The 121,896-nt window shown below is 38.5% G+C and overlaps 1 protein-coding gene across 2 annotated transcripts; it reads left to right on the top strand.

Moving 5' to 3' along the window:
* Nucleotides 1-5,237: 5,237 nt before the first annotated feature.
* On the top strand, nt 5,238-111,547 carry CDYL (chromodomain Y like). Of its 2 annotated transcripts, XM_080339452.1 has the most exons (8): nt 5,238-5,757; nt 55,613-56,264; nt 89,924-89,968; nt 101,278-101,534; nt 102,135-102,307; nt 105,279-105,489; nt 110,033-110,176; nt 110,668-111,547. In XM_080339452.1, exons 1-8 carry the CDS (start codon nt 5,734-5,736, stop codon nt 110,824-110,826), a joined length of 1,665 nt encoding a protein of 554 aa, XP_080195578.1. In that variant the 5' UTR covers nt 5,238-5,733; the 3' UTR covers nt 110,827-111,547. The 2 variants fall into 2 exon arrangements, with proteins under 2 accessions (XP_080195578.1, XP_080195579.1); XM_080339453.1 differs by lacking the exon at nt 89,924-89,968.
* The last annotated feature ends 10,349 nt before the right edge of the window (nt 111,548-121,896 follow it).

The raw sequence follows: 121,896 nt of genomic DNA on the forward strand, positions 1-121,896 counted from the left end.
GTTACTGTCTTAACCTAATCTAGAAGTCAATGTTTTGCAGATCAATGAAGGTCATGTCTTAGTAGTTTAGAGAATTAGGAGGCTTTTCTCTTCTAGACCTTCATTTAAAGAATCTTGTTTAACAGTTGTTACTTCAGGTGATCCCATTTTCCCCACAGTGTCACAGAACTAAACCCCTCTTTCTGCCTGAAATAACCTCTATTTACACTGCCCCCACTACAAAATGGGAAACAGTTCTCAGATCTGTGGTAAATGTATAGATACAAATTGCAGGAAACACTTTTTGCTAGCATTTTTGGTTCTTCATTTTAAGTTCAGCATCTCAGACCTCTTAGAAGACAAGAGAATGAGATAGAGATGAGGAAGAGGTGAGGAAAGGAAGAGGGACAGAAATTTCAGAGAAAATTAGAGTGCAAGAATGAGCCACATTCTAGGAGTCAAGATGAGGACAAATGAGCATTAAAATAGGAAAGAAAATATAGTAGTTGCAAAGGGATATTAAGTATTTGATATCTCATCTGTCAACATAGTTTGGCCACTATGGAGTTCTAAATTAACCAGTTGTTTTAGATCAAGAAAGCCTGGATCATAGCAACATGGGTAGGATTAATCTCTTTTCTTTAGTCGGTTACGGAACAGGTGACATACATCGAATCGATTCCAATGGGATGAAGTTCAATAAGGCCAAGTGCCGGGTACTGCACTTTGGTCACAACAACCCCCTGCAGCGCTACAGGCTGCGTGCAGAGTGGCTGGAGAGCAGCCAGGCAGAAAGGGACCTGGGGGTGGTAATTGACAGGAAGCTCAACATGAGCCAACAGTGTGCCCAGGTGGCCAAGAAGGCCAACGGTATCCTGTCCTGTATCAAAAATAGCGTGGTCAGCAGGACAAGGGAAGTGATCCTTCCCCTGTACTCTGCATTGGTGAGGCCACACCTGGAGTATTGTGTTCAATTCTGGGCCCCTCAGTTCAAGAAAGACATTGAAGTGCTGGAGCGGGTCCAGAGAAGAGCAACAAGACTGGTGAAGGGACTTGAGCACAAGACCTATGGGGAGAGGCTGAGGGAACTGGGCTTGTTTAGTCTGGAGAAGAGGAGGCCCAGAGGTGACCTCATCACTCTCTATAACTATCTGAAGGGAAGTTATAGCCAGGTGGGGATTGGTCTCTTCTCCCAGGCAGTCAGCAATAGGACAAGGGGGCATGGGCTTAAACTCTGCCAGGGGAAATTCAGGCTGGATATTAGGAAGAAATTCTTTACAGAGAGAGTGGTCAGGCATTGGAACGGCCTGCCCAGGGAGGTGGTGGACTCGCCATCCCTGGAGGTTTTTAAAGTGAGGTTGGACATGGCACTTAGTGCCATGATCTAGTAAACAGACTGGAGTTGGACCAAGGGTTGGACCCGATGATCTCTGAGGTCTTTTCCAACCCAGTCGATTCTGTGATTCTGTGTGATCAGTAAAAACCCAGTCAGCAAAGTAAATCAAATTTAGTCTTCGATTCCTCTGGCTGGACATAGGTATCTACTTTAGGATGAGATGAAGCATGCCATGAATTCATTGACTACACTGACTAGTTTTTCACTGACCGTGAAAAAGTAGCATAGGATGATCTTATCAGATCTTAATGCCTAGAGTGTAGACCATCACATTTAGCTGTATCATTCCTACTTTTTAAATCCTTCAAGTAATCACTGGCTGTATCTCAACTACTAAATGCTTTATTTCCAAGCCCTACTCCCAGTGCTAAAAGGCAGTTAATCACCTTAATATAACTGATTGCAAGTTACTGATAGTCATGATATTATCAAGAGTTATGATCTTGTGGATAAATATCTGCATATCAAATATGGCTGTGATCTCTTGGTTAGAGCAAATCCTGGAGATTTAGACCCATTCACATCTGATAAAGATCTCCATGATATTTTCAGTACTGCACACTTTCAGCTAGCTGTTCCTGCTCTGGCAGGGGGATAGACTAGATGATCTTTTGAGGTCCCTTCCAATCCCTAACATTCTGTGATTCTGTGATAACTATTTCAAATTCAGCTATTCCACCATCTCTGAAGATCTTTATAGACATTACAATGGCATGCAGTGAGGTCAAAATGGAGTTGAATGTTCAAATGAGCTTGATTCCATGATCTGTACCTTGCACATAAATCAGAAGGAACAAGTGTCTTCCTGACTCCACCAGGACTGCCACTATTGGCAGTTGTCCACTTTAAACTCGAAGCACTGTATGCATACGGCAAAACCTCCTGCATGGTTGATATTGTCTGATTCTTTCCTGAAACTGGATTAACTAAGGCTGTTTCAAGCACCTCTAAAAACATTTGCTGTCACTGTCAGAATGCAAATTGGCCTGGCTTTTCACTCTTCCTAGACCTCTCCATTTCTGTATTCCATACATCTCCACTACAGACATTTATATACAATGTTAGTAAAGCTATTTAGGGAGATTGGTTTCAACAACCAAAATCTTGTTAAAAATTGACATATCCTACTTCAATGAGGAAAGTGTGAAACACCTCCAGAAATAAGAAGGAAATGGCAATCTAGACAATTCACCATACAACTTTTGGTCAACCTGATTTTTTCTAGACAAAGCAAGATGAGACCAAGCTGTCATGGAACTCAGTGTAGCAAAAACCAGCTGCAAAACCTGGGCACCAGTCTCATGACCTGGTACCACTCAGATGCTTGAACCATAGCACTGTCACATGGTATTTTTTAATAGTATGGTTGAACATCCTGAAAAGTCTGTAGTGCAATTAATGGCAATGCAAGTAATGAATATGTGTAAAAGAAGAACTTTCACTGAAGATGAAATATGGAGTGTGGTTGAAACATTAAAAAATAGGTATAACTCTTAGCTTTTGTTGTTTCCTTGAAGTACTGAAAACAGAGCAGCACTGATGAAGTGCGTTTCTTTTTAGTCATCCAGAAGATCAAAAGCCTAAGACCTGGTTTACTGCAATGGTAAGACCCTTAGTACAAATTAAGACATTCTGTTCTTATGCCTTGCAAGCAAAGTAATACCTTCAGTAACACTGCTGCCATGTTTTTGCTAAAACATGAGTGCCAATTACCTTTGTCCTTCAAAGGGTGGCCACAACAATGATGTTATGCTGAGTACAGCTCAAAAAGGATTCAGACCACATCTTAGGAAGTGTGATTAAATGCTCACCTCCAGAAGGCAGTCGCAGAGTTCTTAGATCTTAACCATCTCCATTTCATACATAGGCCTATCCTTTGTCAATGGTGCTGTTGCTGTCACTCAATGACCCTCCTTTTGACCACTTAGATTAAGCTTAGTCTTGAAGATCTCAAGAAGTTGTTTAAATACAGATCAGTTGTAACCTTCTCATAGACTCGTTAGGAAATTAGGGAAGTATGAAAAGCATGAAAGTTTTTAGATGTTTTATCTGTACAAATCATGTCCATCTAGCAGTCCAGAACTAGAATTTCAGTTATCCAGAAGGACGTTGACCTAGGAGACATGATGTACTTGTCATAGAGAATGGGCAGGTTAACCAAGTCTGAGAAATAAATCTCCAGCTCTTTCTACATAAATCATCCAAAGCCCACAAATGAATCAATATTTTCTGAATGAGTATCTGGCGGACAATGGTCCAAAACTTATCAAAGTAGAATCTTGATGAGTTTCTTGGCTTTCCAGAAACATTTTTGAAAGACTTTGTGGTGGGGAAAAAAAAAAAAAGAAAAGAAAAAGGAAAGAGAAAGAGAATGGTAACTTGATCAAAAATTAGTTGAGTCAGTAGGTTGATTGATTACACAACTGTGACAAACTCTGCTTTGACTTGTGCTGTTCTGTGGCAGAGTATGGCTTCTTGATGTGTTATGGAATGAGAAACACTGAGCATAAGAAATGCCTCAATATGGTAGAACGGGTGGTAAGGCACTCCTGTCCTGGCACTGGTTTTGTCCCAGCTTCAGCCCTTTTGAGAACAGACACACCATCTTGCAGAATTTGCTACTGTAGGAGTAATTAATCACCTTTGTGCAACTATGCTTTCAATTTGTCAAGTTAATGGTTTGCTGCATGGCACCTTATTTGCTTAATTTCCTGTGAAGCACGCTTAGATGAGGTGACAAGAACAAGCTCCATGGTGTAACCAACACTGAACTTAGAATAAGCTGTTGTCTGTTGACCCACCATACCAAGGAGGATCTGGTGGGGCTTTCGCGACTTCATAAACAGGTCAGTTGGGATCAAAGTCAAACACATGCTTTTGGCAATGAACATTGAGGGCTGCTTAACTCATAGAATCGTTTTGGTTGGAAGAGGCCCTTAAGAGTCCAACCATAAACTCAATCTAGCATTGAACCATGTCCCTAAGAGCCTCGTTGATACATCTTTCAAACATCTACAGGGACGGTGACTCAACCACTTCCCTGGGCAGCCTATTCCAATGCCTGACAACCCTTTCTGTGAATAAATGTTTCCTAATATCTCACCATCTGAACCTCCCCTGGTGGAACTCGAGGCCATTTCCTCTCATCCTATCACTTGCTACTTGGGAGAAGAGACCAACACCCTCCATGCTACAACCTCCTTTCAGGTAGTTGTAGACAGTGATAAGGTCTCCCCTCAGCCTCCTTTTCTCCAGGCTAAACAGCCCCTCATCAGACTTGTGCTCCAGACCCCTCACCGGCCTCGTTGCCCTCCCGTGTGGATTTGTCCACGTCCTTCACGCTCTTATGGCAAAGCCATGCAGCCAACTAAGTTGGGACGGAAAAAGAACGTATGCAGTCGGGGAACAATGTTGCTTATACAAATGCTGGTGGTAGAGTCGGGCGAGGGACCGGGCACCGGCCGGCGCCCGTGGGGGAGCGGGGCTGCGGGCGCCCGTGGGGTCTGGACAAGGCGCGGGGGGGGCTCAGGGAAGCGACGAGGGCTCCACACGTGCGTGGGCCCCGTGTCCCACCTCCCCCCCTCCACGCCCGCCTCTCCGAACTCCGCGGCCGTCCCGCGTCCCCCCCGCTCCCCCGAACCCCCGGGCGCGGCCCCTCCCGCCCCCCGCGCGCCGCCGGGCTCAGCTGAGCAGACAATGGGAGATCAAAGCGGGGGGCGGGGGGGGGGGGAGGATGGTGCCGGGGGCGGCTGGAGCCGAGGCGGAGCGGCTGCGTGTGGGGAATCTCTCTGCGCTCGATTAGTGTTCCTGGGGAGGGAGCGAGCGAGCCGGGGACGGAGGGGTGGGGGTGCGGGGCGCCGCCGCCGCCGTGCGTGTGTGCGAGTGAGTGTGTGAGTGCGTGTGAGTGTGTGTGTGTGTGTGAGTGTGTGTGCGTGTGCGCCGGCGAGTGTGTGCGTGCGTGCGTGCGCGCCGGCCTGCCGGGGTGTGCGAGAGGCAGCGCGAGGGCGAGGGAGTTGCGCAGCTGCCGTGCGCGCAGCCCCGCCGCCGCCGCCACCAGCAGCAGCAGCACCTCACTGGCATTTAGCGAGCGGAGCTGCTAGTTGCGCTGGAGAGAGACGCGCAGGGAGGAGGAGGAGGAAGAAGAAGAAGAAGAGGAGGAGAACAAGAAGAAGGAGGAGGAGGAGGGGAAGAGGAGGAGGGAGAGGGAGGAGGAGGAGGAGGAGAAGAAGAAAAAAAAAAAAGAAGAAGAAGAAGAAGAAGAAGACGAGGAGGGAGAAGAAGAGGAGGCCACACGGACACCAACTGAAACAAAGTATTTCCAAACCAGCACCCAACTCCACCTTGTGAGGCTCCCCAGCATGGCTTCCGAGGAACTCTACGAGGTAACAGCCCCCGAGCGCCGGCCCTGCCCCCGGCCCCGTCGGCCACCCCACCCCACCCGCCTTTTTGTTGCTCTCGGGAGAGCCGGCGATCTTGTCACCCACACTTGCTGCGGCTGCCCCTTCCCGCTGGGCCCAGCGCTTGCGTGTGTGTCCCCCCTCCCAGCCTGGCCCCCCGCCCCCCCTTCCCTCCCCAGTTTTGCTGGAGGAGGACGGAAATGTGACTGAAAGGAGGAGACGGCAAAGTGTTACCCGTGGCCTGCGCTTCTTCTCCCCCCCGCGCCCCACGTTCACACAACACTTTGACTCCAGAAGGAGAAGGGGGGGTGGGTGCTGGATGGTGGGGGCAGCGCTGACAGCCGCGACTTGCTCCGGGAGTGAGGACGCCGAAGTGCGATCCCGGCGGTGTGCAAAAATGTGTGCAAAGCCGAGTTATTGCATGTGTCCGGAGAGGGGCGGGGGGAGGGCAGAGGGGCTTTCCTCCTGGATTTGTGTCTGTACCAAAGTCCTGTGCTACCATCCTGTGCCTTGGCCATGCAGCAAGCTGCGGTAATGCAAAATATTAAAATTTAAACTCCTCGGCTCTTCGTGCTGTCACGATATGGTTAAGGTTGCGAAGGAAGCCCAAAAGATTCAAAGTTAAGGCTCTGACATGCCATCGTTCACTTGTCACTCGGGTGGTGGTCGAAGGGTGTGCTGAAGGGAGAGGAAGGTTTTGGGGTGAAGAAGGGAATGAGGTGACAGCCTAACTTTGAATTTCCTGTCTTATGATTGGCAATATCACATCCTTGCCCTTAATTGAAAAGCATTATGGTTCTCTTGGATTTAACTTCCTTGTTGTTATTTTTACAAGAAGTCATCCCTGGAAGTGAAAAGCCGTTGTTGTTTTGGAGCCATTCTTGTCTTTTGGGTAAAGAAGTGGCGACCCATAACAAAAAATGCTTTTATCTCATAGTTAATGTGCATCCAGGCAGTGTTCTATTAAAAAATATTCATATCCAGAGGGTGGAAGGCTAAGGTCAAAGGGAGACAGCAGCCTTCAGGACACTTGACAGAAGATGTCTTACTGTTCTGTTGGTGCATGTGTGTCTCCTGTTAATGGAGTTACATCTGTGCTGCCATGGGTGAACAGATGCATAGAAGCCAATGAAAGGTGCCATAGGTGGGCTTATGTTTTAAGCAAGTTGACTGGAGAGTGGAGGTGCTGAACCGATAGTCTAGAAGACTGAAGGCCTGTATTCCCAAGACAAATAAATCATTGTTAATTGCTTTGGCAAGTTTCCCCATCCTCATAATGTGGCTTAAGCCAATCTTGAAGGGATCATCCCTGGAAGGAAGAGAGAAATTTAGGGGCCACGCTGCATGTGAATGGATTGCCAGAAACTTGCTTTGACTTTGGTAAAATTTCTGTTGGGTTTGCAGAGTTGGGCCCATAGACTCTGCTGTGACTGATACTTGCTCTTTGTGTGTCGCTGTATTTGATCAAAGATGGACAATGGGATGTCAGTTTTGATAGGCATAAAAAATGACCAGAAAAATTCTATTTGCTGGACATTGGACTGAGGTTAAGAGTGACCACTGCTCTTTACTCTTCTTGGTTTTCTTAAGTTGTGTTTGAAATGTTGACTTGTGCAAAAGGGTTGGTTGTCTGTTGAGCATGACCATCCTCACTGAGCAGGTGGTGTGTGATGTCCGTTGGTCAAAAGCCTCTTTCACAAAAAGCCTGAAGTGATAAACTATTTTTTAACTTAAAAAATCAGACACATCCTTTAATTGTGTAAGTGTAAAGTTTGCTTGAGAAGCCAAAATTGTTAATGCTTTTAGACTTGGAAGTGGTCAAGCTGTCTCATTTGCATTTTTTTTTTTTCTAAATTTCTGCTCATTTTTGACAAGTTGTGTCTTTTAATGAAATTTATAGCCATGCCTAAAAAATCGTAAAGTAATACGTTATTTATACGTAGTGAACACTAATTTTGGAAATATGTAACTGCAAGTTGACCTGATATGTTGAGTATTAGGTAGTTTAAACTCTTCTGTGAACTGTCTGTGTTGTTGACTGTGGGTCTACTTCTGTCTCATGGATTTATTTTTATTTTTTTAATTAATGTCATACAATATTATTTGAATCTGTCATTGAAATCCATTGCCGTTTGTTATACCTCCATTCTTCCTTCTGAATCTCGATCTTGTTTTTTGATTAAAATAGTGTATAATCTATGTGAGATTGTTAGCTAAGTATGGATGCCAGCTACTCCTGTTGATATGTGTCATGCTTCTTCCAAAATACAAATTATAAATCCTCTTAAAAACAATAAAAATGAAGGTAAGTGGTTTTTTTGTTTGTTTGGGTTTTTTGTTGTTGTTGTGTTGTGGGGTTTTTTTTGGGAGAGTGTTGTTGATTTGGGTTTTTTTGTTTTGTTTTTTGGGTTTTTTTTGCTGTTGTTGTTGGTTGGTTGGTTGGGTTTTTTTGTTGGTTTTTTTTTTTTACTCTGGATATCATCTCTGGAGAATGGGATCCAAACTGTAGGCCAGTGATTTGGAAGACTGAAGCCTTGAAATACACTGATAGGATGGAAGGATGACTTTCTTGGGTTGCTGTATATGCTATGTGTCATTTGTTCCCAAGCATTTTAGAGGCTGTGGTAATGATTATCTGCTTCTGTTTTTTGTTTGTTTGGTTGGTTTTTTTGAGGGGGTAGAAGATCTGAAGAAAAATATGAAACTTTTATTGAAAAAAATTGAAGGCAATCTTTTTTCTAGACGGAAAATGAAACAAGTAGTAATGCTGGCATTGTCTGGGGGTGAGGCGAATAACATAGTTTTTCTGTTTGTAAGTTTGGTTCCTCAAGTAACAACATGTTAGTGAGGTGGACAGACATGGAGAAACTGGTGAACAAGACACATAAAGGAAAACATAAGAAAAGGTGCTGTCAGTTTGTGTAGTTGGGTTTTTTTAGTTTGTAATTCCCAAAATTTGTTTAAATAGGGTGTTGACATCTTACAGCATTTTTTTCGTAGATGCCTGGTGCCATCTGCGTTACTGTGGATTTTGGAAAGTCCTTTGTACACTGGGCAAACAGTACGGCTACTTTCTTTTACACTGTGACAAGGTTGCTTTGCTTTACTGCCTGAATCCCACCCATTGCAAGATTGTTGCTTATTGTCATCACCTTCACTGGTGTAATTAGAAGCAGGGTGCCCACCTCATTGGGGAGGTTCATTTGGAAGCAAACTATGTTTGCTCTCTTTGCAGTCAAATCACTCGACCTACCCTGGCAGACCCTTGCAGTGATGTCTGGGATTGAAGTCATCCTGAATTGTGGTTTGGGATGACAGATTTGTTTGATGAAATGTGGAAGTGATCCCATAAAAGGTACTTGCCAGGACAACTGTGCATTAGCCAGCAGGTCAGAATGGTCTAGCAAATGGTAGTTGGTGGACAAATACTAAAGTTGTGCAGAGTGTGGAAGAGTCTCTTTCTTATAAAATTTAATAACTTTTTTTTTTTTTTTTAAACTAAGTGTGGTAGAAATAAATTGAAGTTCTCTGCCTCTTGGAAATTGTATTTAATCAAGCAACCAAGTGTTTCCACCTTTCATCTGAGAATTACTGGTGCAGCTGATGGTATACATGGCCCACTGGATCCACTGTATTTTGGCTTGGCCTGTGATTGGTACTCATACCGAAACATTTTTACTGGCTTTTACCGAGAAGTAAGCAAAAGAGTGTGAACTTTGCGAGAGCACCTGTGCATCGGTGTCGTGTCTTTACTTCGTATTTCACTTTGACATTGCTCGTAAACTCAGTGTTTTGAGGTGACTTAATCAATTTCAATTAATATATTACAGGTTAACATACTTAAAGTCCTGTAGTTCAAAATCATACACTTTTCTGTTTTATACCATGAAAAATATCTTTTTTTTTTTTTTTTTTTTCCCCATTCTTCAAGTGTCTTGTAAAATACATATGCGCTTTTTTCATCCCTATGCCTGGTATTCTCAAGGTGATACTTCGCTTCTTATAGTGATTCAGTATTTTTCATTTTATTTTTAGAACTAAAGCCTTTGACATTAAATTATACAGATACAGTAAAATTACAAACTGAAGCTAATTTCAGAAATACATAGATGAAATTCTATGGCCTTGCTATACATTGTTTGATCACCTAATAAGTAAGACCTGAAGACATGTATCCCACGAAAATTTAAACTTTGTGTATACAGTAGTGGCCACAAGTAAAAAAAGTGATCCTGTGGGCTCTTCTTCATTTACTGTGCTAGTTTTTAAATGACAGAGTAGAGAAAGTTGACAGAGAAATGCTGTAATTTAGTTCAAAATTTGATACTGCATTGGAATAACCCACTTAAAACCAGTTTGTCTCACCACCCTAGAAACACTGCAGCGATCAGATCTTCGTCATGTTTTGTGTGTGTTTACTGAAAAGTTTAAACATTTGTTTTGCTGAAGTTAAATGAAATGGTAAATCTTTTATCTATTGGTACACAGTTTGGAGTTTATTATAATTTCTTACAGCTATTTGATGAAAAATTGCTGTTAACAAATTAGAATTGCCTGTTTGGGCAACAGCCATTTTTTCTCCTTTGAAATGGGTGGGTTTTATTCAACCTGTTGTGCAGGAAGTCCAAAATAATTTGAGATCTATGTTCTGCTGCTTGTTTCTGATGTGCTGATTCCTAAATCTTGGTTAAACATCACTGACACTTCTTCATAAAGGAGGTTTTACAGTTGTTGAGCCGTAATGCCTGAATCTTTGCTATTTTGACAAGTGGTGCAAATGTTCTTGCTTGTTTCAGAAGAGGTGAAAGACTAAGACTTGCTTGACTAACCCTAGCCAACTAAACAAGACTAGGAATTTCCATCAGACTTGTGTTGCTTCCACCCCTTAGGAACTGTACATCTGACTTCACATGGAGTTGAGGATTAGCTGTTCCATCCGTCCCCCTTTGGTGACTTTCGCTTCTTTAAACCAGACAGAAAATGCAAGAGCACTGCAGGGATGGAGCCACCACGTTTAGTGCGAGAAACCTGGCTCTTTTCCATGCCCCTTGCTACACTGTGTATCACCAGCTTGAGCTATGTGTCGTCTCCTGTCCCAGAGCTCTAGGCAGAATTGCGGAGGCCTGGTACCCTGTCGGGGAAATGCTGGAGCCCCGGGGGTTCCTCCAGCGTGCCCTGCCCTCCACAGTGCCGTTGGCCTAGCAGGGCTCCAGGGGCTCCTCCCAGAGTTCAAACGCTTGTGGCCAAAGGAGTGAAATTGTGCCTGCGTCCTGCATAGGATCACAACGGTTCACGAATAAGCAGATGTTTTAGTAGCTTTTATGCACAAAACCCTTTTGTACATACATGTATGTGTCATAGGTATATTAAGCAAATGTTTTGTTTTTTTTTTTTCTATGAAACTTGCTTTGAATTGCCCATGTCCATCAGGGAAAAAAGGATGGGAGGGAGAGGAAACTGGAGAGGGGGAGAGATGCCCTGTCTACAAAGCACGTGAGACTGATAATTCTTACCTTCAGAGTCTCTGTCTTTCACAGCAGACTGCAATTTAATGTCTTGAGGTTTTTTTGGTCAAAGATTGGCTAATGTGGTGCCAGTCACATTTAGAGTTATGGAATAATTACTTCCAACTTGCAAGGCTGTACTATTGCAGAAGGTCCTTCCACTCTGCTGATATTCAGTACCTCTTGAATGAGGATGAATTATTGGACACAAAGGACTTAATGAAACACACCACAATCCCTTGTTCCTCAGGAAGGCTGGTGTAGCTGGAACAGTGTCAGTGATGCTGTGTCCCTCTTTGACTTCTCCATAGGTGAAGCTTCATTTCTGCTGCAGCATGTTTGACCTGTGCCAAAGTGATGGGAAAAACAAGTTACTATCAGTTATGGTTCCATCTCTTTCTGACAGATACTCCACATTTGCAAAAAGTGTATTTGACAGAAAGTTTTGACAACAAGAATGACTTCTTAAATATGCAATAACTGGATGTGCGGGTCTGTTGGATATAACTGATATGCAGGTCTATGATGCCACTCTTCTTCTTCTGTAGTAAACTCAAAAACTGGCATTACTGGGCAGTGTATTATTTTGGGGTATGTGTTGGAAGCACAAGCTCCACAGCCTGTATTTTCAAGGTGAAAATGGATGCACAAGTCTCTCCCTGTTAACACATTCTGCCTAAGAGGTCTTGGATGGCTGGATGGCATATGATCACCTTGTTTGTCAATAAATGCGGAGTTGTTTGGGTTTTTGTTTATCTGTGAGTAAAACATCAGTAATTTTCATATTAAATGTAACGTGCTTTGTCTGACAGAATAGTTAGTCCAGAAAATGTCTTAAAAATGGAAATTCTGTATTTTTCATTATCAAATGTATTCTCCAAAGCCATAGTATCTTTCTGAGAAACGCTTTTATATTTCTAATTTTTGATGGGCTTTTGATATTTACACACAATAATTTTATGTTCTTTGAAATTATTTCTTTGAACTTCTCTCCATATTACTTAGAGGAAAAAAAATTGGCATGTTACTGTTTCAGTACACTATAAAGGCAAGAATATTTACTGTTTTCATAAACATCCTCACAAGTTTTACATATGTCCCTTAGTGGTGTACTCCTCTAGATGTTTTTCAAGGAATCTATGAATATGTGTGATACATAGAATGGATATGGATAAAAACCATTTTTCAACCACAGATTTGCACTTTTAAATTTTTTTGAAGCCACTTCAGTAGCACCAAATGCAAAATAAAGCAACTCCTTACTAAATATCTTTTAATTATATATTTTGTGTTAAATGATAAAATGAAGTAACTACTGCAACAGTTTTGTTGTTTTAGTGATTCTTTAGTGAGGATTCACATTTTATAATCACACTGCATTAAAAAAATTAATACAGTTTTGAGCAAACCTTCCTTCTTGGCCATGTTATGTCTGATGGTTTGTTTGTTTCATTTTTTTATGTGCGGAAAGATAAGGTCTGTGTTTTAAGTGGCCTAACCACATTTGTAGTTGTGCCTCTCCAACTCTTCTGCCCCCACAGTTTCTGAGTTTCACAGCTTTTAAGTAAATTAAGTCTTAACATTCAATCTTTGCTGATTGTCATAGCAGCATCTGAAAAATCAAAACCATGGGATCAACAGGGAAGGAAGGAGATGTACTTTTTTCTTTTTCTTTCTTTCAAAAGTGACTTTGTGATTTTCCTTTTGCAAAGACATTTAAACACCTCTCTAAGCATCTTCACTTCCTGTAAAACACTGGATTATGGGAATTTGCTTGGTTTAGAGAATAATAAATTTGCTTTAATTTTAAGATGCCACAGTATAAAGCAAGTTTTGGGAAGTATGTTGTGATGTATTTATCACAGAAAAATGTCAGATGTGCATTTTTAAAATATGTATGTAGGGGAACCATAGAGGTACATTCTGAAGAGTGTTGAAATGAATTTATCTTATACTCCAAAATACCTTCCTGACATTGTGATGTGTTGAACGTTGCACTCAGAGGATATTAAGAAGCATATAGTTTTTTAAGTTCTTTCCATAAAATACAGTTCTTCAATGAAATTTCCTCTATATATTGGTAATATTTTTGTTACCAGTAACATTGTAGGTATTTGAAGGGTATAAAACAATTCAAAGTAGCTTTGGGAAAATTAGCTGGATTATAGTTTGGCTAGTTGCTAAATCATGTTCGTTTGTTGTGGTTTGATTTCAGCACATGATTTTCCCCAGTTATATGTATAAACTATAGCTTGTGTCAGCACAGTGTGACTCTTCCATCATATTTTAGTGGCTAGATCACTTACAAGGTTAAAACTAAGAGACCTGGGTTTCTGTCTCTAAGAAATAATGAGACTGTAAGACTATATAAGTACTTACACAAAATATCCATCTAGTTCAGCATCCTCATTACTATCGCGAGTCTGTAATATCTTACTGTAGAGGGAAAAATGGGAAAGATGGCCCAGTGATAATCACTGAGAGCTTCAGTGGCTGGTTTTGTTGGGACCAAGGTATATTTCAGCCTTACTTATAAAATGTCAGCAACGTGACCCAAGCTCCCCGGATGTTCAGATGACACAAAATTGCGGGGAGCTGTTGACACTCTCGAGGGCAGAGAGGCCCTGCAGAGCGATCTGGATAAATTGAAGAACTGGTCAGTCACCGACTGCATGAAGTTCAACAAGGGCAAGTGCTGGATTTTGCACCTGAGACACGGCAACCCAGGCTGTACATACAGACTGGGGGACGAGATACTGGAGATCCCTCTGCAGAGAGGGATCTGGGGGTTCTGGTGGATGGCAAGTTGAACACGAGCCAACAGTGTGCCCTGGCAGCCAAGAGGCCACCCGTGTCCTGGGGTGCACCAAGCACAGCATGGCCAGCCAGGCGAGGGAGGTGATTGTCCCCCTCTGCTCTGCACTGGTGCGGCCTCACTTGGAGCACTGGATGCCGTTCTGGTGCCACAGGATAAAAAGGATATAAAGCTACTGGACAGTGTCCAGAAGAGGCTACAAAGTTGGTGAAGGGTTTGGAGGGGAAGCCATATGAGGAGTGGCTAAAGTCACTTGGTTTGTTCAGCCTGGAAAAGAGGAGACTGAGGGGAGACCTCGTGGCAGCTACAGCTTCCTCACAAGGGAGGAGGAAGGACAGGCGTCGATCTCTTCTCTCTGGAGACCAATGACAGAACCTGAGGGAATGTCAGGAAGATGTGCCAGGGGAGGTTTAGGTTGGACATGAGGAAAAGGTTCTTCCCCCAGAGGGTGGTGGAGCCCTGGAACGGGCTCCTCAGGGGGGTGTCAGGGCCCCAAGCCTGACAGTGTTCAAGAAGACACTGGACAACTCCCTCAGACACATGGTGTGAACTGTGGGGTTGTCCTGTGCAGGGACAGGAGTCAATGATCCTTGTGGGTCCCTTCCAACTCAGGACATTCTGTGACTGTATGATTCAGATCCCACCTTAATTCCCTGTGCACATCTGCCAGAGGGTCACAGCTGCAGGCTCAGGCAAAGGTGGGCACATCTGGGGGCAGAGTGGTGATGTGTGTTTCTGTTGAACCTCGCAGAGCACGGTGTCAGCAGGAGTGTGGTATGATTGCTAGGTCGCTCACTTGTGTTAGCAGAATTGTGCATCAGGCTAAACTTTCATCATTTCTCTTCAGAGATTATTTCTAAACACTCACTAGGGTCTTGTTCAAATGGTATACTTTAAGGCATTTGTAGAAGTGTTCTCTGAGTCATATAACCACACTGTTTCTAAACACAATAAAGTATTAATTTTAACTTTAATTTTCAGAACACCAACTCTAAATAAAATCTAAAGTTGTCAGCAGTGTTCACTCTAGATATCTGCAAAGTCTTTGGTGGAAACTTCATATGCTTAAGGCCTGTATCCCAAAATATGGTCTAGCTAAGTACTTTGTGTGAGTAAGGTCCTGGTATAGAAAACTTAAGAGAGAGGAATATGGCAACAGAATAAAACAAATTATAATATGAAATTCTATGAATTAATCTCATTATTTGAATTTAATACTGGTTTGTGTGTCTAAGTATAAACCATAGTAGATTGTACTGGAGTATAATCTTTCTAAAATTAGGAAGATTGATGGAAAAGTTTTCCTTAAAGAGAAAAAAAATCTGAGATTTTTTTTTTTTTTTTTTTTGCTATGTAGGCTTTTTCCCATACTGTAACTCTATACTATAACTCTTAGGTGACCCCTCATGTTTTCAAGGCTGGCACATTTTTTTTTCTAGCTTGTTTGGGACACAGATAAGGACCAAACTTGATCTTTGATTAATAGTGCTTTCTAAGAACAAAGAAACAGAAAGAAAGTAGAAGCAATGATTTTTACATCAGCTTGAGAATCTTGAACTTTTGCTCTTAGTGTACTTTTCTGTGGAACTAGATCATAAATATAGTTATTTTTTGTTGAGTGAGCATTTCCAGCTAAATGATTTCTAATGCTTCCTGAAGTGACACCTTAGAGTCTCTTCCCCTGGAAGACCAAGGTGTCTGTAGGAACAGCTCACCACTGTGCTTTGCAGCTGAAGGAAAAACTACATGTCCAAACATTCCCAAGGGCAATGGAAGTTTTAAATTAGTGCAGTTTTAGAGGAGTCAATCAATTTTCACTTATGATACAGTAAGGTCAGAAGTTTCAAAGTTAAAATTTAAACTGTTGGTGCACACCAGGTGTTTTATAGTGTACATACCTAGCTAGGGAAGATTAAAGCCCAGCTTTCAAATTGTTTTCAAAGTTGTTCTTTTCTTTGTCTGGTTCATATGCTCCGTGTTATGGAATTTGTTTTGGTTTGAATATACAAAGAGAGGGTATGTGTTGAGTGGGAGAGTAAAGGACACTTGATCTCTATTTCATTTTAATTTAGAATAAGCATCTATAAGACAATGTAATCCAGAAGTCTAGGATAAGCTTATTATCATATGACTTTTGAGAGGCATGATTTCCATAAAATTAACATTGGAAAAAGCCTTATTTTTACTTAGGTCATCAAGGAATGATGATCAATAACAATAAAGATTTTTTTTTCCAAGATGCTGATGGCAAATAAGGTAGCATCCTATTTCAAAAGATCCATCAGTGCTTCAGGTTCTATTTCACTCATGTTAAAGGCACCTCTTTTGTATCAGGGCAGCTCCTTAATTGATTTGTTCTTCCTCTCTCCCACATTGTACTCACCAGATCTCCTGAGAGTTGTGCTTATTTAGTTAAAATGCCCAAGAATAAAATATTAGATTCTGAATGAGAAGATGGAAATTGTTGTATTTAAGGGTGCTTCTTTGAGATGTAACATTGTAGGAGTGTTAAAACATAGAAGCCAGTGCATCAAGCAGTTGTTGATTTGACAGCTTATGTCCATGACAACACAACCCCAATAGATTACTACTTCACAAATCTTTAAAACCACACAAAGATAGGGTCTTGTTCTTTTTTTCATCAGCAGGATACAGGTGTCATAATTGTATGCAAATCATGCCATGCTTCTCTACTTTCTTATCAGTAAAGTTTTAATAGCAGGGATGTTTGTCTTGTATTGGATTTTTTTTTTTTTAATATTTATTGAGATAAATCATTAAAACACCGTATCTTTAAAACCAGTTCCTTACAAGGATCAATTTCAATTTTAAGTTCAGTTTTGCCCTGAAACTAGTGCAATGCAGAACAAGCATATTGAATAAGATGGTATTTTGGAGTTTATCTCTGCTGCCATTAGTGGCAACACATGAATTTAGTGAGGAGATAGAATGAGTACTAGGATGTCGTGTGGTTTCTGCGCCCACAAATGTTAGGTCTTGATCCACCCCTAGTGAGAGATGGAGCTTTACTGTTATTAATTTATACCTAATGCTATGTTATTTATTTTCTTCCATTTATCCAGATTAAAATGTTTGTTATGCTCTAGTTGGATATCCCTTGGATACTAATGAAAAGCAATGAATGATGGACACCTGTCAGTTAAGTTACAGTTAAAATAGTGTGGCATAAAGTTTTTTTTTCAGTGCAAGTCAAGATCTGAGTTAATAATTCTTTACTGGTATTGGTCTGTAAAATGGGAAGTTTGTCTTTATTGTTGTGTGTTATTTCAATATATTCAATATTAATTGAATTATTCATTATTAAAGTCCTTACTGAAGTAATTAAAACCTAGTTTATTCTGAAGAATTTAATCCTCTGTGCTTGAACATATATATCTCTAATCGAAGTTATTAAATGTAACAAAACTGATTCCTTGCATGCACACAAAATAATTTGCTTTATTATGACATTCTTATTGTCAAGTAAAAATAATGTCCTTTGGGTTTTTTGTATGTTTATGATGGACATCTTCATAAATAATGGGAATTAATAAGAGTCATTATTCTCATATGTATATTATTATTATTTCCATTAGTAAAACAATGCTTTATTTGTCTCTTAAATTTTTCTTCTGTACACTGGTTTATCTATATGAAGCTTGAGCCAAGATGTGAATAGAAGTGATTAATTTTGGGGAAGTGACTTTATATCTTTATATACTAAATAAAGTCTTAGAGTATACTGAGACAGTGAATTGTGAGAAGAGGAAGAAGAAAGTAATGACTGGACAGTGGAACCATGTGATAATTTTATATTCTACTTTTCTCTAATTGAATGTTCCATTTTCATTAATTTGTCCCTTTTGTCAAATGTTTGAACTCTACCTTCCAAGTGTCTTACCAATACTTGCATCTCTTGTTTTCAGTCAAATTACAAGAAAAATCTTTTTCCATCCAATCTGTTCAGAAAAGGACACTTTCAGTGTGGAATCAGTTGTCTATTGACTGTGAAGTAGGATTGATTTTTATTTTTTTGAGTAAGAAACTGGCATGTAGTTATGTAGTGGAAGAAAGGCATATCCTTCTAGAACTTCCCTATCTTTTGTAGAAAGATGGATACATAGGGGTTGGTGGGAAAAAATGGAGGACCTCATCATTAGGACACCCAAATCCTGTCTTAAAAAATGTAATTCTCTCTTTCCTCTGTCATAGTTAGTCTAGGATTGAGCATATCACTCAGACCGAATATTTTAGAGATGATTGCTAATCATGTGCTCATCTCCCTGACAAAGTTTGAATTGTTGAACGAATGCACAAGCAGGATAAAACCTTTTTTTTTTTTTTTCCCCGTCCAAGTAAATATTGTCAGAACATCTTAAAATGAAGTAGAGCAGGCTAATTGGATCTTACAAAGAGAAGCTATGCTACAAGCACAAGCCACAGACAAACCTGTCTCCCTTTTATGTTGGTTTTGGTGTGTTTTCTTTGGTTTTGTGAGGCTAACTGCAGAGGTATTAAACTACCATGCAGTGTTGTCTTCAATCTCTTCTGTAATCACTGATGAGAATCATCCACAAGGCCATTCAGACCATCTAAGTGAAATTCCTCTAGAAGGTCATCAGAATGGCAACTTCATCCCCTTCCTCTACAAAGAGGTTTAGAAAGGCTACTCAGGTTAATTTAGTCAGTTCAGTTAAATATACTTAAATGTGACCTCCTTAGTACCGAGGTAGTTTTTCCTTTTTCTACTGTCTTCTGAACCCAATGCAGAATAATACCCAACTTTTCATTCATTACAGGCCTTCCCTTGGGACTGTAAACTGTGTTAGTAGGTGAATGTTGTTAAGGGATTGTGCTGTTGAAGTATAAAGTGTTTAGGCACAGCACTGACCTACTGTGGTGTAAGTTGTTATCTGAGCAACAGTAACTGATCAAGTTGTGTTTTTAAACCATAATAGTTGTATTTTACTTCAGTTTACCTTAAATCTCAGCAGGTGTTTGGGTGGCAGCGCTTTAAAATTGACGCAGCGCAGGTCCTTCCTCTGACCACTCAGCTGTTCCTTCTGTTGAGTCACAACAGCAGCTTGGCCATGTGTTAAGAGGATTGGAAAATCGATCTGACATAATTAAAAGCAAGCAAGCAAACAAAAACCCCTAGCTCCAAAAATGTTTATTGGGTTGAATGGGTTCCTCAATCTGGGTCAGTGCATGGCCATACACATACGTGCCAGGATGATGATGCAGGTGTGGAAGGTCATTGGAGCTGTTGAGCCACCAAGTGATGTCCACAGAAGAAAAGCCTCAGTGAGCAAGCCCTGAGACCAGTAGGAGGAATTTGTTTGTCCTGATAGCATTTGTGTCAATCTTCCTCTCTTAATGTTTCTTTGAGTGGCCTGGTGTTTAAAAGTTAGTTTTGAAGCATACTAATTATTGAGAAAGGAGAGTATCTATTCCTCGTTTCCTTTCAGCTGTGAGTCTGAGGGGTTCTGTTCTCTACAACTTAAGCAAATTTAAGGGATCTGGGCCTTGCTTGCCACCACTGCCTCCTCCCGCAAGCCGCTTGTTCTTCACCCTTCCTTTACACCAACATAGATTTGTGTCCCTGTTTAGCTGAAGGCTGTCCGCTTGGTTTGTAGAGTGAGTTTTCTGGCAGTTTTCTGAGTGACTTAGGTTGAAATCCAAGAGGTGCCACTTCGAGTAAAGGAGCAGAAACATATGGCATGGCTGAAGGAAGACAGGAGACAATATTGGGTAAATGTGGCGGGATGGTTGCAAAAATGTCTTTGCTTTTAAAAATAAATAAATAAATAAATAAATCGCTCAAGCTGCATGTTTAAATTTTAGCTGGATCAGCTCACTGGACTGACTTGCAGTGTTGCTGCACAGCTTCTTGCCCTTGGCTTGTGCTGACTCAGAGAGCTGGTGTCCCTGGGCTTCACCGTGAGGTCACACAGCACCAATGCAGCTCCGTGCAGGGACGGAGGGAGGAGCAGTGCCCTGAGAAAGTGGCTGTGCCAAGTAATGGAGTGAACATGTTTGGAGTAGAAGATGCTGTGCTGTGTAGTTTTAGCAGCTGGTTACACTTCCATTTTAATGTGAAAATGGAAAAGTTGTGTTTGCAACAATTTGGGATTACAGTTACTCTTCAGTGCTGCGTTAACTGCTATTTATTAACAGTTCCCTGAATTTTACTTTAAGCATAGCAGTTACAAAGCTTCCTGAAACTTTTTGTTACTTTTAGAGAGCCACACGGGTAATGAAAATTCTGCAGCTCTGTGAGGTTGTCTTTTCCCTGTCCATCTTCATTATGTTACAATTATGCTCTGATGCTGTTGTGCAAACCCTGTGTAAAGACGGGGGTGACACAAAAGCATAGTTAAAAGCATAATTTATTGCTAAGGATTCTGTTTATTCAGTGAGTGGGCAGTGGGCAGGGAGTGGGATGGGACAGGATGTCTCCTTGTAGTTGAGCTCGCTTTAAGCTGCATTTCATTTAAAATGCTGATATCCTTAAAAATTACTTCAAAGTATAAGTGCCATCAGTATCTTTTGGGTAGAAAAACTTACTCTTTAATTACTTTCAGTTTCAGTTTCATGGGCAGGAACAAATTCTTTTCACTTTGAATGTGTTTATGTGAAGGTGGGAAAACTGATAAGGAAAGTTAACTGTGTTGCTCTTTAACTCCTTCAAATGTATAAATAAAAATTGGTTAGGAAATAATACTGTCTACTAATACTAAAGACTACAAGGCTAGTGCTGTATTATGGAAGGATTTGGGAACATAGAGGTAGTAATTGAATGAGAATTTAGAAAGCAGCCAAGCAGTTTTAAGTGTGCCAAATGCAATGTTCTCAGTTCTGTGTGTCTAGGCCCCTTATTTTGTTTATATTAAGCAAAAGGATTCTGTCAATTATTTAGGTGTAGCTAATACTTAAGAAATGTATTATTTCTAAATGTTAAATATGATGACAAAAAGACTAGACTATGTATTCAGCATTTAAAAGACAATTTTATTTTATTAAAGATATTTAATATGCTTATTATAAATGTAGTCTACATTTGTATGCAGTTTGAAAACATGAAATAGATTAAAATACTGGTTATTTCAGGGATGTAGCACACAAAAATTAAGATTGTGTGAATGTATATTCAGATGACTCATTGTTTAAACAGGTGCATGTAGCAAAAAGTTTAAAAACTATATTTTGCTTCTAGACCAGTACAATGTAATGGCATTGCCAGCCATTGGCATTGGTATTTCATTTAGTTAAAAAAAAAAAAAAAAAAAAAAAAAAAAGTACAAAACAAGATTACAGTCAGTTAAAAAAAAAATTCTGTTGATCATTGTCTGGAAACTCAATCCAATATATTCAAATTTATTTACTTGCCAACAAAGTATTTGAAACAAAGCGAAAACCAAACCATGAACACATTAGACTACTTACATGAAAATTACTAAGTCAAACAGACTTCTACTGTGACAGTTTTTATTGAGTGCCACACTTCATTATTAAGAGCAGAAGCAAATTATAAAATGAGGCCATTTTTATTACCACTTCCATTTTTTCTCTATGGTTCAATTCTGACATTGTTTTAACAGCCAGCCTGACCTAGGCACTGTTGTTTTTTACACCCAGACAGCGTGGATTAAAACATTACATTCTATTTTTAATTGTTCACAAGATAAAAGCAACTAAACAAAGTGTACATTTAAGGATAGAAAGCTGCCTCAGAAAGTTCTGTAAGGTCTGAACATTCTTTTTTTAGAGATAAAGGCACATTTTCCTGGGGTTTATGTGGCAGAGGAATCTTTCTTTAAATGTCTAGATGCAAAGAAACTATGCATTGTTATTTCAAAGTGATTACATTAGGTGATCTTGAATAAAATTTTCTTGGAATTTCTAATATGTGCAGGTCGTTCACCATACTTTTCTGAGAGTAAGAAATTTTGTTCTATCCAATTTTACTCTTCTGACAAAAAAGAAATAACATCATTTCCATGAAAACAATCAGCACTGATAGATATCACTGCTTATTTGAATCTGCTCTATCCATTATAGGCCTTGCCAATAGTAAATAATCACTTTTTCTACAAGGATGACTTTCTAAAAGTAGCGCAATACAGATTTTACTGGAAATATAAAGAAAACAATTTTGTCTCAATGTTATATTCCTTAAAAATAAAAGTTACCCGGGGATTTGTAACTCTTACAATGAAAAGTCATTAGGGATAGGTATGACACCGCCATAGTGTAGTAAGACAGAAGTGAAGATTCAAATGGATGAAGATTCAGAGAAAGTGCCATGAGCAGTAGTGGCTATTAGCTGTCGCAATGAAAAGACCATTCGTAGTAGTTTATACAGACACTAATCAGAAACCTTCTATCAACGGGGTTAAGAACAACAGGAAAATTCTCTTATTTACTAAGAGCCAAAAAATGCTGGTAGTGACATGTGTCTACTAGATAGGGACAATAAGTTGACAAGAGACTGCAAAAAATGTTGTTCTATGATTCTTTAAAAAAACTTGCTATGAGTTAAAATAGTGTTGTTCCCTGGCCAAAATCTGGATGTTATGTTCACAATTTACAGTGATTTCCAACAAAATATTTCTTTATTCTAGTAGAAACAAACAAATCTGATTTTTTTTCTCTAGTCTGCATGAGTCAGGATTTAAAACAAACCAACCAACCCAACCAACTGAAGATATTTAAGGTATTAGGTTTTGTATTTTATTTAGTTTTAATTTTAATTGTTGTAGAACTGTAAATAAGATAGAATAGGCCAGGATATAACATAAATACTGGACTGGACAGGTTGATAATGATCACAGAAAGGACTATGGAAATGCTGAAATGATAATTGCTTAGCAGAAAATTGAAGAAAGCAGAGTCACTGCTTGCCCAACTGTTCGTGACGATTAGAATGTATCTATTTTTATTTATTCTGAAGCTTAAAGTACTTTGGTCAACAAAGATATTCATGCAGGTATAGTAAGCTTTCATAAGGCACTTGATGCAGTATTGCATGGCATTCTGATTTTTAAAACCCAGCTCTTTGCTAAGTCAACATGGCCCATATTAAGTACATTTCAAACTGGCTAATTGACAGATCATAAAGCAATAATAGATCAAGGGCGTTCATGTTGGATTTCATAGAAGTTTTTCACAGCCCATTGCTTTGAGGATTTGGATAATGAACTGGAGGAAAATATAATATAATCTCTGATAAAATGCCTACGTGGAAAAAAACGATGGATTGATAACTGTGAAGGATGGTCTGTACTTAGTTAATGGGGATCATTTCAACATATGTTAATATAGCTAAATATATCTGTCTAGACAGTAAGATCATACATGTAAGATAGAAAGTGATTGATACAGTAGCTAAAATGCAGAGTGTGCTCCCTTCCTACGGATATAGGGGATCTCAAGTGGAATTAAGTGTACTTTTGTTTTGCTGTATAGCTGTAGTGAGACAACGTTAGAAAATTACATCCTGTTTTAGCTTAAGATGAAAAAAAAAACAAACCAAAACAACAACAACAAATCTAGTTAAAAAGATTCAGAAAAACATGTCAAAGGCAATTGAAAACCTTAAAAACAAGTAAGTGAACAAATGCTGGTGTATAGTAAGAACCTGGAGAAGCTCGGTCTGTTTAGTTTAGCAAAGGGAAGTTCAAGAAGTGACTGGCCTGTAAGTACTTATATGGGGCAAAGGTTTCAGAAGAAGCAGTCCTTTAGGTATAGTAGGCAATGGTATAAGAAAATACAGAAGCTGAAAACTGAACTCAGTTGTTTTTCTTCTAGAAATATAATAAATTTAATACTGAAGGCAGTTATCTATAGGAACAGTTTATATAAGGATGTTCCGGATATGTCAGTGATAAAAAGCTGTGAACTTTTCCAAAAAGATGCCTTTAGCTCAAGCACAATATGAGGGCTTGATGCAGGAATTTTGGAGTGAAATTATCTCTTTGACAGGAAGGCAAAATAAATGATCATCATTCAGTAAAATCTGTGAGTTTGGATAATACACAGGTCATCCACAAAATCTGACAAAGGTGTTTTCAGCATCAAAGGCACCCTGTACTCAGCTGTAATGTGTCTGTATTTCTGAAGGGAAGGCTAAAAAGAGAAGTGAAAAGGGAGGGTTGGGGATATGGAACGTGGATATAATTAAGAAGAGTTTAAATCTTATTATACATGTACAGAGGAATTAAGTATGAGATTTATTAAATCAAAATATGTAATCATCCAAGCAATACATACATGTTCTATATAGCATTTTGAAAGATTTTTACATTATAATTGTGTGGATTAGCAATGAGCTGGGAACAATACCCTGTGATTTGTTAAAGGAGAGACAATAAAGTTCTTCTAGACAGGAAAGAATCTACATTGTTAACAGATGACCTGTAAGTTCAGCTCATTGAAAAGGCAAATATTTTGACCAGGAGAATAATTCTTCCTGTGGAGCGGTATGACTTGCCGCGCTTAAGCCATACAGCTATTTTTAACCATGTCACAGCTATTGAGCTTAGTCTTCAACTTACTTCATAAACAGTGTAAAAAAGACTAAGTAGGTCTTTCTCTTTGATGAATATAGAGGTGAATATGTCAGAATCCCTTTTTGTTGCAGTTCTTGTTTATTTTGTGTAATTTCTATGGCCTTTTAACAGTTCAGATGTAGATTGCTGTCTCTTGTTATCATTATCTGCCAGGTCCTGTTTTGTTAAACTCCAGAAGCACTGTTGCATCGCAGTAATGGATGGCAAAATCTAGAGTTACATGTGGAATAGAGGTTGTTATGATCAAGAGGAAGAAAAAAAAAAGTTAAGACTCTGTATAAAATCTTGATTCCTGCAAATGGCACAGATACAGTTTTCCAAAAGTTGGTTCTGGAACACTTCTGTGGCTTAAAATACAGTTTTACAGTAGAATTTGAGTTCAGTGTGTAGCTTTTCAGCTTGTCTGGATTCTTTCAGATGCTTGACTTGAGCATCTGATATCTTAGTCAGAAAATCTTTAATTTGATTTCCTGAATTCTAGGGTTAATATTTTTAATTATCTTGCACTTTAACTCTGAATGATAATGTATTTTTTCTGTTTGGATAATAATTTTGTTTACTATGATAAAGGTCTCTCAATTCCCTTAGTGCTCTCTGGGACTAAATTTGTGCTTAAATTATGTCTTGCAAGGGAAGATTCTTCAGTTCACAAGATTTGTTAGTAATTGTGATCTTATTGAAAAATATCTGAAGGAATGAAATGATGTTTTCAAGACCTATGTTTATCTTAGATTTAACATATCTCAGTTGTCAAAGATGGTATGATGGTAAATGATACATCAAGGAAAATCCATTTTAACTTTAAAACTCTGCGTCACTTAGTAGACAGGCTCATGTATCCGGGTAGTTCTTTGTTACAACCGCTGCATATTATTTTGTGATATGCCTCTTGAGATTGTGTATCTCTAAATCTAAATTCTGTATGATTTATTTGGGACATGCTATAGAGTTTATGCTTACTCTGTGTATGTACATAAGTGTGTATTGCATCCTTTGGGAAGAAGACAAACATTTTACCTTGTTAATTACCATCCCCTTCCTTGTAAGGTGGCTTTAGCTTCTCGCAATTTTTAGGAAAGCATGACCCAAATAGGAGAAACTACTATAAATTGCACAGAGTGCAAAGCTCTGTGAATTGGTTCCTTTTCCACTTTTTCAATTAGTGAGTATAATCCCTGTATCTATCTAAATGCTGAAATTTGGTCAGCCCTGATCTTTCTTCTTTTCATCACTTCCCTGCACCTATGCTAATGGGTTTGTGGAAAAATGGAAGGCAGGCACTATTCAGTAAAGTTTATGATAACTTGCTTGATGATTTTGTGGCAGGCTGAGAGTAGACAAGAATACCTTTGAGTTTTATTCGTGGAAATGAACCATGAAGCATACCCAAGCACACAAACGTTCCTTACGTTAGAGCACATTATGGTAGTTCACCATAACTTTTAAAATAACCAGTTTGACACTTTTTAGAAGGACCATTTGACTGATTAAAAAAAAAAAAAATTGCTTTTGTTTACACCATACAGATGTGTGTGTACAAACAAACCATGTTAGCCCCTTGTTCATATGTACTTGATAAATTGGATAAAACTCTTGTACTCCTGCAAAGAGGGGGATTGTGAGCTCTCCTGGGCAAGGGCTATGCCTGAGCATTTTTTTTTCTTTATAGATTTTATAGCACATCGTATAAAGACTGTTACTTACGTCACAAATTCAAACACTCTAGATTGAGGAAATGCCAGATATATGGTTGCCTGTGAGTTCTTAATTCACCTTCTCCATATCTAATTTGTACGCAGACTGGATCATGGGTCTTGTGGTAAGGGAAAAAACCTGACTGCAGTCGTAATTAAAAGAGAACTAGAAGGTGCACCGCTAATCTACCCTTTCCGATGAATTCAGTGGGAAGGGGTACTTCCCCTTCCATGCTCCCAGAAGGGAAGCGTAAGCCATGAGCACATGCCATGGTACTGACATGTTTAGGTAACAATGTTTATCCTTATTCTCAAGGACTAGAGATTCCCATGTATTTCCAAGGAAATGTATGTTGATATCCTGCCTTCCTTGCCAGCCTGCTCGGCTGGGTGTTCCCTCTACCAACACTGGCACTCAGGATTTCACACAGAGTCAGTGTAGGGAGTTTATTCATCTGAAAATTCTTCTTCCTCACAACCCTCCACTTTTTTTTTTTTTTTCCTCCTATTTTGCTTAATAAGGTTAGTTTGAGGCCAGATTTGCTTCATGAACAGGTTCCCTTTAAATTTTGGCAACACTATGAGGATTACTTTAAGCAGCTGTGGAAAAGCATCCTTGGACACTTCAATCTGCTAAGATTTCAGAAGCTGCTGGCAATACTGGAGTTGTTATAATTTCTCAAAAAGACTGCCATTGTAAGGAAGCTTTAAATATGGCATTATTTCACTACCAAATACCTTTAATGTAGCATGCAAAATTTTATTAAAGGGATGGTAACCTTGTAGCTGAAATACCAATGCTTTTTATATTTGTAGTTTAAAGCATCTAGAATGAATTTGTTAATTAAAAACTTGAGTCGTATCTACTTAAAACAAAATTGCAAAGTCCAAATTCTCAATCTGGAAGTTAAACCCCAAAATTTCTGGAGATTTATTTACTAAGACTGCCTGTTGTTTTATGATAAAAGAGTACAGAGACAAATTTTGTTTTTCTTGTAAAATTTGCTCCTTATTCTTTCTTGTTCAATAATTTTCTTTACTTGGAATGCACATGAGAAGCTGATGATTTTGCTGATTTATTTTCTCCTTTGGAAAATGAGTAAAATGATGGGGTAGGGAGAGTACTTCTAATGAGCATTTTTCGGTTCCCATCAATAACTATTCTGATTATCATCAGTATAAATGTTGTACCCAGCTGTATAGGTAAGGAGTCAATATTTTTTTCCATATCATCACAACTATCATTCATAATAACAATTTTATTTTTCTTTGTCTACATGGATTCCAGTTAATGTGTTTGACTATGCATACGGAATCAATTTTCTGGGCTCTTGCCTGCTTCCTAGAAGCCATTGCTTTTTCCCACTTGAATTAAAGAGTACCTTTTTTTAAAGAGAATAATATGTTTCCTGTCTATGTAGCTTCTCTTGCTGTCTCTTATCAGGCTTAGAAAATAATAGCAACCTGCCTTCAATGTATATATTTACAGTCCTCTTTCAGCAGTAGCTTTGTGAATGGAAGAGCGAGTCCACCCCAAAGCATTCATCACTGCCCTCCACTGGGGGTTACTGCCCTCTCTGGTCTGCTAGCTGAGCTCTCCCTAATCCAATTCGGTCAAATTGAGCCATGTTAGGAAAGATTTGTCGTTTAAATTACTTAAGCTGATCTAGCTTATTTTGAGTGACATGTTTAGGAAGTTCTTATATACGCAGCTCAGCCAGAAGATTTGAGAATTGGTAACCGGCAGCAGGATGTGATGATAAGCTGGGAGCATGGGTGGCAAAGAGCAGGTCTTTCCCATCTGTGACCAAACTGGTTGGTGTAAGCTCGTCTACAGCCTGAAATCTGGGTACTTGCTTTCTTCACGGAACATTATCAAGCTTTTGGGGCCATTTGAGTAGAAAAGACTGCCAACACCAGCTCCTCTCTGAGTGTTCACTTTAGTCACAGTTTCACCCAGAACCACCTAGAGTGTATTGGCCAAGAGGCTTTGATTGTCCACTTTTGCATGACTCCTGTCAGCATTGTTTCACAGTTGAACTAGAGTGCAGGTCTCCCTCTGGTGCCTACTTTGTAAAAGCACAAGATTTTATAATTGGGCTGAGCAACCAAAAATCAACTGTAGGAAAAGAGAAAGGTCTCTTTGTGCTGGTGATAACAGTTTTGAGAGCACTGACAGTAACGTTAGACAGTAGACTACTTTTTTTCTCATGGTACATACCGCTAATCTACACATAATTCAGAACTGTGTATTCTCTGTCAGCTGCAGCAGTGCTTGTCCTCTGCACCTCTTCTAACAGTAAAATCTTCTATTTTGGGGGTGAATTTGTTAGTAGGTATATGGAAATAAAACCAGAGGATTTTTGTCAATTTCTAATCTTTTTCACTTCCTTATAAGATCCTTTTAGCTATTCATTTTGGAAATTACTTGACCACATAAAAATTGGTCTATCTTATACAGCTAGAAGTTTTCTGCCTTGATGGGTCTCAAATTGTCACAATCAAGATCTAATTTAAAGCCCTTACCCCACTGATGGCTTATACATCAGAACAATAGGAGCACACCACCACACATGTCCCCAACAAAATGCTAAAAACTGATGTAAACACTAAGGGAGTATTTTTTCATTTAAATCACCTTCCACCTAAGGGCTTCTGCCCCCATCAGAGAACCACATTTTACATAATCAATCCTGCCATTCAGAGCTATCTATGTGTAAATTTTTCTGTTAATACTCCCAAGAACACACAGTGCAAATGGTTCTCAGAAATATCTTGGTTATGCCATACATCAAAAGAACTCCATGCATTTTGGACTTGGTACCTTTTGGTTGTACTTTGCTGACTTTGAGAATACCTTGACAACTCCTGATATCAGCAGGCAGTTCTCAACCAGCCACAAGTGATGTTTATGACTCAGTCCTGCATGTTGATATTTCTAAAAATAAAAATGCCCAAAACAGCCATTCAGAAATACAGTTCTAGAGAAATACTGGTTAATGTTTCAGACACATGATTTTCTCATCCTTTGTTGCAAGTCAATGTATTCCTAAAACCTTCCTTGGTATGAGAAACAAAGCAACATAAAAGACTGATTTGGATTGCCCCAGGAGGAGCAAGGTCAGGTTGATGCTTAGAAATTATAAGCTGAAGGCAGCCCCTCATCAATTTATCTATTATATTTGATACAGTTTTACAGACCAGCAGTCTAATCCTGTATTTGAAGATTGCCTGGGACAATTCTCTGTGGACAGTGTCCAGCACAACAACCTGCTTAGCTGAGGTTGAGGAGACCTTGTTTTAAAGCAGAGGATGGAGGAACCATGTGCAGCAGGAATTAATTGTGGGGAGTTCTGTTGTCTCATGATGTCCATTGCTGTGTATGTGGGGGACAAGCTGCTCACCCTGAAAAGAAGCCAGGTGGGCTTTTAACTTGCTTTGTGCTTTACTGCTCTTTGGAAACTGCAGAGGATGATGATGATTAGATTCTCTGGAGGTTTATATAAGGGCAGGGGTGGTGTTGGCCTTTAGTCTCCCTACATTTCTTTGCTTCCTTGATGTAAAACTGGTGTTTCCCCATCTGTTAGGCTGTAGTTTTTATATGTTTCAAGTCAGTACTGCAGCAGAAATGGTGTGGGGGGAGGTAACATTTGTGGGGTTTTTTGTTTGTTTGTTTTTTTCCCCAGTGTGCTCTCTTCTATTGTGCTGGCTCATCTGTTTTTATGGCTGAATGTGAACCAGGTCCAGAAATTCAGCTAAAACATAAATATTATCCTTGTCTGCTTCTCAGCAGAATTAGTTATCCGAATAGGTACAATATGCATCTGCACAACAACTGTGCAGGCACAGAGGAGGGGGAGTAACAGAAGGGAGCTTCAAGCGAAAGGTGTCCTTTTTCTTTTTAAATTTAAAAAATATTCTTAAAAGGAAGGAAGCAAGGATGAGCAGGTAGCCTGCAAGTTGCCATTAAAGGGCTTCTGTTCATTCTCAGTAAGATGAATTCTCAGCTTGAACATCTGGCTGTAACTGATCTTTTTGTTGTCCTCTTCTACCATATTTTTCTAATATTTTCATAGAAAACAAAACAAAGTGTTGAAGAAGCTCTTTCACACACTTCCATTCAGCTTTCAAAAGGAATAAATTGGCCGCTAAATGCATTGTAATTGTGGTGCTGTCCAAGGCAGGTCAACGACCTCCTCTAAGAGCAAATCAGCATACTAGATTACTTTTTTTCACTGCTGGCATTTAGTACCTCTTTAAATTCTGCCCTTGAGTTTAGACATCCTCTGAAAGAAAGACAGTCTAAGTCCCAGTAGTAACAGATCTACCTGGAGAGGTGGCAAAAGATTGCTTGCAAGGCTTTCTTATTTTTTCAGTGGCATAAAAAATTGTTTTGTTCTGGAGCCCCAGTCAGATACTTTATAAAGCTTCTGAATCTTACTCCTCCATTTCCTTCCCAAGGAAACTTCATTTCTTCTAATTGTTTTGTCTTTAAGAAATTGTTTGTTTGTAATCTTCCAAAGTATCTTGCAATCAGAAAAACCCTCTCAAGAATACCGTATTCTCAAAATGCACTCAGTGCTGTGGAGGAATATTGCTCAAACAGGCTACATAATCTTCACAATAAAATAAAGAAGGCACTAAAGATTACTTGAAGGTACCCAAATCTCTGTCAGTGCCAGATTATGGGAGAGTTTGGTGAAATCTAGTTCTTCACCTACCTGTTCACTCCTGCACTACATCCTTAAGCTGGGAATCACGGTATGGATTGTACTGTGAGGCAAGTAAAGAAAAACATTATTTTATGTTGAAAACTAAGGTTTAGGCCTTAGACCAGCTGTGGGGGGAGGAGGTGTTCAGAAGAATATATTTCACCACCATAAAGATATTCCCAAATGCACAACCACTTTTCTTGAGAAAAACAACACCTTTCTGGAAGATACGACTTCAAGAAGATGATAATTTCAGTGCTGTCCAGTGCCACTGTATGAATAATTCTTGATTAGCCTGAGGGAAAAACTAAGTGATGGTATAGAGTTGTTTCTCAAAACAGCCCTTTTCCTCATTTGATTTTTTTTTCAGAATTGTGTAAGTTCTTTTTACACACATCTTGAGCAGTTGAGTTTTAAATAGACTTCAGTGAAGTCTGAGTGTTACTTGTAGACTGAGCATATCTAGTAGACCACAGCCTTCACTGGGGCTTATACACATCCTTGATCCTTTGTGAGTCCTGACTGAGTGTAGCCAAGAGCTGGCAACTGGATTCTCAAGCCACAGCACTGCTGAGCATCAGCCAGGCAACTGTCGTAACAGCTGTGGTTGTAATGCTGGAGCCCTCTTCCTCATCTCCACTGTTTTTCCTGATTTTCCATTTGGCCATTTTACTCCCATCTTCTACTCCAGGTCACTTTCAAATATTTTACTGCTAAAAAGCCACCTGCTTGTCTTTTTGGTGAAACAACTGTTGTACAATATTTTCTACATGCAACCTTTGTACCTTTGCTCTATCCTAATCCGTGTCCTCTTTTTACTTGGCTTCTTTCAAAGGCAGTGTTCCTTCTCTTCTGCTTGAATCCGTATTCTCAAACATTATTTATTTAAGCCTTTATTTAAAAAAAAAAAAAAAAAAAAAGATACTTTTCCACCTTGAGAACTGAACACAGTGAGAGATGCGGAATAGTCTTTTGAATAATGCTCTCTTTCACTGTACTCTTTATTGTTCCTTTCCGTTGACCCTCTCGTCCTCTCTACCCTTTACCTTCTCTTACTGTATTTTAAATCTTTTGGGGCAACTATAACTAAGTACTTACCAGCAGTATTTTGAGTAGTTTGGCAGCTGCCAAGCTGAGCAATTGTTTAGAATTCCTCTGGTGTCACAGTAAGATCTATTTCTGCTGATTTTGATGCATTAACGTTGTTGGTAGTCAGCAAAATATCTTGCAAACTGTGTTGGTGTTACTGAGCCACATGACTAAATGTAAAACTCAGTGGTTGTGTATATTTACCTTTGACCCTTTCACACTAATCTTTAAATAAGAAAGTATGTACTGTTGTTGTTAGATCCATTGTACCTGGAACTACCACTAAGGAGAGGTTTTTTTGAAACAATTCAGAGTAAACTGTGCTGGTGCCTTCCTAATAGTAGGATATACGCTTCTGTTTTCGAAAAGAATGCAAAGCCAACCCTGCAGCTTATGTGGAAAACACATAGACGGGCAAACCGTCCTTTAGACTGTGAAAGTTTTTTTTCCAGCCAATTTCTGTTCAAAAAATTTTTGTTTGTTTTCATGTCTGAAATATATATGTATGTAGATATATAGGCCAGAAACAGTTACAGAGGTGTACATGTATCAGATACACTTCATAATAACATGTGAAAGGAGCATGTGTTGATTCCCAGATCTGAAAATGGTTATCTGAACAAATCCTCATAGACTGTACTTGGGGCTCCTCATATTCCATAATATACTTCCCTAATTAAGCTGTTCATTTCCTAGATTTTAATAGCTGTCCCCAGCTGTTGTACATTAGCAGATCTCCACTGCTAGTCTAAAAAATTGGCTGAAATTGGTTTTTAAATTTAGAATTGGGTCTGAGTTTAATTTAGCCAATGTTTACTACTATAACTTCTCTTTCTCTGGAGAGAGAGGCTTAGGCAGTGAAGTAATAACATTTAACAGACATAGTAGCTCTTGGGTATCTGTAAGAAAACTGAGGAATTCAAAAAGATCTTTTCTTGATAGAACATGAAAGCAACAATATTATGCTAGATAAGCAAACAAGATGCTGATGAATATAAAAATCTGAATACGTGGTGATATGGCTAGCTGTATTTTTAAATAAGTACTTAGCTTTATTTAAAAACATACTTAAACTATGATACATCTGTGAAAGGCTGAACTTTCTATAACCTACCAAGGTATAGAACACTACAGAAAAGCATAAAATACTCTGTGACTGTGTTTTGCTGCCAGAGAATTACATCACAGAATCAGTCATGGACTAAGTTTAAGTGAAGTTGGGTTTTAAGGACCAAATCCGTTCTTAGCATTAGTAGCTAAATTTTTTATAGATGCACAGAGATACTTTCTTCATTCCAGCTTATTCAACTGTCTGTATTAATTGAGTAACTTATTACAAGCTAAGAAAACATTTTGGATTTCAGAAATTGATGTCTTATGTATTCCTGTCTAAATAAAATAATAGGTATGAATTAAGCTCCTTGCTACTGATTAGTTTTTCAAAACAATTTATAAGAAAATCGTGTTAGGTACAAAAACAAAAAAACCCCCACAAGTATTTAAGTGCATAACTTATTTTCAGTTAAATAATACTAAAGCAAACAATCAGAAGGTAAGCTTCATACACTGTAGTTAAATTTTAGTTTGTATCCAAATAAAAATGCTTGTAAGTTATAAATAAAACGCCCACGTACTCAGAGTTTCCTTAGTTTTTTTTAGGATTAAGAATGGTGCATTTCTTGGTGGAATAAAAACCAAACCAAAACAACAGAAACCACACACACACATACACACACACAAACCCACAGAGAGTTAAATCTTTTCACACCTTTATCATCACACTAATAAATACAAGTGATGTATTGTCCTATTTAGCAAAACCCACCAACTTTGGTTAACAAGATGGTCTTTATCACTTTGACTTAACAATACCAACCAATGAAAACGGGCCTTTCCCGAAAATGTAGAATGCAAATGCTGTAAAAATTCAAGCAAGCAGAAAACCTTGATTTAAACCAGCATTAAAATCTGGTAGGTTTAGGTTTGTTTGTTTGTGTTTTTTTTTTTTCTTCTTCCAGTGAATCTGTTCTAGTGCTTCCATGCCTCTGAGTTTAGTCATTCTTGTTGAAGCACTTGCCTGGTGCAATAAAACGTAATGAAGGAGAGAAACAGAACTGGACTTCAGATCTCTGCTTTGGAAGCTGCAGATATGGTTGAAGAGAATGAGTGAAAAGAACATTGAACTGAGCTGGAGAAAGCAGCTCTCCCTAAATTGATCTGATTCATTTTCACTTTGTGTGTGTGTCCAGGGGAGTTAAAAATAGCAGGAAAGAAGGTAGGAACAAATCTAAGTTAAAGCAAATTTGATTAGTGGCTAGATGAAGAGAATGTTAGCCTGGGAAAAGTAACTTTTAAAAACAAATTGAGCAAGAGCTAGCTGAACTTTTTTCTAGCCCATTTGTGGTACCTGAAAGAGTCTTTTATTTTCTCCTTTGAATTTGCCTTTCTGTTTGGTGTGGCTTGGTTTATTTCTCATCTTCTGTATGCAATTGTTAGGCTTTTTTTTTGCTTTTTTTTTGCTTTTTTTTTTCTGATAACCAACATTAAAAAAACCCCACCAAACTCATTCAGCTGCTTTGAGAAAGCAAATGTGGAGTTAAGTACCCAGCGAAGTGTTGGATGATTCATTGGTCAGGAGACTCCTGGTTTGAAAAGGTCCTCAATTACCGGGGGGCTGGGCCCGTCTGTCCAAACAATAGGAGATGGAGATGAACAGCTTCAAGGTGTTATTTCCACTGCAGCTTTTAAGCTGAGCTGAGTGGGGGACTCTCTGTGGTTTCCCTTTTGAGCCATCTCCAGCTACAGTTTCCTGCTCTGTGTGAGCGCTGCTGCTGATCGCTCCATCAGGCAATTCAGAGAGCTGGTGAGTCTTACCATGTGTAGTGGGGTACAGGCGGTAAAATGTCCTGGAATCCTCTCCCTCCAAGACCAGATGAACTCCAGTGCTATTGATGGGGGAAGGAAGGGTCTGGGACATCTCGGGGTGGAAAGAGTGGGACTGTGGCAGAAATACTTTGGTTGTGGTCATGAAACTTCCCTTGTAAGAAAGCCAGAGTAATGGCTAGGTGATGTGATGAAATTACATTTCTAAGGCTTTGGCTTTATTTGCTGAATGGGTAGGAACTGTGTAGTACCTAATAATGTAGTTAATCTCCAGTGGGCTCAGTTATTAGGAGGCAGTTGGTTGTGGGGAGGAAGAAAGGAAAGGAGAAGGAGGAAGATAAAACCAGGCTGTTAGACAGAATATATTGTCACAGCAGGACAAGATGTTCCATGACACACTACAAGAAGTCTTTGGACATTCTCGTATCTGCACAAGAATGGTTGTAATTGTTTATCGGTGAGTGGTGCCATTTCATCTTACAGTCATCAGGTCTGTCAAATCGCATCAAGCAGGAGAGCTTGCAGTTCCAGGGAAGAGCTGTGTTCAGTGGAAACTATTATCTGATGCCTGCAAAGGCCATAAAACCCAACAACAAGGTCTCTGAGCTGGACCCTGCTATCCTTTCTGACTAAGTCCTTTCCTGTTTCAGTTTCATCATTTAGTTAACTGTCAAAGTTCTTGGTTTCAAGCTAATAAAAAAAAGCCTTTCTGATGCCTGTTAGCAGATCGAAAACAAAAAAAAAGAGTAAAAGTAACCCAGTTGTTCCTCAGAAAGCCTAGTTTTCCATTGATTAAAATAATTAAACTGATTCTTCAGGACCTGCAGTATCACAAAATATTTTCTTTTTTCTTTATTGGGACATTTTAAAGCTGGATCTGTTTCCCAGACTGGTTCTTTGTGTAGCTAAAAAGCCCTGTGCTGATGCTTGGGGGAGGGTCCAAAGAGCAGGGACTGCTTAAATTGGCACCAGTGCCCATACCAAAAGAAAAATACCTCGAATCGTTGTGTTAGACACCACTGTCTCAGTTATGCAGGTATTTTTAATGTATTCTTATGGAAATGTTGGGGGTTTGTGTGGTTTGCTTTGTTTTAATTTAGAAGGATTTTGCATTACCACAAATCTCAGGCATTGGTATCCTAGCTATGCAGTTGCCTGAATATCACCTTACTGTAGGGTATGGCTGAATTCTACTGGAGGTGGACTGTAACAGGCTATGTGTGTATAGAACATCTTTTGCTACTTGGGGTCTTCTGGATCCTACCTGTGTAGTGGCTTTCTGCTCTGAAAGTGTTACATGTTTTCAAGTGTCCTTAGCTTTACCATCTTGGAACCTAATTAACCTTCAAACATCAGGGTGCTCACTGAAAACATTTCTGTGAAGAGCTAGCTAAAACTTGGAATTTCCAACACCGGGAAATTCTGGCAAAAAGGGTTTGTTTGGGTTTGGGGGGAGGAGCAGAGGGGCTTTTTCTTGGTGGGAGTCAATTGAAATTAACTTTTTGACAGTAGAAATGCTAATCTTTTCTTGGGAATGTTGAAGTTGAGCTGACTTTTGATACTTCAGCCTGCATTTCACCCCTGTGGGGTATCTTCTTCAAGGTGTTATCATTTAGGAATCTCAGTATGTTATTTGCCCCACTAAACTAGGATCTTTGGCCAGGTTATTTCCCCCAGAATGCTTGGAGTGTTATGTCTGTCATGTGCTTCCTGCACAAGCAGACATGAGGCATGCCTGCATAATGGGAATTGCATCAGCTTCTCAGGAAGGGTTTGTGATCCTCTGAAAAGAGTCAGGGCTTTGAGAGCTTGGAGGATAGGCCATCCTGTGAACTTTTGAAGGAAAAGGAAGTTAAATTGGTTTTGAATTACATTAAAGTATAGTGCATTGAGATGCTTTAAATATCATGTTCAGTTGTTCGATCTCAGATCAGACAAATAATGGAAAAGTGACATGATTTTTTTGATTAGAGAAAATAAAACTTTCAGGAAAATTGAATTTCTCCATAGAAACACTGATTTAATTAAAACTGCCTTCCTGATAAGAAATATTGTAAAATTCCAGACAACATTTAAAATTAATTAGTAGTTTTCTTTATGTTTTCTGTTCTTTCCAGACTGCCTCTGTAACCATTGCTCTAAAGTGTCACTGGTCTGAATGAAACAGAGCATAAGGGCTACTACTTCAGTTCAAGCACTTGATCTGCTGGTGGCCTTGGCTTCCATAAAACTTCTTTAGCCTGTTGTCAGTGAAGTATTAATCCTCATCTTTCTGCTTCTTAAAAATACTGAATGGCTTTTGATGCAAGAGATGCTCTACTGGACTAGCCCTAAGATCCACCTAGGTAGTGTTCTGTCTTGAAATTACAGTAGCAAAATGATAAAGAATAATATGACGGCACAGAGTGACTCCTCCTTTGGTGTACCTTTCTTGTTACTGGGAAACAGTAATTTAAAAACTTCCTGAGCTACAGTTTGCACTCAATATTTACTAATCTAAAGTGGATCTATAGTTCATACATTCATGTAGTCCCTCCAGTATGTGATGTGGCAGAATGTTCTACAACTTGATTTTTTTTTTTCTTCACTAGGCACTTTTTGTTATTGTTATGGGAAGTATAGGAAATGTTCCATATTAATTTTCTTGTTAATCATTTCATATACCTCTTAACCTCATTCATCTCTTCCCCACGTTAAAGAGTCAGTCTGTTTAGTTTTTCCTTCTTTGGAAACAGTTAGAAACTTCTGATAGTTCTTGTCACTTGATATCTTCTGATCTCAAAAACAGATGGAGAGACAACGACACATTTGATATGGAGAGTATTTGGGTTTACGCTGTGCAGTACTTACGGAATTCAAGCAAACTGCAAGAAGTTCATTAATTGTGTTTTGGGATTTTCCAGGTTGGAAAAATATCTGGTCCCTAGAGTTCACCATTTTCATGTTTTTGATGAGTTGTTTAAGCAAGAAGAACCCAGTGGCACTGGGAAGTACAAAATAGGATGGTTCTTCAGATTTATTTGTAGGGGGAGATGGAGTGAGCTAAAATAGTTGGAAAAGAGATAAGACAAAAGCAAACTCAGAGGGCCATTGGTCCTTGCAAAGATCCATCTAGAGGCTTTGAGATCTAAAGCCTGTTTCAGCAGAAGATTTGGTTTTACACTGTGTAGCTCAATTTACGTATTCTTGCAAGTATCAGGAGTTCAAAAAAGAAGCCCTTTGGAGGGGCCATCCATTCTAGGAAGTCGGATTGTAAAATTGTGTGTCTTGTCTATCCACCTCCACCTGTATAAAACCTGAGCGCTTCCATCCCATAGGTACATTTTAATTACAGTCATCAGAACCTTAATTTCAGCTGTTAGTTTAGGAAAGTTTTTAATGATTTCTATTTAATTCTGGATATTACCATTTTAATTCTTCAGAACTGGCTCCAAGCTTTTTGCTAAAAAGGATCACAACAATTTAATTTTGTATTTGTTTTACTGCTGCATATTAGTATAAAGTAAATCCTCTCCCCCAATAATCAGTAGCATTATTAAAATGGGAAATAATAATGCAAGATGTAGTTTTGTGGTCAGTCATTTCCATCTTCTTTCTCTTAATTTTATCTGTCAAACTGAATTTATCTAAATTTGGTTGAAACTTTTAATATTAATTAATATTTTTTTAAGTATTTTTTTTTCCAAAGTGAGAACTTACAGTACTTTGTTAGTACAGCTTCCCTAATATCTGAGAGTATTTTGAATTCTCAGTTTCTCTCCCTTTTTACATAAATGCACATATCACTCTTCTTCAAAAGATAGTCTTCATGGTTGCTAGATCCAAGTATTAGTATGTCAGTCTGATAATGGGAATGGACTGTCCATCATGGTATCCAAATACCCCCTTATCCAAACCGATGTTCACCTCTAAAACAGTAGTAGTAGACATTCCACTGTAAACATATGCTACCTTGGAGAAACCCTCTGAGGGAAAAGGAAACACTGGTGAATCTGATTTTTCTCTTCTTTTTTTTTTTTTTTTGGGGGGGGGGGTGGGCAGGGGATGGTGCTGTACAGTGCAAACTAGATGCTTTGGTCTACACAGGATGCTGGCAGGATATAGGTGTAAGAGAGAACCAGCACAACCTATGCAGCATGTTTTAGGGTGTAAGGAGGCGGGTTGAAACAGTAATATTATGGCTAACAGCAGAACAACATTTACACTGTTTCTAATACACACATTGCACCCAACCAAAGCACTGTCACTCTTATAATGTTAAGCTAAAAAAAAAAAAGGCAAAATAGATGTGTCCTTTAGCAGTAGCTGGTCTGTGAAAGTCTATCTCTTTCATATTGTGTCCTAGACTGGTAGGTAGAAAAAAAGCATCTCGTTATAAGTTAAGATACTGTTAGCAGGGTGTCTCTAATGTACATACACACAGATGCATACCAAATCCTTTAGAATAAATAAACTGCTTTCCCCCAGATTTATTTTTGAAACTGACACTCACTGTTTGTAGATAGTGGAAATGGAAATGAAATTTCACGTTCATCAGTAACCATATCCTTTAGGATTAAAGAGGAGTCTGTTGCTCTGCCCTTTCTCCTCATTCCAGTAAGATGTCACAGAGTTCTGGAAGCATCAAGAAGAATAATTTCATTCAGACATTGGTATCTGAATATGTGGATTAAAAAAAAAAAAAAAAAAAAAAAAAAAAGCTTGATTTAAATAGGATGATATAGGATTATAGGACAAGAGGAAATGCCCTCAAGTTGCACCATGGAGGTTCAGATTTGATATAAGGAAACATTTCTTCATGGAAAGGATTGTCAAGCATTGGAACAGGCTGCCCAGGGAAGTGGTTGAGTCACCATCCCTGGAAGGATTTAAAAGGCATAGAAATGAGGTCCTTAAGGGCATGGTTCAGTGCCAGAGTTAGGTTATGGTTGGACTTGATGATCCTGGGGATCTCTTCCAACCAAAATGATGCTATGATTCTGTGAAATGCTTTTCTAGTTTGGAAGCAGTCATGCATTGGTGATGTGTGTGTGTGTGCGTGTGTTTTTGGTGGGTTTTTTTGATCATTGTTTTGGTTTTTTGTTTGTGTGTTTTTTGGTTTTGTTGTGGTTTGCTTGTGGTTTTGTTTTTTTGTTTGTTGTTTTTTTTTCCAACAGCTCTCTGAATGATGATTCCAGTCTGGACCTTGAATAATTATTTCTAAATGTGAAATGATAAGTTCAAATGACATTGGGCCTGCAAAATAAAAATAAAAACTTTTACGTAACCCTTCTTAGGTTTATGGGAAATATTAATATAGGTTCCTTGCAACATTTTTTTTGTTTTCTGGATTGAGATGGTTTCATTTTTACTCATTCTCTGTTGCACTTGTTAGAAAGCAAGACTTCTTTAAACATGTGGTCAGGGTAAGGAATACATAGAATAAGAGACAAAGTTCTAATGCTTTGTTTTGACACCACATTGTACTTGGTTACTGTGAGAAGATTCTTGTCATAAACCAAATGATTAAAGACTTCGGGGTAGAAAAGCTTCTGAAGGAGACAGACTTTTCAAAACTGTGATATCATCCTCATATAATTGAGGACATTTCAAAAACAAAGAATGAAAAACAAACATACAAGAGCAAGAAATTAGAAGGTTTTAATTCATACACATGCCAGTATTCCATAAAATGTAATCAAATAATCTTGAAGAATTCTTGATTATGCACTTAATTATCTTTAATACTTATATACCATTTGTAATTATTTTCATGTGTATAAACTTAGTATTCAGTCTTTAAAGGAATCTCTAAAAATAATGCATTCCTTCAGGTAACTACCTCATTGCTGATTTTTCTTTTTCGGGTTGAGTGACTCTGGGTTAAATTTCCTTTGTATTTATGGCAAACCAATAGAAAGAAGCCATGCTGCTAGGAAACTGCAGCAGTTTTCACCGTAATTCCACATTCTTGTTATTCCAGAAAAACTCAGCACTGCTGTATGTCCTTTCCACCCTCCCCTTCAATCATTTAAGTGTGTGATTACACAATAAACCAGCTGAAAACCAAAACATTTTTGGATATATTTATTTTTAGGCAGATCCATTCACCGGTTTAATTAATAACATTGCTACTTTCTGGAAAAGGAAAGAATCAGCTGTGTTCTTCACAGTGACAGAGCCAAGTGTTCCAGATTAACAGAATATAAAACAAAGGTGTTTGTTGTCATGGATTATGAGAACAAGGAAAGTGGGTTGTTTTTTTTTAAGACCTCATCTGTTGAGGGTGAAAAGACTCAATAAATCTTACATTTCAGCAGAAATATATTACATGCATTACTAACATGCTTAGCTGTTTGTGTGATTTCAGATTAAAAAAAAAAATACTTTTTCACATGAACTGCATAACCAATATCACTCCACCTAATGAAAAGTATAGCCTGAAAATCAAAGTCTAAATTAATCAGTGGTAAATATCTTGGTGACTGGTTACTAATAATAAAAATATTAAGGAAAAAGCTGAATGTTTCTATTACTCAAGTAGGAAGGTGTAGAAGACACAGGCTCATAAACTACGTGACGAAGTACCTTGGTTTGGATGCAGTTTCCAGGAAATCTCATTACAAAATCATTAGTGCTTTGGATTGCATCTATATTTGGGCATTTGTTTTAGAGATTCAATTCTGTTTTCTGTAGCACCACTGTAATGGTAACAATATCAATTAATTTAGTTTAATTTTTGAGTAACTGTAGAGATAAGACTATATCCTGTGCTGAGTAGCACTAATTGTACTTTATGGTGCTAAATTATTAAAAATGCTATCAAAAACTATCACAAAAGACCTTTAATATGCAAACATCTATTTAAAGGTGTGTTTTAAAACATATTAAATTTAACCACTAGCTATTTTGAATTTACAGGTGATACTGGACATTGCCAACAGATGAATAGATTAATTGCCAACACCTGAAAAAAAAAAAAAAAAGACATCTATTTTTCTATTTTTAAAGAAGAACCTGAATTCAAAAGGTTTTTTAAAAATGTGACTACTTCTAGGAACAGATGGACTTTTGGCAAGGAATTTGGAGCATAAATTCTTTGGATGCAGCATAGGTATGAAGTAATAATGCTAGATATAAGGATAAATGTGTAGGGAGAAAGGAACTCTCACCTGTCTTCCAGTCAAATTTGAAAGTAAAATATGATTCTATATTTCGGTGTTACTGTTAACTGTACAAGATAAGTGTAATGCCATATTCCTGGAATTTGGGAATTTGCTTCTAAAGAAATTATTTCTGTTTTGTGTAGGCAGGGATTACCAAGGCTAGAAGTTTGGAAGACCAAGAAGCTAGACCTTGCCTGAGCATTCCCTGAATTTCAGGACTTTTTTGTGCAAAGAAACCAACTGGCATTACTGCTTCAAGAAACGTGTATTGTGAGGCAGTAGCTGTTCTGGAAGGGTAACTCCCTGCTGTTGGTACTAGCCTGTGATGACCATTTCTCAGTGCAGGCAATCTGTAAATAATACTGATGTTGCAATGTGAAAATAATGATCTGTGAATTTTTGCATTCTTTTTTTGGTATTATTTTGGATATAAATTTTTTCAATGGAGGAAGGGCAATAATGCTAAGGTGTTGTATACGAAAAACAGCTCTTACGTAAAAAAAGTGTTCACATTTACAGTGTGTATTTAAACTGAACTTAAATATGAAAAGACATCATGAAGAGGAAAATAGATGCCAGTGTATTACATGCTTAAATCTTGATTCTCCACACACACATTAGTGAATTTGTCTATTTTATAAACAAAGAGGTGAAACAGTCATTTATTCTCTACAGCCTAAAGAGTATAGAACTAATAATTTGAAATCCGTCAGCAAATTGTACACATAACTAAGACAGAAAGGTTTGGGCTTAACTTAAAATACCTTCATGTAATAAAAAAACTATTTGTGAACAGCAACTGTACCACAAACAGCTGTATAGATACTATGCACACAGTTTTTTTTTTTTAAATTTTTTAAAAAAGAAGCACAGTGTTATTTTGCAGCATATTTTACAAATTACTTCAGTGTGGAAACTAGAGAAATCAGTAAGTGTTCAATGTGCCATTACAGTATAGAATGAAGAGAAAAAGAGTTCTCAAGGCATTATTTGCAGAGCAAAGTATGATGTGGGATTAGGAAAAGCACTGCAAATAACAGTATCAGATTCGGACAGGAAGAAACAGGGGGAAAGGAATAAAAAGCAACTGAAACTGAAGGAGATGGCATGAGAGGTGATTTTTTTTCTTTTCCAAGAACTTATCTTTTAAACAGATGCAGTGTTACCTTACAAGTGTGTACAGCAGGTTGATGAGGGTGCACCAAAATCCATATCTGGTAGAAGATACAGAAAAATATGTCCTTCCTCTGTAAAACAACCTGTGGTAGTTTCCTTATACTATTTTTGTATTAATAGTAGAAGGGTGACAGATTATTTTATATGACATCTCTGCAGAGAGAAAGACTTGAATGCAAGTAGAGAAGGAAATTCGTGCTTGTAGAAAGTTACTCTTGGTTCCTTTGTTCTTGAGGATGGACTTTGACAAGTTGTAGTGCCATGCCATTTCAGCTGTGCTTCTTTTTTAGGAAAAAAACCCCTGACTTTCCACAGACTTTAAAAGGCATTGGTAAAATCTGCAGAACAAATAATTTCGGTTTCTTTAATAGCTGTGTTGTGACCTTAAACGGCACAGTTTTTAAGTGCTTTATCAAAACTGCGATGGCTACTTCTTGCTACAGCCAATTTTGAGACAATGTTTTCTGGACAGACATAGTGGGCAAGAAGTGTTTTGGGTAACAAATAACTTTTATTATTTTATTACCTGATTTTGGAAAGTCTGTATTTTTCCTTATCTTCATTCCAGAGGATAGTGAATAGAAGATTCTTCTCTGAAGGTTTTTCTATCTATATTACTTTAGAAATTCATGTTAACCATGTAACAGAGAAGTTGCGGCTATGAAGCCTTTTTTTTTTTTTTTTTTTTTTAATGAATTATTGAAAAATGAGTTTGCCTATCTGAACACAAGCTGCTGTTAATGAAGCTGCCATTTTCCAAACCTGGAACACTTTGCTTTTCATGCTGTTTGTTGTTATTGCCAAAGCATGAGGGATTTTCAGATGGGACAACAATATGTTTTATCAAACAACATCAGGGTAATCAGGTTAATATCTAGTATGAATATGTATGCAGTGATGGTGGATAGGATCAGTAAATAACAGAGTATAAGGCAGTGCGTATTTTAAAAAGAAAATAGAAGAAAATCTTACAAGCATCAGTCAGTCCCTTTGATTCCAGACTTGTAGTATCAATGTAATGTGTTAGGTTGAATGACTAGTGATTTTATGTTAAAAAGTAAGTATCATGCCTGAAGCATTAGTTATATTTCAGGGAAATCCTTATTATTGGAAACATGTTTTCATACAAATTATGCCAGCAGGAGGTTGTTGCGTTAAGAGGGTTAATTTAGCAGAAGTTAAGCCCCCTTGCGTTCTAGCTTGTCCTCAGCATTTCACTGGGGGCTAGGTGCGGCTGGGCTGAACCCCTGAGTGGTGATGCTTCATTATATCAGAAAAACATCAAGTCAGCACTATAAGTCGGATTGTGCTCAGCAGCTGCTCTGGCGTTATGTTGCATCTGCACGATGTATAGACTCACTGATAGTGCAGGGGCAGTCACATCCATTGACTTTATGCTCTTGCACAGATGCACGACTAATATATATACTGTAAGTCTGAGTGCATTCAATGAGAAATTCTCATGAATAGATCCACAAATAATGAGGTTTATTCAAGCAACAGGTAGAAGTTCTTTTAGATTGCCATTGATAAAATACAGCGTCTGCAAAAACACACTTTAGTTGCAAAATACACTTTACTTGTAAAAAACGCACATTAGTTGCACGAAAAAGAATTTATATATATATGGTACCAATACTTAAGATTACTATATAGTGCTATTAATGTGATTACAAATACAAGCTCGAAGTCTAAGAGTCCTGGGGAAACACTTGGTATAACCAAGTGCTCAAATTTTGCCCAAAAGTGTCCCTTTGGGGGACCCATCAGCTGGTCCCAGAAGTCTATTATGCTGTTCCCCTGACTTCTCAGTGATGGTATCTTCCCTAACTTTCTCTCATTGTTAGGGTATTGTATAGTATTTTCTACATTTAGGTGGAGCTTGAGTAGTTCTAGTCGTACATATCTTTGATATTGATTCGTGTAAAAACTCTCATTTCAATTTTTAAGGTAAAATCTTAACTGGACGTCCTCAAAAGTGAATAGCAGGTGTGCAGAAGGCAGACATCTTTTGAAACAGAGGCATGTTTTGGTATTATAATGAGATAATAAGCAACATTCATCCATCAGACAAACTTCTGGCTCAGTAACTAGCATTTTGGACAGAACTGAACATTTATCCTATTTAATTGGCTGGGTTTATACCTTATCTTTTAATTGACAGCAGCTATACCGTCAGGATACAAAGATGATTAGGAACCTAGAGCACCTTTCTTACAAGGAGAGACAGAGCTGGTTCTGTTCAGCCTGGAGAAGAGAAGGCTGAGAGGGGATCTCATCAATGTTTATAAATAAATCAAAGGCAAATGTCAAGAGGATGTGACCAGCCTCCTTTCAGTGGTGCCTAACGGTAGGATGAGGGGCAATGGGCACAGACTGAAGTACAGGAGGTTCCATGTGAAAAACGTCTTTACTTGGAGGGTGCCAGAGCACTGGAACAGGCTGCCCAGAGGGGTTGTGGAGTCCCTTTCTCTGGAGACATTCAAGACCTGCCTGGACATGTTCCTGTGTGATCTGCTCTGGGTGAAGCTGCTTTAGCAGGTGGGTTGGACTAGATGATCTCCAGAGGTCCCTTCCAACTCCAGCCATTCTGTGATTCTGTGATCTGGTTCTTGTACCTGCCTTTTTATTCAGGGCCTGGCTGTGGTATCTTCACACTGCTACACTCCCCTGTATTTCATCGCTGCCATGACACTTGGCTCCCTCTATGCACAATCATCAAAGAATGTAGGCCAAGTTGGAGAGCGTGAAACCGTACAGAGCAGATTCCTTCCCCACTGTACAGCTGCCTTATATGCTGAAGATGTGCATATAACTTTATTCTCAATAAGTGTATGCTTGGTAATTAGTTTCAATAATTTGTCCCCTCAGCAATTATTCCACAGAGATATATATATGTTAAAAACAGTGATACAATGTAAGCTAGTTTTATTTATGATAAGCATATTTGAAGGATGAAAGGATGAGGGTTAGGATCCCCTTGAAGTGACAAATAATGGTGAAATAAGAAAGTCATTTTAATACATAGCTTATTGCAAAACTTGTACTACTAATGTGCTATGTGTGGGCCTAGTAATAAGTTAATTATGTGCCAAAGATCACGAACTTATTTGAATATACTCTGATTTTCTTTTTTTTTTTTTTTTTTTTTGTTAGGAAGGTATACACTGGTAGAACATTATAAAACTTTAAAACCTTGCAAGCTGGAAGAATCTTTGCCAAGCAAGTTACCAGCGATCCCACAGCTTTATTTGTACCCCACAGCTCAGTGCCTAAAGAAAATGGGAGAATGGAGTCATGGAAGCTGCAGTGGTATTAAATAAGAATTTAAGAAATAAGAATTTAGGTTCAGACTAAAAGCTGGGGAGATGGAGAGACTTGAGACCTAAAAAAGATAAATGCCTTTTTCCAACTGGAAAAATAGTTAATCTGCTAATAAATCCTGTAGAGAAAAAAAATGTAGGAACTATGAGACAGCTGTGCAGCACTGGGGTTGGTTAATTAGGGAAAATTTCCGTATCACCAGCTTTTCCAGATGGGATTAGATCAAATAGTGAGAGAAATCATATTGGAGGAAGAATGGCTTGAAACCTGTGCTCATATGGCACGTTCTTCTAGGATGTGTTTGATTTGAGGTAAAGCATACAGAGCAAGCCAGTAAATAATGTTGTTCTTAAAGATGATCTGGAATTGTTTAGTGTGTTTTTCTGTATTTGAAAACAAAAACGCAGTCAATGGCTTTGAATCGGGAAGCTTGAATTATGTCTTGCTGAAATAAGCTTTTGGTGTAAGGGTGACAGGAGCCTGGTAGGAGGCCATAAGTGCATATTGTGCCTTCTTGAATGCAGTGATTCCAAAGAAAGCTGTTACTACTGTCTTTATTTAGGACAAGCACCTCAGGACTTATAAGAGAAAAAAGGAAGAAGAGAGTGCTACTGAATAAGCTTCTATGAACTTATATGAGGTCTATGTCCCTTATTGAGGTTTGGTCCAGTGATCTACAGTAGCAGACTACTGGCACTGTCCCTTCTGCAAGCAGTAGGTTGCTGAAAAACCTCATTTGTTTTTGGTAGATTAAAGTGTTATTGTAGAATTAAGTGGAATTTTATGAATTAAGTACAGCATATCAAGTTTCCTCTTCAACTGTCCTGTGATGTTCTTATTCTTGCTCTTCTTTCTTGTTATAGTTCCCATTTCTGAAGTTTGCTTAGCCATGACAAAGTGCTGTCTAACATATTTGGAGAGCAGTTTTGCTGTGCCCTACTCCCTCCTTAAGACACTCTTTTTAGATAAAGGGTTTTGAATCTTTAGCACTCATCAGCCTTTATAAGTCTTTGCAACTGAGCATTGTTGAAGGTTCAGTTTCTCCCGCTTTAAAAGCAGAAGTCTGTAGTCTTGGTGCTTAATGTTGACAAATTTTTCCTTCTGCTACTCTCTGTTATTCTGGCTGAGTGATAAAGTGACAATATTTCTATTTGCCTTATCTTTTAGGTAGATAGTAGTCAAGCTGTTGAAGCTCTTACTGAGGTAGCTTTAATTTGTGGCTACATTTTCCAAAATTATCACATCCCAAAACATGATAATTTTTGGGTAAGAGTTTTGACATTTATGTTGCCAGAGTTGCCAATAATAAATATACATTTCGGTTTTCTATATTTTTTTTTTTCTTTGGGATAGTGTTGGTTCCACCAAGTTTGGGACCTGCAGTTTTCATGAATGCAGTGGAAAGAAACAAGCAGCAAAATTTGATAAGTGCAGGTGGAAAAGAGGTCCAGCATTTGCTTCCTATGATACAGCTTTTGCAAATGAACTGAAGTTGTGAAGAATTTCCTTTGGAAATCTGTGTGTGGGTGATGCTGAGATCTAGTAATTAGTGATAAGAAAGATCTTGATAGCTTTATGAGAATAACACAATAACACTTATGTAATAGCTTTGACAGTCCAGAATGCGTATCTTAAATCAAATTCTATTAGTTTTTAACAGTTTCTTCTGATGAGGGCCATTTCCATTTAAGAAGCTAAATCTATTTGATGCCACTTGAACTGATTTCCTCCTTCTGAAATAAAAACATGTTTGATAAGAATACATTATTGCAGGTGTTTCTTTTTTTTTTTTTTATTCAGTATTTGTACATATGTTAGCAATTTTTCATGTACTTTCATTCTGCTTGTGTGCAAAATCGAAAATTTATAAGACAATTTTTTCTTTGTAAAAAGGCTAGAGCTGTTATGAAAAATGAGTTGATGAGAGTAAGATTTTTTCTAGCCATTTTTGCAATAGCTAGATAATTATAGTTAGGGTGAGGCAGTAACTTGTACCAGAACTTGCTGTGATTATAATATTTCTATCTAAATTGTATCTGGAAAGATGCGTGATGCTGACATCTTAGCATCCATCATCAGTGGTGACTTGTGAGGAAGAAAATCTCAGGCAAACTGTTTCTCCAGTAAGTTAAGTCTCTAAAGCAAAGTGACTGTCACAGTTTCTCCTTCCTGACCAGTTGCCTTAGTGTCCTCTATTGGAAGAGGCTTCCTGAGATTTTTTTTTTTTTTCTAATTGTGAACTGTATTTTTCAATAGATCATAAAGGAGCTGCAGGTACAGTGATACTGAGTTTGTTGAGTTTAAGTACAGGGCATAAAACTTCCTAAAATGCCTTTTCAGGAGGTGGCTGTGCAGCCAGGCACGGCACATACCGCAGCTGTGATTCCCTGGAACTATCGGTGTTGATGAGAATGTGGTAATTAAATTATTTTGTCTATTGTCTTTGTTAAGACTATGGAAGGATATAAGTCATAAAGTTGATGATAAATTATGAGCTTGACTGAGACAATTATATTTTTATAGGCAACTTGATTAGAAATTTATACAGAGGGTGGATTAAAACTTTAATTATGACCTGCAGGCCAGTATATTAATTTAATGTTGCAGATAGCCACAAAGTTAGCTCTTGCATGACTTGTGTCCAGGAATAGTAAACAAATGGACAATCTATGATAGAAATAAAGCCTGGGCAAAATAGAAATATTAATATTTGTTTTACCACAGTTATTTAATTTTTGGAAGGAGGGTTGAGGTATACAATTCTCTTTATTGCACTGCTAGCATGAAGTACCACTGGAAGTGTATTAGCTGTTTATGTGACCCTTGTTTGTAGACACGTGTTCAAACTTCACTGCACACACTGCTTCCTAAAAAGGAGGCTGGGAGTGGCTGTGGGCTGTTAAGTGGTGATCCTGTATGAACTCACCCTGCTGGTCCTGATTGCCAGAAGAGAGTCGAGTGGGTGAGCTCTCCATTGGCAGGCGCTGGGCCAGATCAGGTATCAACCCTCATCCCAGAGCTGTCATGAAAATAACACAAAAGCTGTATCATCTGCTTTAGCTAATTTGACAGAAAGGCAATAATCTGCCCACATCTGATCCAAACTTCCTTTCCATGGCTCTGGCTTCCAGAACAATATATATAACCCAGTTGTCACCATCGCCAGAGAGTCCTGTACTGTATAGACACTGGCCAGTCATGCCATAAGGATGCAGCGGCTCAGTTTACAACAGTTCATCGACTGTTAATCTAATCACTCTGCCCTGCTAATAAAATCAGTCAGCTCCAGGAGCACGTGGCGGCAGGCTGACGTTCACTTCCAGGCTAATGTGAATGGAGTGACATGGAGCTGCAATGAAGATGAACTCTAGGATTTATATGGTATCCTAGTGTAATTTTTTTACTGATATATTTGAACTTAAACCATACAGTACTATGCTTTTGGTATGCTAAATGTATGTGTGTTAAGCTGGTTTTAGATTTTACCTGCTGGTGCTAATGGCAGTGAGCAATGCTCTGAACTAGTGTTAGGTCATGCTATTGGAAATCATGTATTTTCTAATAAAATGTGTACATTGGAGATTTTAATGCACATCCTGCAGACCTTCAAGTGTATTACAACATCCTCATCAAATTTGGTTTTGAATAACTGTCTTCCCAAAACTACTTTCTACTTTTACTTCAAGCAAAACTTGGCATTTAGCTGTTTTCCTATGTTGTGTCCGGCTATATATTAGTTGCATTTTTTAAATGTAGGATGCATTTATTTTATTTACAATAAGAAGTACTTGAATACTGTTATTGACTTCTGCAATATTTAAATAAGTAGAGGATATAGTCATTCATAAACATTGCTGATTGCTTATGGATGATCTTTTAGGTCCCATTGGTACATGGAACAGTTTCCAGTTTAACCAAGGGTGACTGTTCACATGTAGCACATACATGTGTGCAAGACTTGCATTTCCTCTAACTCTAATCTCTGAACTGCGGAATGTCTGCAATAGTTTGGCTCAATTGGAGGAAATCAGAAGAGTGAAGCAGTTGGTGCTGTGACCCCCACCTCTTCATATTCTGCTGTGCAGCACTTTTATTTTGGACTAGATTATGTGGAGCCTCTCAGGATCAAATATCTGTGCCACAACACGTGTTGAAACTGTTCAGAGCTGTTACTTGCTTGGACCCATGTGCCCCCTTGGAGGTTGTGGCGTGACAGATAACACCATTGCATCGGTGCATTTCCATTTCCATTTTATATTTCTCTATAAGAGTCCACATCATGTATACAAAAACTGGTCTGTGAACAAAACCTTTGCATGGTAAGTGGGAATAGTGCAGAGGGAAGAAGGATTTGCTTCTAAATTGCACTATTGCTCTGAACAAAACCACTAATGTAAATGTAGCCTTCAGCTAACAGAACAAGGCCTTCTATATTTTACAGACAACAGATAGAGTATGAAGTCAAACAGATTCCATTCTGTTAACTTTAATTAATTTAGCCTTACATGAATGTGAGGACAGAGAGGAACATGATGGGAATGGAAAATGGATTTATGATAAACAAGTCAGCGCTCACTGAGTATTTACATGCCTACTTTTGTGCTTGTTTTGCTCATTCTGCTTTTTTGTTGTCCCCCCGGACAGCTGTACCTTCAGTTTAATATCTTCAAATTTTCTGTTAAATTAAAGTATGATCTCTCTCTCTCTCTCTCTCTCCCTATATATATATATATATATATATATACACACACACATATACAGAGTATGCCTTATATTGAGTTTACAAATGTGGCCGAATTACAGTGCTTTAGACTGAGAACATCCTTTTGAATTTCACGTTTACTTTTATTGACCTGAACTAAAAATCTTTCATTATGGATTAAGACTGTGTGTCCTTTTTCTGGCCTTAGCAGAATGAGGAGGTTACTGTACCTGTTCTGCCCATAGGTGTTTGTTGTTCCCTGCCCAAAGTTGCAGTCCTCTTAGATGTGTCAGAAAATACCACATATGTGGCTGCTCTCCAAACCAGTTATTTCAGGATGCCTACATTAGCTCAGGTATTCCTAATATCTGAACCAGGTCACTTTGACAGAACTACATGAGGGAAGCTGACAAAAGAAGTCAACACAAGAAGTTGTGCTGACAGATGGGGAGGAACTGTTGTCTCTGAGCACAGGACAGGGAGGAGCAGTTGCAGTGTTGCTGCTTTCACCTGGTGCAGCTGTAGTGTAGTCCAACAGCACTTTGGCCTGCAACCGTATCTTGTTCCTCTCCATGTTTTGAAAAAGTGTAAATGAGGTTTATTTTGCTAATAAAAGCAATTAAAATCAAAGTATCTGCGTCCTCAGGGAGAGAAAGCAAACACGAACCACTTCTTGCCACGTTCATGGAAAGAAGGGAAGTTTACCATTTTACAAATGGGAAATCCCAGGTATTATGGTGTGTGTGATTATAATTTTGCTGTTCCACTGTTAGATTGTACCTCTGAGCAGTGCACTGTTTTCCTGTCAGATTTTCTGCTGGCTGAGTTTTTGAGTGTTATTGATTGCTACCCCATGTGGGGAAACTGCTAACTTAGCATGCTAAAATAAACTTGAAGATGTTATCTTTTACCACCCAGATAGTTTACCTGATAACTTTCCCTCACAAGTGTTTTCTTTCCTTATTATATAATTTTCTATTTTGTTTTGATTCTTCTACAACACTTGAAAACCAACCATTAGTTGCAAATCCTGGCAGTACAGAACTTTTTAACTACTAAAAATATTAACCCGTGGCAGAAGGCATTAGACACTGTTGAAATGATAGTCGGCACAGACTTGTTGTTACACCAGTTGCCTGGTGTGATTATGGCAAAGGATGTGGTCTTGGTCTTGCCCTGGTACTTAGGAGCACTCTGCCAGTTTTTAATTCTGAACTAACTCAGCATAAGATCAGAAAAGCACCTGCTCAGCTCCAGGGTATCAATAGTGGGGGAGAAGCAACAAACCTATAGGATGTTCCCGAGCTGTTTCAACAGCTTAGCTCCATCAGCAAACCGCTCCATAACAGATGTGTCAGGAAATAAGAAGGTACACATTTTTCCCTATCTAGTTATATTATTATTTTTTTAAATTTTATTTTAATGTTTAGATGCAGTCCATTAGTATCTTCTAACATAAGACTTCGTGGTGTCTTGCACTGTATTTCATGTCGTGTCATGTCACCACCGTTATACCAAAGTAGAAATGGATGACTTGAATAAGCTTTCTTTTTCAGTAGGAAAAGAGAAGGACACATTTGTAGTCTCTGTTTTTGGCGTGAAAGAGTTTAAATCAGCCATTAGTTGAGGATGAATATTCCTGTTCCTGTTCTATACTCAAACCCTGTGTGCATTGTGGAAGCATTCCAGTTTCCTCTTCTCAGATTTGAATGAGAAACACTTATGTAGCTGTTATCAGCAGAAGTACTGAGGCAGAATATTCCTGAGCAGTTTTTCAAGTGGCCCTAGGGGAGTTAGACTAAGCAAGCTGAGGCAACCCAAAAAGTCCTTCAGTAAAGCTCTGAAGCCACATGATAAACTGTGTATCACAAGTTAATTGCTATAATTTTTGTGATGTAAATAAAATAGAAATAAATAGTCTTCAAGAAAAACTAAAATGTTAGGAAAAAAAAATCTCCTTTTAATCAAAAAGAGCAAAGTCAAAGTAGGTTTTGTTGCAGGCTTGGACAATACAGCTAAATATAACTGTTTTGTTTATGCATTTCTGTTTGCTCTATAAATCATTGGGTTAGGAATGGATTTTTGCATCTCCTGTTTCAGAGTTCATCTGTTATCTCTGCAAGGTACCTGTTTTTTTGGATGAGAGGGTTGGCTTCCTACTTGAAAAGGGCATGTCCTAAATGGGTGGCCTTTTAGTATTGAAAGACATCAGTAGAACTCTGTGCCCAGTGGTTGATGCTCTTTGTTATGAAGGTTTCCTGCTGGAAAATAAAAATATCTTCTGAGTAGTAGAAATATTTTTCTGAGAATATTTTAAAATATATTTTAGAAGGTGGAGAGAGGATAAGCAAGACTATTGCAGTAACTGGGTGGGGTTTTTTTTGACAATACATTGAGTTTGATTCATGAGTGTTTGGTTGGTTAGTTTTTAATGTCACATTTCTGGCTTATTAATTGAAGGTCTTTTAACTTGGTCTCTACTAAAATTTTTTTGAAGACATATTTCTTAATAGTAACTCTAAGTCTAGTAACTTTACTAAAGAGTTAAATAACAAGAATAAAAATCATTTTCATGTATTTCAACATTTAAAATAATATTTGAACAATTTGTATTGCATTCTTCTCTGTAAAATGTGTGGAATTGTACAACTAAGTTACAAGGTAAAGGTGGAGCTAGTTTGACAGTTTGTGTTTGGTTTTTATTTGTGTGTTGTTGATTTGGTTTGTTTGTTTGTTTGCTTGTTTTAGGGTTTTGTTGTTGGTTTGTTTGTTGGTTTTTTGGGTTTTTTTGGGTTTTTTTTTTTGCTTGATTTGGGTTTTTTGAGACCTATGCAAACAGAGCTATGTAACATCCTAATGATAGCATAGTGCAACACCTGCAAGGTTTCCCATGAAATTTTAGGATGTGTAGTTATATTGTTGCTGAGGTTGTAATAATAGTAATCATTTAAACTCACTGTTGAAAACCAGACAGTACATTATGATAACACACCACATATAAAACTGAGGTGTACTCATATGATTTAGTAATAACATACATACCTCTGTTTTCCTCCTGTTCTTCCAAACTTTTCTGTAGATGTTCCATTTGGTTAAATACCACTCCAGTAAATGTTACTGGTCTTCAGAGATTCACCTGGCTATGTGTGATCTTAGCTTACATGCATGGTCTTTGTTCACAAGGGGCTAAGCACCCCCTACCCCCCCACTTTTTTTTTTTTTAATAACCATAAGGAAGATAAAGATGGGGAAGAAAGCTGTATTGGTCCCAACAACAAAATGAAGTTGGCTGGAGGATTTACCAGAAGGGGCAGCCTGGGGAGGAAAAGTGAAATAAAAAGGGGAAATCCTGAGGCTAGTCTTGCACTTGCATCTCTTTTTCCTTAAAATAATTCCCTTTCTGTGGGACTAGCATGACCGGTATGAGTTTTGTTAAGAGGCATGAGGCTCTGTCCCTACAGCTGCTGCTGTCTGCCCTATCTGTGTTACCCCAGTGCCTGGATTCCTCTAGCCTGTGGGTCCCATGTGCAGTTGTAGCAATTGCATGCTTTAGACTTGAGACATAAATATCATCTCTTATTTGCAGATAAGTAAGTCATGGTAATTTGTTCGAGTATGTGTATCAAAGATTCTGGACTAAACAAGTTCTCTGTTTTCACAAGAACAACAGCCTCTCAAACTATCTTCTGTATTTGCCTCAATTTCTGAGCTCTACCATATTGTCCCTGGTAACTAAAGGACAGCTCACTGTAAGTAAGAGGTTCTCACATATGCCTTTGCTAAGCAAAAAAACCAACTATTCAAACATTATCAAACTGATAAATTTTGTAAGGTAAACACTCTGTGTTTACAAAGCATGTTTAAACATGATTCAGAGCAGGAAATCCTATCCACGTTGAAGTTGGTGTCAAAACTTAGCTGGGGCCAGTGCTGATTGTCAACTGTAATGTCATATTCAGATTCTTGTGCCTGCAAAATACTTGCTTAAGAGCGATGTTGGTATTTTAGAACATCTTTTACAAGGTGGAAGTAACAATCTGAAGTTTAAAGAGAGGAAATTCTAGTTAGCAGTCAAAGACTCTAAGCTATAGAACGGCAATAAAGTATTGCAGAACTACAAGAGTATTTTTAAATCTCCCTACACTTAACAAATAATTTGCATGTAAGTTGCTCACTTGAGTTCTATACCTGCCCATGTCTAATGTTTAATTTTCCTTTTTAACAGGTAGAGAGAATTGTTGACAAGAGGAAAAACAAGAAGGGAAAAACAGAGTATTTGGTGCGATGGAAAGGATACGACAGTGAAGACGATACTTGGGAGCCAGAACAGCACCTTGTTAATTGTGAGGAATATATACATGAATTTAACAGACACCACAATGAAAAGCAGAAAGAAAGCACATTAACCAGGACAAACAGGACCTCTCCAAATAACGCCAGAAAACAAATTTCTAGATCTACCAATAGTTCTTTTTCAAAGACATCCACTAAATCTTTAGTTATGGGTAAAGACCATGATTCAAAAAATAATCAACTCTTTTCTGCCACCCAGAAGTTCCGGAAAAACAATTCACCATCTCTTTCTGGAAGAAAAAATATGGACCTTGCAAAATCAGGTATTAAAATCCTAGTGCCCAAAAGTCCAATTAAGAGCCGGACAACAGTTGATGGCTTTCAGAATGAAAGCCTGGATAAAATGGACCACATAGAGCAGGATCAAGAAGACTCTGTAGCACCAGAAGTAGCAGCAGAAAAACCTGTGGGAGCTTTACTAGGACCTGGTGCAGAGCGTGCTAGGATGGGGAGCCGACCAAGGATACATCCATTAGTGCCAGTAACAGCCACAATTGCATCAGCATTAACAATAAATGGAAAAGGTATGTGTACGAGTCGGTCGTTTTTGTGTATGCTTTTCATTTGACTGATCTTTTTTGCTGTTCAGATGCAAACAAATTACCTAGTCTGTTCCAGCCATGTTAAATCAAGTCTAGAGTACTTCACAACTCTTATTTGACATAACTATATGACTACAAAGCCATTTAGAATTTTGCCAGCTTTTGCTTTCCCTATAGAGATTCATTGGTATTTGTGTTTTCAGAGTCACCGTATGATACATCTGTGTTTGCCTTGACATTGTGTGGTACATATATTCTATGTACCACTTCCAGAGATTACATCATTGCTTTAAGTTTCTTTAAATAGGTCAGATTTGTTCTGAATATTAGAAGCATAAATTATAGGAATAGATAAATTATGTGAACAGGGATTCTTCCTAACAGTATGCATATCTGGTTTGTTAAAATATTGCCTGGAAGAAAACCTGTGAGAATAACATTGCTTAAAAAATGAAGACAACAAGTTTTGTTTCAGTGAAAATTTGAGAGTTTTGGAGGCAAATATGCCCTCTGCCTGGATTGAATTTGGTCTTCATTATATTTTATCAATATTTTGTTGTTTATACCTCATTTGATATTGAAAGCTTATTTAGATTTGATGCCTGGTTTGCTAGTATCTCAGTAAGTGACAGTTTCTTCAACTTGTACTGTAAAATTTGGGAAGCCAATGAAACTTATGGGAGGAAGCTGTTTGTTCCCCCCAGCCAGCTGAGGCCCTTGTTTAAAACTTCATCGTCCTCATTCTTGTGCCCCAAACTTCTATTCTTCCCTGGCAGGCCAAAGTTGTTGTGTAGTCACGGATGTTATTGTAAGCATGCTTTTCAGGCTGAATCTTCAACTGGAATACTGTGTCCACCTATAAAATGCAGTCAGTAAAATCTGCAGGTATGCTATTGGTGATGGCTTTCTGTAAAAGTGCTTGAAAACCAAGGACTGGGCTTGCCAAAAAACACTTGTCAAAGACAAACCATATAGGAAAAAATATATGTTGAAGACTTTGGGAGAGTTCGTTGGATGTCCTACTGTTGCTTGCATTCAGATTTTCTGAAAAAACCAAACAGCTGCAGTGGGAGATGTTACAAAGCACTGGACAAGGGAGGAATACGCTCCTGGAGCTGTGGTGTCGGGTCATGGACCAACCCATTTTTCTGCAGACGAACTAGGTAACCATGGTAATGCACACACAGATGCCAGGAATATCTCCTTTGCATGGGCTAAAGAAGGAATGTAAATCTCGGAGGATGTAAACAAAGCTGGAGGGGAAAAAGGCAAGAGATGCCAGTATATGAGTTTTCTGAGTAGGTGAGGTAGAGGAGTGTGTTTCCACATGTTTTGTGATTATTAATATGTGTTTTGGAGTATGATCATGTTCCTAGGGAAGTGATTGATAAATATTGCCTTTGACATCCTGATTTATGCTTCACGGCATTAGAAAAGAAACTAGGACACAAATGCCCATCTTGGGTACATCAGTAGCTACAAATTATTAAATTGTTCCCACCAACCTTTCACTCTGGTAACAGTGCTGCAGCAAGGACCCTATGGAGAATGTCCAGTGAGCACATCAATGTCTGCTGCTGGAGGGATATTAGTTCAAGTACATTAACTGAGGCTTTCCTTCTCTGTCCTGATGCACTGCTGCCAATCCTCAAGCTGAGCTGAGCAGTCTCTTGGGAAATGGATGTTAAATATTCAAATTTATTATGGCTTTGCAGGTGGTTACACTCATCTGCAACATTTTGGGGGGTAATATCCAAATCATACAATAATTCTTTGATTACGAGACTGGGAAACAAAGATACAAAAGACAAATACTTTGCATGTATGTTAATATTAATATATCTGATGCCGGTCCCTTTTCCTAGCTGCTTAGGATTTCTTGGACAGATAACTTTCTCATGGAAGCCCAGGCTCCAGTCTATCTGTTCTGCATGGCCAGAGTGGACCTTTATTTAGAGAGAAGCCAAAAGAGGCAGCCATATCTCCTAGAGCTAGCCTGGCCTTGGAGCTTCCTCAGCTGACACATTTGCTGTCTCTTCATTAAAGCTGCTCTCTTCTCTTTGCTATTTGTATTTTTATCTTCACACTGCTATTCATTAAAATGTGATAAATTGATGCTTGGATTCCACCCTCCCCTGCATGGGGTTGTCACAGTCCTGGATTCTGTTTCACTCGTTACTCAAGACATTCCTTCTGTCTTAAATGGATACCTCATCACAACACCACCTCAGGAATCATACATCATGAGAGGTATTCATTGTACAGAAACACCATTGAATTCATACCTTCATCACTGGCTTTTTATACACACTAGGTCTGACATATTAATAATACAGATGATAGATCTGGCATTTGGCGCACTCTTTCCAAACTTCCCACCTCCTCTGCATACACCTTCTATGAATTTTAAGAGTTCCTACTTCCACATGGAGGATGCTGTCAGGAAGACAAAAGCATGTTTCGAAAAATAACTTTTTATTTGAGCTAGTTTAGGAATTTTTTATCAAAACATTTTTGTTGGAAAAACCTAGTTAGTCAAAATAGAAACCACTACTTGGAAAGCATAATTCTAGAAAAATACATATTACACTTCAAAAAAGTTTTAAGACAACTTTTTAAAATTAAAGTTGATTTAGAATTTGCATTCTTTCAGTAATACTAGTAAAATAATTTAAAGTTTTAAATTGAAAATGGTGTTCCTAACTGGGATTATTGCTATGACTGCTTTTGAATTGTGTGACTCTTATTGGTTTTCTAGTCCTAGTTCAGGATAGTGAAATCATCAGAGTTTAGTTTGTTCTTTGTTTTTCCCAGCTTTAATTTTTGTTTGTTTGCTTGTTTAAATTTCATTTACAGGGTATTTCAAAAAGATGGACCTAATTGTGAAATATACTGCTTTGAAATTGGATCCATCTTTTTGAAACACCCCATATAATGAGAGTACACACCAGGAAAAAAACACTTCTATGCATAGGGAACTCCCATGACTGCCATTGCTAGGAAATATTAGTATCATTGTAGCACCTAGTCGTGCTTTTTGTGAGACAAAGTGCCATGATGCAGTTCTTGCTCCAAAGTTCCTATGGTCTCAGAAAAGGCAACTAGCAAATATTTATACAGATACATACAGGTACCAGGGGAATAAAATAATAGTAATGTTTGTTGTGGGAATTGGTGGTTTCAGCACACTAAAATCTAGCTGCTGTCCAAAGTATATTTTGTAACAAAGAAAACCATTGTATCAGAAGTTCATATTTTAAAAGCTTGGCCTTAAAAATAGAGTCAATGGAGTAATATACTGCATACAAGTCTAAGAAAAGTGATATATGGAAGATGTATGAATGGATCACTGAATCAACATTGCTGTGGTTCTGGTGTTTTGAAATATGCTGTAATTATCAACTGTTAGTAGAAGTTAATAGAAGCGATCCTTGAATGAATGAAACAGAAAACCACCACCAAAGAACTGAAATGTTTTGGAAAATATCTTAATGGCACCTATAAGTAATGCACATTGCTCAAAACTAGGCAAGACAAAAAGCAGCCTCACATCTAACAATAACTTCTAGTACCTTTAAAGGTTTTGAAAGCTTCCTTCATCAAAATTGAATAAAAAGTTACCTTTGAAACATTATTGCAAACTGTAGTACACTTATAAATATATAGGGAAGTTCTGAGTACACAAGACATTAAACTGTAAAGGGAATCTAATTTGTCAGTCACACAAGGCTAGAGAGTTGTCTTGCAATTTTAGAAAGGACTAAAAGATTGGATTTTTTTGTTCACTTTCTGCAAAACTTGACTCTAAACCAGGTGAATACCATTGCTCGGCAAATTCTAGTTGCCTTGCTATATTTTTTTTTCTGGGTCACCCTATAGTTGCTACAGTGTTTTTTCAGCTACCAATATCTGACATATGGATGTAATTGAGAATAAATGTTGCAAGAACAGAGATTTTGGGCAGAAAGGCATGCAAAGCTCAAAGTATAAAATGAGCAACAAAAGCACATCTAGCTGCATATGCTGTTATAATTAGAATAAGGCAGGCTGGTGGTTGGGTTTCGGGAAGAGAAGAAATACAAGAAATGCAGTGAATTACATCACTTCTTAGAGAGACAAGCAGCACCAGAGTGCACAGTAGCATCAGCATCTCCCTGCTTGCACATTTGTTCAGATGAAAAACTTGCAGGAGCAGTACGCTGTCTGACAATACAAAGGTGATTGCAGTATATCAGCCTACAAGGAACAAGGGTGTCTGCTGATTTTTCAGTTGGATAATGACACTGTTTTTATCTCAAAACAATAGTATCAATACCAAAAGAAAAGCAGGGCATCAAGAGAAAGTGATTGAACTTAAGTTCTGTTTGTTACCTATTCTCTCCCTTACCCAAAGCACCTTATGGGATTAAAAACCACAGATTCAGTAAACCAAAAATCCAGTCTAACACCCAAGGAAAACAATGTCTGTTATTTGATTAAGTGTCTGATAGCTTTAGTCTCAACAGGAACCAAGAAAGTATAGAAGTGCTTATGGATACAACTGAAACTGGGGGGAAACATATGTTCTCAGTACAATACCAAGCTGAACTGAAAGGAGTTCAGTGGCTCCCTGTTCATTAGGGTGAGGGGAGCTCACCTCAGTTCCCTCCCAAATTCTCCCTGTTACTTTCTTTCCTCTCTATGTGTGTAGCTGGGTGTTGGGCTTTACATGAGGAACAGTCCACTGTCACCAGCACAACTCATTGGGCCACCCTCAAGAGTGCCATGGAAAGAGCACAGCAGTTGACAAAGATGTGTTGGGTGTGAACGTTAGTTGTCCAGGTGGACCACAAGCTACACATATAACGCTCACAAAAAGCAAAGTTAAGAGGAGAGCTGCCAAAGTTCATTGTTGTGTGAATTAGAGTGGACAGGACAACTTAAAGAAAGTTGAGGTGATGTGTTACAGTTTTTGGAATTGTTTTTCTTTTTTTTCGGCATTCTGGAAGGACAGGAGCAGCTTTGAGCCCTCCTTTTGTTGGTTTTTGTTTTGGTTAAGTAGTAAAATGTAATTCCAAAAAAAGCCTTAAGACAGGAACTTCCTTTTTCAGTGTGTTTTTACATCTTGCTGGGATGGTGGCTTGATCTCTGCTGAGTGATCTGGAGAGCAACCAAGTATTTTATTAGTGCAAACAAAAGCCTGTGAAAAGGGTTAAAGTCCTTTGTAAAACCTGCCTAACTTCTGAAATTACTGGTTATACTTCTTTGTCAAATGCAGTAGTGTGTGATTTTGTGTTTTTTCTATTGTATACACATTTAGCAAATAACTAGGAGTAAAGGGTAAAAGAGTTTTCATTTAATGAACCTTAAAGACACCTTTGTTTTGTTTTGTTTTCTTCATAAGTTGCACTTCGTTTAGGTCCTATTCTTCAAGAGTTCACATTATTACTTCCCTTATACACTGTTGCAACATCTTAACCTACCACTGAGTTGTCCATCTGTATTACTGTTCAGTCCTTTTCAAGTTCTTCAGCTTTTTTACTCTTACCTAAAATGATATTCTGAATTGTTTTCGATTTCTTGTTTATCTGTGTTTTCTGGCTCAATATAAATGTGAAAGTGTTAAGTAATATGGTAGACTGAATGGTCTGTATTACATGGAAAACTGATCTGTTATCCCATACTGCTCTGGTTTTTTTGTGCTCCCTCCACCCCTTTCCTGTGCAGTTTCTGGTACAGATTGTTACTTCATGTGGTGCTTCAGGATTGAGAACTTATTGTGAAAATATCTCCTTTTCAGAGCCATATTGGTTTATGTCAATAGAATATCAAAATAATAAGTCAGGATTTAAGTGCAGGGCTTGCTTGAGTTTTAAAACTGTTTTCCTGAAAACATAAGGTGTAAGTGGCTGGTTTCTTTCCTTTTCTGCCTCCTGCCCTCCCGCATTACTTTGAATAGAGGTGCCTCAGTTGGATGCTACATTGGTGTAGACTTCTGATACAGCTAAGCTGATGTGACAGATAGTAGCTACTCTGAAATGACTGGTCCCATTGCTTTCCCTTGCTTCCTTAACCCCTTGCCTAACCAACTGCTCCTTTAAGGACAGGCTTATTTTTATGAGCCTTCCGGAAGTGACACTGAGAGAGAGGATGTGTCCCTGGGGAGGGAAACAGAGGCATGCTTTTTCCTTGTTTTAGTTCTCTCCCTGCAAAACCTGTAGTGGAAACTCTGGATATAATGTATTTAAAACAAAACAAAACAAAACAAAACAACAAAAAAACCCAAAACAAAACAAAAAAAACCCCAAAAAACCAAAAAACAAACAGTTTACAAGAAAGACTCTATGTGGGCATATAATCCTCAAATGAAGTTGACAGACAAACTCTTTTTTTTACTGAAATTTGTATTACACCTGCAGCCCCCCTGGTAAACATAAAACTCATAGCTGTAAAGTTCTGACGTTACATCGGTTTACATGGACTGAGGATGTGGAGTCAAATTCCTCTCTTGACTACTCAGACAAGGTCAATAGTGATCAGCTGCTATGTCCTCATACAGTACTTGTATCAATATGAGACAAAAATAATTTCTGAGGACACATTTGTCATACCTGCTGAGTCAAAACTTCGGAAAGATGAAGCACAATGAGGCAAAGGCTCTGTTTACAAGGCTTACTTTCAACCTGCTTTGAATACATCTGTGCAAAGAAAATGTGGTGAAGATCAGACTGAATGATAGAACAAAAGTGTTGAGCTAGTTTTCTTCTTCTACCATTGTCAAAATCGTAGAATTTCAGAACAGCTTTTGATAGTACAGCAGAAATGCGAAGCGCAATCAGAAATACTGATGCGGTGCCTTTTGCATTTGTGCCTAGCAGAGTAACCAGCAACTTTTCTTGTCTCTTGCTCTTTCAGTTTTTAAAAATGTTATATCTCCCATCTCTGAGGTTGGAGAAGTGGATGGAATGCACATTTGCTGAGGAAACTGTAATTATGAATCTGTGCTCTCTTGAAAAGAAGATAAATATTAATGGTTTGATACAAAAATTCATTAAAAATGGACCGAAACAATCGTAATTTCATTCAGGGAAGATTTGCCTAGATCATGTAATCTACTTACAGGTGGGATAAAATACCATAGAATTAGTGAATAATTTCAGGTTTTTTCCATCAATGCTTTTGAAAGAGACAAAATTGTTTGATTCAAGGAGATGCAAAACTAAACTTTTTTACCTTTTTTTTTTTTAAATTTATTTTTTTAATGCTAGCTGCTTGTATGACAGCTGAAAACAGCTTTGTATTTAGAGGTGATTGCAAAAATATTTTTATCGTGAGAACTAATCGTTTTTATCGTGAGAACTAATGAAATAGCCAGATCTTATATTGCCCTGGGGTAGCCAGACTTCCCACCCAGCCAGAGAAGTTGCAGTACTCAAACTGGCACAACCATGATACAAAACTGCTACTGCAAGTTACTGATAATAATACAGCAAACTACTATTCTTTTATTTAAAGGAAAATAAGTACGGAAGCCATACATGTGTGATAATGTATGCATTTTAAAAAATAAAACAATATCTAAATTATCAGCTGTACGTACCATTTATATTGTAAATGTATTTAAGAACACACACAGAAATACATTAGGCCACAAATTATCCAAACAGTTAATTCTGCTCTAATAGTTGTTTTCTTAATTTTACAATCTCAGAATGCATAAGAAAGCCTTCAATTTTTATTTAGTAAGTATTTCTAATTTAAAACGCTTTAAAGTTTATTATATTTTCCGATGCCTTTAAGAATCAAAGGCAAATCATCAACACTAGTGCTCTGAACTATAATACTCTGTATTTGAACACATCTGAAAATTGGAAAGTTCTAAGATTTTAATATGGAAGAAGAGGAAAGAGAGCATCTTATTATTGTATTAAGAGTTCTTTGAACATCTCAGTGAAGCGTGGATATAGACATAGAGATTGTCATTTATTTTCTTTGAAAATATTCCTTGAAAGAGGCAACTAAAGAAAGTAAGTAGTGGTGCTTCCAAAGGCTGCTAAGAAACTGGCTGGGAAGATGGAAAACAGGGTAAGCTTAATGGTTCATTGTAGTTGTGTCAGAACATTATCAGTGGGATGTCGTAAGAGTCTGTAACAGGATCTGTGCTTATTTATATTTATTAGTGATGTTTTGAAAACAAATTGCAGTGAGCAGCAAAAGTACAAAACAATAGCTTCCATTTAGTTCTGAGAACTGTTTGCTGAAACATATTTGAGTCCAAGAGATAATGACCATTTAAAAGGATTGTAGGAAGTTTAAAGGATAATGGGAATAAACTGTATAGGAATGGTAATAAGTTCTCTTGCTTTAGAAGTAAGGGAACTTTTTGTGACACACCTGAAAATTGTGATTCAGGGATTTTTATACCTCTTTCTGGATTGTTAGTCATTATTATTTATGGAATAATTCACTCAGCTATTATTTATTTAATTACTTTGATACTGTGCAGATGTTCAGAGATTCTAATCATTGCCCTGTTGGGATATTAGGACAGGCATTGGAAAAGGTGGAGCTCTGGTCTGGTTCTTGCTGAGGTTCTTACTGTGAAGCACCTTACTCCAGATCCATATATTATATCCTTTAAAAAATGCTTAAAAAACTGTAGAAAACATGCATTTTAGAAAAACAAACAAGCAAGCTCACAAAATTTAGATGTTTAAAGTAAAGAACACTCATTTTCATTCATCCTTTTTTTAAAAAGTTTTGGGATAGTCAGCTCAAAAACCCTTCCAGTGTAAACAGATGTAATGTTGTATTCTCCCCTCATCTTTTGTTTTTCTGGACAGATCTCAAATTCAGCAGGCACTTCTGAGAAATACTGGAATGCGTATAAAGCAACTGAAAATGCAAAGCTAATTCTTATTTTATCAGGCATAACATTTGATTGGCATAAATACCTGAAAAATAACTTTCAGAATATGGAAAGTATATCCTGCTGGGGCTTCTCTTAAAGTTGGTGATTGGGTGAAGATGTACTTGTGGCAGTGCAGGGCAACACTCTTTCACCAAGCAATTCAGTGATAGGTTTTTTCCTCATATTAGTACAAGTAGGAAAATTTAATATGGTAATAATGGGTATTTCAAACAATTTACCGTGTGTTTTGTGATTTTCTGTTTTAATTTCTGGATACAGAGGATGATATGTAGGCAATTAGCTTGAAAACATTTTAAAAATAGAAAAGCTTATACAAAACACAAGTTACATCTTTGATTGCCATTTTTGAGAGCTAGTGAGACGTTTTATTTTCTTTTTTGTTTGCTTTGCATATCGATAGCGCTTTTTGTTCCATGAGTTTTACTGGATCCTCTATAGTCAGTTCAGTTGAGGTGATGTATTTTAGAGAGACTTTCCTGAGTACAAACAATGGAGCAGGAAAAAATATAATTAAAAAAATACATGAGAAGGAGAAAAAAAATAGATTTAGACATAATTGCTGATCTCATGTCCTAGTAGGAAGTGGAAAGTGTTCCATTAGAGGGGAAAAAAATAGTATAAATACATAAATCTTACTAGTAATGACAAATACGTATTTTGTAACAGCTATACCTTGAGCGAATGGATTTTCTCAAATGATGGTGCAGTGTAAGATAGTGATGACAGTAAATGGAGTGGCTGGCCAAACTTGGTCAGGATTCAGGACCTATTCTGGAATAAGTACTCTGAAATGAGGGGTTTCGGAACTTGATTTAGTTCTGCTTGATGTTACTGCTCCAAAGAAACAGAGGTTCTCTTTCTGGAATGCTAGACTCAACAACCCTTTAGATGCTGTAAAGTAAAAGGAAAATGTAACAAGCATATTATGCTTGAGCTTTGAAAGGAATGGGTAAAATTATTCAAGCATGAGTGTCTTTAAGACACATGACAAATCAGTGGTGTGATTTTATTTATTTATTCCCCCCCACCCACAATTGACAGTTGAGATACCTCCTGTGTTTATCGACTTCATGGGGAACTGCTAATGCTCTGCATTTTTGGAAATCAGGTTTTCTTTTGATTTGCATTTCCAAATACAGATGTAGCTAGCTATCATTAAATATTGAGCTCTAGGTCTTCAGATAAAGTAATACAAGCCAAAACATTCAGTATCCCTAACTGTTCATTTTTTGGCTTAATGTGAAACTCTGAGTTTAGAAGATGAACTTGTTACGGTGGTATGTTAAGATACTTTGCTCTCAAGTCCTTTCTATTTCAGTACTGGTTTACTCTGGCACAGTGGTCATCTTGAAGAAATCATTATTACTCCTATTTTATCTTGCCATAATTAAGCGTTTTCTGTGGCTGTTTTGTTGGCATAGCCCACTTTGAAATTTTGTCTTATAATTGAATAAGATGTGTTATTAGATTAGTGATTGCCTGAAATGCTGAGATTCACTCCATGCTCTATTAGATGTTTTATGTGTAGCAATAATGCACAAATTTGTTTAACAAAATATTAAAAGACATAATTGAAACTGGGTGAGCTTTGTTTCTGAAAAGACAGCACATCCTTATAATAGAATTGGATTTATTCCTAGTTTTTTAAATATTATTTTGTTTTCTATTTTTAAATTCCTGGTATGCAGTCTGATAGCAAATTAATTTATGTCATATTTGGTTTAGATTGTGGCAGGTAAAATTTAGGCTCTAGTGAAAGTAATGCATCTCTCTAGATTCGTTTCAGATAAAGTGTAATATGAAGAAACTATTACTGCAGTGTTGTGTATTTTAAATTATAAACATAGCAGGGTATATTAGCCTGTCTTCCTATTATAAGATTTTCATATATTCTTTGGAATATAAGCCTTTGCAATATACCTGCTCTCCACTGCCCAGGGAGGAGGGAACTGCACAGCAGTGAAGTTTGGCAGCAATGTGTCAGGGTTTGGGAAGGCCCTTGGGGAGGCTGTTGGAGCCTTTGGATGAAAACTGAGATACTCCAGCATCCCTGGCCATCCTCAGCAGTTACAGAGGATTTCTGTTGATGCAGAGTGATATTTATGTGATCGTTGTGTGCTTTTACAGACCTTGTTTGTAGGTCAGTAAGTTCTTTGGTATGTGTCCAGTTTTCACAGATATTCTTGCAATTCTGCTCTAATTGTAGTATGGCTTCAGTCAGAAGGAGAAAAAACTTTTTGTAGGAGGTGAGGTTACATAGGTAAATTGGTTTGCCATTAGTGGTTTTTTTTTACATTTAGATTTTGCAGAAATTGCTATGAGATCCTAGAACTGCTCTGCCCAATGTTTGTTGTACATCAAACCTCTCTCATTTACATCAGTTAGATACTCTGGAATGACTGTTTGGATCAAATCAAAAAATTAAATACAGTACCATTGCAGTGATAAAGTAACACTTTGGCATTTAATTGATCAGTTTGCAGTAACAAAATCAGAATAATTTTTGTTGGAAGAGACCCTTAAGATAATCAAGTCCAACCATTAAACTACCTCTGGCACTAAACCACATCCCTAAGAACCTCATCTGTTTGCCTTTCAGACACCTCCAGGAATGGTGACTCCACCACTTCCCTGAGCAGCCTGTTCCAATGCCTGACAATCCTTTCCATGAATAAATGTTTCCTAATGTCCAATCTGAACCTCTTCTGGTGCAACTTGGGGCCATTTTCTCTTGTCCTATTACTTGCTACTCAGGAGAGACCAACACCCTTCATGCTACAACCTCCTTTCAGGTAGTTGTAGACAGAGATCAGGTCTCCCCTCAGCCTCCTTTTCTCCAGGCTAAACAGCCCCAGTTCCCTCAGCCACTCCTCATCAGATTTGTGCTCCAGACCCTTCACCAGCTTCATTGCCCTTCTCTGCACTCTCTCGAGCACCTCAATGTCTTGTCATGAGGAACCCAAAACTGAACACAGGATTCGAGATGCAGCCTTACCAGAACAGTGGAATGATCGCTTCACTAGTGGCTGGCTACAGTATTGCTGATACAAGCCAGGATGCTGTTGGCCTTTTGGCCACCTGGGCATACTGCTGGCTCATGTTCAGCTGGCTGTTGGGCAACACCTCCAGACCCTTTTCCACCAGGCAGTTTTCCAGCCACTCTTCTCCGAGCCTGTAGTGCTGCCTGGGGTTGTTGTGACCCAAGTGCAGGACCTGGCACTTGGCCTTGTTGAACCTCATACAATTGGCCTCAGACCAATGATCCAGCTGGTTCAGATCCCTCTGTATGGCCTTCCTACCCTCCAGCAGATCAACACTCCCACCCAACTTGCTGTCATCTGCAAACTCACTGAGGATGTACTCAATCCCCTCATCCAGATCATTGATAAAGAGATTAAACAGAACCAGCCCAAATACTGATCCCTGGGGAACACCACTCATGACTGGCCACCAGCTCTTTAGGCCCAACCATCCAGCCAGTTCTTTATCCATTGCAGAGTATACCCATCCAGGCCTTAAGCTGCCAGCTTCTCCAGGAGAATGCTATGAGTTACAGTGTCAAAGGCTTTACTGAAGTCTAAGTACACAACACCCACAGCCATTCCCTCATCCACTAAGCGGGTCACCTTGCCATAGAAGGAGATCAGAAATTAATTAATATTTTTCAAAAATGGGATGTAACAAGCTGAAGAATTAGGAAGAAAAATATACAAGTGAAATTTTTTTTCAGAATATAGCTACATTCATGGAAAGAAACTTTTATCTAGAGTTAGTTACGGTGAAGCCTATCAGAGGAAGGGATGAGAATAGGAGTATGTACTCTGTTCTTTTCCTAATGGAGGAAATAACGCCTTTCTCTACTTCTGAGTTTTCATAACCATGGTGAATTTTAAGCTCCCTAGTTTGCAGAGGTATCCCAACTAGCTTTTGTTCTCATCATGGAGCAACTGAAAGACTAAAGCAAAAAAGTGACTACCTTAACTTCAGTATTTCTCAGATATAGTACGTAAGGGGAGTAAACTATTTTTAAATATCTTAGTATCTTGTGAGATAACACCTTCAGAGTATGGGTTTTTTAGGAAAAAAGTAAGAGAGGTGCAGACAGGTCTGAATAGCCCTTTCTTACCAACTAGTTTGCTAGGTTTTGACCTAGTGTTGAGCTGCTAGTTGGCTGGATTTCCATAGGGAAATACATACCCAAAAGAGGAAAGAGAATACAAAATCAGACTGGCTGGCAATGCTTAGAAATTGTCTGGGCATCCACTTCAATATGAAAAAATTTACACAATCATGAAAAATTGAAGTTTCAACTTTCGTTGGCAATCTCCAATGATATTTGCCTACCTGTTAACTCTTTTCAGCATTCTGGATGCATCAGAGAAGGATAAAGTAGCAATGCAGTTTAATCTTCTCAAGGGCACTTGAGTTTGGCAAAATCATCTAAATAATGATGGCTCAGACTTTAAAAAAAAAGAAAAAAATTAATTATGTATTTAAATAAAACCTAAGTTTTGCTTTTTTATTCTTAGACATGTTGAGACACACCAAGTGTGAGTAAGTCATTGGTAAGAAACAGAGCATTCACACCAAAAGTGTTTTGTATTTACCTACTCAATTTACTTTTATAAGAAAAGAGGATATCAACATTTTTTACTAATAGAACTATGATTTTGTGAACTTTAATCATTCTTGACCATGGTAACTTTGGGGACAAGTCTCCTTGAGATACCATGAATTTGGAAAGGAATACAATTTCTTTTTTCTTCCACTATCTTTAACTTCACATAGCAGTTGATCTCAACAGGCAGGTCACCAGTGGAGCTGGTCCGAGGGGATCCATCTTTGGAATCTGCCTTATCCCGAAGGAGATAGAGAACTGTTTGAGCAGCAAGTGCAGTCAAAGCCCTGAAGTCCTTTCTTACCCTGACCTCCCAGAGATCCAGGCTTGCAGCTCCTGCTTGAGGAAAGGAAGCCGCCAGCAGCAGCAGCAGCTGCCCCATGCTTCCTGCAGCTGCTGTCCCAGTCTCATCCCCTCTCGAGCAACGCTTTAGCAGTTTCAGATGGTGTGTGCAGGAGCAGCTGTTGCCAGTGGAAGAAATAGAAAGCAGAGCTATTTGTATGGGCGAGGGAGAGGAGGGGGAAGGACCTCCTTCCACAGAGAGTGAAAGGTGATGGTCTTGGGTGGGTTAGCAGGGGAGGCACTGAAAAGAAGCTGGTAACACTGGCAGGAGGAGAAAGGGACGTTAAAAGTTGGATGTGAATGCAATGCCTGCTGGTATAGTGGTCACACTGGTATAGTGCATGACATACAAATTCCTTGAGTTAGTATTCTTTCAGCATGCTCTTATTTAAAAACAAAACCAGTAAATTGTTAAATTATTGGAAAATATTAGGACAATGCACATTCATCATGCAGAAAATTCTAAAATCACTTTAGTTTGTGGGAGTCCCTTATATTTTAATTCTGTGTTTTATGAGGCTGCAATAAGAGGATGACTCACTTTTGGTGTACAGCATTGTACTATTATGTGGCAAACGAACATCTGTACATGAACACGCTTGGATATGAGTCCCTTTTGAAAGAAAATCATGTAGTATCTATTAAAGGTGGCACACAGTGGTGCCAGGCTTGAGGTGTGGAGTACGAAGGGGCAGGAGAGGGGGAAGTATTTGGCTTCGTTCTCAGCTATGCTTTTTCTGTATGTAGTGATAACATTTTCTCTAACATGGTGATACCCTTCCACAATTCTTTGTAGTGTTGCTTAGTCTTTGCAGAGATTAAAGGTCTTGATTCAGGAGGAATTACCTAAAACCATAATACGAAAGCTATCAGCTAGGTCATACAGAATCCTACAATACAATGATTGCATGGCAGTATTACTAATATACTTTACGACAGGATTTCTTGCCTTTTCCTTTGTGTAAAAACAAAAAGTTGCATTAGACACTTCTGACTAACCTTAGGTCGTGGGGTTTGTGTGTCAAATGTGCTCATCAGCATGGAGGCTGCAATTTGTAATTTTTTTTTCCCCCACAGCTAGAATGCTTTGTTTATGTATAACATTTAAGCCAAAAGACAGTGAGGTCATCTAGTCTGCGCTCCAGCGTATTACAAGTCATTACATTTCATCACTTACTGCTATATCCTGAGTTAGCTTGAGTTAGCCTAGAGTATTACCAGACTCTGGAGACTAAATTTTTGTTTGTCATTTAGTGCTGAATAGCAGGGAGTTGATTAGAAAAAATATGCTCAGATGAAAATACTTGTTTTGTGTGTCATGTTCTGCATAACATCTTGAGAGGATGCCATCTGCTTCTGAATAAATAAATAAACTGGATTCCTATTAAAAGAGCTTGCTTGCAGAAAAGCAGCTTATGTTTCAGCCATGTACACATAGCCTGGCCCTGGTAATGTGCCTTCCAAACGCTGCCTTCTGGCAACCTCTGCTCTTCCCACCAAGACCCAAGCAGATTGTTATGCCTCCCTGAGTGCCTGACTGTGCTGACAATGACAAACTGTGTGGGCTGGTTATTAAAACTTGTGTTGAGGTCATCCTGCTAAAGGGCTTGCTTTCCCTACTAGCAATTTCTTCCCATAGCGTCCTTCTCAACTGAGGAATAGAGTCGAGGTTGGCTCAGATGATTCCTTGCTAAATCTCTGCAGCACAAACTCTGGACTTTCTCTTGCATACGAAAGCTGAGTTGACATAAGAGGCAAATGAAGGGTATTTTTGTTTGTTTCTCTTTATTAAAAAAGGGGGGAAGGGGGCAGGTTTGGGCTGTTTTGTTGTGGTCTTTTTGTGCATTTTGACTGTTGTTGCAATTGCCTGTAGAGTAGCATGTCACCAGAGACATTTTTCATTTTATGTGTGTCAAGCTGAGCCGTAGCCTGGAAAGATACCTGTAGGAGCTCCAAGCCAGGGAGAGCTGATGTGGATATTTTTTGAAACTGGAGGTCACAGAAACACACTTGCAGTTTTTTTCTTGCATTTTCTAGACTAGAAAGTTCTGCAATAGTAAGGAAAATAATTTAAACTTTAAATTTTGGAAATTTGGTTTTAGGAATATCCTTGGGTTCCCTGTATTGAACCCTCACAAAAGTGGGAAAGGTCCTGGCAAAAAGAATTTCTTTTTCTCTAAAATTGCTTGGGTTGGTTTTCCTGTGCCTTGCTTAAGTGGTTTCTCCTCATTTCTCTCTCATTCTGCCTGTTGAATATATAGCTTATTCAAAGTTTTCAGTCTCTACTGCTTCCTTGAGGAGGAGAAATATTATACAGCCACAGATTTCTATTAGGCAACCTAGTGCAACTTTTCCCCCCAATTAAGTACTGTGGTTAAACATTAAGTGCTTCCTACACCTGCTTGCACAATGGCTTTTTTCCTTCTGTCTGTCCTTATCACACTATGGTTTTGGCTGCTGGTTCCTGCCCATATCCTTTAATTTACATCAGCCTACTTAAAGGGGCTGAGCAGGGGCTGAAACCAGCAGACATTGGGCAGAGGAGGATCTTGATACTGACACTGCTGCTTACTGAAACATGCCCTAGATGTATTCTGAAAATACTTTTTTTTTTCCTGCTGAGAACATCAAGAGCTGTTTTCTTCACTGAGCAAAAGCCCTTATTACAGTTAGTAGAGATACAGATATAACTCTGAGGTCCCTTAATTAGTGATCCCTTAGATGCTTATAACCCTAACGCAATACACTGGTCTGCTACTCCCCTCATAGAAGCAAACAGTGTCACTAAGCAGCTTCTTCAAACACAGGCAGTATGTAACCCATGAACATAAAAACCTCAGCACTGAGTTTTACAGCAGAGGAAAGATTGATTTATATCTCAACTAAGCTAGCACAGAGCCTTTTTAATGGCCTTTTCCCTCAGCCATCTCCACTGTGGGCATTGGCAGCTGTGTCCCTGTGGATGATAAGAATGGAGGCAGCTGACTTGGAACTTCACTTTGGCCAAGAACCTTATAATTCAGACCCAGCAAAATGTGGCCTGGGCCATTAGTCAATAAGACTTTTTAGAACTGCCTGATGAAGGGAAGTGCCTTTTGTCATTTATTTTAGAAGTCAGTATTTAACAGGCAAATATGTCCCTATTTTTTACGCAGCTCTATAATAGGAATAATTGCCAAGGTCTATCAGGTAGTCCAATTAACAGAATCTATTGGGTTGTATTTAGTTATTAAAAAAATTATGTGATTCAATCTTGTGCTTAAGGTCCTATTTTTTTTGCTTTGCTTCACATTTCAATATCCTTGTGAAGTCTGCTCAGGGCTTGTTTAAAGTATCTGCAAGGATGGACATTCCACACCTCTTGGGGACACTTGTTCCAGCACTTGACTACCACTTTGTGAACTTTTTTCAACCTAATATCAGAATTTGCCCCATTACAACTTGTTTACTTTGCCCCTCATCCTTAAATGCCCACCTCCAAGAATAATCAGGTTATGCTTCTGCAATGCCACACGTTAGATAGTTAAATTAGTAAGATCATCAGCTCTCATTAGGTGCTTCTTTCTAATATGTCACACTATCCTATGTAGACTGTGGGAGCCAAAATCTGAATAGTTGTTGCTTGTTAACTTCCGGCATTGGAAGTCTGATTTTTAGGGGGAAAAGAGGAACTTTCTTAGTTCAAATAATCTCTCATGTACATCGTCAAATAGTCAAGCTTGTAAAATGTATTCTGACCTTGTCATTTTTCAGTATTAGTCATGTTTGAATCTTTTGATTATTTGGACATGTAGCCTCATAGTCTTAGTTACAAATTTGGAGAATTTGATAGATAATAGGGCTCCTCAAGTAGATGCTGTTACCACATGGGAATTTTGTGGGGTGTGTTCTGGAGCCGGTTTAAATCTCTAAGAGCGTTAATGCCCCCATTTGCTCTGTCTTTAGTGGTATGGATTTCTACCAACAGCTTCAAACTAGCAAGACAGTATGTGTTTGTAGTAAGCCTGTTACTCAAATACTTTTTCTCCATTTAGAGATACCTAATATCTTAGGCTTAAGAGCTGTGTAGAACAACATGTCACTGAAGCAATAAATATTGTCCTTTGTTCGAAATACAATAGCACTGTAACTGGGACTATGCATGTGGAAAGCAGATTAAAAGAAAAAAACCTGCACCACAACTCAGATGTAGTTAGGGCTGAAGTTTGGACTAAACGAGATGTTGAACAGCTTAGTCCGTCCTTGTGCTGAGGCTGAACTGAGCCAAGTTTGTGTTTTCCCTGACAGGCGTTGTATAACCTGTTCTTAATTAGATCCATAATGGGTATTAAACCATATCTAACTCACCTCTCTTACTGCTTTGATTAGAAAAGTCCTCAGCTTTTTTCTTTCCCCAATATAGTCTAATTAATACAGGTTTAGCCAATGCTAAATTGTTCTTCGAACAATTCAAATTTGACTTGCATATACTGCAGCACAGCTGTCAGATCTCCATACTTCTTATGGACTAAAAAGATGCTATTCCTTTCATCTTTCCTCATATGTCTTGTTTTTAAATCTCTTGCCATTGTAGATCAACCGTGGACAGCCCAAAGTATCTCTTTTTAGGTATGGTACTCAAAATTGGATGGATTGTTTCAGCAGATACTTCACAAGTACTTAGTAGAAAGTGCCATATCCTTGCACATATAAAGTTTCCTTACAAATATGCCTCAGAATTGGGCTTTGCCCTTCTTTTTTACCTCATTTTGTCAACTGGTGTACACTTCGTGATTGATTATAAGCCAGTAAACTTTTCTATGTTGTGCTTCATAGTCTGTTATTCCACATTTTAGTGCATGTTTTATTTTTCTTCCATACAAGTAAAAATTCACTTTTCAAGCTATCTTCCAAATTCAGCAATAGAATTTAGAAATGTGTTCTTCCCCTTCTGAAAGCTTGTGGTCCTCTCAGTTTCATGTAATCTGTTCATTTCTAAAGTATAGTTTTTCTTCCATTATCCAAGTATTGAGTAAAAAAATACAGACTAAAATTGAGCCCAAGGCAGACCTGTGTACTTGAAAAGTATTTTTAGTTTGTGTATGAATAATAATGTTTCCTCATATATTTTTTTAACTATTCATATACCATGCTTCTCTCACCTCCAAATGGTTATTACCACTAAAAAATAGTTTCTTATCTTGTTATTGCACCAGTGCCAAAAGTATCTACTCATCTTTTTCTCCGCCATCCCCCAATCACTAGATCATTTACTTGATTTCAAGGAACTTGCACAGGTTGGTTGCAGGTGTGTGGGGTGGCAGTTTTGTGGTTTTGGGGGGAGGGGTGTGTGCATGCAAGAGCAGGAGCCAAAATTTTATTGAAAAAATAATATCAAATGGTCCAAGTATATTTATGTGTGGAAGTATATTTATGGCTGGAACTGTAATACTTGAATTGTTTTCCTTTTTTTCATGAACTCCCCCATCTATTCCTACACCTACTTGCGCCAGTAACCCTCCTGATCTGTCACAGCATACCTTTGTCCACTTGTCTAGTCCAGCAGCTGTGATTACCTTCTGAGATTTCCTAACCTTGTTTTACTGTTTCTTAAACGTGGTGGGTGAAGTGAGCACCTGTAAGACTTCCTGGTTTTATCCTTGCAAGGCTAAAAAGGCGCTAAAGACAAGTCACAGAGAAGCTTAATACCCTATTTGCATTTACTGCACCAATATATATTCCACTGTGGGAAGAAAATGTATTTACTACCTTTTTTTTTTTCCCCTCAGTGAGGTTACTAGTTTGTGGTTGTGGTTTTGGACTGTCACCAGAAAGGCCCAGCACTTCAGTGCCTCGGTGGAGGTTTGGGCTGTGCTCACTGTCCTGCCTTACTCTTCTGTAGCAAGGAGTGGAGCCCATGGGCTGTTGTGGGCCCCTTTCCAGAGATCTTTGCGTGCCCTCTGGGGGGCGCTGGGTGTCATGACAGCCTCTGAACTGCCCCAGGTGAGGGTTGGGCATCCCTCTATCAAGCATGACCTTTGGCTGCTTTAATTTGTGAGTGCGTCGCATTTTCATCAGGTTTTGTAAATCAAAGCGTTTGCTGTTCCTGAATCAGCTACAAACTCAGAACGTTTTGCCTATCAGATTTTAAAGATCACTCTGGAGATCAGAAGCCCAAGGTCTGTAGATGTTGTCTTTACAACATATTGCTTGCTCAGTTGATCAGGTGATGTTGTTTCCATGTATTTGCAACATGCAGCAAATTCACTTTCTTCCTTTTAAAAAATAATTTTTATCTACACATACTTTTATATTTTTTTTGAGTGTTTGACTTTGTTGGTCTGATTTCCTTTTGCTAGCAGTAGCTACATGTTGTGACCAAGGAACTCTGTAATTATAGTTATTTTAAGTATTGATTTTGGAGGAAGAGTGATTTGCAGTGCATCTCTTTTCTGTGGGAATCCTTCCCAGTGTTCATAGTGCACCAGCTCTTTTATGGCACAGTGACTTGCAGTTTCAGCAGTTGACACTGCTGAATCAGTTGCACTTTCTGTTTCATTTTTAGCTCCAGACTTTCTGAAAAGTTATGCACTACTTGTTTGATCAATTTGGCTTTGTGCTTGTTTCTGCTCGTACCACAGTCACAATGTTTTATTTTCCCACATATTTCCCACTCTTTCGGCTGTGACTCACTAGAAGAAAAAGAGGCAGTTTCTTATATTTTGTATTTGTTTCAGGCAGTGATCTTCATCCTTTTTTAGAAACAGTGCCATAGTTATTTTAATATCTTTTTCTCTGAAGGCAAATGATTTAGAACTCACTTATACTCTAAGTACATGAACTTGTTTCTGGATATCAGCTGATTTAAATTAAGGTTTGTGAGGCAGAGGGGAGGGGGAAATACTCATTCTCAAAATACCTCATAAATTTATATAATACTAGAATAAGTACTGAATTAATGACTTTCATAATTCATCTAAATTTATCACTCCTACTTTGAAATAATACAAGAAAGTATCTAGTTCCATATTGTTTGCTAACTATGCAGAATTGTGAAAATTTTTGTGCTCAAACAAAATACCTGGTTAGGATTAAAACAAAATAGGCATAATGGTTGTAGTCACTAATTATCAATTGGCAGAGCTTCAGTTAGGTGAGTGTAGTGCCATGAGCAATAAAGCATTACCTTGAGACTTGCCTGAAAACCTTTGGCTTTTACTGGTTTTAAACATATTCTAGAAAGTTGACAAATCTAGCCGGTGTTGGATTTTTCTTGTTTGCAACATAAATATGATGTCAAGCTTTTTAAGACACAACTTCATAAGGTCACTGCTCAGACGGATTAGAATATTTTACAGTTAATGACAAATTAGCTGTGTTTAAGAAAAATAACAAGTAGGTGTTGTTTTGTACCTCTAATTGTCTTTCCATCAAGATATCAGTAAAGACCACCTGATTTCAAATGTCTGCAACATTTTGCCAAATAAGAATGCACATCTCCAGATCTAAATACAGTCTGCTATTCATGGGTTATCACAGCATGTTTACTAGGATCTCTATAGTTCTGTAAGAGGGAACATTTTGCCAGAAGAAAGAGGCAATATACCTTCAAGAGCAATAAACCTTTCTAAGAGAGTTGTTTCTCTAGTGTAGGAAGTTTGGAGTGTAGAGTGATACTTTTGACACAAGATGGTGACAGGAAAGGTATCCTGGTTCATTGTGGAAATGAGAAACTTGTCTTAGTTTATAGTCCTGTAATCGCTCCTGTGCTTCAGACCCGTGTCTTGTAAATTCACAGGTCAGCATTGCTGCAGGATATAACACATATCCAAACTAGCTTGGAATTTTTGTGGTCTGTAGATAATAAATAATTACTGGGGGTTGTGTTTGTTACTACATCTGAGATAGATGAAATCCTCTTTTAACCACATTCTTTGTTTCTTATTGTCAGTGTAACAGGTTTTGCCCACAAAATGTACTGATCATACAGTAGGACCAAGTTTTTTCTTTCTTTTGCCCAAGTTATGGAGAATTCAAATTTCATTGTCTGAGTTTGCTGCTCTAAATTAATAACATGATTAAATCTAAGAAGTAATAATCTCCATATCTCTACCTTAAATTTAAGACTCTACAGAATCTGATAAATTGGGAGGGGGGGGGGGGGTTTACATGTTATTAAAGTTCAAAGGTCCCCTGAGAGTGCATCTGTAAGTAAATGGAAAATCCCTGCTTCTCAACGATTTTGCTGTCTGGTCATGCTAGAGAAATAAACTCAGTATGAAGTCATTAAGACAGCTCTGTAGGCTGGTAGGAAATGCAGCAGAAGTATCGATTTGATCTAAATCTTCAAGTTTTATGAAGATGTTTATATTTGGTGAAGAGTAATTTCATTTGTGGACATTAGGACTCATGCTATCTCTTCCATTTCTTTTCATCTTGTCAGGGTTTTCTCATTTGATTCTTCCAAAATTCAGTCTGATGTGAGAAAGACTCACTAGCAAATCGTTGAATGATTTCTGGCCTACAAAATGTAGTGTTTTAAAAAAGGATTCTGACCACTATTTTTTGAGAGCATCTCATCAATGCTTTCCCGTGACATATGTAAAATTACTTTTCTGGACCTAGTTTCAGTATATAATATAAATAAACTAGATGGTTCTAGCTGAGAGGTAGAGCTTCTTCTTTGCATTACAGAATATACAGTTAGTAAGTTTATAAGCTTTTTCCAATAACCTGCAAAAATACGTAATTAATTGTAGCATTCCTGAGATTTGGATTTTTGGCTTAAAATAAGCAAATGCCAAGGAACTAGCGCACTTCCAGTATCACATAGCTCATCTTATGTTATGGGGACATATGGATACGTTCTTTCATACTGAGTTTTTTTCTCATTTCTAGTATGAACATTCATTAAGTTCACTGGCAGGTGTTTGTTTTTCTCATAATTAAAGTTGGTGGAATTCTGGTCATTAATTGCTTTATACTTGTTTGGATAGTTTACCATGCTATGATCTTTCCATAAAGGAGCTAATATTTCTTCAAAGGTCTCTTTTGTGTTTTTAATAAAAAGTTGCATTTCACTTGTCCAGACATGCAGATGTGTCTTAGGGTCTTTTTTTTAAAAAAAAAACAAACAAACTTTAAAGTTAGTTTATTCTTTTACAGTAGAGGCAGATTCTATGATACTGTCCTATGCCATTGCTTCTCAAAAAAACCCTTACCTGATACCTCAACACTAAGTTCAGATTTGTATTTCTCTGTATGTATCTTCACTCATTCTGTCGTCTTGGTTTAGGTTTTCAGTACCATCCCCATAGTAAGGTTTTGGGGTTTGATATTAATAGGTTTCTTAGCTGGTTGGTTGGTTGTCTTTTTTTTGCCCTCACTGTGTAACACGGCTGTTCAGTTGCTGTGAGATGAAAAGGCATCAGGAACTGTAGCAGCATAGGAATGAAATCTGCAGAAAACATGTTACTCTTTAATTTCTAGCTTAATTGAGACGTTTTAAACAGTAAAAATCTGTAATATGACAAGGAATATTTAAAAAGAGTGCCACAGACTCCAGCGAGTAGAAATTCGGTAAAACATCTCTGAAAGCTTATTCCTTCAAACCTACCCAAGTTTCTTGAGCAGAAGATACTTGGTCTTCACCTAATGATTGCTGTTCCACAGCTCAATATTTTGCCAGTTAATTTTAGCATGAAGGCCTACAGAAGGGTGTTCTTTACTTTGCTTGTTTGTTCTTGGTTCCATCTTTAAAATATTTAGATTTCTCTAAGGTGTCAGTATTTGTGACTGGTTTAGGGATTATATTTGTTTTTTTCCTCTTATAACTATTGTTAGAGATTTTAAATTGTGAAACAGATTAACAGCTAAAGGACAAATATTTTAAAGTTTAGAGGGAATTCATTTTCTTTGTGTATATTTCTCTCTAAACATTGTACATTGTCGTAAACCAAAGGAGGCAAACACTCTCTTTGACAAAATGTGTTTGCCTGAAATATCCGTGATTCTGTTACATTAATTTAATTGCGGTTGTTACAAGCACAACAGAAGTAACAGTCCATGTATTCTCCACTGCTGTAGCGGTTAGGACTGCAATAATCTTGATATTCTTACACTCTCATCTCATAAGGTTACAGTCTGGCTCGTGCGTTCCAAGTTGCACCGGCCTTTTTTTTTGTGCTAAATCTCATGTTGATGTTCAGGGACTGCTCTTAAATTATTATTATTATTATTATTATTATTATTATTATTATTATTATTATTATTACTACTTCAGCACTTGGAACATTTCAGTAGCAATTTGAATACTTGCTTTGAATGACTGATTTTCACAACAAATCTAGTTTGGGATAAACATATGCAGAGAAATGTCTATGTGCTTCTGATTGTTTATGTCTGATTATATTTCATTTTTGCTATTTTGTAGTTATACTTAAGAATATATGTACTTTGTCATATTTTGTAGAAGAAAATAAGTCTTAGTGTGGTCACATTATTAAATTAACCAAGAAACAAGTCTTTGCCAAGAGATAACAAAAGTGATTTTGAAGTATTGGTTATAAATATAAATTAGATAAGCCAATGTTAAATGTTTTTAATGAAGTTTAATGCTAACATCCACATATTAAAAGAATCAATTATACTGGCAAAAAGTTATTAAAGAATTAAACAATGATTGATTCTCTTCAATCATAAATGCAGCTTTGCTAAGCAGATGAGAAGGAAGCATTTTCAGTACAAATTAGCATCATTTACTGTGATAGATAAAGGAATATCCTTTCCAGGAAGAAATTTTAAAACAAACAAAAAGTTTACACAGATTTGTTGTTGTTGTTGTTGTTTTGTTTAGTGTGTATGTGTTCACACAGGCTAACCTTCAGTGGACTGCAATATCTGATGGGTAGATTTCCATTGAAAGTGTAACAGGGAGTCATTGTTACATGGTCACATTTATTGGGGCTGGATTTGGTTTTAGCCATCTTATTTTTGGTGTATTTAAACTTTGAGACAGTAATGACACTTCATTGGCTTGAGGTTTTAGCCTTTTGGGAAGAACAGGGGTGACACTTCAGTCTCTTCACCTATCATCTAAACTTAAACGTGTTACCATAAGAATAAGGAAAAGGAAAGGAAAAAAGTCAACAGCAGAAAGCTCTGTGATGAATATTGGGCTTGCGTCAGAGGGAACATATGTGGAAGATATATGTATGGGATGTCAAGAATTCCCATATCCTGAGAATGTCATACATCGCTCAGCAGTGTGCTCTCTGAATATCTAAACTGTCAAAAGAGATGAGTGGTCATCTGCTCCTCATGAAAGCCTTTGTGCAATGATTTGCAATTTAACAGCTTCGGCCCTTGTGTCAGAGATGTGCTTTTGCTATCATGTTAAAATCCATGCAGACTTGGCCACCACTTAAAAGTCTTTCTAAAAATGTTTGACTTTGTGCACTCTCAGCAAAACCCTCTTCATTTTTTATCCATTACGTTGTGTAAAGATCACCTACACCAACCATAGTGTGGCTTGCAAACAAATATAACAGCACCTGCAAATGTTCCTGCAAACATAATGCTAACAGCAGAGGAAGCAGTCTCCTTGGAAGGGAATGGATCTCCTCACCATAGAAATCCTGCACCCGCTAGAAGGACTTATTTAAAAAGATTCTTATTCTTCTTCTTCTTTTTTTTTTATATATTTTTTTAATTTGTTAGGGAAGTGCATTTTGTAACCTGCTGCTTTTGTGCCTGCTGGGGCAGGGACAGGGACAGCTGACACTGTCTCTGAGCAGGAGAGGTGGCTCACCCAATTGCAACCAGCTGTGGCTGCCTCTGCTGGCACCCAGCTGAAGACTCTTTCTGCTTCAGCTCTTTTTTCCCCCACTCCCCCTTCCTGACAAATTTAGTCAGCCTTTTTGATCTCTCCATATCATAATCCTGTGCTTTGCTGTGAAAGGCTGACTCCCTGCCCTTCCCACATCTTCCCAGTGAGATGCCCACCACCTCCTGCTTGCCAGCCTGGGGCAGCAGCTGCAAACTGGCAGAGGGCCAAAAGCACTGCCAGGGTGGAATACCCTCCTGCAACTCTTGTTCAGCTACCCACTGCTCTTTTGGGTCATGGTGGTGTTTCCCTGACAAAGTATTGCATGATTTAGGGGGGAAAAAAAAGGAGGAACCTGAAGCCCCTCAAGAGGGAACTGGCTCTGCTTTGGCTGAGACTTACGGAAAAACTGACTTCCCCTTCCGCCCCCACACCAATATGCTTTGGATGTTTAGGTAACTTCAGCATTCAGAAGTAATATAGTAACAGCAGGCAATGCTGGACAAAACAGTCAGTTGCAAAACCACTGTAAGTCCAAGAAAGGGAAAAAAATACACTGAAAAAGTAACTGTTGTCATGCCCCCTCAATAATTGCAGTAAGCCAGGGAAACATGGTGCTCTTGAACTTTTAATGTCCATTCTTGCTATTGTTTTCTCAGATATTCCTGGCTCCCCCACATCAGGGAAAAGGTGATTTTATTATCGTCTGCACTTAAATGCCAACAATATCAGACGAATCAAACTGACTTCACTTTTCTTGCTGCAACCCTGCCAAATTCTAGCTTAACACCAAGCGTTGCAGAAGGTCATCTCAGAGAATGATTCCTGGAGCTGGCCATAAACTCCCTTAGGCAGTCCAAAAGGTATTGCACAAAGTTTATCCAATAATAGCCTCCATATTTAATTTAGATAGTAGTTCGGTTGTGCTGAAACCAAGGAGATTTGCAGTTTCCCATGATGAATGACTGTTTGTGTTCCTTACCCTTGGAGAAAAGGGAATTGTCAGTTTTAATCTGATTGTTTAGATATTTCTTTTTACCACAGGCTATTTTTCTCATAATTATTTTGAAACTGTTAGAAGGTTATTGTTTCTTGTACCCAGTCATAGTGTCCAGTCTCCTGATTTGAAAATGTTTTACAAATAATGCATAAAACAGAAGTCGTTTTCACATCAGTGAGGTCATGGCAGAAATGACTGGTTCAGAATGGAGAGTGCGCTGTATAGAGGAACATTCTTACAAAGACCTTACATAGCATGAGACCCTACACTTTATGGCAGAGGTACAGATACATATTGGAGCTGTGGTTGTGGCTTTCCAGACAAGTATTCAGGCATGTCTACAGGCTGGGATTTCCACCCCCAGGGTTCATTCAAGGACACAGTCAGAGAGCTTCCCATCAGGACTGAAAGCATCAGTTAGCTAAGAATCCAATAGTCATTGTCCACAGTTTGCTAATTTGCACCTGATACCATCGGCCAGGTACCTTTTCTTTATATTCCAGCTTGTTGAAAAGCAACTGCCCTTAGGTCAAGACAAAAAGGCATAAATGCTACATAGTGTGATCACATATGCATCACAGAATACTAGGAAATGGGGCTGGAAGAGACCTTTGTCACCTAACCCGTCCTCCTCCCCCCAGGCTGCTCTGCAAATGCTGCTGTTGATTCAGTCAAATGGTTTTCACATGCAGGGGAATCCATCAGGGTCACTGGAAAACACCTGTAGGTCTGTGGTTAAAGAATATGCCAGCTGGTGAAAAGGGTAGTAGCTGTTGTGTCATTGTGCAGAGATAAAAGCACGGAACTGCAAAATGGAGGTAGGTTCTCTCTGAGGGTCATCTGGTGGAGCAGAAGGTGTTTTAGGTAGTGTGATAAAGTCAGAATGACATCTGTTTTTGTAGATGCCCATGGAACACCAGGAATAATGATAATTCTAGTATGTCAAGGGTGGAGGAGAAAAGGGTTTTAATGCGGGAAGTTTTCAGTGAAAATAATTCACGTGTGTCTGGAGTTGCTTGTTTTTCTGTTGAGCTATGTTTGCCTGTGAGCACTACAAAATGGGGGTATATATCTTTTTGCTTTCAGAGTCTAGGTTGGATTTACTTGTTGAAGTATTTAGTTGCATCAGAACATCAAAAGACACCTCTTGGGCATATAATAGGGTAGAACTGCCACATAGAGCAGTGAATGTACTTTATTTTAAATGGACCGTGCTTTACTGTTTTTTTGTTTTGTGTTTTTTTTTTTCCTTATGGGTCCTGATTATTTACCTGGTTGTGTGGTATAACTGAGAGGGTGATCAGCACTGGCTCACTAGTGAGCCCATCTGGGACAAATGCTTTGAGTTTTGTACAGGAATCTTGACTGGGAGAGGGGTCATTCTCCAATGCTTTTGGAAGGAAAAGAGTTGGGAGAAGTTGTTTCCAATTGATTTGTGACCACTGACGTGTAGTTTTTTAAGCTACCAAAGCAGAGTGAAATCACTGACAGACCCTTTCAAAGAGTGATCTTGAAACAGCACAGCCCTGAATTCAAGCCATTGGTTTCCCTTTACCACATAAGGGAATCATCTTTCCAGTCCTGAAGTCAAAGATTAAATCATTTCTGGCTTTCAGTTAAATGCATGTGGGACTCAAGTTATGATTAATTTTAAATTGACCTGTAGCAGATAGCATTGGCTTTGTTCTTCTTTGATTTTAACTTTCTTCAAGGAGAATTCAGCAAGTTAAACACTGTATTAGTGTTTGCAACCTTTATTATGTTTCTTATTTATCTCTGCTACAAGTATCATGAATAATATGTATTCAAGTTCATACAGCGAAAGAATTAAAACTCCTGCATTAACTCTAGTAATTATATTACTCTGAAGTGGATATGGGCAACATTTTTTTACCAATGGAAATTGGAACAAGAGCAGAGCTTAGAACAGGAAAGAGCAGAATCTTAATTATAAATTAGTCCAGTTTATTAAATACACATCTAACTTTGTTTTGAAGCAGCATTTTTATTTTGGTTCAGAACAACTTGAAAGACGTTGCATAGAAGGAGTAAATCTGAAAACAAAAGAACCACCTGTTGGAGCTTTTTATTGTGTCTCCAGTTTACCCCAAGTCAAAATCCATTGTTTACCCACTTCTGCTCTTGATTGCTTTCTAATTCATGGTCATAATCATGTTCATTTTTTATATGTTAAAGGGAACATATATAAGCTACATGAAAAGGAAGGGGAAGTTTTAAACGTCAATGTTTTAAACCTTAACCATCCTAAAAGAAAGGGAAAGGTTTTGCTTGCTGGCCAGTATACACAGAGTGACACACAGAGAAATACTTGTCTTTGGAAGGAGCAGTTGTGAGAGAACCACCCGGAGTGGCACGGTGTGAGTCTCTCTCTGAAAACAGAGCTGTTTTGTGGGCTGGTAATGATGGGCAACAGGTCATGACATGTAGAAGGGAATGTGTTTTGACTCTCTAAATTGGAGAGAGATGGATTTTGTGGGTGGACTGTTCAGTGGATGAGGAACTGGCTGGATGGTCACACCCAGAGAGTAGTGGTCAATGGCACAATGTCTGGATAGACACCAGTGACAAGGGGCCCCCTCAGGGGTCCGTACTGGGATGAGTACTGTTCAGTATCTTTGTCAGTGACACAGACAGTGGGATCGAGTGCACCTGCAGCAAATTTGCCGATGACACCAAGCTGAGAGTGCAGTTGACACACCTGAAGGCCAGGATGCCATCCAGAGGGACCTGGACAAGCTTGAGAAGTGGGCCCATGCAAACCTCATGAGGTTCAGCAAGGCCAAGTGCAAAGTCCTGCACCTGAGTCAGGGCAACCCCTGGTATCAATACAGGGTGGGGGATGAATTGATTTAGAGCAGCCCTCTCGAGAGGAATGTGGGGGTTCTGGTGGATAAGTGATTGGACATGAGCCAGCAATGTGCACGTGGAGCCCAGAAGGCCAACTGTATCTTGGGCTGCATCAAAAGGAGCATGGCCAACAGGTCCACGGAGGTGATTCCGCCACTCTACTGTGCTCTGGTGGGACCCCACCTGGAGTCCTGGGTCCAGCTCTGGAGCCCTCAGTACAAGAAAGACATGGACATGTTGGAGAGGGGCTGCAGGAGGCCACCAGGATGATCAGAGGGCTGGAACACCTCTCCTGTGAGGACAGGCTGAGAGAGTTGGGGTTGTTCAGCCTGGAGAAGAGAAGGCTCTAGGGAGACCTTATTGTGGCCTTTCAGTACTTAAAAGGGGACTGTAAGAAAGATGGGGACAGACTTTTTAGCAGAACCTGTGGCGACAGGATGTGGGTAATGGTTTTAAACTGAAGGAGAGGAGATTCAGGCTAGAAATGAGGTAGAAATTTTTTTTAAATGAGGGTGATGAAACACTGGCCCAGGTTGCCCAGAGAGGTGGTAGATGCCCCATCCCTGGAGACATTCCAGGCCAGGCTGGACGGGGCTCTGAGCTACCTAATCTGGTTGAAGATGTCCCTGCTCATGGCAGGGAGTTGGAGTAGATGACCTTTGGAGGTCCCTTCCAACCTAAGCTATTCTGTGATTCTGTGAACTGTCTGCCATTTACCATACCCAATAGTTTCGAAATAACAACAACTCCCAACAGCTTTAGAGTCTCTCTCAGTTGCACTGTTCTCTGTGTCCTTCATCCCCAATCGGCTTTTTGAGTACATGTTGCACTAATATAATTCTCAGAGGTTTCAGGGTGTTTTCTAACAACCTTTTCCAGGGTCTTACTGGAACACTTGTTAGACTGACTTCTGGAGCATCAGCTTGAATGTTACTTTCCTTTCCGATTACATGTAGTTTACTCTAGCATTTATTACAGTCAAAAGCCATGCTGTAGGGACAGCCCTGGACCTAGCAAGCAGGGAAGTGCCTGTTTGTGAAGAGATAAATAGTTGTGCTTCTCTGGCTGTCCCAATTTGTGTTTCATCCCAGTGCAGACTGTGGCAGCCTCAGCATATGGGTGGCTTTATGTCCTACCTCGTGTTCCAGCTCATGTCTCAGTGGGACGTCCTGTCCTCTTCCAATGTCACTTTCTTTTCTGTGGCAATTTTTCTTGTTTCTTTGCTTTCTAGGTAAAGGATTGATAAACTACAAATTGATGGCAGCAGTGAAGTGCGCTGCGTTCCCTTCACAAATGGCTGTAACGATTTTTCTCATGATTTTTCTGTTTGGGCAAGTTTACATCACAAGCTGTTTTCTACAGTGTAAATAAATATTAGAAGATAGATTTTCAGCATGTTGTTGTTTGTGGAGTTGTGTGTTTTTTTTTTTTTTAATGCCTCAGAACGTAGGGCATGAAAGAGTATGTAGCACTGTTCTCTGATTATTTCAGTTCTGCCAGTTTCTGTGTAGATAAATCAGTAGCACTGGAGTTTGTTTTTCAATACTGGGACTCAATCTCGCAATTAAATGGTTCACATGAGGAAATACCTACTCTTTTCTATAATTGTTATCTGCTAGTCAGTACGTTATTCAAACTTGAGAGACGTGTTGCTGTTCTCTTCAGACGTGCTTTTTCACATGACTCTCAGTTATCCCAGTGTCTCCTTCCACCTCCCTTCTCACACTTTCTCGCTGCCTGCTTGGTCAGCAGCAGCACTCGGGAACTGATCAAGCTGAAAGCTAACCCAGTGCACCCTGCAAAAATGTTTGGCTTGTTCCTACTGCTAAATTAATTTTGTCAGTTTTTATGGGGTTTTTGGCATGTCTTCATTTGTTTATGTCAGTTTATTACTCATTTCTTGCTACTTAGTCATAAGTCAATACTTCTTTCCAAAAAATGATTCTGGAGTAGGAAAATAATAATACTTTTTCCCAGATATTTTGCTGTAGTTGAATTAAGTTTGATGTTTGTTTTAAATTTGGTTTAGGATTCCAGTTTTCTTAATTAAGACTGGGAAAAGAAAGTAAAGTTAAACAGAGTAAAAACACTGATGATGGTAAGTAGTTTTAAACCAGAATTTGGTTTGACTTTGGAAGCTCTCATGGAATTGTTCAGCAGCAGTACTGGTGGAGGGAGGGAATTTGTCCTCCCTCTTCCTGGGTTAGACAGAAATACCTGTGATGAATGACTTGTTTCTGGTCTGGTCTGGTCTGGCAGACTATAGGGGGCAGAAACAGAGCAGTGAAGGGAAACAAATCTTAATTTTCATGTTATGTAAACTATGTACTTAAGTACTGATAAGTAGTTCAGTATGTGCCGCTTGCTTGGATCACAGGGGTGTGGTGAGGCTTGTGGAAGGTCCTTGGCTAATTTTCCTGAACTTGCCAGCTAAATGGAGGCCAGTCTGCTGGCAAGAACATTTGAGCCCAAGGGCAGACATACAGCAAGCAGGCTTCATCCTCCTTGCAGGAGGGGTGAGCTTGGTTAATACATTTGCAGTGTTGATCTGATCTGAGCCAGCATATGAGCATGCTGCTGCTTGCTCATAGACTCTTTTCTGGTTTCAAAAAATATACATTTTTTTTTAAAAAAAATTTAAAATGTTATTTTTAATAAACACCGCAGTCATTCTTTTAGACGTTTCAGTAAGCATATAATTTTGTTTAAGAATTAATGAAAAAGATAATCCTCCTGCAGCCTTTTTGTTAATTAGAATGATTCAAAAGAGCACCTTGAAGAAAAATTCTTTTGAGATCTCGATAGCATTTTAACAGAGCTGGGAGAATAACATCTGATGCAATAGTATCTTCTGTCAGTTAACTATAGTGGAAAAGTCACCTACTGTAGTAACTACAAAAATGGGCAAGGTGTTTGGGTTTGTTAATCACCAATATGTTGATGTATAGATAATAAAAGAATAGAAAACTATAAGCCATCTATTTGTTTCAGTCAACTGTTGACATTATGGCAACCTATTCTGAGATCAAATGGAGATGCAGAGTTTATAGCTCTCTGTATCAAACTCCCAATGACAGAATGATACCATCGTTACCATACAGTAACCCTGAGGTCTTTACTGGTACTAACTTCTGCTTATTGGCATCGACATAAAATCTTATGTCTTAGGATCTTATAAAGTAAAAGTAATTTTAGATAGATATTTTTTACTTTTCTATGTATTTCCAACATTACAACACTAAGACTAATTCTGAGCATACAGCTTCGATGCTGAGCAAAATAGGGCTGCTCCTATGTTGAGATATTATTTTAAAATTCTGAAATTTACATCAGATGTCGATATGCATGATAGGAAAGCTTCTGACGCATGTTTTGTAATGGTATGAAACTGCAAAATATTGATAAAATATATTACAAGTAATGAGTGAACTCTTGTAAGAAGATGAAATTTCTCTGCCACCATGTCCAGTGTGGCTCTCCTGAGTGATGCTTTGGATCCCGGGCAGGTTTTAATTGGAAGGACAGTTTTGAAACATGACTTTGAGGACAGTTTTGTTTATAAATAGAAATAAACTGCAGAGGTCTAAGTATTTTTTTTTTTCCTTTTTTTAGTTTTTTTTTAAGGGTTGTTTTGGTTTTTGATTGTTTTTAGGTTTTTGCCACTTTATCTGAAATTACAGAAATACAAATTGTATTACTCAAGGTACCTTCCAAATTTGCTAGTCTTTAAGCAAGCAGATTTCAGAGTTATTTCACTTACTATGATACATTTCCCATATAGACTATCACATTTGTCTGTTTCTTTTTTACTGTAAGTCAGAAATCTTGCCATGTTCAAGCCTTTTAGTCTGTCATTTAGTATATGTACAATGTATTCATACTCATTATAAATATTTTCTGGTTTCTTATGGCATGCTTGTTTCCCCACTAATATTTTAATTGCTACATTTCCCTCTTTTGTTTTTGGTCCAATTCTCCCCCCCCCCTCTCTCTCTTTTTTTTAATTCATTGGAAGAATAATTTGTGTTTAGCATCTGTAACTATGAAAACTTTATAGTTTTACTTTGCATTTCTAATACCCGTTCTTTATCTGTTTTAGCATCTCCCTGTATTCTTCCCAGTGTTCTTTACTTCCTATTTTCTTGTAAGTATAGTATATTCTATTTTTCCCCTCAGTTCCTATTGACCTGTTTAACCATGTGGAGTTAATTGAAGCTACATCTCACTCCTGAAGAAAATAATTCAATTAGTGTATTAGTTCCATTTACATATCCTCTCCTTATGACTGGGGTATCTTGCTATTTGCCTAAAAACTATTTAATGAAATATCTTTTTTACATAACACATCTAAAAATCACACAGCATTCATCTTGGTAGACATTAAATTTCAATTCCATTTGCTGATACTGTCCTGTTTCTATTTTCTTTATTCTGTTTGTTTCATGATTGGAATCTGACTTGAACAGGTGGGTCCCTGTCAGATTTCAGGAAACAACCAGTCCTGCAGTTCATCTATCCTTTTGTCTCATCTGTGACATGTTTTAAATGGTTTCCAAATTAAAATTGAGCTTACAATTGTGACTAGTTATGTACTAGTCCCATTATTTGTGTGTATGTGATCTTTGCTTTACTTAATAGTAATTTTCTTATGTAGTGACTTCGTCTGGTATTTTTGGCTTCTCTGTGTATTCTTAATGGATTGTTTCCTAAGGCAAGATTCAGCATTTTATGCATCTACTGTATCTAAAGATGCTCAGAGGCCGTCACCCATGAACCGTCTCTTAATAACTGTAAGTCCAAGCACAGCTCTATGAACTTTCCACTGAATATCTGAAGCTTCAGTGCTGGACTTTGGAATTGCAGCAATTGGAGTTGCAACAATATCCAAGCCCAAAATGCAAAGGAGATTCCCCCACCCACCCCTGATGTCTCAAGTTCTTCCACACACTTGCAGTGATAATATTTTTTTTTAAATCTGCAAACTGACTCTTGAACCAATATGACTCCTGTGAAAAGATGTGTTTCAGCCTCCAAATAAACCTTACTTTCCTATTGCCAGCAACACAAAAGCTACAAAATTATCTCTGAGGCCACCGCACATTTTGATTTAAAGCATCAGCTGTTATACACTTTGTTCTTATTTTTGTGTAGCAGTAGGCATCATGGTACCCATCTAAGCCTCCCTTGGTTTTGGTGCAGTTGATAGTAGTTGCTAAGTTCTACTTTCTGAGGTAGATCTTCACTGGTTTGTCTTTTTAAAACTTGCTCTGAAATTTGCCTTAAACCACATTGGTTTTTCTGTTGGTTGGAGTTGTGGCTTTTTGATGTTTGTTTGTTTTTGGTTTTTTTTTTGTCTGCCACATCTGTAACTTCCTGACTTCTTGAATTTTTTTTTCTTCAAAATTTCAGCCTCCTAATATTAGTCTTCATTAATCTCTTAGAGCCTGTGGTTTCATATTAATACATTGGTGCTGCTGAAACAATATGTCCCACTTAAGTATCATAGTGCTTATTCCGTTGCTTCCTTAGTTGTCTGTTCTGACCAGCAATACAATCAATATTGCTACTTGTACTTTAATTTAGATGCATATATTTCCTGGAAAGAAAAAAAAAAAAAATCCAGTACTTAATAAAAGCAGATTTTTACAGGGGAAAGTGGCTTTTGGGGATTGAGACCACCTGTAACTGTAATAATCTTGCCTTCTATACTGACTTACTCTATAGCCTGAGGGAAGCCACTTTAGCAGCTCTGCATCATTTTCTATGTATGGCAGCGTGTGTTGACTACTTAATTAGTGCTTTATGGAGTTATCAGTTTAGTTTTTTTTGTCTGTGGGATTTTCCCTTTGATAGACTGTTTTGCTTCATTCACTGCTGTCACGTTTATGGAAGCCTAAGGTCTTAAAGAGCAGCTGATTGCTTTGCTAAGCTGTGCGAAGAGTGTGCACCCAAACACTCCCAATGCGTGTGGGACCTGTCCAGCTGTGTCAGGGCAGCTCCTGCCTTCAGTTCCCCCCAGCTGCTGGCTGAGACTGGGGCATCTCTTTCTCTGGTCACTGCTTTTGGCTGTGGTTGTTTTCTTGTGATTTACCTTGGGTGTGTTGTTTTGATTTGCCTGTTTATATTCTTGGTTTCAAAATTTGATGAAAGCATGTTCTTATGATGGGTGTTTTCCTGAAACTCATAGTCATGTTTGATCTTTTCTATCATCTCTGCAAATCCCACAACTTGGAAGACCATACCATTTGTACTGGGGTCAAGCTGTGAGACAAGAAAATGTGAAGACAAATAGCTCTTGCATTTTCTAGTTGTTGCCTGCAGTGATACAGGACAAAGCTTAATTGAGGGAGGATATCATAAAAGTGTTCCTCATGCAAAGCATCTGATCCAAGTCTTTTACTCTCCATAGTCTCCTACTGTTGACTTTAGGACTTTCTCTGGGTTTTTTAGTGGGATTTTTTGTTTTTGTTTGTTTTTAAATTATTATTTAATATAGGAAGAATAAAGAATTCTGGATATTTTCCATGAGTTCTCCAGTTCAAGCATGTCCTCTCAGACCCACTGATCCTCGATAGTGTTGCCAAAAACAAACAGGGGAGAGAAGATTTGGCTTGGGAGCACAAGTTGTATTTACTTATTCCTTCCATCGTGCCTCATTTCAGCTGTAGCCAGTAGATCATATTTGAGATTTATTCCTCTCCAACAGTATAAAAGGACAAATTTGGCAAGAAAATACACTGCTCTGAATCACTTTTTCAGTTCAGAGCATCCAACTGTGCAGCACCTGTTGCATGGGATACCCCAAGATACCTTTCATCATTTTGCTTTTAATGTGGGCTTACTTTCCCAGAATATTCAGAAAACTGTGGGAGGGATTGCCTCTAGGACAGTTTGTGAATGTGACTTTAGATGTGGTGTAAATAGCAGTCCTGTGCTTAGCCTAAAAACAGAGTCTTTAAGAAAACTGCTTGGCTCTAGTACTTGACTCTTCAGTGGAGATTACTTTGCATTGAGTATCTCTGAATCAGAAGTAAGAACCTGCTTGGCATGTGCATTTCTGAATGTGCCGTTCGCCTCTAAGAGATACCCCAAAGACACAAGTGAAGACTCGAGAGACTCCTCCTTTGCGCTTCCCCTGCCCATCCCAGCCAGTCATTTCTGCCCAGGTCAGTAATTCCTGATAAGGGGGTGCTGCTGTGGGACAGATTGGCCGTGTTGGTAGCAGCCAGCAGTGTTATGTATTGCAGACTAACCCAGGACAGGGTATGGCTGGCCCCGTTAGGGCACTTGGCTGCCTGTACTAGTGTAGCACAAGGTGTCCTCTCTGCTGCAAGCTAGTGTGTGCTCGGGTCATCTCATTGGCCATCTCTTAATGAACTTGTTGGTGAATATCCCATCTTCTGTTAATAACAAATGTTGGGGAGTGGCTGGAAACACATGAACCTCTTTGAGGTAGACAGGTAAAAACAGAGATGCTTCTTCCCAGCAGGGATGCTTGCTCCAGATACTCTCCTGTAAAGCTCAATATATACACATCAGCATCCTGAACCTCTGAAAGCCCTCTTGCCATGGTTGCCTACTGCTTTTCTGTGTTGAAATACCAAATGTTTCTGTGGGCAGCTGTGAACGAAACCCTTGCATAGTCGGGTATTTAAAACCTCATCTATATGATAAGAATGAAATGTCTATGCTTGTTGACATGTTGCTTTCAAAAAGAAGATATACTCATCCATATAAAACTCTTTCATAATTTAGCTAAGTTGTTTTAGAAAGTTTTGCTGTCCTTACAAGAATTATGTCACGTGTATATGACAGGTATATGCTTGTGTCTGTACAGGAAACTGCCTGGGGTCTATTTTGGCAGTATCAGTTGTAGGCTAGCCTTATATTAGGGCACTCCTATTCCACACAAAGATAACCATTTTCTAGATCACTTTGGGGATTGGATTAAATTGCAATGAAGTGTTCTTAATATAGAATGTGTTCACCTTAGGAGTTAGCGTGAAATAGCTGGATATACTTCAGGTTTAAACTTTAGCCTATTTTGCAATAGCTTTCCTCTAGAGATGAGCCCCAAGAGATGTCCTTACTTAGCTCAAATTTGAGAGCATTTTGAATGAACACTGCAATATCATAACCTGCAGCTCCAAGAATATCAAGATACGAGAGTTCTTCCTTATGAAATGTTCCCAGCATTAAAAGGCTTTATAAAGGCATCTGTAACCTGGGGAAGGTTGTTCTTGTTTGTATTTATTTGTGAGAAAAAGAAATACAGTTAACTCTTTGTCTTCCCCATCAAACGTGTTGGCCTGTGCTACTGTGAAATCTAGCTGGGGTTTCCTGACTGGAGTAATATCAGAGGTGCTTAGGAATTTTTTATTATTATTATTATTTTCAAAACAGCCACCTTCAATAATAGCTGAAATGTTGAGAATGATCACGTGCACTGTTTTCTATTTGTCAGCAGTATCCTGACTATAGATTCAATGGAAGAAAAATCACTCCAAAGAGAGCAATCCTGCTTTATCTTGATAAAGTAAAAAAGAATTTGCTCACCTGAGCAGTGTTTATATTTCCAGTGAAATAAGAAGAATGGAAATATATTAGGAAAGCCTCTTGCTATTGTTAGAAGGGAGACACTTTTCCACTGTTTGAATGTGAAATTTACTCAATACCTTACACATAAAAATGCACAGTTCAAAGGTAGTAAAACAGACTGTTGCCAAATTACATCTTATTAATGTTATCCTTCTTTTATCCTTCTTAACAAGTGTTAGGTCTGGTATTTTGTTATTCCCATCTTCTTAAAGTACGTGAACTTCCTTTTATTTCCACTTATTTGATTTAAAATAGTCAGACTAAGGTAAACCTATCTAACTTGGGAGTGGAGAAATGCCATTTTCTCTTGTATTGATTGCCTGCTTTCAGTAGTAGAATTTTATGTTCAAATTAGTTGCATTTTTGGTTGGCATTACAAGTGTATCTTCACATGGATGCTTACGATCTGAGAAGGAAAGGCATTTAAAAGCAAAATTAATTAAATAGCTTATAACCTACTGAAGTCCAATGTGACTAGTCATGCTGCTGTCTTCCTAACAGTATCATTATGAACTTACAAATGTATCTGATGCTGTAAGTCATCAAAGAAATGGAGAAAACTAGGTACCAAAGTAAAAAATGGCTACTACAGACCATATTACTCTAAATGTGATGTGGACAACCAAGATATAAAGTGATGCAGTACAGAAAACCTTCTGATTGAGTAGAGAAATGTTACCAAGGGTACGTTACTGCAGTAATTTGCCAGTCAATCTGTGCTTAAAACCTACATTCTCTGTGTATGGAGATGTGACATATTTGCAAAAGCAACGGAAGATGGCTGAAGAACATCTACTGGCTCCTGTGTAACTGTTTCCTGGAAACAGTATCAAGAAGTGGTTAACTTCATTTGAAAATACAAATTTATAGTGTGCGCACACATATCCCTTCCCAACAGTGGGACTTTTGAGGTTTTGGCAGCAGTGGCACCAGTGGCAGGGTACTATGGTGTCAGCAGGCTGTAATTTGAAGAAGTACCACCCCTTCTGCAGCCCTTTCTCCTTCCACATGTCTTTGGGGATGCCTCTTCTCATGCTGAGCTGTGCACAGCTCATTGTTGTTATTATTAGTAGCACTGGTTTGTGCTCTGCATCAATACATATATCCTTCCGGAATAGGGTAGTGTAAAGTTTATCTTTCATAAATGACACATACCTTCTGTATGGTCTTTTCTTTTTTTGAAACACAGAGCAAAACAGTGTTTTAGGTGAAATGTACAATAAATCCAGTTTGTTGGATTTTGTTTTGTTCTTTGGATTTTGTTGTTTGTTTTTTTTTTCCTTACAAATATTTATGGTGACATTCAAAGGAAGCTGGAACTTTTGTTTGATTCCAAAATGTAAGCACTGTAACTACATATATTTGGACAAATAAATGGGGAGTATAGCTAGAGTACCTTTTTGGAACACATAAGGTTTTGATAGTTTTTTAGAACCTTCCTTTTGAATGTCTGTCATCTGTACAAATACACTGTAGTTCTAAGAAATAGTTACTGTGTAATTGCTGAAGCAGTGGTGGAAAAATTCCTGGAAGCCATTATATGTTATGTTTGCATCATGGTATCACTGTCTGGGGTTGGTGTCTTCTGTGAAATATTTGATGTACTGCAGAGTTAAGACTGGAAAATTAGAGTCAGAGCTTGCTAGTACATATGAACATGCAGCAAAACAGCACTCTTTGTAGGCATAAAGGGAACATGAGGCAACCTGTGCTGGACAACTGATGTGAGGTCTTGTGAGTTACATATACAGGGGGCTCTAAAGGAGTGAAAGTATAGAAAGGACTTTGGAAACAATACAGCTTGCTTCTAGCTCTGATTTGTTGTTGTTGTTGTTTAATTTCTTTTCCTTATCAGTTTTGCAGATAATATTTTTTTTCTCTCCAGTACTTGAGTTGTAATCAGTTACAATTGCAGTGTTATTTTCACAGTTCACACTTCAAGAAATTGTTGTTGGTGGTGTTTTTTCATTTTCTTGTTCAAGCGGGATGCTGCTGCTTAACCGTTTTGTCACTTAGTGTAGGAGAGGATGTGGTTGGTGTGTCAGGGTATAGGAAAGGTGTCAGGGTCCCTGGAGGTCCTTGAGACCACTGCAGACATATCTGAAAATGCTGAGTGATTTCATGATTGAAATGAGAGATTACTTGAAGTGTAGATGAATAGCAAATAATGAGGACGGGACAAAAGAGACTTCTAGGTGAAACTATGCCTATAGCAAAACATAAAAACACGCCTGGACAATGACTGGTTCCTGACTACATGTTACAGTTCAGGAAAAGGGCACTGGGTTTGTTTTGGGTAGTTTTCTGCCTACACCTGGTTGGTGCTAGTTTAAAAAAAAAAAAACAGTTAGAAATTGTTATGGAAAAGCAGTAGAGGACAAAAGCCTAGGCTTGAACATGCCACATTATAAATCCCCATTTTGACTCGTGTGACATTTCGGACCCTGTTCCAAGATCTAGTAAAAGAGGCGTGGAGGGGAATGACAGGCTTGAGCTGGCTTCTGGAAGAAGAAAGGGGAAATAAGATTGGGACTAACCAATCAGGAGAAAGGGTTTGATGAAAGGAATGAAGAAAGTAAAGCTGTAAGTTGCAGAGCTTGATGCAGAAGTATACTTTGGCAGACAAAACCTTAGTGGTTTCAAAAGTAAGTGGACAATCTCATAGAAGATAAGGACTTAATTACATGGTTTGGGTGCACCTTATGGTCCTGGGCATGCACATTTTAGGAATCGCTAAGTTTCTGGTGGCTGGAGTTGGGGGAAATATTCAGACAGCATCATTCATGCCTCCCATCATCTTATGCTCCTTCCTTAGATACCTGTCATAAGCCTTTCAGAAGCAGCGTTAGAGTACCACGACCAGTACATGTGTACTCAAACAGAATAGTGCAGAAGAGGCTTGGCTATCCTTGGAGCACCTGTTTGGATGTGTCCCCCATGTAGCTGCAGGGAGGGGAGTGTGAGTACGTATGAACATGCAGCAGAACAGCACTCTTTGTAGGTATAAAGGGTACATGAGGCAACATATGCTGGACAACTGATGCGAAGTCTTGTGAGATACATATACACTTACATATGCATGTTCATACGTACTCAAGACTTGCTACATGTGCCAAACTGAACTTCCCCAGAATTCGGGATGCAGTAAGAGTGAGGCATGGATAGCTTGGAGATGAGCCTGGGATTGTAACTTTTGGATTGCTGCAATGTTGTGTGTTGGTTTGGTTTCAACTCTGTTTGTCTAGGTGTCTGGCATAGTGCATTTTAATTGTTATCCCACTCATACTTCAGAGACGTGTGTTTTCTTCTGTCTTTTGCCAGTGGAATGGGGATGATTATACCTTTGCTACTCTGCCTCTTTTGCAATTTCTGTATTTTGTGTCTTTCTTTCTTTTGAATCAGACCAGTTCCTGTCTTATCTGTTGCCCAGAGCATGTTGGGGTTTTTTTGTTTGTTTGGGTTGTTTTTTTTTTCTCTTTAACAGCAGCTGCATGAAAATGATGACTGTTACCAGGTTTTTATCAGCAGCTGCAAAACCAAGTAGTCCTCTTAATTTCATTTTGCATCTGTGTGGTGAAGCCTTTTGCAGTAGTAGTGTGTCTTCACTTTTGAGAAGATCACATTACATTAATTAAGTTTGCAGTTGTAAGATTATTTTTTTTTTGCTAACTAGAAGAGCTGTTCTTTTACCTCTTAAACAAATATAGTTCCTCATTAGTTGACAATATCCAGGATAAATTGTCTTTTTTCCAAAGCCCTTATTGGTTTTGGAAGGCTCAGTTTGAAAGGAGATGGCCATGGCGTTCTGTTTGTCTTTGGTATGCCATTAACATAATAAAATGCAGAACTGCTTTTGGTTTGTTATAAAATCTATATTTTAGGATTGTAAAATGTAGTTGTAATTAACTTGAAAATAAGTAACCTCAATGCAAAATTTTCATGTGAGGAAGTCTGTGGCAATACAGTTAATTCTCTCTGGCACGTTTGATTTCTTTTCATCCTCATATGCTGCAACACTTGTCCAAGACCACCCAGTGGTGCAGCCTTTGCCTATTTGTATATAGCATGAAGTACAGCTTTACATCTCTGAGTCTTCTCTTTGCTTTTGTGGACCAAATGCCAAAAGAAAGAGCCCCTTACACTTCAAGGTGTAGAAGGTCACAAACTTACAGTGACAGTCACTAACAAACACAGTTTAACTCTGTTGGTGCTGTTTTCTAATCTGTACCAGATGGTCAAATCTCCCCGCACAGAGATGCGGTTCCTAGAGCCAACAGGTTTTTTAGTCCAGTCTAAGTATCTGAAAAGTGTGTTTACAAGATTGGATGTAGGAGGCTTCTTCCACTGAACTGCAGCTGTCCCTTGTTTGTGGTTTGAAGCTTCAACTATTGACAATTGCAGACAGAGTTTATACAAAAACTAGGAAGGTTTCTTGCCAATTCAATAAGCATGAAAAGTGGTGTGTGGTGTTTATATCTTGGTCTCTCTTGCTGAAAGTTGTCTCTTAAAGCCTATAATCACTGCCTTTTCCATCTGAGAAGTAATTTTCTGGTATTTGAGTACATCTTTGGACGTATGAGTTGTGGGAAAAGGTCTGCTCAAAGCTTTTATACAAGTTTACTGACTCTTTTCTGGTTTAGTCCAATCTATTGTGCTCTCCTGGTTCTCCACTATTTTCACTGTGGCTAGGACAGAAGCCATAAAATCTCGTGTCAGGGTTTAGAAATCAGAGGTGATTAGTTGTTTTCATTTATCTTTCCTATGGAAAAACAAACTATTACAGCCAGTGATACCATATCATCTTGTGTTCCTAATGAAATAATGTGCAACAAAGGTCTTGCTGCAAGTTCCCTTTGAAGGGAATCCTTTTAAAGGAATGTAATCAACACAGTGTGCTTTACAAGGGAAAAGTATTGAAAGCACCCCTCATCAATTTCATATTTGGTATGAATCAAATTTTTATTTATTCTGCTGAAATGAAAAAAAACGTATTTAATAGGCTGTGAAAAATTTAGGAATAAATGCAAAGCTTCTGTGACAATATAAGTATTAATTTTTTATTTCATTTTATTCATCTCTGCCTCTGAACAGAAACTGAATTCAATTTCTTCTTTAAAAAAAAATGAAAAATCTTGAGTTTTAGCATCTTCACAAGAAGTGATATGGAAAGAGCATTAAATCACTAATACAGCAAGAAAGACTTTTAAAAGTAAAATAAAACCTTACTATTTTATAGCTCCTGTGATGGACAACTTCCCTAATTAATCATAATAGATTTATAATCAAATATTTTGAAATCTCTTGTAAAAAAAAGATAAATAAAAAATCATAGCATTGCCTATTTTTAGAATTTTTAAAATATAGCTTCTTCAGAAACTATAATGACAAATTAAGCCAGATTTATCAATGGCATTTAATTAATAACTTATTTATACATGGTTTAACTGTACTTTTTAAGACATAATATTCATGGTTGTTTAGCCTGGAGGAAGCTGAGGGGAGACCTGATCACTGTCTACAACTACCTGAAAGGAGGTTGTAGCATGGAGGGGGTTGGTCTCTTCTCTGCAGTAGCAAGTGACAAGATGAAAGGAAATGGCCTCAAGTTGCTTGAGGGAGGTTTAGATTGGATATTAGGAAAAAATTCTTCACAGAAAGGGTTGTCAGGCATTGGAACAGGCTGCCCAGGGAAGTGGTGGAGTCACCATCCCTGGGGATGTTTCAAAGGCATAGAGATGAGGTTGTTAGGGACATGGTTTAGAGGTGGACTTGACAGTGTTAGGTTAATGATTGGACTCAGTGATCTTTTCTCTGATGTTCTGAAGTACTTGTTTGAGATAAGGACTGTGGGTTCCAGTGGACTTCAACAAAGTCTCAGACCTCAGTTTTCAGGAAAAGGCTTTCAAAACTTTCCTGTCTTGGCCTGTAACATGTTTTTCCAACATTTTTAACTCTACTATCTCCTTCCTCCATGCATATTCTATTGCTCTACTCTGACAAATTTTATGGAAGTTTTACATGGTGGTTTCAAGATGTAGATAGATTATAGATCCAAGATGTTATCTTACTTTCTCTTATGTTAGTCATTTGTTATTATGTTTCCAATGTGGAATACAGAAAAACCTGTCCTTTCTGTGTCATGAGGAACGACCTGTTTACTTGCATGTCTTCAAATTCTGTCTATTCAAGTGGCTGGGAACAAGACCAGAAAGACATAATGCTCTGTTTGCCGGTTCTAATAGCCAAAATTGTTTAGACTTGAGAAATATCTCATTGTCTATGAATCCATTAAAATATCCATCACTGCATGGGTCTTGTTTCCCTGTCACAGAAGTATAGTCTGTATTTCTTCATTTCCATTTTCCTTTAAAGACTGTTATGCTTTATATGATCTTGTCAATGAGGTTCTTTATTTGGCTTATTGTAGGTGTCATTTTCTTCGGTATACTAATTTCTTTTTATCTTTGCAATCTTGATGCTGTTGGACAACTTAAAGGATGTTGGAAAGGGAGAAAGCAGAGTGTTAACCTACTGAAGTGTTTTGGTTAAACAAAACTTTGGTTAAATAAATCTTTCCCTTCCTTCTAAAAATAAGTATATATTGGTCTGTTTGGCTTGTTTAAAATGTATTTTCTCACAATTGTAAAATTAATTTTTTTATAACTTTGTCACTTTAATTTTGCTCTCTGCACAGTGACTATTTCTGTAACATTTCAGTAACTTCCAGGGTACTGAGTTTCATCTTTACTATGTGTTCTTAGTATGACTTGTGCATTTTCTTGCTAATAGAGATTTTGAAAGTGCTGAGCTAACAAATGTAACAAATAGTATGTTGTTGTTTTGAACTATTTTCAGGTACATCCACCTTTATGGAAGCATTAGCAGCCAATGGTACAACCAACATACAGACATCTGTAACAGGAGTGACAGCCAGCAAACGAAGGTTTATTGACGACAGGAGAGATCAACCTTTTGATAAAAGGCTACGCTTCAGCGTGAGACAAACGGAGAGTGCGTACCGGTACAGAGACATTGTTGTCAGGAAACAAGATGGATTCACACACATTTTGCTATCGACAAAATCATCTGAAAATAATTCACTAAATCCAGAGGTCAGAACAATTGTGATTTGGGAGGGGGTGGGAGGGCGTCGAGGGAGTTCTAAGTCTCTGCCTCCTTTATGCCTGTTATTCGGGCACAAACATACATGAAACAAGACTCAAGGTCTTGCTTGCAAGATGTTACACATACAACTGTCATTAAGTGTAAGTCAGCTGAGTTTTAACTACATTATCTGAACATGTAGATGTACTGTCTCGTATAGGACATGGTGATTTATGAAGTGAAACTCAAAACAAGCTTTAGCCTGAATTAAGGATCTGGCTGCATATGCCATCTGCTGTCCAAATTACAGAAATGCTGAATGAGTGCTTTAGTTACAGATAATGTTTAATAGATCTTTTCTAAATGATTTCATTATCTTAGTCTAATTACATTTTTGAAAGGCAAAGCTTCTAATACTTCTCTCAAATTTTCTTATTTTGGCTTGATGAAAAAAGTTAATGTTTCCAATATGATGGTTGAGTTGGATCCTAAGGAAAAATCAAGATGTTGAAGATTGAGATCTCATGGGGGGAAGAAGGGAGGAGAACTGTATGCTGCTTTTTAATGATAGAATAAAAATATTGTAATGTTTTGGGTTTTTTTTTCAGGTAATGAAGGAAGTCCAAAGTGCACTGAACACAGCAGCTGCAGATGACAGTAAACTTGTGCTGTTCAGTGCAGTTGGTAGCATTTTCTGCTGTGGTCTTGATTTTATTTATTTTATACGACGTTTAACAGATGATAGAAAAAAGGAAAGCACTAAGATGGCAGAAGCTATTAGGTATGTAAGATTATCTTCAGTCATCTGAGTGGGTATTCTTCATTCTGTAGTCTGGCTTGTTTTATCTTTTTTATTTCAATTGAACCAGATCTCAGACATTCACCTGTTATGTGATAGAGTGTGCAGCAGTTCTTTATACTCCCTGTCCTTTTCTATTTGAGTTGTCATTTCATGCATCACTCTTTTTACTACTAAAATTTAACTATGAGAACTGGTAGTGTGGTAGTAGTCCTTCAGTTGAAACCAATTTTAAAAGACTTATATCTGTTTTCTGGAAATCCTGTGGCTGTTTTAACACACACAAATACAAAATGTGCATTGAATGATTAACTTTTAAGAGCACATTCGTGGCAGTGGAATGATGGATATTTTAGAGGAGTAGATTAATAGTAGTGGACATCATACCAATGCCAGGTACCAAACTCAATGTTTACACAAAATGAGCTGAACTCCTACAAACTCGAATATATATGGAGAAAGGTACGGATCTTAGAGACTTGTTTTAACAGTTCAAACAAGTAGCTTATCATTTGAACACTGATTTTTGAGGGCTTGGGCTCTTGGATTAGCTCTTGTGTGCTTCCAGAGTATCCATAGTCCTTCAGAGACCTATGTTCTGTTGTTGATATCGATATTCCTGTCCCTAAAAAAGGCCTTGTAACACATAAATCCTGCTTCATTGGAGGCACAGTCCACTTACAGACTTGATAATAGTTACTCTTTTTCAAAGAAAGTTTTTCAGTCCTTGGACATAGAAGTCGCTCATGCAGTGACTTCAGATGTGGTCGGAGGACAGAGGCTCTTAACACTGAGCTTCTGTCACTAGTTTTCTGTAAGCCCTTCCAGAAGACTGATTTGTCACCTATTATTCATTGTTAGTAAAATGGATAAAGGTAGCATTAAAACACAAACGCCCTCTTCAGATATAATACTGGTATTTTTCATATATATGCTAGAAATGGTCCTTTATGGAATATTCAGGCATGATTAAAATTATCTTAAGACTCTGGATGAGATGTTTGTATGACGGCTTGAATAAGATGATTCCAGAAAATTTTTTTGCATTCATCTGTTTGAGTTCAGTAGAATGAGTTAAGAAGCAACATGATAACCTTTAGTGATGGATGCAATGTAATAAAAATGTTCTGTTTCTAATGCGTGTGTACAAACACACACATATGTACGTGCACACACATGCGCTTACTTTTTCCTGCAAAGCTCTTGAAGGCTTTCACTGTTTGAGAACAGAGAAGCACGTAAGCATCCATGCTTCGTGCCTACTGGAATGAACTGTCATTTTGCATTGATAACAAGGATGAGAATATGCATTTGTAGCTCAGTAGCATAGTACCTATGGCCAAACAAGAGAGAGATGAGTGGATGTTCGCAGGCATGTGGTATGTGATAATGGAGCTCTTACTGTTTGTGGCTTGTTCATAATTTGAAAAGGCTGATTGAATTATTAAGCTGTCTCCCAAAAATCCAGAAGTACACCTTAAGGGAACTCAGTAATGCTTTGCCCATCTTCACTTATACACTCACTTAAAAATACAGATAGATACTTTATACCAATGTCATACATAAACACAATGGAGACCAAGCATGGCTGTTACCACGGTTTTGGTGCCCAGAGGTGAGGTTTGACTACAGCCTCATCTAAGAGAGGGCTTTGAGGCATTTGGCACAAGCACCATATAGTGCTCGTAGGAGGGGCATTAAATCCACACCTACCCAATTACTGTGCTGCTTTGGGCTGGGAGAACTGCAAGGTTTTCACAGAATCAGAGATGGCTGAGGTTGGAAGGGACCTTTGGAGCTTATCTTGTTCAACATGCCCTTGCTCAGGCAGGGGCACCTAGAACAGATTGCCTGGAACCATGTTGAGGCAGGGTTTTTGAGTATCTCCAAGGATTGAGAGCCAACAACCTTGCTGGCTGCTTGTTCAGTCACCCTGACAGTAAGAACATAAGAACATGTCTCCTGATGTTCAGAGGGAACCTCCTGTGTTCCAGTTTGTGCCCGTTGCCTCTGGCCCTGTCACAGGGCACCATTGAGAAGAGCCTGGCTTCGCCCTCTTTGCACCCTCCCTTCAGGTATTTAAGCACATTGATGAGATCCCCTGAGCTGCCTTTTCTCCAGGTTTAACAGTCCCAGCTCTCTCAGCCTTTCCTCTCATGAGAGATACTTCAGTCCCTTAGTTATCTTGGTGGCCCTTTGCTAGGCCATCTTGGGTAACTCCACATCTCTCTTTCACTGGGGAGCCCATAACTGGACACCAGTGCTGAGCAGAGGGGAAGGATCACCTCCCTTGACCTGCTGGCAACACTTTTCCTAATGCAGGTTAGGATATCATTAGCTGCCTTTGCCACAAGGGCATGTTACTGGCTCAAGGTTCAACTTGATGTCCACCAGGACCCCTAGGTTCTTTTCTGCCGAGCTGGGTGCATTTGGCCGCTCTCAGAAGTCCAGCCTGTTGAGGTTCCTCCTGATGGCGGCACAACGCTCTTAGCGTGTCAACTCAGCTTTGTAATCAAACTTGTTGAGGGTATGCTCTGCCTCATCATCCAGGCCATGAATGAAACTGTTGAACAGAACTGGACCCAGCCCTGGCGCTCTGGGGTGCACCACTAATTACTGGCTTCTAGTTAGACTTCATGCCACTGATCACCACCCTCTGGGCCAGCCATTCAGACATTTTTCAGTCCACCTCACTGTCCATCCAACTCATGCATCAGCAGCTTGACTATGAGAATCTTACAGGAGACAGTGCTGAAAACCTTACACTGAAGTCTAGGTAGACAATATCCACTGCTCCCCCTCATCCACCAAGCTAACTACCTCATCAGGGAAGGATGTCAGGTTGGTTTTGAAAGTGATGTTACTGTGGAGATGAATTATTACTGAGTTTTCAAGGGCTGGTATGTTTTACTCTATATATTTGTAGTGAGCACATGTTTCTGTTTCTCTTCAGGAATTTTGTGAATACTTTTATTCAATTTAAGAAGCCTATCATTGTAGCAGTAAACGGCCCAGCCATTGGACTTGGAGCATCTATATTGCCTCTGTGTGACGTGGTTTGGGCTAACGAGAAGGCTTGGTTTCAGACACCATACACTACTTTTGGACAAAGTCCAGATGGATGTTCATCCCTTACGTTCCCTCGGATAATGGGCCTGGCTTCTGTAAGTAGCTTGCAGCGTAGGGGCTGACAGCTTCACAAGGCAGTTGTGATAATTTAGCCAGAGGGACTTCAAGACTTTTTACCTCTGATGTGTTGTCTTTGTTTTTAATTTCTCTCATGAAAACCCTTCATGAGAAATGAGTATTTTTAACTACTGTGCTCCATGCTGTTACAAACTAGTCTTTGCTTGTGTGCACAGCACAGAAAGCAGGCACGGGACCTAATCCCAAGTCATGGCCACCCTTAACCCTGGCAGTGACAGAAGGGTTATGTCCTGCATACCAGGACACACCTTCCCTGCTGACACATCGTGAGGACCAGCCAACAGTGTGTTGCATGCAGCACCGCTTCGGTGTAGCAGAGAAAGGGCCAGTCTGCACTCTCTGTCGTTATGCAGTAGAGCACTGTGTCACCAGTGATTAGCGCTCCCGTGCTACTGTGCAAAATAAGCGATTCAGCTGTCATGCACTAGGTCTCAAGAAGTTGAGTCGAACTTCCTCACTTTGTAGATCTTTGCTGAAGTTTGACGTTAGTGTATTATGCAATAAATACTCAGTCCAAATCACCTTTGTGAAGGATTTTATCTTGCACTTGATTTACAGCATTGATGGACTGAAAAAAAAAAAAGTATTGTGTAACACTTTGCAATGCTGAAAACATAAGCCATGTGTCACTTAGTATCCCTTTCCTTGCTTTCCAACTAGATAAAGTAATCAAATGTAACAAAAAGCCATTTAAAAATCTCTTACCTACATGATTTTCATGTTGCTTACGATTTTTATGCTGCATTCTTCAAAAGCTGTTAGACTTTCCACCCCAATTTGAACAGTAACAGTATGAAACAAGTGCTTGTAGCTACACCTGGTTTTCCTAAATTGCTGGTTATTACAAAAGCCAATTTTTCCCTGTAGGTATTTATTGATTTTTAAAATTACATATTTCAATATATTAAAACATCAGTTTGAACGGATCTAATGACTAATTGTGTGATGTCTGGATTTAGTTATTGGAAGGGAACAGAAAAGGTAACTGGAATAGATTAACAGTTCTAAGAGTATCTTTAATATCTCGACACGTTTCAAACTACTGATTGTTCCTTTCCCTTTTTATTTGGCCATCCATCCATTCATCCATCCATTCCATCCATCCCTGTCCTTTAGAGACTTGTGGTTGTTACTTTTTGTTTCTTTAGAAGTTGTACAAAAAACACGAGAAGCTCTTCCCTAGTATATGCTTTCATGTGTGTTTGAGAATGCTCTCGTTTTTAAACATAAAGATTTAAATTTGAAAGTTCCAGTGATCACAATTCCATAATATTCAGTGCAAAAGGAAAAAAAAGTCTACTCTTTTTTACTCCTACCCTTGATCCTCTGCAGTATAGCAGTGTCCATGCTGTATGGGACAAAGTTGGGCTTTAATCAGCAAGTTTCATGAAATATATTCAGAATACATACTGATTTTTTTTATAAAGTACATGCTTTCTATCTATAACAGGGCAGAAAGAAAGAGATGGTAGGAGTGAGCTGAGAAACATTTTAGGGAGAAAAAAATATCATACAACAGAAAGAACTAAGTCTTCTGTTATACATCCTAATATCTGCTACAAATGTATTAATTCAGCAATATTAGTCCCACTCTTAACTCTTGTAAGTCAGATTCAGTGCATTCTTTTAATCTTCAACAGATATGTAAAAGTATCTAATTACAAGATTGTTTGAAATATCTTCCCTACTGGGTCGGTCTTGGCTGGTGAGCAGGTCTGGCATGGAGTGGTGTTTTTCACAGAACATGTTCAACAGAGGTCAGTATCACAGGAAATCTGAAGCCCAGACCTTCAGATTCAAAACTGATACTGTACCAGGGACACATAGAATTTTAGAAAGATTCTTAAACTCAGCCTTTGAATTTTGAAAATAATGTATAGTAGAGATGAAGGTGACATCTGTGTGTGTGCCGTGGAGTTCTTGGTCTGTTTTTCTGGTCCTGGATATAAAGCACAGGAGCCACGTGATCAGGCTTCACACAGTGGGTTTCCCTGTCAGTCTCCAGCATGCTTGGCTTTATTTCTTATGCTTTTCTGTCAGTCATGAGGGATACACATTTCCATAGTGCCTGGAGTTCACATCACAGGCGAGGTCTCTGGCGCAAGAGCTGAGATGCTCTGTGGCACCTGGTGCCTGTGAGCCTCAAAGCGCTGGCTGCAAAAGGGAGACCAGAGGATGTCCCTGGGATGTTGCTCTGTGGAAGGAGAAAGGCAGACCGAGTAAAAAATGAATATAAGAGGACCTTATACTAATGAAATATTTTTATGATCTTAATTTCTTTTGCTGTATTTCTTGGAAAGTAACCATCAAGCGTGTTAGTTTCCGTGGCATGATTATGGGATTAAAACTTGTTTAGCAGTGGGTCTCCAGCATACACTGTGTAGAGATCAAAAGCGAAGATGTCAGAGCAACACGTTCCCCTTCAAAACCCGTCAACGGAGAACACTAATGGGAGTGTTCATTTCATGTGAGGTTGTCTGCTAATGCTGTGGTACAGCTGGCAGAAATCAGATAAATGCACCATGATCACTGGTGGGTTTTCAAGTTCAGAAGAACTCAGCAGTTGCTACTGAGTTTTAGAAAATATTGTAAAGGTTTTCTAGCACTTGTTTTTATCCTTGTTGCCAAAGATACGTATGAAGAATATGTAGACGTGACCAGCTGACTTAAAAATCTTCCAAAATAACTTTAAAAGAGACTTAGCGCATGAAGTCAGTGTAACTGGGATTTAGCAAAGTCAGAATATTGTTTCTTCCATATCTCCTTAGGAAAATGATTTCTGGTTTTAGAGCAACTTGTGTATATTACTGATTTTTTTGGCTACTGTTTCGGGTTAGTATTATTCATGTAAAATCTGGAAAATTAGAAGGTATAGATGTCAGTTAGTGAACCTTGTATATTTCATTTCACTTTCACAGGAGGTGGAACCATAGGGGTATATAATTTATACCTTTAGTCTGAGACTTTTTTTTTAACTAATATGGAAAGTTGTGATTCACATACATTAACTTACAAGGGATGTGCTGATTGCAAATTTTCTGTAAAAGTTCCTAGGAAACATCTCTTTCTTTACATGCCCCTTAGACCGGGAGTCACCAACCAAACTGCCAGCAGAACCCAGACTTTGTATTTCATTACAAAGGGTCAAGAAATAGACCTTTGAGTTTTCAAATGTCTTCATGTATACAATGGTAATACTAGGACCATTACCTACAGTAATGAGAACTTGAGATACTTAACTGAAAGCTGCTGTAATAATTACTAAAAATTTCCAGTATTAGAAAACATTAAAGAACTCTGAATTTTGTCCTCAGAAATGCTATACCTGTTAGGTTTGGGCATTTTTATAACCACCTTATTTCCCATATTTCAAGAGTCCAGTGATGGCTTTATCATATTTTTTTGCGTGCATGGTTGAGAATTACTCCGACTTCTTGATCTTCACTGGCTGTTTCTGTGCAGATGTCACTGCAAACACGAAGTTTAAATGCCACTAAAGCTAGAATTAAAGTCTAAGCATAAATTGATTGTAGAATGAAGCTTTAATCAGGAAGCTGATAAGTAGTGAAGTCTATGAAGTACAAATCAAAAAGATTTACAGAACTAGAGATCACCTTATCGCATAGCATGTAGTACTTACTCTGTTCTGTACCTTTAAGCTATATACAAGATCTTTTAAATACTGTTGGTTTTTGTTGGTGTGTTTTGGGTGTTGGATTTTTTTTTGTTATTAGACTGCTAAAACAGCTCTTGAAAGGATTTATTAGTTCAGTATTGAACTCCTAAATAACAAGGGATTGTTTATTTTCTGTTGTTTTGATCAGAAATTGGAATATATCCTGCTCACTTCAGTGGGTTTTGGAGGTCAAATTCTAAGATGGTCCAGCTATTTTAAATGTTCCATTATAAATTAAATACTGCTGAAGACTTTTGAGAAGTGCTGAAAATAAACTATCTGTTTAGGTTTCAAACACATTCAGTACTAAGAAACATCTTTGCTGCAAAATATTTCCTTGTTCTTTCCTACCAAAATGGGCAGCTCCCAGAAGGTCTTCTACCAAAACTGGGTTGTCTTCCTAATTCAGAGATAATGTAGATTTTTAGCAAAGATTTCATTGTTGCAATTAACATTACAAAAGGCAAGTTGATGTATTCATTGCTGTTTTACAGATCTGCCACACATTATAACCTATTACCATAGATATAGTTAATCAAGTCAGCAATACTGCAGGAAAGAGCTAATGAACAGTCATGAATGAGAAATGACAAAAGATTTTCAAGTTCAACCTCCATATTTTCATACCTAGTGATGCAGTATAGTCAACAACACTGACCAGCTATCTAGGCAAGTCTTTTTCTTTATTAATTGAAAGGTGGAAGAGCTATAACAACAGTATTTCAAATAGTGCAGGCATTTTCCTTATTTGTTTTGAACATTTTTCCTTTAATGAGTTTTGTCTCATTACATTTCATACCAGAAGTAACTTTTTATCCCTTCAGGCCAATGAAATGTTGTTCAGTGGAAGGAAGTTGACTGCACAGGAAGCTTGTGCCAAAGGACTCGTCTCTCAAGTGTTTTGGCCAGGAACATTCACACAAGAAGTAATGGTTCGAATTAAGGAACTTGTCACATGTAATTCAGTTGTAAGTTTCCTTTATTTTCTTCCAAAACATTTTTAAGATGAATTCTTATTAATCTAACCAAAGTATTACTAAACTACATAATTACGCCTTTCTGAGAAAGACCATTTCCATGAAGCAAGGACTGTGTTTTGGTATAGCAGTGTCTTTTAATGCATTCTTATGTATCTTTCTTTTTCTTTTTTTTTTAAGTATTTTTTAAGTTTGTATCTGAGTCGTTTTTATCATATGCCATAGTACATTGTGTTTAAGAACATCAAAACAGCATTGGATTCTTTACAATACATTTTGGTTTTGACATAGTTCAACTTATTCTAGTCAACAATGTAAAGAGTTGCCCTAAGAACTGTGCAGAAATCTTGAATTACTCAGAGTTATAATTTAATATCACAATCAACTTCAGAATTTGTCCACATAAACCTGTAAGAGCTCATATGTTGCTCAGTTCTCATGTAATACTAACCTGGCTCTGATTGTTTTTTGTTTTGGCCTAGGTACTTGAAGAATCCAAAGCTTTAGTACGTAATATCATGAAGGTGGACTTGGAACAAGCAAATGAAAAGGAGTGTGAAGTTTTGAAGAAAATCTGGGGCTCAGCACAAGGGATGGACTCAATGTTAAAATATCTGCAGAAGAAAATTGATGAGTTCTGATGAGATGCCCATTGACACTGGAATTGTATTTCTTGGACATGAGGGCAAGCAAAATATGCCCATTAAAAAAAAAAGTATATAAACTCACCCCTTGCTCAGCTTGGGAATAGGAGTGGACCCCCCTTTCCCCTTTTGTCAAGGGGTTTAAAAGTACTGTATCAGTTAAATTTGAACAAAACTCCTTTCTCCCTGATTGTTACATATAGATATATATACATACACACAAGTGTATGTGTGTGCATATATATATGTCTTTTATATATATATATCTACAAAAATGTAATATGTGTGTGAATGTGTCTACATAGACACACACACACACAAGCTAAAAAAAATATAGAGTGCACTACCAAACATCTCTTTAAAGGCTCTAGTTTCTGTTACCTTTGGCTAGTACTGTATCAAATAGAGAATGGATTAAAAAGTGAATGGTGTTGCATTATTTTCTATGTGGCAGGGAAGTCTGGAATAGTGCTTTTCTTTTTCATTAGAATACAGAATTGAAACGGGTATTAGCCAGCCCTTACTTTCACTGCCCAGTGAATCCGCCAAGATACAAGGCATGGTCTCAGAAGAAGGTTGAAATACCTCAAGTAATGGAACATTCTAAAATGTTGGGGAATTAAGCCCTGTTAAGATTAAATCACACAAATACCCCAAGAGAGAGTGCTCAGGATTAATGCTAAGAAAACACTCTGTCCTTTCTTGGGGAGAGGTATAGAAGGGTGGGAGGAAGGGGGCAGGAATATGTTTAATTCTTACCCAGTTAGCATGAAGAAACCACTGGCCCTTGGGGAAGGGGAATGAGGGGAAGGGGGAGGGAATTGGAAGGAAAAAAAAAAGCAGCTTCTTTTGCAGTATTAGTGAATCACTGAATATCTTGTGTATGAATATCCTAAGTTATAAGTTAGCTTTAGTGGGTTCTTAAATAGTCTCTCTGGGTTTTTTGTTTTATTTGTATTTTATTTTTTTTTTTAACTACATAAGTGCTTCTGTTGCTGGGTGAGAATACTACTTTATACACAGTTTGGGTTTCCTTTTTGGTTCCTTTTTTTCCTGTTTGCTGGTTTAATTGATGTATCACACCAAAAACGCATTTTATGTTCATAAATTGTAGGTTCACTTAGAATATATTATTTAATAAGTTAAAATTCTTTTGGCACACTATTAAGTAAAAAAAAAAAACAAACAAAACTCCTTTTAAAAAAAAAAAAACTACCTTATATTAGATGTTTAATGTTCTCTGTCTATGCTTTTTTATTATTTTAAATATACACTATATACGGTATGGTGTAAAAGAGTGCCCTGTGTAAATAGACCTATTTTGCATTCCTTTCAGGAGTGGTTATTGATTCCTGACTGCAGATATCTACTACTACTTGGGTATCTGTGCTTGCAATTTTATTGAATGTATTGTGAAGAATGAAAAAGAAAACAAACCTTATTTTTGTACAGTTTTGAAGTTTTTACTTGGAACTGACCCACCTCCCCTTCCCAGTGGAGAGCTGTACAGTGTGTAAATCTGCCTTTACCTTGGATTGGTACAGTATTTTTGCATCTGTGGGACCTACTTTTTTGTTCTAGTAGTTTGAACTATATATAAACTGTACAATCTGTAAAGTTTTTATAGAATAAATATTCAGCTGTGAAAACTGGTTAAATAAAACTAATATTTCTTAACACATTTTAAATGTGGCTCTCTCACAGAGTTGTCTTTTTCAAAGACATTTCGGTTCTCATTTTAGAGTCGCTTAAACAAATCTTGCAAATTAAAGACTTCACTATTTATGTTTTAGTCTGTTAAACTTATTAAAAAAGCTCTTAATTTCCTTCAAATAAAAAGTTAAAAATTAATTTATTGTTGTAAACCATATAGAAGTTCTCTGATGAGATTGGTTGTGGAAGACGACATAGAGGAAGTAATTCTACTCCATTATTTTGTTACGGTTCTAAAAGACCAATCAGTAAATGTTTCTTTGTAATCTCTTAAAAACTGGTCATTTTCCCTACAATGCTGTGGGAAAGCAAGAATTCCTTGGTTGAATTTGATTTTATTAAAAGGGAGAAGGAAAGATACCTTACCTACAGTTCTGTAATCTTAAACGTTTTGGAGTTTAGCTCAAATTTACATGAAGATCCATTTTTTTGGCATCTGTAAGAAGCATTTGGACACAGATTGCATCTATTTCAGCTGAAGGCTTATTTATGCTTTCCATAAACATTAATGAATTTCACTGTAACAGAGGACTGGATCCAGAGATATTTAACAAAAATTAAATCAGTTGCAGGTGCAGGCAATTCAAGCAGAAAATAATTCTATTTGCTTTATTTTTATGTTATCATCAGTCAGACTGTTATGATGCCTGCAATTTGCATATTATGATGCATATTAAGTTCCTTACCATCTAAACTCCTGTCCTTGCCTGGAAAAAGTCCCAACTGCAAACCAATTCATATGAACTGTCAGTATCCCTGTGCAATTGTCATACCTTTATATTAAAAGCAGAAAATAACTACACAAGTAACAAATTATGTTCTCACTCATAAACAATATACACATTATGTCTGTATGTTGGACAACAGGGATACTGTTTCTTTAGGAAAATACCGTCCAGTTCTTTTCAGTATAGGTCAGTAAGTATCCTGTGATGTGTGTGAAAGTTAGTGACATCTAGTTTAGTCTTTGCAAAACCAGAAGAACAAAGAACAATTATAGGCTTCTACTGGCATGCAATCAGGCCTGAGATATCACAGAAACCAGCTTAAGACCTTTTAAAATGTGTGTTTTCAAAGCATTGCTTCACAGAAGACACAGGTCCTTGTCTAGCCTGGTTCTATTGTCCTATATAAACCTGCAGTACTGCAGAGAGAAATTAACTAGAAGCATCAGAGTTAGCCTCTGATGATGGGGCAAAACAATAGCCACACAAGTCTGACTGGCCAAGGAGAAGCACAGGAGGCTGCTAAAGCCAGCATTGACTTCTGAGACATCTCATTTGGAGTCACAGACTCACAGTAGCCGTGGTACTTCAAAATGGCTTTTCTACGCTGATTCTAGTAGTGATGTGTGAACAACTTGTACCTGGAGAATTTTGGAGCATCATGAATTGTTCGCCTCAGCTTCAATGGAATAATAGAAACAATATATTTCTGAATGATGCCCAAGAGAACATCCATATGGCTTTAAAAAAAAAGAAGGAAAAAATTTTCCTCAGTTTTTATTTCCTTCAGGCCTGAAGGCAAATCACAACACCTGCTTGGGTGTCAGAAGTCTAGTCAGGGGCTAGGAGAATTTGGAGTAATGGTACTGGAATATAAATTTCAGCTAGCTTGAGCCTTGCTCAGTCCTGATCCCCAAGCCTCCTGTCAAGACTGTCTGCTATCTTCATTGCATCACTGTACTCCACAATCTGCTTAATTACTTATGGAGTGCAGAGATATGCTGCAAGGCAACTGTCAGTGTTGGTGCCGAAACTTAAAAGCAGCATGGGAGCCTTGATAACGCAGTGTAGGAATCTCTCTATGGTATTCTAGTTGTCTTCCTCAAACAGGTAATGTCTTAGGCACTGGCAAACTGTAAATTGACAAGCACTGGCACCTGGACTGCATTGAAGCCATAGAGTACATTTTCCCCACAAGAGTTCCACCACATTCAAGTCTATTTTTGAAAAGAAATAAGAGAACTCTTCTCCTAGTCAGAAAATAGTACCAGAGAGCCATGGGTTGAATGTACTTGGAACTGTCTGAAAGCCACCTGTGTACACTTAACCACACCTTCTGCTGACACATTAGTTTAAGCACAAATAAAAAGCAGAGCAAGGTTTTAGTCCTAGGTAAACTAATCTACAACAAAACGTATTTTGGGGCAATTTGAAGATCTGAACTCACCTATACATCTTTTCCTTGTTCAAACTTCCTAAATTGCATGAAGCCAGGATTTGAAGCAGTTTCCTTCAGTGAGTCCTTCACTGGATTGCTGATACGGCTAAAAGACACTTCTCTGTGCTTCAGAAGCTGCACCGTTATTGTTCTGAAAACAAGGCTCAGATGAATCAAATAATCTTTTTGGTGAGATTCATTTCTTAAAGTCAGGCATACTTCAAAAGAATAGAAAAAGACCCACATAATACCAAGCTACAAACTGCTCAGATTTACACTGATATGTTTCATACTTAACCCAAACAGTGGATAAAATATTACAGGACTGCAAACATCTATGGAATGAAGCAGCAAACAAGCCATTTCTGGCCAAGCAGACAGGAGAGACTTCCTTCAATAAATAGAGCCAAAACTCTACCTAGGTTTATTAGTGGAAGTTGAGGCACTTCACATTCATTTGGTACATGACAAATACACTTCTGAAGAAAGCAGGAGGGAAGAGAGACCTCTTAATTACAGTTTGCCAAATGATTTTTTCCATCCTAAGGAACTGCCAGCAGCTGTCAGCACACACGTTGTCTTACACAGCCATAGCCTAGGAACTCAGTTATACTGAAGGTGGCACACAGCTGAATTTTCCTTTCCAAGGGAAGAAGTATCAGGAGGAGAGCCCCTGTATAGCAAAAGATCACAATGGTCCTGTTTCTGCACAGCCTGCCAGATTTCTCTACAAAATGCGTCACTCACAGCTCTGCATTTTTTTTTCCTTACTCATGAGGGACATAACTGGCAGATTACATCATGCACCAGACTTAAAACCAAACAAAACCCAAATATAATTACTTTGTGAGATACTCACAGGGTGACGAGTAGTTTGACGTGCAAAGATTTTGAAGTGCTGTACAAAAGAAGACGGTGATGGAGTTCTTCTGGTCACCCCTCCTGCACAGGGAAAATTAAAACAAATAAGGGGAATTAGAAATCAACAAGAAACAGAAGGTAAGAAGTTAAAGAAGCTGCAGGAGGAAATAAAGGAATGGCAATTATTGTCCCTCAAGTCCCTCAATGCCAGAAGCAATACAACTGACAAGAACATCAGGTGGACAAGTACCTGTTCCATACATCAGTGTGGAGCACATGGTGAGTGCCTATGCCTAAACTCACAGGCTACCAGCACCATGTTTGCAGGCCCTTGTCCTCACAAGGGACTTCAACCACCCTCATATCTGAGAGAGACAAGACAGAGAAAAGAAGACTCAGGAAATCTCACCCGTGTGCATGAATACCTGAAGGGAGGGTACAAAGATGATGGAGCCAGGATCTTCTCAGTGGTGCCCAGTGACAGGCCCAGAAGCAATGGGCACAAATTGAAACACAGAGGTGGTCTCTGAACATCAGGAAACCCTTACTGTAAGGGTGACTGAGCACCAGCACAGTTTGCCCAGGGAGGCTGTAGAGTCTCCGTTACTGAAGGTACTCAAAAAAAGCCTTCTGAACATGGCCATGGACAACCTGCTCTAGGTGGCTCTGCTTGAGCAGCAGGATCGGACCCTATGACCTCTACAGGCCCCTTGCAACCTCAACCACTCTGTGAATAAACACACTTGCATTCATTTTCCAGCTATCCAGTCATCGTTCACCAATCAACTTTTATGGGTAGAACTGGAGGCTCATCAGGCTCCACACCACTACATGCTTTAGACTTTGAGAGCCCAGCGTCTTGTGCTGGATGGTATGAAATCATCCAGAACACAGATAAGTACAGATCAACTTGCATGTTTCAAGACAAGGATCATCCTTTACTCTGCCTGATAAAAGCCATAGAAAAAGTTATTTGTTCAAAGAAAAACAATGCATGTATTTCTTCGAGGATACACAGGATTGCAATACTTAAAACCAATACACGCCTTTCACAGTACCTGAAACATTGCTTCGGCCTCGGCACCTCTGCAGGGTGACAAGTCAACTCATAATTCTGTGATAAACCAGTATTTCTTAGTTGCTGCTTTCCTAGTCTCATTCATTAGAACCCTTTACTTCCGTCTCCAGCAAAATATTCTGATTGTTAGACAAAACCTAGAATACAAACAATCTTCAAAGTCCTGCTTGTCTCTGTCACCTCCCCCTTATTAATTAATTTTCATTAAGTTCACTGTACCATCTGTCCCAGTAGGAAAAGGCACTCACTGAGGCCGCCCTTGGTGCCACCAAATCACACGCTGGGCAAATGGGCTGCTGCCAGTAGCAACTGCTGTGAAATGCAGATGCTGCTGCTTACAAATAAAATGGTTTTGGAATTCACTGAGCTCGTCAAGTTGGACTGGCATCTTTAACGAAACAGTATTATTCAAAACCAAACAAACAACGACCACCACCCACCAAACCAAACCTAAAAACACCTGCTAAGCCAGGAATAGCTGGAACACACATCTACAGAAACCATGCTTGCACTACATGTTCTAAAGTAAAAATGACAAAATAACAGTTTTCTTTCCATGTTCAAATGTCAAAAGACAGACACATCCCCATATTTTTTCCCTTTCTTCTCTCTACCATGGCCACCCATCCCAGGCTTTATGCTCAGAAAGAGAGGTGGCATTTTAACCTGGAAACCTGATAAACCCTGAACTTATATACTGGAAGTATTATTTTGTTAACTCTTGTTTAGCATCCAAAATGAAAACAACACAAAGCTGGGAGTTTTAAAACTAAATGACCCCTTGAATCAAGAGGATCTAAACAAGAAAGCAAAGGGAAAACACCTTGTCCACCAGAAGTTTTCCTGCTTGCTTCATGCCAGAATGTCCGAAAACAACTTTGTAATCTCAAGAGCTGGGCCGTAACATCCACAGAACTATTTGTGAAGCCAGCATTATATTGTGTCTAGGAATAATTGGAGTCTCACTTTTATTTTTGAATGTTTCTGAAGGAACTACATGTTCATTCATGCTGACAGAAAATTGTGTTCTGGATAGAAATGAAACAAGTCTATGCATCCAAGAGAAGGGAAAGAAAAAGAAGAAAACAAAACGAAACACATCAAGGCTTGACATCAGTTTTCTTGGAGCAAAATTAACCACAACAGCCAGGGTGATGGAGAAACCAGGGGCAACAACTCCAGTCCTTTGAACATTTTGGACAATCCATTTCAGCTCATGAGAACAGCTTTGTCTTCCCCTAGAATCATAAGCATCTGAAATTATTTATATTAGCCTGTGGGGCAGCAGAATTATTTCTAATTCCTTCAACAGAAGATCTTTGCAAATTGTTAGTCCTAATGATGTAAAGCAGGAAATTTGGAGACCAGCTCTGAATTAGAATAAACACTTAAAAAATAATTCAGATCCCTGGTGCTTCTGACAGGTTCTGGCACAAGTAGATAGGCTGATGCACACACTTCGTTAAGAGATGCAACCCCAGTGTCTACAGTTCAGGTTCCCCTACAGTGGATACCCCCAGCATCACTACCTGTCATTCAGAGGAGGGCAACAGTAGTTTTTCACATTCACTCAATTCTTTTGTATTCCGCTATAGATTTAGATATTGTGACTCAGCTAACACATTTTCACAGACAGTTTAAACAGAATTGGTTGAAAAGACAGCTGTCAATTTAAAAAAAAGGCACATAGGAATAGAAGACTATCAATGAGATACCTCAAAACCTGAGAAGTTGAGAGGAGTTTCTGGGAAGCTTTTATCAAAACGCCATTCAGTTCCCTCGCTACTCTTCTATGAGAAGGGTAGCCTCACCCATCTCTCTGTGGTAAGTTAATGCTTTCAGGGAAAACAACCTTCCTGAACAAGAGATGTGGCACAACTGCTCTAGACGGTTCTCAACACAGAGGCATTAAAGCCACAATTTTGCCACTGAACCAGTTAGCACTGATTCTCAGCATGTCACTTAAGATCTCTCTTTTTCAATCCCCTCTCTGGCAAATTTCTTTTGATTACTGAACTTTCAAAACCACATAAAAAATACAGCAGATTGTAACCCTTATATATATATTTAAATTACACAAATAAGGCACATAAAAATTGCCCAGACATTCCTGAGAGAGGTTGGTTGGCCGAAAATATATGTCATTTTGCCAGTATCTAGAAAAAGACACGCACAGAGTTTCTGGCTTTACATTCAGAGACTTCAGAAATCTTCACCAGCATTTTGTACCCCAATAAATTGGTTTGAGCTCAGAAAATTCCCTTATGGAAAATTTCTGGCCAGTTATCCACTGTAACCTGACACACCACCATTATTTCCCCATCTTTGACTTTCCTGGTGCTCTAAGTTCATACTCATGAAGAACAACTGTAACCTGAGAAGAGCTCCAGCACTAATGGCAAGGACTGACAGCACATTCCCCAGAAAGGCGTTATCACTGAGGACACAGCAGCCCAGCAGTGCAAGGCACAAGTGAGATAACCGCTGGATTTTCTCTCTCCGACCACTGCTGCATCACAAACTGAAACCATTCGCACAGAGAACGGAGAATCAGGGCATCCCACCCAGAATCTACATGAAATGCGTGAAAGAGAAGCGCAGCTCCTCCGCAAGGATGACAGCTGAGATTAAGGATCTTTCACATCTGTTTTGCCTATCGTACATAACAGGAGCTCTGTTCGAAGAGCCATGCCACGGCATCCATGTGCCATGCCTGGACTGCTGCCATACTTGACCCTGCAAATCACTGATGATAAAACAGCAGGGTACGACTTTGCTAAGATTACAGACTTGCCTGGTTTCTCCACTAGATCAACACACTATCATCACCTTGCAGGCTTTCTCATGAAGGAAGCCGTGACACCAGCTCACACCAGCAACATGAAACTGCACCTTTCAACATGCTCCCCTTGATAATTAAAGCCATTCACATCTACATCCAGCCAGAGCAGCAAGTGGGGAAGAGTTGGAAAGGAATTTTCTAGGAGCCAGATGGAAGCAGGGGCTTATTCCTCCTGGAGACTGTGAGGCCAGAGGCAACAGTGCAGTAAACACTGTATCATCCAAGGGCCTTCAGACCACAGGTACCTCACTGTACTTACAGTCCAAAGGCTGCTGGGTGGCCAACAGCTGGTGCGAGTTCTTTGCTTTTGTCTTGTGTTTTGTTGACGTGCATCAAAATACTTCAGAAGTACTCACCTACCAACCTCTGGCAACTGCCACAGAAAGGGTCTGCCCATAAATGAGGAACAATTCAAACGCCAAAGCCTCACAGCCTTCAAGTTCGATGTATATTTAGAAATTCTGGGTCAAACCATAAAATTAAAAAATCCTGAACACTGTGGATCTCTCAACAGCAGGACTTGGCTTTGTTGGTTGGGGGCAGCAGGAATTCAATCCCGAGAAGTAGAACTCTTGCTCGTTGCTGCCTCTGGAAGGATTAAATTTGTCAGAGAGCCAGAGAGCCTCTGCAACTCTGCGTCTCTGTGGGAACCCCTAAGGGGAAAATTAGGGTCTCCTCAGAACTGACAGGAAAATTTAAGACTTCCTTGAAGAAGAAAAGAAGCAAGGCAGAAAAAAATCTGAGAGAAGAAGTGGAACTATTCCTAACAATCATGATAATCGCAGTTTTGTAAGTTAGGCTGGCTAGGTGCCCAGAATGGGTAAACAGCCCCAAACCAGTTTAACTGAAAAGCATATTACAGTTCGCACAACCCTAGAACAAAGCAAAATGACCTCCAACTTCTCAAAAATCTTAGCTAGAGATTTTCCCCCATCCCTACTTTTTAATTTGTGTAAATTGGTAAACCTGTGCTCTAAGATCCTGGTGAAGTTTGATATTTCTGACAGTAACCATGACGTTTAGACACATAACTGTCAGTAAAAGCAAATGTGAAATAAATTTTGCTTAGATCTAAATTTTTAAAATCTCTTATTTAAAATATATTTATGATACATTAACAACTGACTGTACACGAAGCATAATGTGCAGTCTTCATAGGTATATTCTGCATGGACAAGTTAGCCAATAAGCTTCCAATGTTTTGCTCATCCTAAGAGTTTTAACCACATTTTTCCGGTAACTTTTCTACGTTTTTAATAAAAGAATTTATTTTACTGACAAGTCACCCAGTTATCTTTGTATCAAGACAATTTTAAACAATTTTATCCCCTATCACACTGACAAAACAGCAGAATTTCTGAATTTGACACTTGTGAAGATCAGAATTGTTCATAAAACTACAAAACAGGGCCTGCTGGCACAGCTTCAGGAGTTGCATGTTAAAGATCCTTGGGCCAGGGTAATACATGATGGGGCAACTTCCACAAGTTGTTCTAGAATTCTGGGGGTAAATCCTTGATGTCCTCTGTTGTAAACAAAAAATAGATATATTATTTTAAACAGAAGATGGAACGGAACAGTGCAATGATTTTGCACTGTTATTTGATCTGCACAGGCTTTTACTGCCTAGAAAGAGTTAATCAGAATAGCAGTTTTCTTTCTTTAGCAGGAACTACGCATCCTATGATCTAAAAATGGTGTCACTCAAGTTTACTGAGGGAAGGAGCAGGAAACACATGAAACAGGAGCTCCTGGCTGAGGGAACTGGGGCTGTTCGGGGGAGGAAAGGAGGCTGAGGGGAGACCTTCTCACTCTCTAAAACTACCTGAAAGGAGGTTGCAGGGATTGGGGTGTCAGTTTCTTCTCTCAAGAAGCAAGTGATAGGATGAGAGGAAATGGTCTCAAGTTGCACCAGGGGAGGTTTATGTTGGATATTAGGAAAAATATCTTCACAGAAAGCGTTGTCAGGCATTGGAACAGGCTGCCCAGGGGACTGGTGGAGTCACCATCCCTGGATGTGTTTAAAAAGCACACAGATGAGGCTTAGGGATGTGGTTTAGAGGTGGACTTGGCAGTGTTCAGTTAACAGCTGGACTTGATGATTTAAAGGTCTTTTCCAATCAAAATGATTCTACAATTCTACGAAAGCTATGCGCTATATCCTTGCCCATCTTTCAGATCGGTATTGTAACCAGTCACATATTTAACACCCTTCATCTCTCTCTACTGTGTCACCTTTATCAAACAGCAACCTTGAAGCAGAACTTTACCAACGCTCAGAATAGCTTTTGACAAGGATGTGTAAAATCATTCACCATCTGAAAAGGTCAGCAATACCTGTAAAAGGAACAGAGCAGTGCTGGAGGAAGCCTGGTGTCCTTCTCATTTGACCTATCCAGAGCTGCTCCCA

Source organism: Nesoenas mayeri (genome assembly GCF_963082525.1).
Source record: "Nesoenas mayeri genome assembly, chromosome: 2".
NCBI classification, from domain to species: Eukaryota; Metazoa; Chordata; class Aves; order Columbiformes; family Columbidae; genus Nesoenas; species Nesoenas mayeri.

Bases quoted from the DNA above. Each gene is read 5' to 3' on its own strand.
- CDYL (XM_080339452.1), top strand. From the start codon at position 5,734: ATGGCTTCCGAGGAACTCTACGAG. The intron at 102,308-105,278 runs GTATGTAAGATT...GTTTCTCTTCAG, and splicing joins AAGATGGCAGAAGCTATTAG to GAATTTTGTGAATACTTTTA. The intron at 105,490-110,032 runs GTAAGTAGCTTG...TTATCCCTTCAG, and splicing joins GGATAATGGGCCTGGCTTCT to GCCAATGAAATGTTGTTCAG.